The sequence below is a fragment of the Octopus sinensis genome, linkage group LG28 (assembly GCF_006345805.1).
Source record: "Octopus sinensis linkage group LG28, ASM634580v1, whole genome shotgun sequence".
Classification (NCBI taxonomy): Eukaryota; Metazoa; Mollusca; class Cephalopoda; order Octopoda; family Octopodidae; genus Octopus; species Octopus sinensis.
Window position 1 is genome coordinate 4,110,130 of NC_043024.1, and position 120,000 is coordinate 4,230,129.

A 120,000-nucleotide genomic window follows, 5' to 3' on the forward strand; every position below is an offset into this window, starting at 1 on the left:
TATATATTGGTTATTCATTTTTTTGGTATTTTTTGTGATCTAGTTATATGTTTTAAAATATTTATTTTTATTTTTTCTATATGATATGGTTTATGTCTATCATTGTTTGAATTACATAATAGTGGCTTTTCTCTAATTTATATATACACACTCACACATATATGTATGTATATATATATATATATATACATATATATATATATATAATAATATTAGGGAGTAAATCCAAACTTACAGGGAAAAGTTAGATTTAGGATTAAATCTAATTTCACAGTATAAATATAAATTAAATTAGAGATAAAACCACTATAAGGCAAATCAGTGAAAAACATAAATCAAAACAAAATTTAAAATAATTGATATAATATACAAAATATATAAAATTTAAAATTTTTAATTTATATTTATAAAATTTTAAATATTAAAAAAATTTTTTTTTTTAAATATATATAACTATTAAAAAGTTTAATATAATATAATAAGTAAAACCACTGTTTGATTTGACTAATAGTGGTTTTATATCTAACTAGCAGTATCGCCCGGCGTTGCTCGGGTTTGTAAGGGAAATAACTATAAGCATTTTTAGAGAGTTACTTCCCTTATAGATGCCAATTTGGGCTTTCTTAGCCATTTCTGTTTTGGTGTCTTCAAGCCATGAAGTCGTTGTTCTAAAATAACGCTGGTCTCCTTGACAACGCTTTACGACGTTGATTTCCTTACACTCCCTTCCCCACAGCTTCACGAGGGGGGGGAGAAGCAAACAGGTGCAGGTGTGACCATGGACGCCAACTCCGCCGCCATCGACACACGAAAAATTATGCATTAAAATGGAATAAAAAAATGATGTTAAATTATTTTTAAAATCGTAGACTCATCGTAGACGCGCGCTAATACTCAGACGGGCTCGATATGAATCCCGACTATAAGATACCCGAATTTGGTTAAACTGCACCGCAAAATGTGGGAGGAGTTAGGAATCTAAATCGAAGGGGACAGACACTCATTTATATATATATACACAAAATTTTATAATTTATTTAATATAGGACACACAAGGTGTCAGTATTGCTGTGAAAATCAGTTGAGAAATTCTCTAAAAAACCCCTTTCAACTGGTTTCCACAGGAAATCTGGCCCCTCGTGTGCCGTATTTTAATTATAAATTAATTTTTTATAATTTTGGATTTGCCATTTATCGGCTTTTACTTTCTGGCCACTTATGTTATTGTTGTTGTTGTTATTATTCATTTTGGTAATGATGATAATTAATGATAATATGTATATAAATATTTTCGAATACTTATTCATTTAGTATATATGTATAGATACAGGAGTAGCTGTGTGGTAAGTAGCTTGCTTACGAACCACATGGTTCCGGGTTCAGTCCCACTGCGTGGCACCTTGGGCAAGTGACTTCTACTATAGCCTCAGGCCATCCAAAGCCTTGTGAGTGGATTTGGTAGACGGAAACTGAAAGAAGCCCGTTATATATATATGTATATGTTTGTGTGTCTGTGTTTGTTGTCCTAACGATGCGTGACAACCAATGCTGCTATGTTTACATCCCCGTAACTTAGCAGTTCGGCAAAAGAGACTGATAGAATAAGTACTAGGCTTACAAAGAATAAGTCCTGAGGTTGATATTTGCTCGACTAAAGGCGGTGCTCCAGCATGACCACAATCAAATGACTAAAACAAGTAAAAGAACGTATGTATATATATATATATATATATATATATATATTTCTCTCTTTATTTTCTCTTCTTGTTTCTTTCTGTGGAAGAGCATAGGCTCGAAATGTTAAAGACTTTTTCTATTCCCGAGCGTTATACTAATACATCTGTTTTCTACACCACCTGTCTTCGTCTTTTGTTTTTTTCATGAATTCCCTCTCTCTCTCTCTCTCTCTCTCTCTCTCTCTATATATATATATTATATATATATATAGATATATATATATATATATATTTTACTCTTTTTCTATATATATATAGTGTGGGGGTTGGTATTTAAATGCTGTTGAATCCTATGAAATAATTATGAACCAAATCTAACAAAGCCTGCTTTGAAGAAGTCTAGGAGTGGTCTTGATTAGAGAATGGAAGAGAGAAAGAATAGAAAAACGGAAGGTCAAAGTATAGGAAACAACTGCCTACGCACATATTTCTGCATTTGCTCACACACTTGCTCAAACGCATGCACAAATAAGTGCATACACACGACGATTGCTTCATCTCGTCAGATGATATCCATCCCACATTTGGCCTGCTTGTTCTGATTTCCTTACATCTTCGCATGTTTGTGGATATGACACATCGACACCCACCCACCTACCAAATCACCATACGACTTTGTAAAACAGTGGCGGATGCAGGGGTGGTTGCTCTAGTTGCCACGGTAACACCCACTCTTTCTAGCCGAGCCGACACTAAACAAAACAAATTGGGACTGAGCCTTTTTCGTGCAACGGTTGCACGGCATTGCTGTTTCATATGCATTTGGGCTGCTGCAACAAAGGCCCGAAATTTTGGGGGTGGATGGGGTGGCTAGTCATTTACATCAATTGAAGAATTCTGGTGCTTAACTTGTATTTATTTCATCGACCCCTGAAAGGGTAAAAGGCAAAGCCGACCTTGGCGGAATTTGAACTCAGAGCTTAGCGATAGGCAAAATGCCACAAAGCATTTCGTCCAACATGTTAATAATTCTGCCAGCTCACCATCTTGATAATAATGATAATAATGATGATAATAATGATAAAATAATAATGATAATAATAATAATAATAATGATAAAATAATAATGATAATAATAATAATAATGATAATGATAATAATGCTGATAATAATAATGATAATAATAATAACGATAATGATAATGATGATAATGATAATGATAATAATAATAATGATAATAATAATAACATCATCATCATCATCGTTTAACGTCCGTTCTCCATGCTAGCATGGGTTGGACGGTTCGACCGGGGTTCTGGGAAGCCAGAAGGCTGCACCAGGCTCCAGTCTAATCTGGCAATGTTTCTACAGCTGGATGCCCTTCCTAACGCCAACCACTCCGTGAGTGTAGTGGGTGCTTTTTACGTGCCACCTGCACAGGTGCCAGGCGAGGCTGGCAACGGCCACGGTCGGATTGGTGTATTTTATGTGCCACCGGCACGGAAGCCAGTCGAGGCGGTGCTGGCATCGGCCACGAGTCGGATAGTGCTTTTTACGTACCACCAGACCAGGGATCCTGGCTGGTTCAATTCGATTTCGATTCGCTTGCCCCAACATGTCTTCACAAGCAAAGGGGGTTGGCATGGGTGCCTGTCGTACGGTCGCATTGGAGTATTTTACGCGCCACGGCCACGAGTCGGATAGTGCTTTGATAATGATAATAATAATAATGATGATAATAATATTAATAATAATAATAACGATAATGATGATAATAATAATAATGATGATAATAATAATGATAATAGTGATAATGATAATAAGATGGGCTACAGCAAATATTCTGCTCAATACCACAGATTTGCTTGTCAGTTGTTTGACCATAACCAGTTGAGCATGTCCCTTGGTGGCTGACGATATATGCATCTCTGATCACGAGCAGAAGTAGTGGGGGAGCATCATAGCCGTGTGTTGAGAAGGATTCTTTAGGGTTTGAATAGTTCACCTCTGGAAACATGGGTGGTTCTTTCAACATCCTTAAACAACCCTTATTCAGGGACCTTTTGAGCGGGATGGGCTACTCGACCTGAAGAAAATTCTGACTGGGCCCCACCTGCAAGGTCATGCGCTGTTTATCTTGATATGAGATCACCATGTCGCCCACATATGGTTGTGATGCATGTGCCTGGTGTACCCTTATTAGACGGGTAGTCATGATGGGTATACTGGGCTTCGTATATTTTACCCCAGTATCACTTTGATGGCATGCACTGCTCTCTCAATCAATAATAATAATAATAATAATAAAAAGATGTGGAATCTTAAAACAAAAACTGTTCCTGTTATGGTAGGTGCCCTAGGTATGATAAAAAAGGGACGTCAGAAACACCTAGACAATATCCCTGGAGAACCATGTCTCAAGGAAATCCAAAAGATTGTGCTAACAAGTACTGCCCACATCCTTAGAAAAACTCTATCAATGTAAATGTTTGTGTTTGCATTACATGGAGATATTTCTCTACTTCCCCTCCCCAAGCTTTCAGCTATATTTCAACAACTCTTAACCTTCACTTGCCCTAGGGCGCTGGGTGTGCCCCGGCAAGTGATTGCATCAAACATCCAGATTAAAAGTAAATGGCAATAATAATAATAATAATAATAATAATACAAATCAAAAACCATTTAATTCCAAGATTAAAACAATTATTTTGTATGAGACTTTGCTTGGCTGTGTGCTAAGTAGCTTGCTAACCAACTACATGGTTCTGGGTTCAGTCCCACTGCATGGCACCTTGGGCAAGTTCCTTCTACATTAGCCTCGGACCAACCAAAGCTTTGTGAGTGGATTTGGCAAATGGAAACTGAAAGAAGCCCGTTGTATGTGTATCTGTGTTTGTCCCCTCACCATCGCTTGACAACCAATGCTGGTGTGTTTACGTCGCCATGTAGTATATATAGTAGAAGGCATTTGCCCAAGGTGCCATGCAGTGGGACTGAACCAATGCGTGACACCTTGGGCAAGTGTCTTCTACTATAGCCTCGGGCCGACCAAAGCCTTGTGAGTGGATTTGGTAGATGGAAACTGAAAGAAGCCCGTCGTATATATGTATATATATATATGTGTGTTTGTACCCCTGGCATAGCTTGACAACCGATGCTGGTGTGTTTATGTCCCCGTCACTTAGCGGTTCGGCAAAAGAGACCGATAGATTAAGTACTGGGCTTACAAAAGAATAAGTCCCGGGGTCGAGTTGCTCGACTAAAGGCGGTGCTCCAGCATGGCCACAATCAAATGACTGAAACAAGTAAAAGAGATACAATAATTAAGGAATTAATCTTTTCAGAACACAATTGAGTTCTAATGAAAGGGAGATAAGTTACAGCCTTTTGTGTTGTCCGGAAAGTTCGTGCCGATTTATAGCAGCTTACCTTTCGACTTATTTTAGAACATGGTTGAGTCCATAAAAAAGGATTTGACTCCACCTCCATTTAGAGCACGGTTCAAGCTATCTTTTTGTGGAACAAGGTTTATGTTCCTATAACCTGTGTTAATTCTGTAACCCTTTAAAATGGAGGATAAGAAAGTTAATTTTCGGTATTTGATGCTTTGGGAACCAGACAAAAATTGCAGCAGCTCGGCCGGGATGTGTTACCCCACCCTCCATATTCACCAGATATTGCTCCTTTAGGTTTCCATTTATTCAGGTCTCTGCAGAATAGTCTTAATGGTAACAATTTCAATTCCTTGGATGACGTAAAAAGATACCTTGATGAATTCTTTGCCATGAAACCAGCTCAATTCTGGGAAGAGGGTACTTTCAAGTTAAAGGAGAGATGGAGACGCATTGTGCAACAAAATGGTTCATATTTGGTTGATTAAAAATATAATGGAAAGTATTTATTGACCTTTTTCTTTCCTTTAAAAATCGGCACAAACTTTCCGGACAACCCAAGAGTAAAGATGAACTGTGTATGTGTGTGAATGTCTGTCGATTTATAGGAAGAAAGGTTACAGCACCTACATAAAGACTAAAAGTTAATTCTTGTGTAAACTATTTCGAAGAAGACAATGGAATTGGTTCCGAGTCGCTAGGTGCCGCCCAGCCCAAGGGAGCCACGTGTTCTTTTCCAAAATGTTGCACATAGCGCAGTCCCCATTGAAAAATGCCTGGTCTAAGGGAGATATACATACAAACACAGGAATGTGCAGAATATATACATACAGGAGTTGCTGTGTGGTAAGTACCTTGCTCACCAGCCACATGGTTCCGGGTTCAGTCCCACTGCGTGGCACCTTGGGCAAGTGTCTCCTGCTATAGCCTCGGGCCGACCAAAGCCTTGTGAGTGGATTTGGTAGACGGAAACTGAAAGAAGCCCGTCGTATATATATATATATGTGTGTTTGTGTGTCTGTGTTTGTCCCCCCAACATCGCTTGACAACCAATGCTGGTGTGTTTACGTCCCCGTCACTTAGCAGTTCGGCAAAAGACACCGATAGAATAAGTACTGGGCTTACAAAAGAATAAGTCCCGGGGTCGATTTGCTCGATTAAAGGCAGTGCTCCAGCATGGCCGCGGTCAAATGACTGAAACAAGTAAATGAGTATACATCATAACAAAAAAGAGTACTGGTGGAATGTCCCAGTGAAGTACTCAATAAAATGTATGCACAACATATCTGATATAATGATTAGGGACAGAGAAAAGAAACTGTGCACAGATGTGGAAATCGGCTGCCCAGCGGATGTTAACATGAAGCTCCACATCCAGTAGAAGTTTATATTCTCTGTTATCAAAGTTCGTTCGTACAAAATCTTGCAAAATTTCATTTTTTGTAGGAGATTTATGGAAAAGTTTTGAAAGTTTTCTTACCTTATTTAAAACTTTGTTAAATTCAGGTTTTAGCTGGGGAAAAACAAGCATTTTCGTGAGCCAAATCTGTTTGACAAAGTATGTCTTGTTGGCTTATGTCAGCTTCATCATCACCATCGTCTGTTATGGTGATCGTTATCGTCAGTTATAGCGATCACTGTCGTCTGTTATAGCAATCTCTTCACTTTTTTATCAAAAAATTTGGTGATACTTCTTTAAAATGAATCTGGAACTGGTTATTATATATGCTCAACGGGAAAGACCACCCGACTGAAGACTAACAGCATCCCCTTGACTTGCTATGAATAAACTCAGTTACCTGCAAATTCAAAGAGTCAGCCAGGGGTTAGCGAAGGAGATGACAAGGTGCTGATCTAAGGATCAAGGTGAGGATATGTTGCGATATGTTTCAATGAAACAGACAGCACTCAACTAAAGGCGACCGACAACAGTTCAGTTAGTCCAGTTTCAACGATATTTCTTGAAAAGAAAAAATGGAGAAATGTTTTGCGAAAAAAAAAAAAGAAAAAACGAAACAGCGGATCTTTTCACTTTGACCGGCACATTTAAAAAATAGTTATTTGCAACTAAACACTTTTAAACTTCGTATACTGGTAGAATGTGTTACATAAAACATCTTTTATTGAAAAGATCCGAAACAGCAAGCCTTAAAATCGGTTTTGGCAGATCGGTTTCGGTTTTACTGATCATAACATAAAACCGGTTTCGAGGCCTAGTGCGGGGCTAAAGTAAAAAAATAAAATCTCTTGCCCAAGGTGCCACACAGTGGGACTGAACTTGAATCTAAGAAGTTGTTTTTTAACCACATCATACGTACACCTATTTTGAATTTCGCGCGCACACACACACACACACACAGAAATGAAAATGTCCAATATTTAAAACAGAGATCTATATCCATTTTTAACATTTATTTTTAAAAATAGATTAAGTTAGAGGTGAATGTATAACGTTCTTAAGTTGAACGTTATATGTTTACTTGGTTTTCCTGAAACGAATGTTACTTTTTCGTTTCAGGAAAACCAAGTAAACTTTTTAACATTCTCCATTCTTGCTGTTCTCAACTTGACTTACACTGATTCCCCCCAAAAACATTTACCAACAGTTATTTAAATAAATAGTTCTTTGACTGCGAGACGAAGATTTTGATTATTAGGTACTACTTGAGAACAGTGGTCCCGATGCGCGCACTCACGCTAGCTAGTCGTGACTAGTCGATCCTACGACTACCTAGCAAAGTAAATAAAACACAAAATAAATAAATTTTTTTACTCTAAGTAAATAATTTTTAAAAAACAAAATAAAACAAAGTAAATAATTTATTTAAGGAGTGGCTGTGTGGTAAGTAGCTTGCTAACCAACCACATGGTTCCGGGTTCAGTCCCACTGCGTGGTATCTTGGGCAAGTGTCTTCTGCTATAGCCTCGGGCTGACCAAAGCCTTGTGAGTGGATTTGGTAGACGGACACTGAAAGAAGCCTGTCGTATATATGTATGTGTGTGTGTATTTGTGTGTCAGTGTTTGTCCCCCCTAGCATTGTCTGACAACCGATGCTGGTGTGTTTACGTCCACGTAACTTAGCGGTTCGGCAAAAGGAACCGATAGAATAAGTACTAGGCTTACAAAGAATAAGTCCCGGGGTCGATTTGCTCGACTAAAGGTGGTGCTCCAGCATGGCTGCAGTCAAATGACTGAAACATGTAAAAGAGTAAAACAAAAACACAAAGTAAGGATCGACTAGTCACGACTAGCTAGCGCCGATGCGCAAGTACGCGAGTGCGCGCACCGGAACCACTCTTCTTAAGTAGTACCTTTAAATAAACAGTTCTTTGACTGCGAGACGAAGATTCGATCATTATAGGTCTCATATACATGAAAGAGTAACTTCATCGTATAATTGAAATGCATTAAGTGGATTATATTATATTAGGGACACTTAATCCATGTCACCGGTTGTGTCATTGATGCGGAAGAGAGAACAATTAGCAACGATCCGGGTACCTTGGTGTGTTTCACGTAATTTAATTATATCCTGTGTAGTAATTAACTCATGTTAAGGTGAGTGTTAATGTTTATATTCAAATTAAATCTATTGATATGATATGACAGGGTCGGTGTTCCATCACTGGGATGGTTAAATATTTTATTTCCTTTAACAAATTACATTATATCGATAATTGGTTATTTCACGCTTCACCGATCAGGGGAGATATGTTTTAATCACCAACTAATCAGTAATTAGCTTTCTTGATTCTCCATGATTGCATCTGAAGTACGTATTATTTGTATTGCCATCACAACACACGTTAGAAGCTTATATATTCTATGTATGGTGGGTGAATAATCACGATTTAATATGATTTCTATTTCTTTACTACCCACAAGGAGCTAAACACGGAGGGGACAAAAAAGGCCAGACAAACGGATTAAGTCGATTACATCGACCCCAGTGCGTAATTGGTACTTATTTAATCGACCTCGGCGAAATTTGAACTCAGAACGTAGAGGCAGACGAAATATCACATTTCGCCCTGCGTGCTAACGTTTCTGCCAGCTCGTCGCCTTGTTTAATATGACTTCATTCACACATATACACATACAAATATATGCATAGACTATTCATTTTTACGATGCCCAAACGAGCTAAATAAGTTTTAAAAAAAACTGTACAAGGCATATCTACTAAATCTCTATATATAAAGCTGAAGTTGTCTGTGTGGGGCAGGTTTGGTAGCCTTCAACTAACACCATCTCCTCCGAGTCCCTGCGGCGCAAGTTGACCAAAATTGAGAGTATGATAGAAGAAGGCTTGCTCTTCGTTCCGTAGAAGAAAAAATTCAAATCGGACCATGTTAACACCAAAAATTATTTACATCAAAAAGGTGCTTTTTTCTATGAAAATCCCTATTTTTTTACTGCTGTGTCGCCATTTTTCGGTGTATTTCAACCAGAAAAATGTTCACTTAAAGAGAATAACAAGCTACATAATACAAAATTTTTACTTTTCAAAAATTCCAATTCTAAAGGGTCGAAACAAACCCGAGCAACGCCGGATGATACTGCTAGTACAAGATTAAATGCATCAAATGACATTATTTAGTTTCTAGAAATAAATTCTTAAAAAACTGACGGTATCTGATTACTTGTGAGATGTCTATACACGTGTTTCCATTCTCCAAAATCTATCTTACACAGTCGTATATTTTCTTTCTTTACAGCTGTGCTGAATGTTCCGTTACAACTCGCCGTTCAAAAACACCGATTCCACTGGAATATCTTGTACCAGTCTATGAAAGCTGCCTCTACCTGTAATATGTATGTTTTCAGCCTACGCAGCTTCTATCAACCATATCCACAGCTATTAACGTAGGCATAGAAGTCTTTTTGTCTGCTATGTGTTCCATTTGGTGATGTTCCAACCAGCAACAAACCTTCTAGTATTATGTAGAAAAAATATATATATTTCTTTACTACCCACAAGGGGCTAAACACAGAGGGGACAAACAAGGACAGACAATTTGAACTCAGAATGTAACGGCAGACGAAATATCTATTTCTTTACTACCCACAAGGGGCTAAACACAGAGGGGGCAGACAAAGGGATTAAGTCGATTATATCAACCCCAGTGTGTAACTCGTACTTAATTTAGCAACCCTGAAAGGATGAAAGGCAAAGTCGACCTCGGTGGAATTTGAACTCGGAACATAACAACAGACGAAATACCTATTTCTTTACAACCCAAGAGGGACTAAAAGGATGAAAGGCAAAGTCGAACTCGGAACGTAACGACAGACGAAATACGGCTACGCATTTCACCCGGCGTGCTAACGTTTCTGCCAGCTCACCGCCTTTTATGTAGAAAAAATATATACATTGATATATTTTCCAAACATTTAAAGAAAGTTCTATGATTTGGCTATCATAAGACAAGAAAATAAACTATAAGAGATTCAATTCAAAGACATTTCTCAGTTTCAAGAATTCCTCAAGTTAATATGGACGATATTAATCTTTTGAACACTTCTAAAACAACTTCTGTGAATGCCATTGATTTAAAGAAACACAAAAGTTTACGCACTAAGAAGAAACAGACTGAGTGTGAAATATGTGAAAGGTCCTTTGTCACTAACAGTTCCTTAACAAAACATAAAAAGACCCACACTGGTGATAAACCTTTCCACTGTGAAATCTGTGGAAAACCATTTGCAATGAGTGGAACATTAACGAGGCACAAACGAATGCATACTGCGGAAAAATGTTATCATTGTGAAATCTGCGGAAACTCGTATTCAAAAAATATTCACCTTGTTGTCCACAAGTGTAGCCACACGGGAGAAAAACCGTTCCACTGTGAGGAATGTGGAAGGTCCTTTGTCACTAACAGTTCCTTAACAAAACATAGAAAGACACACACTGGTGATAAACCTTTCCACTGTGAAATATGTGGAAAATCATTTGCGCGGAATTTCAGGCTTGTTATCCACAGACGTACTCATACGGGAGAAAAACTGTTCCACTGTGAAATCTGTGGAATGTCGTTTATTGAGAATAGTTCGTTAATACGTCATAAACGAATTCACACTGGAGAAAGACCTTTCCACTGCGAAGTGTGCGGAAAATCTTTCCCACAAAATGCACAGCTTGTAACTCACATACGTGTTCACACTGGGGAAAAGCCTTTCCGCTGTGAAATATGCGAGAAAAGTTTTATTACAAATAGTAAATTAAAAGTCCACTTGAGATTCCACACTGGGGAAAAACTGTTCCGCTGTGATATTTGTGGGAAAGGTTTTGTGTACCATTCTAAATACGCTGCCCATATAGGTAGTCACACCGGCGTAAAACCTTTCCGCTGTGAAATATGTGCGAAATCTTTCTCCGATAAGACGCACCTAGTTGTCCACAAACGAACCCACACTGGGGAAAAACCGTTCCACTGCGAAGTGTGCGGAAAATCATTTGCTACGAATACCCACCTTGTACTTCACAAGAAAATACACACAAGAGAAAAAGTTTTTATTTGTGAAAAATGTGGTGATTCGTTTAATGAAAAGTCAAATTATGTTACTCACAAACGGGTACACTCTGGAGTAAAAGCTTTCTATTGTGAGATCTGTGGAAAATCCTTCTCAAGTCCGTATAACGTTATAGTTCATACTCGTAGTCACACCGGAGAAAGGCCCTATCATTGTGAAATTTGTAAGAAATCGTTTATTTGTAAAAGTCATTTGAATAAGCATAAACAAACCCACACAGGAGAGAAGCCTTTTGATGATGAAACATGAAAAATCCTTCCCACATAAATTTAATCCTTAACCCTTTAGCATTTAAACCGGCCATATCCGGCCAAAAGTATTCTGCTTTTTTTTATGTTCAAACTGGCCATACTCTCTCTTTACTCTTTTACTTGTTTCAGTCATTTGACTGCGGCCATGCTGGAGCACCGCCTTTAATTGAGCAACTCGACCCTGGGACTTATTCTTTTTGTAAGCCCAGTACTTATTCTATCGGTCTTTTTTGCCGAAATGCTAAGTGACAGGGACGTAAACACACCAGCATCGGTTGTCAAGCAATGCTAGGGGAACAAACACAGACACACAAACACAGACACATACATATATATATATATATATATATACGACAGGCTTCTTTCAGTTTCCGTCTACCAAATCCACTCACAAGGCATTGGTCGGCCCGGGGCTATAGCAGAAGACATTTGCCCAAGATGCCACGCAGTGGGACTGAACCCGGAACCATGTGGTTGGTTAGCAAGCTACTTACCACACAGCCACTCCTGCGCCAATTTTTAAATTTTTTTTTTTATTTAGTTTCAGCTCACAAGCTGTGGCCATGCTGGGGCACCGCCATTTGGTGTTGCTACATGATTTTACTTCACGAATGCTTTTTAGCAAATGCCATCTGGTGCATGAGAGAGTTCGAAGCAGCTGCCCTCATCTGCACCTCCTGCCGTGAAGTTGGTTCATCTGGGACACCTGACAAGAAGAGATCCAGTTTCATTTTAAAGACATCTGCATCCACCCCATGCAGGTCTCTTAGGTTCTTCGGGAGGATATTGAAGAGCTGTGGGCCTCGGAAGCCCAGGCTATCACAGTATCTTGTCCTACATCTTGATGGCAAATTTGGAGTCCTTGGCACCTCGCTGTGGCGCCCAGTTCTGGCATTTGTGTAACTCTCGATGCCAAAGTTTGGAACAAGTCCTTCTAGGATCTTCTAGATGTATATTATGGCATATCTTTCTCGCCTACACTCTAAGGAATAGAGTTTCAATCTTTTGAGTCTTTCCCAATAGCTTATATGCTGCACATAGGCTATCTTCTTCGTATAGCTTCGTTGGATCGCCTCAAGTTCTGTGATTAACTTGACACTGGATGGTGACCATATCTGATCTCTCACACCAACCCTACAATATCATCTTAAAAATTAACAGCTACTTCATCAAAATCTCATAACTACAAGATAATGCATGATTAGTTCAAAACAATGTGGATGAAAAGGCATTAGTTTTGGCAGAATAATGTGAACACGAAAGGGTTGAAATCGACCAAAGCCTTGTGAGTGGATTTCGTAGAAGGAAACTGAAAGAAGCCCATTGTATATATATATATATGCTGTGTGGTAAGTAGCTTGTTTACCAACTAAATGGTTCCGGGTTCAGTCCCACTGCGTGGCACCTTGGGCAAGTGTTTTCTATTATAGCCATGGGTCGACCAAAGCCTTGTGAGTGGATTTGGTAGACGGAAACTGAAAGAAGCCTGTCGTATATATGTATATATGCATGTGTGTGTATATGTTTGTGTGTCTGTGTTTGTCCCCCCAACATCACTTGACAACCGATGCAGGTGTGTTTACGTCCCCGTCACTTAGCGGTTTGGCAAAATACACCGATAAGAATAAGTACTAGGCTTACAAAGAATAAGTCCTGGGGTCAATTTGCTCGATTAAAGGCGGTGCTCCAGCATGGCCGCAATCAAATGACTGAAACCAGTAAAAGAGTATTTAATGTCCATTATCTGTGCTGGCATGGGTTGGACAGTATGACCAAAGCTGGCAAACCCAGGGGCTGCACCAGGCTCTACTGTCTATTTTGACATGGTTTCTATGGCTGGATGCCCTTCCTAATGCCAAACCCTCCACAGTGTACTGGGTGCTTTTTATATGGAACCAGTGCTTTTAACGTGGCACCACCCTCCATTTCTCCAGTCTTTCCAAACCTGTCTCTTTGCTTTTATGACCCTTATTACCACTGCCGTGAGAAAAAATACCTTTCGCAAATATCTAAAATTGTAGGTAAATTGAGATGGAAGGAAAGTATTGTTCGGGGACAAGATTGACGGGGACATAAACACACCAACATCGGTTGTCAAGCAATGCTAGGGGGACAAACACAGACAATTGTAATTGTAATATATGCAGAAAATCTGTCAGCCAGGTGCATGAGTGGCTGTGTGGTAAGTAGCGTGTTTACCAACTACATGGTTCCGGGTTCAGTCCCACTGCGTGGCACCTTGGGCAAGTGTCTTCTACTATGGCCTCGGGCCGACCAATGCCTTGTGAGTGGATTTGGTAGACGGAAACTGAAAGAAGCCCATTGTATATATATATGCTGTGTGGTAAGTAGCGTGTTTACCAACCACATGGTTCCGGGTTCAGTCCCACTGCGTGGCACCTTGGGCAAGTGTCTTCTACTATGGCCTCGGGCCGACCAATGCCTTGTGAGTGGATTTGGTAGACGGAAACTGAGAGAAGCCTGTCATATATATGTATATATATATATGTGTGTGTCTGTGTTTGTCCCCCTAGCATTACTTGACAACCGATGCTGGTGTGTTTATGTCCCCGTCAATCTTGGCTTGAAATTTGTGCATTATTATTTTTATTAAAAAATTTGTTAAAATAAGAGATATGTCCAAAAGGAAAATACTGAGGTGATTTGATGAAAACCTTCCCTAGAAATAGAAGTGAAACGAACTCAATAACAGAAAAATAACATGTAAAATCTTTTGAAATAACTTGTGATAAATTATTCCCATTTATTTGCAAATAAAAATTTCATTTCTGAAAATTCTTTGAAAATTCAAAATAAAATTGTGTGGTACATATATATGAACACAGACATATGGATCTGTTACGTGTATGTTTCTGGTTGTTTATTTTTTTGTTGTCTGCACGAAGAGGCATTGCTGATGACCTTTTCAAGCCCTCCAAAACTGGCAAACCATATGAATCACAAAAGCTTCCTTTGTACGCTGAATAGTGGTTTTGCAAGAAGTGTGCCCCTGAGAAAATGTCTCCCACATTTTGAAAGTGAACGAGAGCCTCCTGTCTTCATAATCCTTGTTTTTTCGTAACTACAAGTGAAGTTTATTAGCACAGCTATGTGTGAACCACATGGAGAACTTGGGTCATGGAAATTTTGTTGTGGGCTGGATGTGAAATGACATGACTAAAAGGATATTTGTATTCACCTGCCTAAACATTTTTCTGATGGGTCAGGAGTGAAATGTATCGTCAGGGGTAAGTGATATACTGAGGGCATATTGAAAAAGGGTTTGGGCAAAAGAAAATACAGAAGGATCAGTTAATTATGATCTTATTCAAGATATTCCCCTCTCAGATTCACTCACTTATTGCAGCAGTCCTTCAGTTTTTCTAAGCCCTGTAAAAGAACTTGGAAGATTGGGCCTTCAATTAGGCCATTTGCAAGACTTTTAAAGCCAGGAAATTTTCAACACCGACCCACCCTGTATATATATGTGTATGTATATGTATATATATATATATATATACACACACACATACTCAAAGAGGTGCTGAAAAGTGTTTAGATTTGGGTAAAAGAAAATAGAGGAGGATCATTTAATTATGATTTTATTCAACATATTCTCTCTCAGATTCATACACTTATTGCAGCAAACCTTAAATTTTTCTAAGCCCTGTTAAAGAACTGAAGGTTAGGCCTCCAACCAGGCCCTTTGCAATACCCTAAAAGCAAGGAATTTTTTAGCACCCCCTCACAAGTCTGGCAGAGTTCCAATCAAGTAATTTCCTTGGAGAAAGCAGATGTGATGGTGTGTTGTTGAGTTGTAATGAGTTTTAAAGTAGAAGAAATAGCTAAGATTTTTGGCTGCTATTTCTAAACTTCGGTGTGTGGCGAAGCAAATCTTTGCTGAACCCTTTTTATTAGTATATATATATATATATAATAATAAATATTAGGGAATAAATCCAAATTTACAAGGAAAAATCAGATTTAAGATTGAATCCAATTTTATAGTAAAATATTATATTATATCAAATATGTTAAATTTTAATTTATATAAATTATTTTATGTATTGGCTTAAGTCTTTCTTTGTTTGATTTGCATAATAGTGGTTTTGATATAATATATATATAATCATTATCATCGTCGTTTAACGTCTGTTTTCCATGCTAGCATGGGTTGGACGGATGAAGGGGATTTGGTGAAGCGAGAAAAGAAGAAAGATGTTTGGTGTATCACCTTGATTGCGAAATATTGTGGAAAATCCTTTGTTACAAACACTCATCTTGTAATTCACATGGGAATACAAACTGGAAAGACCATCTGTAATTGTAATATATGCAGAAAATCTTTCAGCCAGGTGCAGGAGTGGCCGTGTGGTAAGTAGCTTGCTAACCAACCACATGGTTCCGGGTTCAGTCCCATTGCGTGGCACCTTGGGCAAGTGTCTTCTACTATAGCCTCGGGCCGACCAAAGCCTTGTGAGTGGATTTGGTAGACGGAAACTGAAAGAAGCCTGTCGTATATATGTATGTATATATATATATGTATGTGTGTCTGTGTTTGTCCCCCTAGCATTGCTTGACAACCGATGCTGGTGTGTTTACATCCCTGTCACTTAGCGGTTTGGCAAAAGAGACCGATAGAATAAGTACTGGGCTTACAAAAGAATAAGTCCTGGGGTCGAGTTGCTCGATTAAAGGCGGTGCTCCAGCATGACTGAAACAAGTAAAAGAGTATGAAATCACATCTAGTTACTCACACACTGGAGAAAAATCTTTCCATTATGAAATATGTGAAAAACCATTTATCTGTAAAACTCACTGTACATCATCCTCGTTTAACGTCCATTTTTCCATGCTGGCATGGGTTGGACGGTTCGTCTGGGGTCTGGGAAGCCAGGAGGCCACGCAGTGGGACTGAACCCGGAAAAATTCCAGAATTTTGTTTTGAAGAGGTGGTTTTTCCCTCTTTCTCAAAGGTTGTTATTACTTTCGAGACAGTACTTCATGATACACCAAACATTTCAGCTGTTTTCGTTTCGCTAGCGCTTGCCATACGAGCACCAACAATTTGACCTCTTTGGAAGTCCTATAGATCTGTCGTTTTAATGAATTTTATTACCTTTTGCTGATGATACCTGAAAACAAACAGCAATTTTAGCAAAACGTATAAACAACACTAATAATAAATCAAAAAACATAAAAATAAAGAAGCTTTTGACGGTTTTATAGATATTTTAAAATTATGATGCTATTATGCTAGGCGTTTCCATTATTTTATCCAACTTATTTTATAAGCACAGGAGTGGCTTTGTGGTAAGTAGCTTGCTAACCAACCACATGGTTCCGGGTTCAGTCCCACTGCATGGCACCTTGGGCAAGTGTCTTCTATTATAGCCTCGGGCCGACCAAAGCCTTGTGAGTGGATTTGGTAGACGGAAACTGAAAGAAGCCCGTCGTATATATGTATATATATATATATATGTGTGTGTGTGTATATGTTTGTATGTCTGTGTTTGTCCCTCCAACATCGCTTGACAACCGATGGTGGTGTGTTTACGTCCCTGTAACTTAGCGGTTCGGCAAAAGAGACCGATAGAATAAGTCCTGGGGTCGAGTTGCTCGATTAAAGGCGGTGCTCCAGCATGGCCACAGTCAAATGACTGAAACAAGTAAAAGAATAAAAGAGTAACCCCTGTATTTTGAAGAATTACTTCTTCGTTTCAGAAGCGCCAAGTTAACTTTTAGCATTCGCAATTACGTTCTAGTCCGGAATTTAAATTACATTTTCCCCCCACGTTTACCGGCAGATATTTAAATAAATAGTTTATTTTTGTTAGGTGAAGTAATTTTGATCTGAATATAACCGACAGAATAAACCTGATATAAACGAAAGCCATTTCAAAGTATATTAAATCATGTTGGGGACATTCAACCCATGTCACCGGTTCCATAATTGAGGTGAAAGAAAGATTATCGAGCACCTGGCCTTTGTGTATTTCTGGTAATTATATTAAGTGTTGTAATTAACTCATGATAAGGCGGTACTACTTGAGAACAGCGGTCCCGGTGCGCGCACTCGCGCTAGCTAGTCATTACTAGTCGATCCTTACTTTGTGTTTTTGTCTATTATTTTGCTAGGTAGTCGTTGTAGGATCGACTAGTCACGACTAGCTAGCGCGAGTGCGCGCACCGGGACCGCTGTTCTCAAGTAGTACCGCGAACGTTAATGTTTATATTCAACTTAAATCGATTGATTTGATGTCATTTGATTGGTGTTCCATCACTGGATAATTAAATATTTCATTTTCATCACAAACTACATCGTTAATTGGTTGTTCCTAACTTCACAGAATAGATTAAATTAGTTTTAACCACCCACATGGTTCCGGGTTCAGTCCCACTGCGTGGCACCTTGGGCAAGTGTCTTCTACTATAGCCTCGGGCAAGTGTCTTCTACTATAGCCTCGGGTCGACCATTGCCTTGTGAGTGGATTTGGTAGACGGAAACTGAAAGAAGCCCGTCGTATATATATATGTGTATGTTTGTCCCCTAGCATTGCTTGACAACCGATGCTGGTGTGTTTACGTCGCCGTCACTTAGCGGTTCGGCAAAAGGGACCGATAGAATAAGTACTGGGCTTACAAAGAATAAGTCCCAGGGTCGATTTGCTCGACTAAAGGCGGTGCTCCAGCATGGCCGCAGTCAAATGACTGAAACAAGTAAAAGAGTAAATAATGATTAATTAGCTTCCTTGATTCTTCTTGAACTTTTTAAGTAATATTTAAATATCTAAAGCACGTGTTATTTGTGTTGCCATCACGAAACACATTGTAAAGTTTTGTGCTTGTATATGCAATCAAACGCATACCCTCCATCAGACACCTACCATATTCTGAGCGCCTTGTTTCCCTGAGCATGGATTCACTGAAGCTCCGGCGTCTGGCGACGGACTTGGTAAACACCCACAAAGTTGTCAACCACCTCACCAACAACAACACTGAACACCTTTTTGATCTCCATGTGTCCAACACACGTGGACATGCCTACAAAGTCAGAAAGCAACACAGCTCCCATGACTTTCGGAAACATTTTTTCACGCTAAGAGTTGCTGAAGCATGGAATAAACTGCCTGCGTCAGTTGTTGACTGCCATGACACTGCATCCTTTAAGGCCCTCATGCTTTCCGAAATTTTCCGAAACTACACCTGATTATATATACACTTTAGATGAGTTGTAGTGCACCTGAGCACTGTACACAATTATTATTATTATATATGGTTAACAATAATATGTGTGTGTTTATGTATGGTTTGAATACGATCATCCGTCAGATCGGCGAAGACCATCAAGTCATCGTAGATGAAAGGTGACTGATGATGCGCGGCCTTCATAGAGAAAACTGTCCCTGTTCCCACTGCAGACGACACACAGAGCATTACAAACACAGCCCACACACCCACCTTTGCATTCCATGACTACCACTGGGATTGATCGGGGTACCAGACAAGGATTCCGGACTATTTTTTTACTTAATTTTTGAGAGCGGTCTGGTTCAGAAGGCGATCTTTCGTCTCTAGTAGACCTTTCCGTTGATTTCCGTAAAAAAATATTTTTTTTTACATATGGGCTTGCGGGAACTTTTGAAGTAATATACATACATATACACATACACCGAGTAAAAAATTTCAGTTATCTCTTTCGTTCACACATTACTCTCTCTGTCTCTTCACACACACTAACAGAAGCACTTCACTTACACAACATACTGTCTGTCTACCCACACCCCATCAAACACACACACACGCACATGTACATCAATGCTCCCCATGCACGGTAACTTCAAAAGAACTTCCCTCGTCATACAATCGCTTTCTCTTAGTCTCTTTCGCTCTCATTACTTCAAAAGTTCCCGCAAGCCCATATGTAAAAAAAAAAAGAAGTTTTTTACGGAAATCGACGGAAAGGTCTACTAGAGACGAAAGATTACCTGGTTCATTTTTAGTATTCTCGTTTGTGAGAGCAGTCCAGTTTATTTCAGATCGATGAAGACCATCAAGTCATCGTAGGTGAAAAAGGACTGATGACTTGCGTGGTGGTTTTGAACCCTTTTGTTACTGAATTTATTTTGAGATGCTCTGTGTTTCTTTCAATTTATTCTAAATATAACAAAGAATTTAGTAAAATAACTTTATCATTCAGCTAGTGTTAGGAACATAAATTGTGACTAAGGTTTGGTGGAAGATTTTAATTCAAAACTTATGAAAACAAGACATTTGTACTCAGAGCCAGAGCCGGAATATTTAATGAAAGGGTTAAATTGCGAAACGGCTGCACACCGTGATCCTCATTCTCTCGTCCATGAACCACGTTTGATCCTGTAGCAAGACCAGGCCAAAACAACTGGGGATGGCGACGGTTACAGTGTATGACCAAGATGTCTTACTTTCTAATATCTTGCTCTCTGCACTCAACAGTGTGTTGCTTCTACTGCCTTCTTCTTACGTTCAACCACGAAGCTTTCTTCGGCAAAATCTGCCGCATCCATTTTTCACATGAAAACCCTAACTCACCAAGAGTCACTTAACCGTTTGACTACTCTCACCTCGAAGCGGTTTACCGGATTGTGGTCGTCACTGCATGCATGCAGATACTTGGAGCCACAAGAGTATGACGTGTTCCTCCATCGAAGGTGCCACCCTTCCATGTTACCCCTTATGTTTATGTATAAACGATGCCAGCGCCGCCTCGACTGGCTTCCGTGTCGGTGGCACATAAAAAGCACCATCCGAATCGTAGCCGAAGCCAGTGCCGCCTCGACTGGCTTCCATAAAATGCACCAATCCGACCGTGGCCAATGCCAGCCTCGCCTGGCACCAGTGCAGGTGGCACGTAAAAAGCACACACTACACTCACGGAGTGGTTGGTGTTAGGAAGGGCATCTAGCTGTAGAAACGTTGCCAGATAAGACTGGGCCTGATGCAGCCTTCTGGCTTCCCAGACCCCAGTTGAACCGTCCAACCCATGCTAGCATGGAGAACGGACGTTAAACAATGATGATACATACACACGTATTTCTTCTGTTCATCTATTTTATATTTTTTTTCTTTACAGTTGTGCTGAATGTTCCGTTACAACTTGTCATACAAAAATACCAATTCCACCAGAACACTTGCTACCAGTCAATTATGGATGCTCTCTCTATGTTTGTAGCCTATATAACATCTATTAACTAAACCCACAATCAGGGGAAGTCTGAGAGTATTAAGGGCCCTCAGGCAGTGCCCAATTGACCAACTGCTCAGTCCACCCCTGTCCACAATACAGAATTTTTTTTTTTTTATACAATATGTGTGCCACTCGGATATGCCTCAACCAGCAACAAATATTCCAAGTGTTGTGTAGAAAATATATCTGCATTGAATATTTCCTACACATATAAACAGAGTCCCATGAGATGGATATCACAAGACAGGAAATTGAACCATTATAGACTATATCCACAGACATCAGTTTTGAGAGATTTCTTCAGAGTTAATATGGAGGATGGTAATCACTCAGACACTTCCAACACAACTGTTTCTGAGAATATAAATTCTGTTAAACAGATATCAAGTGCTGAGGAAGCTTTATCTCATAAAGAAAAGTCATCAAAGACGGATATTAATTGTGAAATTTGTGGAAAATCTTTTATGAATTCTAGTAAGTTAAAAAAACACAAAAGATTACATTCTAGAGAAAAACAATTCCAATGTGAAATTTGTGGAAAATCACTGAATCAGAAGTCGCATCTTGTTGTCCACGTCCGTAGCCACACGGGAGAAAGGCCCTATCACTGTGAAATATGTGGAAAAAGATTCGTTGATAACAGTACTTTAAAAACTCACAAACAAACTCACACCAGGGAAAAATCTTTCGACTGTGAAATATGTGGAAAGTCGTACACTCGGAATGCTCGCCTTGTCATCCACAAACGTTGTCACTCCGGAGAAAGACCTTTCCGCTGTGGAACATGTGGTAAAACATTTGTTGATAATGGATACTTGACAAATCACGAACGAATTCATTCTGGAGAAAAACCATTCCGGTGTGAAATTTGCGGAAAATCTTTTAACCAGAATTCCAAACTCGTTTCCCACATACGTATTCACACTGGAGAAAAACCATATCGCTGTGAAACATGTGGCAAATCTTTTATTAATAATACTTATTTAACATGTCACAAGAGATTCCACACCGGGGAAAAACTGTTCCGCTGTGCCACATGTGGGAAGTGCTTTGACAATAACGCCAAACTTGTTGTCCATGTACGAAGTCACACAGGAGAAAAACCTTTCCTTTGTGAGACATGTGGGAAATCTTTCGTTAAGAATTCTCATCTTGTGGTTCACAAAAGGGTCCACACTGGGGAAAAGCCCTTCCGTTGTGAAATTTGTGGGAAACCTTTTCCTGTCCATTTTAATTTGGTTGCTCATAAGAGGACCCACACTGGGGAAAGACCCTATAATTGCGACGTATGTGGGAAATCCTATTTTAATAAATCGCACCTCGTCGGTCACAAAAGAGTACACACGGGGGAAAAACCGTTCTTCTGCGACACATGTGGGAAGTCTTTTTTCTCCGGCAGTAATTTAAAAAGACACAAAATGTTACACTCCGGGAAAAAAACTTTCCGCTGCGAAATATGTGGAAAATCCCATGTCACCAATAGTGATTTAAAAAGGCACATACGAAGACACGTGGGAGATAAGACTTTCCACTGTGAAGTCTGTGGAAAATCGTTCTTCGATAATTCCGATCTTATTGTTCATATCCGTAGTCACACCGGAGAAAGACCTTATCATTGTGACACCTGTGAGAAATCATTTATGTGTAGAAGCAACTTGAATAGACACAAACGAACCCACACAGGAGAGAAGCCTTTTAATAATGGAACATGAGAAATTCTTCCCTTGTAAATTTAAACTTTTAGTCCCATGAAATATAACTTTAACAGAAGATTTCATCATCATCATCATCATCGTTTAACGTCCGTTTTCCATGCTAGCATGGGTTGGAGAGTTTGACCGGGGTCTGGGAAGCCAGGAGGCTGCACCAGGCTCCAGTCTGATCTGGCAGTGTTTCTACAGCTGGATGCCCTTCCTAATGCCAACCACTCCAAGAGTGTAGTGGGTGCCTTTTACATGCCACCGGCACAGGTACCAGGCGAGGCTGGCAACGGCCACGATCAGTTGGTGCTTTTTACGTGCCACCGGCACAGGTGCCAGACGAGGCTGGCAACAGCCACAATCAGTTGGTGCTTTTTACGTGCCACCGGCACAGGTACCAGGCGAGGCTGGCAACGGCCACGATCAGTTGGTGCTTTTTACGTGCCACCGGCACAGGTATCACAACTACAATTTCCATTTGATTTTTTGATTATAAAGAAATATGTCTCAGAGTTAATTCTTTTTTTAATTCATTTTTTGTACTCTAAAATTGTGTCTGTTATGAGAAGGCAAAAGAATTCCTTTAACCAAAAGATTCTGTAATCAAGAAGGGAAAAGAAAACTATTGTGAAATATGTTAGATAGTTGGGCAACGATCTCCTTCCAGAGACCCAAACCAACTTAAGTCTTGTGAGTGGATTTGGTTTGCAGAACCTGAGAGAAGCCCATTTCATCATCATCATCATCTTTTAACATCCATTTTCCCTACTGAAATGGGTTGCATGGTTTGACAGCAGTTGACCAACTGGAGGGCTCCTGTCGTCTGTTCTGGCAGGGTTTCTACGGCTGGATGCCCTTCCTAATGCCAGCCACTTTGCAGAGTGTACTGGGGGGCTTTTTCATGGCACCAGCAAAGGTGCTTTTTTTTATGGGGCACTGGTATGAGTGCTTTGTCCCCTTGTCTTGATGTTACAGGAAAGTGATAAACAAGCATCAGTGTCGCAGAAGCACTGTCACTCATTTTCAGACGAGGAAAAATGTTACCTTGCTTTTATTGAAGGAAAGGTTGATGACAGGAAAGGCATCAAGTCACAGAAAATCTGCCTCAAAGACACACATACACACATATATATATATATATATATATATATATATATAGGCGCAGGAGTGGCTGTGTGGTAAGTAGCTTGTCTACCAACCACATGGTTCCGGGTTCAGTTCCACTGCGTGGCACCTTGGGCAAGTGTCTTCTACTATAGCCTCGGGCCGACCAGGGCCTTGTGAGTGGATTTGGTAGACGGAAACTGAAAGAAGCCCATCGTATATATATATATATATGTGTGTATGCGTTTGTGTGTCTGTGTTTGTCCCCCTAGCATTGCTTGACAACCGATGCTGGTGTGTTTACGTCCCTGTTACTTAGCGGTTCGGCAAAAGAGACCGATAGAATAAGTACTGGGCTTACAAAAGAATAAGTCCGGGGGTCGAGTTGCTCGATTAAAGGTGGTGCTCCAGCATGGCCGCAGTCAAATGACTGAAACAAGTAAAAGAGTATACACACACACACCCACCCACAAAATATGGGGGTTTAGTTCACAGGTGATCTAAATGACTAGGTATGCTGGGTAAGGGCTCCAAGGTCATACAGTTTCCATCTACCAAATCCACTCACAAGGTTTTGGTCGACCCGAGGCTATAGTAGAAGACACTTGCCCAAGGTACCATGCAGTGGCACTGAACTCAGAACCATGTGGTTAACAGGAAGCAATTTTCTTACCATACAGCCATGCCTGTGCCTATGAAAAGTAAACAAGTCATCCTTTTGGGTTCAGTTAAATAAGTACCAGTTATGCACTGGGCTAGATATCCCTCTCTCTCTCTCGTTCGGAGAGGCACTGAGCAGCTATACGCACACATACACACACGGCAGTAACTTCCACCTACCGAATTCCATCACAAAGCTTCGGTCGACTCAGGGCTATAGCGGAAGACACCTACCCAAAGTACCACGCAGTGGGACTGAACCTGAAACCATGTAGTTAGAAAGCAAGCTCCCTAACCACACAGCCATGCCCAATTGAATTAATCCATTTGTCTGTCCTTGTTTGTCCTCTCTGTGTTTAGCCCCTTTTAGGGCAGTAAAGAAATAAGAAGAATCTGTTGTAACACTTTTGCTGCGGTGTATGGGTCTTCTTGATTATGGCCAAGTGCCAGGTATCTCAGTCCTTTATCATCTCACCTGAAAGGTTCAGCTTCTGGAGGTCATTCTTCAGTATGTAATTTATTCCAAAGTATTCACATTTCTGTGCAAATAAAATTTTATCTGATCAAAATCTTACAAAATTTCAATTAAAATCATTTGGAACTTACAGGAAAGTGAAAGGTTAATTCAAAGTCAAAAATTGTTTGAAACCTGGAAGGTAAGAAGATAAAAATAAGATAAGTTTTTGGGAAGCTGTTTCAGGTATTGGGTTTGAGAAAAACACAGCTTGAATTAATTATTTTCATCCATCCATCTCATCCCTCTATTTCTGAGAGGCTTGTGGGTTCAGTGTTTTCCATTGGGTCCTATAAAAGAAACTGTAATTCTGGATTCTCAGGCATGGTCAGTTGAGAATATGGAAATTATCCAACCGTCTTGCTTTTGGTCTACCTCTGGGTCTCCTGTTGATTGGCTCAATTTGAAGAATCTGCCTTGTAATTCTTTCCTGCTACCCTGAAATCACCTGTCCATATTTACCAGAGATGTGATTTCCCAATGCAGTGTTACTATTTAATATTTGTAAAAGCGACAAGCTGGCAGAAACGTTAGCACACCAGGCGAAATGCTTAGCGGTATTTCGTCTGCCACTACTTTCTGAGTTCAAATTCCGCCGAGGTTAACTTTGCCTTTCATCCTTTCGGGGTCGATTAAATAAGTACCAGTTATGCACTGGGGTCAATGTAATTGACTTAATCCATTTGTCTGTCCTTGTTTGTCCTCTCTGTGTTTAGCCCCTTGTGGGTAGTAAAGAAATAGGTATTTCCTCTGTCTTTACATTCTGAGTTCAAATTCCACCGAGGTCGACTTTACCTTTCATCCTTTCAGGGGTCGATAAATTAAGAACCAGCTGCGTACTGGGGTCAATCTAATTGACTTGCCCCCTCTCTCAAAATTTCAGGCCTTGTGCCTAGAGTAGAAAAGATCGCCTCGGAAGTAATTAGTAACATATCTACATCCTTCCACAAAACAGTTTAGAGTCAACTACACCTAATTAGCGAAATAAGTGATTACTTAAAGTTCTGTAAACCATTATTTCGATATACAATGTGATAAGAGTACAAACGGTACATTTAAGTCGCACCCCTAATTTTGTGTTAAATCTTGGAGTAACTTTTTGTCCCTTCATATCCAAACTTTACTCCAAATCGTACCTCGTTTTTTAAAATTTAAAGTCAATTATAAAATAGTGTGATTTAAACGCGAGTAAATATGGTAACTATTGTTAAAATGAAATCAATTTAGAATTATTGTTCATAAATGTAATAGTTTTTCTTATAAAGCTTAAAAGATCGTTACGGAGATGTACTTGCATAGCAAGTGACCAGATCTGAGATCGTGTGCTGGAACGAAAACAATTGCAGCGTGGAAAGTGTTTATAAGCCATTTAAGAAACACAGGAAATTCGTTAGATTCACTTCAACATTTAAATTTAATTTGCCAAAATATTTTCGTCGCTTTCAGACCTGTTCACTGACAAAACTTAGAGATGCAGCACAGAATTTTGTCAGAGAAGAGGTCGCGGTCTGAAAGTGACGAAAATATTTTGGCAAATTAAATTTAAATGTTGAAGTGAATCTAACGGTTTCTGTGTGTTTCTTAAATCTCTCTCTATATAAACGGCAGTTTGTCTGTCTGTGTATCTGTGTGTCTGTCAGGTTGTACCCTCACCCTGACCACGGCTTTCAACCGATTCTGATGAAACTTGACACACACATAGTCCAATGTCATAATTCAAAACTAACGCAGCGAAAATTTTGAAAAGTTCCCCCAGTTCTGATAAAAATCGATAAATTCGACATGGGGTCGAGAATCAGAAACACAAACCACAGACCGTCTAGGGGACGCAACTCGACCTTTTTAACTCTCAAAAAAAAAATTACCATAATTTTTTTTCCATTTTTTGGCTATAACTCTCTAAAAATGCTTTATAGTTATTTCCCTTACAAACCCGAGCAACGCCGGGCGATACTGCTAGTGGCTTATAAAAACCTTCCACGCAGCAATTGTTAAAAGATAGAATAAAAGTTTTATACGAAATTATATTTTCTAAAGGTGGCTCTGTGTGTGTGTGTGTAAAAGAGAAGAGACAAAAATATAAAGTTTTCAAAATATTTGCTTATAATTTGCACATTTGGAATATCGGCAATCTTTCGTCTCTAGTAGACCTTTCCGTCGATTTCCGTAAAAAACTTCTTTTTTTTTACATATGGGCTTGCGGGAACTTTTGAAGTAATGAGAGCGAAAGAGACTAAGAGAAAGCGATTGTATGACGAGGGAAGTTCTTTTGAAGTTACCGTGCATGGGCAATCTTTCGTCTCAAGTAGACCTTTCCGTCGATTTCCGTAAAAAAATTTTTTTTTTTACATATGGGCTTGCGGGAACTTTTGAAGTAATGAGAGCGAAAGAGACTAAGAGAAAGCGATTGTATGACGAGGGAAGTTCTTTTGAAGTTACCGTGCATGTGAAGCATTGATGTACATGTGTGTGTGTGTGTTTGATGGGGTGTGGGAGACAGACAGTATGTTGTGTAAGTGAAGTGCTTCTGTTAGTGTGTGTGAAGAGACAGAGAGAGTAATGTGTGAAAGAAAGAGATAACTGAAATTTTTTACTCGGTGTATGTGTATATGTATGTATATTACTTCAAAAGTTCCCGCAAGCCCATATGTAGAAAAAAAAAAAATTTACGGAAATCGACGGAAAGGTCTACTAGAGACGAAAGATCGCCGGAATATCTAACACTCAAAACACTGAAATTAAAATCCAGTCTTAAGAAAAAAAGAAGGAAAAAAAGCAAGTCGTTGAAGAAAGCCTGATTTTTCTATTTTGAATTAATTACTTATTCGTTTCAGGCAAGCCGAGTTAACTTTTGGTATTTCCCATTATTCCTCGTGTGAATTACGCGTTTCGTCACAATTCCTTAATTGATCGCTGTGATCGATGGAATCGATTTATCCCGACTCCACCGAAACTGCTGGCCTTGTGCCAAGATTTGAATCCAGTCTATTTATTTAGCGATGTATCTTTGATTTACCATCAGCTCGAAAGATGTCTGTGACTATATTAAATTATATTTGGGACACTGGTCAATCATTGAGGCGAGACATCAATTAAGAAGCGACTGGGACCACCTTGGTGTATTTCAGGTAATTTAATTAATATTATGTGGTGTAATTAACTCGTATTAAGGTGATCGATGATGTTTATATTCAAATTAAATCGATCGATGTGATGTAAAAGGGTCGGTGTTCCATCACTTGGATAATTAAATATGTTTTATTTTCATCACAAACTATGTTACATCGTTAATTGGAGAACGGATTAAGACTATAGATGTTGTATAATTTTATAATATATCTACTGAAAGACGATCTTTGATTCCTTATTACGCTTCAAAACGTTTGTTTCATCGGGTGGATGGATCGGCCTGAAAGTCCTTTCAGCTTCTATTTATCACTTGGGACGATCAGTCGGCCCGGGTGCCTCAAGAGGGTTAATCATCAACTAACGGGTAATTGGCTTTCTTGGCATTTTAGGGGATATTTAAATCTAAAGTAATTATTATTCATATTAACATTGTAAACTTTTATACTATGTATACTTAACAAACACGATTTAGACTTCATACACGCAGAAAGATCCACAGACATCTCGAAACTAAATCAACACCGTTTTATCTACACAGACACAGTTTATTAGCACAGTGCTCGAATGGTTTGAATCATTAAAATACTGTACGAAGCATATCTACTAAATACTAGATTAAGTTTTTAAATGCATCAAATCACACTAGTTTCTAGAAATAAATCTTTAAAGAATTGACTGTATCTGATTACTTGCGAGATGTCTACGTATATCCACAAACGTATTCGCTCCCTCCAATCTTTTATAATCACATATTTCCTCTCTCTTTACAGTTACGCTGAATGTTCCAGGACAACGTATCACACAAAAATACTGATTCCACCAGAATATCTTCATGCAAACCAGCCTCTTCTCTCAGTACCACCGATGTTATCCAAGGGAAAAGGAAAAACCGACACAATGACGTCACAACTCATTGCTACAGCTGAGTGAACTGGAGCAACGTGAAATAAAGTGTCTTGCTCAAGAACACAACACGCAGCCTGGTCTGGGAATCGAACTCACTGTCTCATACTTGTGAGCCCAATTCTCTAACCACTGAGCCATGTGCCTTCACCTTAACCACAATTATTAATGGAGATATAAAAATTGTTTTTTGTCTACGATATGTGTGCCACTTGGATATGCCTCAGCCCTCAACAAACATCCCTAAGTGCTATGTAGAAAATATATATACATTGCATATCTTCTCCGTCTGTAAACAGAGACCCATGATTTGGATATCATAAAAGAAGAATCTGAACTATAATAGAACAGATATCGGTTTTCAAGAATTTTTCCAGAGTTAATTATGGAGGACGGTAATCACTCTGACACTTCTGACACAACTGTTTCTGACAGTACAGATACAGGTAAAGCGTTTACTAATCAAGGATCGTTAGAGAAAAATTTTGATTGTAAGGTATGTGGCAAAACTTTTGTGAATTCTAGTAATTTGCGAATACACAGAAATTTACATACTGGGGAAAAACCGTTTGAGTGTGAGATTTGTGGAAAATCATTTAATCAGAGGAATCATCTTGCCGTCCACAAACGTAGTCACACCGGGGAAAGACCCTTCCGCTGTGAAATTTGTGGAAAGTCAGTTGTCAATAGTAATTCGTTAAAAAGTCACAAACGAATTCACACGGGGGAAAAGCCATATCATTGCGAAATGTGTGGAAAATCTTTTAATGAGAGATCGAACCTAGTTAAACACATAAATATCCACACTGGAGCAAAAGTGCACCGTTGTGAAGTATGTGGAAAATCTTTTATGAATTCAAGTAATCTAAAAACCCATGAAAAATTACACACGGGGGAGAAACCATATCACTGTGAGATTTGCGGAAAATCATTTATTCAAAAGTCTCACCTTGTTCTTCATAATCGTAGTAGCCACACGGGGGAAAAACCCTACCATTGTGATATCTGTGGAAAGTCATTTGTTATTTATAGTTATTTAACCAATCACAAACGGATTCACAAGGGAAAAGTACAGTTCCAATGTGAAACGTGTGGAAAATCATTCACGACTAACTCACAACTTGTTACCCATGTACAAACCCACACTGGGGAAAAATCGTATTTTTGTGAAATTTGTAAGAAATCCTTCATCCAGAAATGTCAGCTTATTCTTCACAAACGAACTCACTCTGGAGAAAAACCTTACGATTGTGATGTCTGTGGAAAATCGTTTTCTGTGAATCTTTATCTAAAAGCTCATAAACGTAGACACACGGGAGAAAAACCGTTCCACTGCGAAATCTGTGGAAAATCCTTTTTTGATAATTCACATCTTGTTAGTCACAAAAGGGTACACACTGGGGAAAAACCCTTCCATTGTGAAATCTGTGGGAAATACTTTTACACTAGCAGTAATTTAACAAGACACAAGTTATTACACATGGGGAAAAAAGCTTTCCGCTGTGAAATCTGTGGAAAAACTTATGTGAATAACAGTGATTTAAAACGACACAAGAGAAGACATGAGGGGGATAAAACTTTCCACTGTGAAATTTGCGGAAAATCATTCTTTGATAATTCTAACCTTATAGTTCATGTCCGTACTCATACTGGAGAAAGGCCTTACCATTGCGAAATCTGTGAGAAGGCATTTATTTGTATAAGCGATGTAAATAAGCACAAACGAAGACACAGCAAAGGGAAACCGTTGGACTGTGAAGCATGAGAAAAGCTTCATGTGAATCTAAGGTCTCAGAGTATTGACATGTCTACGTTGGAGAATTTTTATGGTGAAATATGGTGGATTTATTTCTTTTTTATTTCTCATGTTGCAATCCAGAAATTTAATTTGAGAAGCCGCTGCACAAAACTGTGTGCGAATTATAAACTGGTTGGTGAATATTGAGTGGAGAAAATAAAAACTATTCTTGTTGAATTCTTTGGACACCATCTCTTCATTGTTTTTGATTATAACAGTTTCTTATAGAGACACAGTTTCATGAAACATGATTATGAAATCCTAACGATGTGAAGAAGTAAATAATTACACAAATATTTTTTTTTTAATTGGACTTTCTGAAAAATACAAATTATCTTTTTCAAAAGTAATTCACTACATAAAAACACTACTTGTAACAAAATATTGTTTCACCTTTTCTTTACTGTATCTATTTTGAGATGTTCTGTGTTCCTTTCAATTAATTTTAAATATAACAAAGAATTTAGTAAAATAACTTAGTTATCATTCAGCTAGTGTTAGGAACATAAATTGTGACTAAGGTTTGATGGAAGATTTTAATTCAAAATTTATGAAAACAAGACATTTGTATTCAGATCCAGAGGTAGTTTCAGCTGGGTTGGTAACGAAAGGGTTAATAAAATAGTCTCTGAGGACTTTGGCTCTTACACCTTGATTTGTGACAGGGGCCATACGACTTCCCTTATTCTGTAGAAGTCTTCAGATTTGGTGGGTATTTTCATGTCTTCAATCCTGTTTATGATGACTTCAAAGCCTGGATGTTGGTTGCTTAGCAACACATCATCATTATTTTAACATCCAATTTTCTATGTTTAAGACAGGATTTATTGGGGCAGATTTTCTATGGTTGGATGCTCTTCCTGTCCCCAACCATCACCTGTTTACAAGCAAAGTAATATTTCCCCCTATGGCCAGAAGACTGGAAGTGCACAACCTCCCTTGAGATGGTGATGATCATATACAACCATACAGGTATGGCTGTGTGGTAAGAAGCTTGCTTCCCAACCACATGGTTCCAGGTTCAGTCCCACTGTGTGGCACCTTGTGCAAATGTCTTCTGCTATAGCCTCAGGCTGACCAAAGCCTTGTGAGTGGATTTGGTAGAAGGAAACTGAAAGTAGCCTATAATACATATATATCATGCTAGCATGGAAAACGGACGCTAAACGATGATGATGATGATGATGATATATATATATATGTCTTTGAGTCGGGGTTTGTCCCCCCCACATCACTTATCAATTGTCCCTATAACTTAGCAGTTCTTCAAAAGAGACTGATAGAATGAGTCCTGGGGGTCAATTTCTTCAACTAAAACACCCTTGTTAGGCAGGTGTGAAAGGCCAGATATGGCCAGTTTAAATGCTGAAAGGTAAAACATGGTTGAAAAACCACCAAGGTAAATATCAGTGATGTGAGATTTCTAGAAAATTATTTTCATTGAAAAGTCATGTTGTTAAACAAAAATATAGAGGAGGAAAATATTACTGAGATGACTTGTTAGTAATAATAATAATAATAATAACGAGCACTCAGAGAGCGCAAACCTCCGTCCTCTCAATGATCAGCCACAGGTGATCTTTAAAATGAGAATATCTGAAATAAACTCGACTGCTCTCACAAACAAGAATACTAAAAATGAACCCAATTGCTCTCAAAGGTTAAGTAAAAACAAAAAACCAGAAAAATAATCCAGATTCCTTGTCTGGTACCTAATCTTAATCCCAATGGTAATCATGGAATGTGAAGGTGGCTACAGAAGATTTAGTAACAGTAATAAAATAGTTAATCCTTAATCTAATACAAAGCCTAAAGGGAGATAATTGAGAAAGATTTGAAAGTTAATGTAAGATTGTTATCAGGTCAAGTAAATATTACAAAAATAATCCAGCATCCTTGTTTGGTACCGGATCGATCCCAAAATCGAATCAGTTCGTGCCAGACACTAGGCCCAACGTCCCTGAAAGTCTCATCCGAATCTCCGAAAAGAGAATGATATTTGATAGTACAATGCTGTCGTGCTAGGCATACATCAATTTGGCATATATATATATATATGTGTATATATATATATATATATATATATATATATATATATGCCAAATTGATGTATGCCTAGGACTACAGGATCATACTATCAAATGTCATTCTCTTTTCGGAGAGTAGGTATTGATTTGAGGTAGATTTGGTTGCTATTTCTAGCAATCCGTACGACTACGTCGAAGCCTCCACTTTGTTACATAAAAGCACAAAACGGCTGAAGAATGTAATTGAATTAAAAACAGTGACATTTAATAATGAGGAATACGAAAACTACAGTAATTACTTAAAGTTCTGTAAATCCTTACTTCCATACGCAATCTGATAAGAGTACAAACCATACTTTAAGTCTCGCCTCTAATTTTGCGTTAAAACTTGGGGTAATTTTTTTTTTTGTCCCTTCGTATTCAAACTTTACTCGAAATCGTAACCTCGCTTTTTAAATTTAAAATTCAATTATAAAATAGTGTGATTTGAACAGGAGTAAATATGGTAATTATTCTTTTAAGATGAAATCAATTTAGAGTCTTTCATATAAAGCTTAAGAGATTGTGTTGGGTTTTATACAAAATTATGTTTTCTAAAGCTAACTGTGTGCGTGTGTGTAAAAGAGGAGAGACAAAAATATAAGATTCTCAAAGTTTTGGCTTTCTATTTGCTCATTTAGAATATCTAACACTCAAAACACAGAAATTAAAATCCGGTCTTAAGAAGATAGAAAAATAAAACTTTTGTACATATTTCGTTTCAGGTAAGCCGAGTTAACTTTTTGTATTTCCCCAAATGAATTACGCCGTTTTGTCACAATTCCTCAGTTGATCGCTGTGATCGATGGAATCGATTTATCCCGACTCCCGAAACTACTGTCCTTGTGGCGAAATTTGAAATCGATAATTTTTTATTCAGCGATGTATCTTTAATTTACCATCGGCTCGAAAGATGTCTGTGACTGTATTAAATTATGTTAGGGACACTGGTCAATCATTGAGGCGAGACATCAATTAAGAAGCGACTGGGACCACCTTGGTGTATTTCAGGTAATTTAATTAATATTATGTGGTGTAATTAACTCGTGTTAAGGTGATCGATGATGTTTATATTCAACTTAAATCGATCGATGTGATGTAAAAGGGTCGGTGTTCCATCACTTGGATAATTAAATATTTTGTTTTCATCACAAACTATGTTACATCGTTAATTGGAGACCGGATTAAGACTGTAGATTAAGACTACTGAAAGACGATCTTTGATTCCTTATTACGCTTCAAAACGTTTGTTTCATCGGGTGGATGGATCGGCCTGAAAGTCCTTTCAGCTTCTATTTATCACTTGGGACGATATGTCGGCCCGGGTGCCTCAAGAGGGTTAATCATCAACTAACGGGTAATTGGCTTTCTTGGCATTTTAGGGGATATTTACATCTAAATTACTTACTATTCATATTAACATTGTAAATTTTCATACTATGTATACTTAACAAACCCGATTTAGACTTCATACACGCAGAAAGATACACAGACATCTCGAAACTAAATCAACACCGTTTTATCTACACAGACACAGTTTATTAGCACAGTGCTCGAATGGTTTGAATCGTTAAAATACTGTACGAAGCATATCTACTAAATACTAGATTAAGTTTTTAAATGCATCAAATCACACTAGTTTCTAGAAATAAATCTTTAAAGAATTGATTGTATCTGATTACTTGCGAGATGTCTACGTATATCCACAAACGTATTCGCTCCCTCCAATCTTTTATAATCACATATTTCCTCTCTCTTTACAGTTACGCTGAATGTTCCAGTACAACGTATCACACAAAAATACTGATTCCACCAGAATATCTTCATACAAGCCAGCCTCACCTCTCCATGCTACGGATGTTATCCAAGGGAAAGGCAAAGACCGATATATCTACATTGCATATCTTCTCCACCTGTAGACAAAGTCCCATGTTTTGGATATCATAAAAGAAGAAATTGAACTATAATAGATTATAACCACAGACATCAGTTTTCCAAAAATTCTCCAGAGTTAATTATGGAGGATGGTAATCACTCTGACACTTCTAACACAACTGTTTCTGACAGTAAAAATACAGGTAAACGTTTACCTGGTAAAGCATTTACTAAACGAAGATCATTAGAGAAAAATTTTGATTGTAAGGTATGTGGCAAAACTTTTGCAAATTCCAGTAATTTGCGAATTCACAAAAATTTACATACCGGGGAAAAACCATTTGAATGTGAGATTTGTGGGAAGTTATGTAATCAGGGATCTCATCTTGCTGTCCACAAACGTAGTCACACCGGGGAAAGACCCTTCCGCTGTGAAATATGTGGAAAGTCAGTTGTCAATAGTAATTCGTTAAAAAGTCACAAACGAATCCACACGGGGGAAAAGCCATATCATTGCGAAATGTGTGGAAAATCATTCAATGAGAGATCGAACTTAGTTAAACACATAAATATCCACACTGGAGCAAAACTGTACAATTGTGAAGTATGCGGAAAATCTTTTATGAGTTCGAGTAATCTAAAAACCCATGAAAAATTACACACGGGGGAGAAACCATATCACTGTGAGATTTGCGGAAAATCTTTTATTCAGAAATCCCACCTTGTTATTCACAATCGTAGTCACACTGGGGAAAAACCCTTCCGTTGTGATATATGCGGAAAGTCCTTTGTTGATAATAGTTATTTGACAAATCACAAACGGATTCACAAGGGAGAAGTCCAGTTTCAGTGTGAAGTATGCGGAAAATCTTTCATGACAAACTTACAACTCACGACCCATGTGCAAACCCACACTGGGGAAAAATCGTATTTTTGTGAGATTTGTAAGAAATCATTCATCCAGAAATGTCAACTTATTGTTCACAAACGAACTCACTCTGGAGAAAAACCTTACGATTGTGATGTCTGTGGAAAATCATTCTCTGTGAATCTTTATCTAAAAGCTCATAAACGAAGGCACACAGGTGAAAAACTGTTCCACTGCGAAATCTGTGGAAAATCCTTTTTTGATAATTCACATCTTGTTAGTCACAAAAGAGTTCACACTGGGGAAAAACCCTTCCATTGTGAAATCTGTGGAAAATCCTTTTTTAATAATTCACACCTTATTAGTCACAAAAGGGTACATACTGGGGAAAAACCATCCCATTGTGATATTTGTGGAAAATACTTTTACTCCAGCAGTAATTTAGCAAGACACAAGCTATTACATATGGGGAAAAAAGAATTCCGCTGTGAAATCTGTGGAAAAACTTACGTGAATAACAGTGATTTAAAACGACACAAGAGAAGACATGAGGGGGATAAAACTTTCCACTGCGAAATTTGCGGAAAATCATTCTTTGATAATTCTAACCTTATAGTTCATGTCCGGACTCATACCGGAGAAAGGCCTTATCATTGCGAAATCTGTGAGAAGACATTTATTTGTAAAAGTGATGTAAATAAACATAAACGGACACACAGCAAAGGGAAACCGTTGGAGTGTGAAGCATGAGGTCTCTCCAAGTACCGACATGTCTAGATTGGAGAATATTTTTGGTGAAATATGTTGGGATTATTTCTCTTTGATTTCTCATGTTGCAATCCAGAAATTTCATTTGAGAAGAAGCCGTTATACAAAAACTCTCTGGGAATTATAAACTGGTTGGTGAATACTCTTTTTACTTGTTTCAGTCATTTGACTGTGGCCATGCTGGAGCACGCCTTCAGTCGAGTAAATCGACCCCAGGACTTATTCTTTGTAAGCCTAGTACTTATTCCATCGGTCTCTTTTTGCCGAACTGCTAAGTTACAGGGACATAAACACACCAACATCGGTTGTCAAGCAATGTTGCGAGGGACAAACACATACATATATATATATATATATATATATATACACACGATGGGCTTCTTTCAGTTTCCGTCTACCAAATCCACTAACAAGGCTTTGGTCGGCCCGAGGCTATAGTAGAATACACTTGCCCAAGGTGCCATGCAGTGGGACTGAACCCGGGACCATGTGGTTGGTAAGCAAGCTACTTACCACACAGCCACTCCTACATGTATATATATATATACATATATACGACGGGCTTCTTTCAGTTTCCGTCTACGAAATCCACTCACAAAGCTTTGGTCGGCCCGAGGCTATAGTAAAAGACACTTGCCCAAGGTGCCACGCAGTGGGACTGAACCCAGAACCATGTGGTTCGTAAGCAAGCTACTTACCACACAGCCACTCCTACTGAGTGGAGAAAATAAAACTCATTGTGAAATACGTTGGACACTATTCTCTTTCTGTTCTTTGTTAACCACAAATACTGCTGTTAAAATCATCTCTTTGGTGTTGTTGTCTTACAGAGACATGGTTTCATTAAACATGATTTAAAAAATCATGAGGATGTGAAGTTTGTCAAAACATTTTTTTCACTGAAATGTCATGAAGTTAAACAAACAAGTATACAGAGGAGGCAAATATATTATTGAGATGATTTGTTGAACACATTCTCTTGAAATAGAAGTAAAAATAAATTTCTGAGAAATTTATATAAAAATATATGGCAAAATATTGGTTTCAAATTTTAGCATAAAGCCAGGCATTCCAGTGAAGGGGCTACCCTTTCGATACTGTATTTCTGTTGAGATGCTCTGTGTTTCTTTCAATTACTCTAAATATAACAAAGAATTTAGTAAAATAACTTAGTTATCATTCAGCCAGTGTTAGGAACATAAATTGTAATTAAGTTTTGGTGGAAGATTTTGATGCAAAACTTATGAAAACAAGACATTTGTACTACAGAGCCAGAACCGGTTTTGGCCGGGTTGGTAACAAAAGGGTTAATTGCTATGTTGATTAGATCAACCTCATGCTCAACTGGTGCTTATTTTCTTGGTGTGCAAAGGATGAAAGATAAAATCGATCTCAATGGAATTTGAACTCAAAGATGAATGAAATATCACTAAGCATTTTGCCTTGTGTGCTAGAGAGTCCACCAACTCCCTGCCCTGATATGAGTATATAATAAAATGTTCACATTTAATTATAAATGAAGCTTTTATTTTGTAAAAAAGACAATTTTTTTTTTTTTTAAATTGGACTTTCTGAAAAATACAAATCATCTTTTTCAAAAGTAATTCACTAAATAAAAACACTACTTGTAACAAAATATTGTTTAACCTTATCTTTACTGTATCTATTTTGAGATGCTCTGTGTTTCTTTCAATTGATTTTAAATATAACAAAGAATTTAGTAAAATAACTTAGTTATCATTAAGCTAGTGTTAGGAACATAAATTGTGACTAAGGTTTGGTGGAAGATTTTAATTCAAAACTTTTTGAAAACAAGACATTTGTACTACAGAGCCAGAGATGGTTTCAGTCAGGTTGGTATGAGAAGGGTTAAATTAATCATTTGTTAACCCTTCTGTTACTGTATCTATTTTGAGTTGCTCTGTGTTTCTTTCAATTAATTTTAAATATAACAAAGAATTTAGTAAAATAATTTGGTTATCATTCAGTTAGTAACATAAATTGTGACTAAGGTTTGGTGGAAGATTTTTATTCCAAACATGAAAACAAGACATTTGTATTCAGATCCAGAGCCGGTTTCAGCTGGGTTGGAAACGAAAGGGTTAATAAAATAGTCTCTGAGGACTTTGGCTCTCACATCTTGATTTGTGACAGGGGCCATATGACTTCCCTTATTCTGTAGAAGTTTTCAGATTTGGTGGGTATTTTCATGTCTTCAATCCTGTTTATGATGACTTCAAAGCTTGGATGTTGGTTGCTTAGCAACACATCATCATCATTATTTTAACATCCAATTTTCTATTTTAACCCTTTAGTGTTTAAACCGGCTATATCCGGCCCAAATATTCTACACATTTTATGCTCAAATTGGCCAGAACATGCATCTCACACCTACCCTGCAATGTCATTCTAAAAATAAGCAATTACATCTTTCCTATCTTGAAGCTACAAAATAATATCAGATAAATTTTTTTAAATGTGAATAAATAAGGATTATTTTTGACAAATTAATATGAATGCTAAAGGGTTAAGACAGAATTTATTGGGGCAGATTTCCAGGTTATTTCCCTTCATCTATAAATTAGAAAATCAGTGACTGGTTGTCACTTTGAAAACTATATATTTCGAATGGGAATTTGGCAGCGCCACCTCTTGCCAAGCAATTATTCTGTACTGATGAAGGGAAATAACCCGGAGTCGGGGTGCTAGATTTCCTTGTTCAAAAATATAAGGACACAGATTATGTCGTATAGCCAGTTGGAGACGATGTCTTCAGGGGCTAAATTACAGCAACATTCGTCCTAAACCAGGACTGCCATGTTATGTTGGCAAATAATCTTTACTACAAAGTACTGTTCCTGAATATCTCTCATTGAGATTTATAAATAGTAATTTTCTAATAGGCAGAGTAGTTTAACATAAATTTGGTAACAAAAGGGTTGATATTCTTTTAATCATGCATTATACTCTCTTTTACTTGTTTCAGTCATTTGACTGTGGTCATGCTGGAGCACTGCCTTTAGTCGAGCAACTCGACCCCGAGACTTATTCTTTTTGTAAGCCCAGTACTTATTCTATCGGTCTCTTTTTGCCGAACCGCTAAGCGACGGGGACGTAAACACACCAGCATCGGTTGTCAAGCAATGCTAGGCGGACAAACACAGATACACAAACCCCCACACACATATATATATATTTACATATATACGACAGGCTTCTTTCAGTTTCCGTCTACCAAATCCACTCATAAGGCTTTGGTCGGCCCGAGGCTATAGCAGAAGACACTTGCCCAAGGTGCCACGCAGTGGGACTGAACCCGGAACCATGTGGTTGGTTAGCAAGCTACTTACCACACAGCCACTCCTGCGCCTATGTTCATTTATCCAATAGATCTTTATGATTGCTTCATTCTCCCCCCCCTTCTCTGTGATGCAAATGGCTGAGGGCTTCTGTATAAATAAATGCTAATTGTTTAATCCATTAGTGTTTGAACCGGCCATATCTGGCCCAGATATTCTACATGTTTTATATTCAAACTGGCCATATCCAGCCTCTCACGCCTAACCTACATTGACATTCTAAAAATAGACAATCACATCATTGAAACCTCAAAGCTATAAGATAATGCATGATTAATTCAAAACAATTTGAGTGAAAAAGCATTATATTTAACAGAGTAATCTGAACACTAAAGGGTTAAAGTGGTAGAAAACTTGTGAAAGACCCAGGATGTTAGTGTAACAGGATGGAAAGATCTGTGACACTGGATGGGTGCAGTTCGCATCCTTTACATTAAAATATTAATCGAAGGAAAGAGTCAAGACTCCCGATTATCTTCAACAGCATAAATATTTTATTTCTGGTTTCGCAATCATCATCATCATCGTTTAACGTCCATTTTCCACACTAGCATGAGTTGGAAGGTTCAACCGGGGATCTGGGAAGCCAGGGGCTACACCAGGCTCCAGTCTGATCTGGCAGTGTTTCTACAGCTGGATACCCTTCCTAACGCCAACCACTCCGCGAGTGTAGTGGGTGCTTTTTACGTGCCAGGGTATTCTGGCATCAGCCACGATCGGTTGGTGCATTTTATGTGCCACCGGCACGGAAGCCAGTCAAGGCGGCGCTGGCATCGGCCACGATCGGATGGTGCATTTTATGTGCCACCGGCACGGAAGCCAGCCAAGGCGGCGCTGGCATCGGCCACGTTCGGATGGTGCATTTTATGTGCCACCGGCACGGAAGCCAGTCAAGGCGGCGCTGGCATCGGCCACGTTCGGATGGTGCATTTTATGTGCCACCGACACGGAAGCCAGTCGAGGCGGCGCTGGCAACGGCCACATTCGGATGGTGTTTTTTATGTGCTTCCGGCACAGGTATCACAACTACTATTTAAAAGAAGGCTCCAGGGGGATGCAATATATATATATACATTCTTCTTTCAGGGCGAATCGGTAGCCTAGGAGCTTGTCGCATTAGTCAAGTGGAGTGAACCAAATTCTGTCCATTCCAGCATAGCGTAGCAATGCCACGAGGTAGCTGTTTGAGAGAGCTGCTAAAACACGTCCGTCCTGTTCAACTGTCAGTGTTCAAGAAGTCGATACGTGGGAAATTTTGCTGCTGCTAGTTTCCTGTGCATGAGGGAACTTCCGGCAGGCCTCCCAGAAGAATCCAAACTCTGTGTATGCGTGCTGAAGATTTCCAAAATGGCGTCACTACAACAATTTGTGTTTTTTGTGATCACGTGTATGCTGCAGTCTGCAATTTCTGTCATGGAGAAGAAGTTGGAAGAAAGAGCTGAGCTAAAGTGAAATTTTGCGTTAAACTTGGGAAGTCTGCTACAGAGACATTGAGCATACTTCAAGAAGCTTACGGCAGTGAGCCCAATGGCTGGTACACAATGTTTCGAGTGGCACGTGTACGTGACAGAGTCGCAGATCAATCAAGAGCATGCTCATCATTTCTTTCTGCCGGTGGCACGTGAAATGCACCATCCGATCGTAGCCGTTGCCAGCCCTGTCTGGCCCCTGTGCCGGTTGCACGTAAAAAGCACCAATCCGACCGTGGCCGTTTGCCAGCCCCGTCTGGCCCCCGTGCCGGTGGCACGTAAAAAGCACCATCCGACCGTGGCCATTTGCCAGCCCCATCTAGCCCCCGTGCCGGTGGCACGTAAAAAGCACCATCCGACCGTGGCCATTTGCCAGCCCCGTCTGGCACCTGTGCCGGTGGCACGTAAAAAGCACCATCCGACCATGGCCGTTTGCCAGCCCCGTCTGGCACCTGTGCCGGTGGCACGTAAAAAGCCCCCACTACACTCACGGAGTGGTTGGCGTTAGGAAGGGCATCCAGCTGTAGAAACACTGCCAGATCAGACTGGAGCCTGGTGCAGCCTCCTGGCTTCCCAGATCCCAGTTGAACCTTCCAACCCATGCTAGCATGGAAAGCGGACGCTAAATGATGAGGATGATGATGATGATGATTACATTTATTTGTTTTGCAAAGTTCCTGATGTGGAATCGTGTGTTGAGATGTTATATTTCAGAATGATTATTTTTTTTTATTTTTTGCCAAATAAACACACATTCATTCTTCACTTCAGCTTTATTATTATTCTTATTTTAATGTCCTTTGTCTGAAATCTTTCATTACACCTCCTGTGACCTCTTCAGTGACTCTCCATCCCATGTCTCATCCTGTTCTGTTTAGTCTATTCTGTGTTCCTGAGAGGAGACCTGTGGGGTGGAGAGTCGCTCAAGAGGTCACAAGAAGTGTGATGAAAGATTTCAGACAAAGAACACATAAATAAAGTAAAAAGAAGACCCCCTTTGGTCATGAATGACCATGGGATTGCACCTAGAAAGTTCCCCCTCTAAGGTACAAGTTGGACAATGTTGTTTATGGGAGACCAACAGTCACCCATGCATACCAGTCTCTCCTCTCCACACCATTATATGTACATAGGGTAAAGGATAAAGACCCCCTTTGGTAATGAATGACCCTGGGATTGCATCTAGAAAGTTCCCCCTCTAAGGCACAAGTCCAGGTAAGATTGTTTATGGAAAACCAGCAGTCACCCATGCATACCAGCCTCCTCTCTCCACGCCACTGATGTTATCCAAGGGAAAAGCAAAGGGGCCGATACAGCCTGGCACCAGTGACGTCGCAACTCATTTCTACAGCTGTTGAACTGGAGCAACGTGAAATAAAGTGTCTTGCTCAAGAACACCACATACAGCCCAGTCCAGGAATCAAACTTACTACCTATTTCTTTATTACCCACAAGGGGCTAAACATAGAGGAGACAAACAAGGACAGACATAGGTATTAAGTCGATTACATCGACCCCAGTGCGTAACTGGTACTTATTTATACACGGCTGGTACTTAATTTTTCGACCCCGAAAGGATGAAAGGCAAAGTCGACCTCGGCGGAATTTGAACTCACAACGTAACGCAGACGAAATACCGCTAAGCATTTCGCCCGGCGTGCTAACGTTTCTGCCAGCTCGCCACCTTCATCAAACTTACTACCTTCGGATTGTAAACTCAATGCTCTTATCACTGAGCCATGCATCTTTTTATATAAGAATCAAGCTTGGAATCGAACTTGGAATCTTGGGGTTAGTAGCCCACGCTCTTATGGCGTAGTGGTTAAGAGCACAGGCCACTAACCCCAAGATTCTGATTCAATTCCAAGCAGTGACCTGAATAATAATAATAATAATACAGAAAATTGCACTACTAGGCACTGCACACATCCTACGCAGAACACTTTCCATACAATAACCATCAGAGCATCACAGCAAATCACAGCACATACCCAAGGCACACAGAGCTGCGCTCAGTAGTGAAGTGAAAGCACGCTATAAAAATAAAACTACTGAATAATAATAATAATAACATCGAAAAATACTTTAGGAATGAGAACCCAGGTTCGAAATTTCCCCAAGACACCTGATGAAGGCTGGAGGGTATATCAGCCGATATGTTGTGTTAACAACAAACAAGATGAGGACAAATATCCGTCAAATGTAAATAATGTAAATAAAGCTGAAGTGAAGATTGAATATATAGTGTGTGTTTATTTGTCAGAAAAAAAGAAAATGGCCATCCTGAAATAAAATACTGCACATAGACATTACTACACACTGTAATTGAAACCACGCTGTTTAGTAACCAACGTCCATGCTGCAGCAGTGTCTCAATAAACCAGCAAAAGACCGAAAGGAAGAACATCTCAACTGAACTGACAGAATTATACACAGGAGTAGCTTGCTTACCAACCACATGGCTCCGGGTTCAGTCCCACTACGTGGCACCTTGGGCAAGTGTCTTCTACTATAGCCTCGGGCCGACCAAAGCCTTGTGAGTGGATTTGGTAGACGGAAACTGAAAGAAGCCCATTATATATATATATATATGTATGTATGTGTGTGTATATGTTTGACAATAGATGGTGATGTGTTTACGTCCAAATCCACTCACAAGTCTTTGGTTGGCTCAAGGCTATTAGAAGAAGATACTTGCCCAAGGTGCCACACAGTAGGACTGAACCCGGAACCACATGGTTGGGAAGCTAACTTCTTACCACACAGCCACACCAGCGCCTAATATGGTCACTGTCCCTAAAAACTAAGCCACTGGAATGTTCTAACCACCTCGGATGTATCAAAAAGTGAGGACCAATGTGTTTAGGTTTGTCTAAGTTAAGTACAGAGACAATTTTATTAAACAATATTTTGTTACAAATAATGATTTCTGAGATGAAAAAATTTTCAAAAGATTATCTCGTTTATATTGGTAGTAACATCAGTTCTAATGGAACAGCCATATTGATGTGGCAATATATGTTGCTTCTCAGTATAGTTTCTACCTTCATCTCTCATAGAGATTTTCTGACTGGCTGCATTTCTAATACAATGTCATGGTAAATATTCACAGAGAAAAAATTTACATTTACTGGTTGGCATTTGGAAGGGCAACCAGCTGTAAAAGCCATGCCAAAACTGACCTCACCTGTGCTGGTGCCATGTAAAAAGCATCCAGTCCACACTGTAAAGTGGTTGGCATTTGGAAGGGCATCCAGCTGTAAAAACCCTGCCAAAACTGACCTCACCTGTGCTGGTGCCATGTAAAAAGCATCCAGTCCACACTGTAAAGTGGTTGGCATTTGGAAGGGCATCCAGCTGTAAAAACCATACCAAAACTGACCTCACCTGTGCTGGTGCCATGTAAAAAGCACTCAGCCTTGCAGAGTGGTTGGTAAAAAAACTATGCCAAAACAAACACAGGATCATGGTGCAGGCTTCTGTCTGACCAGCTCCTGTCAAATTATCCAACCCATGCCAGCATGGAAGGAGTATGTTAACCGATGACGATGACGATGAAGCCAAGGGGTTTTTGTATTTCTCAGTTATTAGGTTTCTCACCTGTGTGTCTTCGTTTATGTTTATTTAAGTCACTTTTACAGATAAAGGATTTCTCACAGACATCACAATGGTAAGGCCTTTCCCCAGTGTGACTCCTGATGTGGACAATAAGGTTAGAATTATCGAAGAAGGATTTTCCGCAGATTTCGCAGTGGAATGTTTTTTCACCCCCGTGTTCCCTTTTGTGCCTTTTTAAATCACTGTTATTGAAGTAGGACTTGCCACATGTTTCACAATGGAAGGCCCTTTCACCAATGTGTTGTAGTTTGTGCCTTTTTAAATTACTGCTGGAGAAGAAAGATTTCCCACATGTGTCACAGTGGTAGGGTTTCTCACCTGTATGTACTCGTTTGTGGGTAACGAGGCGAGAATTATTAATAAAACATTTCCCACACGTTTCACAATTATACGGCTTTTCCCCCGTGTGTACTCTCTGGTGAATGACGAGACGAGAATTCTTAATGAAAGACTTCCCACACGTTTCGCAGTGGTAAGGTTTTTCTCCCGTGTGAACACGCATGTGGGTGACGAATTTCGAGTTATTCGGGAAAGATTTGCCACATGTTTCGCAGTGAAACAAACTTTCCCCCATGTGTTTCCTTTTGTGAATTGTCAAATAGCTATTATTGACGAACGATTTTCCGCATAAATCGCAAGAGTAAGGTTTTTCCCCCGTGTGGCTCCGTATGTGGGTGACGAGGCTGGAATTCTTTATAAAAGACTTTCCGCAGACTTCGCAATGGTAGCGCTTTTCCCCCGTATGGATCCTCACGTGACTCGTTAGATAACTATTGTCGACGAACGACTTTCCGCAGATCTCACAGTGGAACGGTTTTTCCCCCGTGTGGCTCCGCATGTGGATAACGAGGCGAGAATTATAAGGAAAAGATTTCCCGCATATCTCACAGTCTAACGAGTTTTCCCCCGTGTGCATTCGTTTATGGCTCGTTAAATAACTATTATCCACAAAAGATTTTCCACATATTTCACAGTGGTAAGGTTTTTCTCCCGTGTGATTACGAACATGGTTAACGAGATGAGTTTTCTGATTAAAAGATCTCCCGCAAATTTCACAATGAAATGGTTTTTTCCCAGTGTGTAATCTTCTGTGTTTCGACAAATTACTTCTATTAACGAAAGATTTGCCGCATATTTCGCAATTAATATTTCTCAGTAATGATTTTCGTTTAGTAAATGATTCACACAGTAACGATCTCTCGCCATCGGATGTCCGTTTAATCGAATCTATATTCTCAGAAATATTTGTGTTAGAAGTGTCTGAGTGATTACCATCCTCCATATTAACCCTGGAGAAATTGTTAAGGACTTCGAAAATATCTTTGAATATATTCTATTCTGGTTCAGCTTCTTGTCTCAGGGCACTCATATCACGGAACTTGGCTTACAGGTGTAGGAAACATACAATGTAGATATCTTTTGTTGTTTATTTCTGGCTGGGACATCTCCAAGTGACACACATATTGTAAGCAGAAAGACTTCTTCCTACATTAATAATTGTGGATATAATTAACAGATGTCAGGTAGGCTACAAACATAGAGAGAGAGCATCCGTAATTGACTGGTAGCAGGTGTTCTGGTGGAATTGGTATTTTTGGGTGACAGGTGGTAATGGAACATTCAGCACAACTGTAAAGGAAGAAAATATATGTGTAAAACACCTGTTGGAGAAAAAAAGACAGGTGTGTAGATGTGTGTGTATATGCTACATATATGTTATAGATACATGTGTTTGTGTGTTTGTGTGTTATATTTATACAAGGCATCATCATCATCATTGTTCAACTGTGGTTGAAACAATGGAATTTACTATGTTACGCCAGACTTCAAGGTCCATCACGGCATTACGGAGGTCCTGTTGCTGGATGCCTGTATCCCTGGAGATTACATCAGGGTAGGAGAGTGTGCGCCCTCTGGTATTGCGAGTAGATGGCTTCCAGAGGAGAAGAGTAGAAATTACTTCTTTTTCAGCTCTACAACAATGTCCAGCAAACTGCACTCTCTTACCTTTCACAAGAGATGACACAGGTGGTAGTTTCCCATATATTTATACAGGGCACATGGCCTAGTGGTTAGGATCTTACACTCACGATCTAGCAATTGTGATTTCAATCCCTATATCAGGTGGTGTGGTGTGTTTTTGAACAAAACACTTCACCTCATATCACTTTCACACCTGACGCGTGGTACACCGTTCGTCTTTTCAGACAATGTAAATTTGATGGAGGCCGTGACCTAATACGCAGCACAAACATTTGATCACAATAAACAAATCACTTGTACAGGTAGTTCAACAAAAGCTCAATGCTCATATGGCACCCATTCTATATATATATGTGTGTGTGTGGAGGCACATGGCCTAGTGATTAGAGCAGTGGACTCACGGTTTGAATCTCAGATCGGGCGATGTCTGTGTTTATGAGCAAAACACCTAGGCTCCATGCGGCTCCGGCAGAAGGTAATGGTAAACTTCTGCTGACTCTTTCGCCACAATTTTCTCTCACTCTTTCCTCCTGCATCTTGCAGCTCACCTGCGACGGACCGGCGTCCCGTCCAGGGATCGCGGGTTCGAATCTCAGATCGGGCGATGTGTGTGTTTATGAGCAAAACACCTAAGCTCCACGCGGCTCCGGCAGAAGGTAATGGTAAACTTCTGCTGACTCTTTCGCCACAATTTTCTCTCACTCTTTCCTCCTTAGTGGTTCAGCATCCAATTGCACCGTAGAAACGGATATAGGAACAAATAACAGAAACTTGTGTTTATTGTAATTTCTACTGTGTGTGTATAAGATACACACACGTGTGCATATATGCATATACGCACTTTTTGAAAAGTTGTGGTGCACCTGAGCACTGTATACAACAATTTCATTATTATTATTATTATTATTATTATTATTATTATTATTATATACATCAGCATTGTTTACACATAAGGTATACATTGTATATTATGTGTTTACAATGGCAATACAAATCGTACAAATACTTTAGATTTAAATGTTACTTTAAAAGCCAAGAAAAATCAGGAAAGTTAATTACTAATTAGTTGGTGATTAAAACACGTCTCAGCTGTTCTGTAAGACGAGGAACGATTAATTAACGATGTAAGGTAGTTTATGAGGAAATTAAAATATTCAATCCCTCCAGGTGATCGAACAGCGACTTCGATACAGCATATCAGTCACTTTAAGTTATATATAAATAATATCTTAGTAATAATTACAGGTAATTTACTTATTATAAGGCGCAGGAGTGGCTGTGTGGTAAGTAGCTTGCTAACCAACCACATGGTTCCGGGTTCAGTCCCACTGCGTGGCATCTTGGGCAAATGTCTTCTGCTATAGCCCCGGGCCGACCAAAGCCTTGAGAGTGGATTTGGTAGACGGAAACTGAAAGAAGCCCGTCGTATATATATATATATATATATATATATATATATATGTATGTATGTATGTGTGTCTGTGTTTGTCCTCCTAGCATTGCTTGACAACCGATGCTGGTGTGTTTACGTCCCCGTAACTTAGCGGTTCGGCAAAAGAAGACCGATAGAATAAGTACTGAGCTTACAAAAAGAATAAGTCCCAGGGTCGAGTTGCTCGATTAAAGGTGGTGCTCCAGCATGGCCGCAGTCAAATGACTGAATCAAGTAAAAGAGTAATTAATTCCCGTCAAGGTAAACGTTAATGTTATTAGATAACTTAAAGCGACTGATGCGATGTATCGAGGTCGTTGTTCCGTCTCTTGGGTGATCAAATTACTTCACGTAATATAATTAAATTACCTGAAATCAACGAAGTTGGTCAGATTCGTTAATTAGTTTTTCTTTCGTCTCAATGAAGCTACCGGTGACATAAATCAAATGTCCCGAACATAATTTAATACCCTTACTTAGAAACGGCCTTCAGTTATATTAATTAGTTTTTTTCATTTACATCCAATTTATGGTATAAATCAAATATATAATCACTCAACTAATTAATTATTGCATATTATATGCCATTACGACACATTGTAAACACTACACATAATATACAAAGGCGTAGGAGTGGCTGTGTGGTAAGTAGCTTGCTTACCAACCATATGGTTTCGGGTTCAGTCCCACTGCGTGGCACCTTGGGCAAGTGTCTTCTACTATAGCCCCGGGCCGACCAATGCCTTGTGAGTGGATTTGGTAGGTGGAAACTGAAAGGGGTAAATTGTAATTTAGATAGGGAACAGCAGTAATTGTGAATGTTAAAAGTTAAATTTGCCATTCATCCTTTCGGGGTCGATAAATTAAGTACCATTTACGCACTGAGGTCGATATAATCGACTTAATCCCTATGTCTGTCCATTCTATGTTTAGCCCCTTGTGGGTAATAAAGAAATAGGTATTTCTCACTGTATTAAATTATGTTAGAGACATTTAACTTGTATCACCGGTATCTTAATTGCGGCGAGAGAAAAATTATCTTAGTAATAATTACAGGTAATTTATTTATTATATACATATATAGTAATTAACTCCTGTTAAGGTAAACGTTAATGTTGATAGATAACTTAAAGCGACTGATCTGATGTATCGAGGTCGTTGTTCCGTCTCTTGGGTGATCAAATATTTTAATTTTAATTACAAATTACGCTACATCGTTAATTGGTTGTTCCTTACGTTACAGGATGGTTAAAATATATTTTAACCACCAAATAATCATTTTTTTCAGCTCACACACATACGTATATATAGATACACAAATATACTTAAATGCACATACGTACATACATATTCGTACAAAGGGGAAAAAAAGGTGTGTGTATATATATATATATATATGTGTGTGAGTGTTCAATTCGCTCGCTGACATGAAAGATAATGGGATGTACAGATATGTGCGACTGTATGTTCCATTGTTCAGTTGCAAAACTAAAGAAGCCTAGAGAATGAAAGAGGGCATAGTTTCGGTTGTAGTAGCACAGATTTCCGTCGATTTCCGTAAAAAACTTTTATTTTTTTACATAAGTAATGAGAGCGAGAGAGACTAAGAGGAAGCGATTTTACGACGAGAAGGTTTCACTTTGAAGTCGGCCTGTGTGTGTTTGATGGGGTGTGGGAGACAGACAGTATGTTGTGTAAGTGAAGTGCTTCTGTTAGTGTGTGTGAAGAGACAGACATACATATACACATACACCGAGTAAAAAATTACGATGAATCGGCCATACATACATACATACACACACACATACATAGATACATACACACACACACATACATACACACACACATACTTACACACACACACACACATAGATACATACACACACACACATACATGCAGACATACATATACACATACACACATACATAGATACATACACACACACACATACATGCAGACATACATATACACATACACCGAGTAAAAAATTACGATGAATCGGCCATACATACATACACACACACACACATACACATACACACATACATAGATGCATACACACACACACATACATGCAGACATACATATACACATACACCGAGTAAAAAATTACGATGAATCGGCCATACATACATACACACACACACACATACACATACACACATACATAGATACATACACACACACATACATGCAGACATACATATACACATACACCGAGTAAAAAATTACGATGAATCGGCCATACATACATACATACACACACACATACTTACACACACACACATACATAGATACATACACACACACACACATACATGCATACATACATATACACATACACCGAGTAAAAAATCAGTTATCTCTTTCTTTCACACATTACTCTGTCTCTTCACACACACTAACAGAAGCACTTCACTTACACAACATACTGTCTGTCTCCCACACCCCATCAAACACACACAGGCCGACTTCAAAGTGAAACCTTCTCGTCGTAAAATCGCTTCCTCTTAGTCTCTTTCGCTCTCATTACTTATGTAAAAAAATAAAAGTTTTTTACGGAAATCGACGGAGACTTGTGCTACGACATACGAAACTTCGCCTGAAAGAGTTTTACATTCACACACACACAATTTCATAAACATAAATATATGTGTGTGTGTGTAGGTGCAATGGCCCAGTGGTTAGGGCAGCAGACTCGCGGTCGGAGGATGGCGGTTTTGATTCCCAGATCGGGCGTTGTGTGTGTTTATTGAGCGAAAACACCTAAAGTTTCACGAGGCTCTGGCAAGGGGTGGAAGCGACCCCCTGCTGTACCATTTCGCCCCAACTTTCTCTCACTCTTTCTTCCTGTTTCTTGGATAACGCTGCAACGGACTTGCGTCCTGTCCAGCTGGGAGGGAACACATACGCCACAGAAACCGGGCCCATGAGCCTGGCTAGGCTTGAAAATGGCGCATAAATAAAAATAATAAATATATATATACACACACACACACATATTTCGTGTGTGCACCTACACATAGCCAGTAGAGTCTTTGAATATCTGAACCTCACTGTCTCCTTTCTCTTCTTACCTTGACCATTTTTTTCCTTCTTGTACTCATCCATTGTTTCCGATAACAATCGCAATTCTGAAATTTTGCTTTATTTTTCCTAAAATTTCTATATATTTTACATTTTGTCTCTCTCTGTCCATTTCCTCTTCGCTTTAGACACAAGACTTCTACTGGACAGCTATTCTAATATTCTGTCACATTTCCTCCCTCCGACAACTATCTAACAGTCATATATTTTCTTCCTTTGCAGTTATGCTGAATGTTGCTTTACAACCTGTCGTACAAGAATCCTGATTCCACTAGAATACCTGCTACCAGTAATTTCTGGATCCGTATATGTTTGTAGTGTACATAACTTCTCTTAACTCTATCCACAAATATTACTGTAGATATGCAAGTCTTTTTGTATGCAGTATGTGTGCCACTCAGATATGCCCTGGCCAGCAACAAACACTCTAAGTGTTCTGTAGAAAAGATATCTACATTGCATATTTCCTACACATGTAAACAGAATCCCATGAGATGGATATCATAAGACAAGAAACTGAACCATTATAGACTATATCCACAGACATCAGTTTTGAGGAATTTCTTCAGAGTTAATATGGAGGATGGTAATCACTCAGACACTTCTAACACAAATGTTTCCGATGATACAGATTCAGTTAAGCAGACATCCAGTGGTGAGATATTATCGTGTAAAAAAAGTCCATTACAGAAACCTATTAAATGTGAAATTTGCGGAAAATCTTTTGCAAATAGAAGTAATTTAACGAAACACAAAAGATTACACACGGGGAAAAAACCGTTTCGATGTGAAATTTGCGGGAAATTGTTGAATCAGAAAGCTCACCTTGTCCTCCACAAACGTAGTCACACCGGGGAAAAACCCTACAAATGTGAAACCTGTGGAAAATCATTTGCGGACAATAGTTATTTAAGAAGTCACAGACGAATACATACGGGAGAAAATCCTTTTGGGTGTGAGATCTGTGGAAAATCCTTTACCCATAATTCTCGGCTTGTTCTCCACATCCGTAGCCACACTGGGGAAAAACCCTTCCACTGTGAAATCTGTGGAAAATCATTTGTGGATAATAGTTCTTTAACAACTCACAAAAGAGTCCACACTGGGGAAAAACCTTATCACTGTTATACTTGTGGAAAATCCTTTGTCAATAATAGTTGCCTGACAATTCACAAAAAAATTCACACGGATGAGAAACCTTACCACTGCGATATATGCGGAAAATCGTTTGTGTATAACTGTGACGTGACGCGTCACAAGAGGATTCACACGGGGGAAAAACCTTTCCGCTGTGAAATCTGCGGAAAATCTTTTGCCAGTAATGGCTATTTGACAATTCACAAACGAATTCACACTGGAGACAAAATGTTCGACTGCGGAATTTGTGGAAAATGCTTCATCAGTAAATCAACGCTCGTTACGCATCTACAGATCCACAGCAAAGAGAAAACCTATCATTGTGACACATGCGGAAAATCATTCATTACCAATTCTCGTCTTGTAGTTCATAAAAAAATACATTCCGGGGAAAAACTTTTCCACTGCGAAATATGCGGAAAGTCTTTCCTTAATAACGGTCATCTCGTTTGCCACAAACGAGTCCACACAGGCGAGAAACCATTCTATTGTGAAGCATGTGGTAAATATTTCTATACTAGCAGTCAGCTGACAAGACATAAAATACTCCATACTGGGAAAAAACCATTCCGTTGTGAAACATGTAGTAAATCGTTCTCTGATAAATCTAATCTTAGGAGTCACATCCGTACCCACACTGGGGACAGGCCATGGCGCTGTGAAACTTGTGGTAAATCTTTCATCTACCAAAGTGACTTGAATAAACACAGACGAATCCATACAGGGGAGAAGCCTTAATTTGGCTTTTAAGAGTCAAATTCTGCTTTGGTATGCGATCTACATGTTTCATTTATTTGTTATGGCTTAAATAAAACATTCTTACATTTATTTAAAAAAATTAAAACAAACCAGGTTTGAAACAGGTTTACTAATTTTACGGGTGAATCGAACGAACATCAGCTACAAAAGTAAAAAATAGACGATTAAAATTTTTATACATTTTATATATTTATATATTTATTATTAACACTTGTGCCGGTGGCACATAAAGAGCACCAACCGATCGTGGCCACTGCCAGCCTCCCCTGGCACCTGTACCGGTGGCACGTAAAAAGCACCCACTACACTCACGGAGTGGTTGGCGTTAGGAAGGGCATCCAGCTGTAGAAACACTGCCAGATCAGACTGGAGCCTGGTGCAGCCTCCTGGCTTCCCAGAACCAGGTCGAACCATCCAATCTGTGCTAGCACAGAAAACGGACGATGATGATGATGTTTACTACTCTCTAACCAGGCATTATCTCAAAGCCACTACAAGTGTTTTCCTTGTTCTTGATAAGCATAAATTTTCTTGTTGTAGATCACAAAATAAAGTGTAGATCACATAGCAAAGTAGCACCCTATGTTAATTCTTATGCATAGCTTTCCTTCTTGGGACACAAAACTCTACTTGTGAAAACCTGTTGAGGCAAGTGAAAATCAAAAACAAAATCAAAATCAACATCAATGGAAATCGTAGCTGTGATACCAGTGCCGGTGGCACATAAGAGAACCATCCGAACGTGGCCATTGCCAGCGCCGCCCCGACTGCCTCCGTGCCAGTGGCACATAAAAAGCACCATCTGATCGTGGCCGCTGCCAGCATCGCCTGGCCTCCGTGCCAGTGGCACGTAAAAAGCACCATCCGATCATGGCCATTTGCTAGCCTCTCCTGGCCTCCGTGCCAGTGGCACGTAAAAAGCACCCTCCGATTGTGGCCGTTGCCAGCCTCGCCTGGCCTCCATGCTGGTGGCACATAAAAAGCACCATCTGATCATGGCCGTTGCCAGCCTCCGTCCGAGTGGCACATAAAAAACCGTTTGCCAGCCTCGTCTGGCACCTGTGCGGGTGGCACGTAAAAAGCACCCACTACACTCATGGAGTGGTTGGTGCTAGGAAGGGCATCCAGCCGTAGAAACATTGCCAGATCAGACTGGGCCTGGTGCAGCCTTCTGGCTTCCCAGACCCCAGTTGAACCGTCCAACCCATGCTAGCATGGAAAGCGGATGCTAAACGACGACGACGATGATGATGATGATGATGTTCAAACTCACCAGATCGTTAAAAATTTATTGTAGAAAATATGTTGGAATTCTTTCTCTTTGAATTCTCATGTTGCAGTCTACAAATGTTCTGTCATCTCAGAACGCATTTTACAAAAACATTTGAGTGTTATAAACTCACAGGTGAATACAGACAGGTGAAAAGACAACTATTATTGTGAAATATATTGAGTATCGTTTGTCGTTGTTTCATTCTTGTTATCCACAAATACATGTAGAGGCACATGACCTAGTGGTTAGAGCAGCGGACTCGCGGTCGAGGGATCGCGGGTTCGAATCTCAGACCGGGCGGTGTGTGTGTGTTTATGAGCTGAAACACCTAAGCTCCACGTGGCTCCGGCAGAAGGTAATGATGAACTTCTGCTGACTCTTTTGCCACAACTTTCTCTCACTCTTTCCTCCTGCATCTTGCAGCTCACCTGCGATGGACCGGCGTCCCGTCCAGGTGGGGAACCTACACGCCAAGGAAACCGGGAAACCGGCCTTTATGAGCCAGGCATGGCTCAAGAAGGAACATTGTGGAAGCACATGGCCTAGTGGTTAGAGCAGCGGACTCGCGGTCGAGGGATCGCAGGTTCAAATCTCAGACCAGGCGATGTGTGTGTTTATGAACCAAAACACCTAAGCTCCACGTGGCTCCGGCAGAAGGTAATGGCGAAACTTATGCTGACTCTTTTGCCACAACTTTCTCACTCTTTCCTCCTGCATCTTGCAGCTCACCTGCGACGGATCGGCGTCCCGTCCAGGTGGGGAACCAATACGCCAAGAAAACCGGAAACTGGCCCTTATGAGCCAGGCGTGGCTCGAGAAGGAACAAACAACAAATATATGACGTAGGAAATTATTTATTATAGCAATTTGTTACAAAAACACAGTTTCATTAAACATGATGGCAAAACCACAAGGGTAAAATCTTGCTGATGTGAAAATTGTAGAAAGGGATTCCCATTAAAATGTCATGTTGTTGGCCCAGTGGATAAGGGTGGTTGGTTACAAACAAGACAGTGGGGTAGATGGAGGTTTCAGTCTCAGGTAGGGATTAGTGATATGATTTAGTTTGGCGCAGGAGTGGCTGTGTGGTAAGTAGCTTGCTTACCAACCACATGGTTCCGGGTTCAGTCCCACTGCGTGGCACCTTGGGCAAGTGTCTTCTGCTATAGCCTCGGGCCGACCAAAGCCTTGTGAGTGGATTTGGTAGGCGGAAACTGAAAAGAAGCCTGTCGTATATATGTATATATATATATGTATGCATGTGTGTTTGTGTTTGTCCCCCTAGCATTGCTGGTGTGTTTACCTCCCCGTTACTTAGCGGTTCGGCAAAAGAGACCGATAGAATAAGTCCTGAGCTTACAAAAAGAACAAGTCCCGGGGTCGATTTGCTGGACTAAAGGCGGTGCTGCAGCATGGCCGCAGTCAAATGACTGAAACAAGTAAAAGAGTATATGCAGGAGATGGTTTGTTGAAAACATTCTCTAGAAATAGAAAAAGGACAAATTACAGAAAAAAAAAATTATGTAAAAAATGTGTGACAAAATACTTCAGCTTTTAAGTTGGAGTGTAAATTCAATTGTTTCATAAAAACATCTTATAAAATTTAAATAAAAATTTATTTATGATATTTTCAAAATAATTTCTGTAACAAAATATTTAATAAAATTGTGACATGTAAAAACACCATTTGAGCGTGATCGTTACCTGCGTTGCCTTACTGGCACTTGTGTCGGTGGCACGTGAAAAGACATTTGAGCGAGGTCGTTGCCAGTGCCGCTGGACTGGCTCCTGCGCAGGTGGCACATAAAAAGCACCATTTGAGCATGGCCATTGCCAGTACCGCTTGACTGGCTCTCATGCCAGTGGCACGTAAAAGCACCCACTACACTCTCGGAGTGGTTGGCATTAGGAAGGGCATCCAGCTGTAGAAACACTGCCAGATCAGACTAATACTCTGTGAGTGTAGTGGGTGCTTTTTACATACCACCTGGCAGCGGCCATGATCGGTTGGTGCTTTTTACGTGCCACTTGCACAGAAGCCAGTCAAGTCGGTGCTGGCATTGGCTATATATATATATATATATATATATATATACATGAGTTTAAAGGGATATATTATCCTGGTGGTTACCATGTTTCCTCTTAATTCACTTTCAGATGCTGGCTAAGTGCAACGGTCCTTTCATGATTCCCAAGCTAACAGTAAGTTGCCAAGCTCTGGTAACTTTTCTCGCTGGGTAAATCCGAGAATCCTGTTCAAGAATGCATGATTTCTGTAGCGTAAGTAATAATATTCAAAACGATAAGGAGAATGGAGATTTCTGACATCCGTAATTTTATTTAACAGTTATTTGCATCATCTTTACAAGATCTACATGTGTTTCAACTGCAGTGACTGCACACTGTTAGATATGCAACTTGGTGTCATGGTCGGTGCAGTTTCTCCAGGGTCTTTATCCTCTGCCTAGAAAAACGACGACGCCGTGGTGATCTCATTCTTGCTCACAACATCATAAGCGGAAAGTGTAACCTCTCGAGAGCTGTTCTTCACTCCTGCTCCAGAGCGTAGGCTGCGGGGTCACTCCGAAAAGCGCTATCTGCGACGATTTCATCTCAATCGAAGGAGAGTGGCTTTCTCCGTCCGGGTTGCAGATCCGTGGAATAAGCTGCCGGAGATAGTGAAGATGCCGACGACCGCTCGGTTCAAAGTCTCCCTTGACCACAAATGGCCTGAACTCTTTGCATGAACACCACCCTATACATAACTCCATGTCCCCCTACATGGCCTCACAACATCATAAGCGGAAAGTGTAACCTCTCGAAAGAGCTGTTCTTCACTCCTGCGGGGATCACTCCGAAAAGCTCTATCTGCGACGATTTCATCTCAATCGAAGGAGAGAGGCTTTCTCCGTCCGGGTTGCAGATCCGTGGAATAAGCTGCCGGACGAGATAGTGAAGATGCCGACGACCAGAAATGGCCTGAACTCTTTGTATGACCACCTTCCCCATACATAACTCTCTGTCCCCCAACATGGCCTCACAGCATCATAAGCGGAAAGTGTAACCTCTCGAAAGAGCTGTTCTTCACTCTTGCTCCAGAGCGTCGGCTGCGGGGTGACTCCGAAAAGCTCTGTCTGCAACGATTTCATCTTAATCGAAGGAGAGGGGCTTTCTCCGTCCGGGTTGCGGATCCGTGGAAGAAGATGCCGACGACCGCTCGGTTCAAAGTCTCCCTTGACCAGAAATGGCCTGAACTCTTTGCATGAACACCACCCTGTACATAACTCCATGTCCCCCTACATGGCCTTGCTTTTTGCTTTTTGAGCCAAAATATTAACTAACTAACATTTCAAATGCACCAACCCAATATAATGAAATATTAGGAATTGTATAAAAGAAATAAAAATATTTTGTGTATTGTAGAAGTAAAACTGATTTACTGCACGTAATTTTTAACAAATGTAGGAGTGGCTGTGTGGTAAGTAGCTTGCTTACGAACCACATGGTTTCGGGTTCAGTCCCACTGCATGGCACCTTGGGCAAGTGTCTTCTACTATAGCCTCGGGCCGACCAAAGCCTTGTGAGTGGATTTGGTAGACAGAAACTGAAACAAGCCTGTCATATATATGTGTATATATATCACTTTGATCACTTTGACCGACCAGTCCGTCAAGTGTCCATTTGACACCGCTGGTCACAGCATGCTGTCCACTCCTCTCTGAATCGCGCCTTTCTCATCCACGTGATCCCAATCGTCCTCTTGAAATCATCACTCCACCGTCGTGGAGGTCTTCCGGGTGGTCTTTTCCGCTCACGAGGGTACCACTCGAATGTGTATATATATATATATATATATATATATAAAGTTAATCCAAACAAGAAAGCACAAAAAAACACAACAACGCGAGGACATGGAACAAATATAGTATTATTGGATGCTCAGGAAAGAAGGAGGGTTTAACGTTTCGAGCGGAGCTCTTTGTCGGAAACATAGGAGAAGGAAAGATCCAGGGAAGGGAAGACAGAGGAAAAAATAATCGCCAACGGTACACACGCGGTCACAATATATGTATGTGTGTCTGTGTATGCCCCCCCCCCCCAACATCGCTTGACAACCGATGCTGGTGTGTTTACATCCCCGTAACTTAGTGGTTCGGCAAAAGTGGCCGATAGAATAAGTACTAAGCTTACAAAGAATAAATCCTGGGGTTCGATTTGCTCGACTAAAGGCGGTGCTCCAGCATGGCCGCAGTCAAATGACTGAAACAAGTAAAAGAGAAAAGAGAAAGAGAGAAACAAAATCTTATATGGACCGCTAAGGGTCATACGGACCCCCCCTCCCGGGTCAGATGAATCCCGATTAAGGGCCACTGGTCTAAGCCCTGTATTGAGACAATTTCAATAAACAACATTGTGTTGTGGTTCACTCTTGATCCTCGTTTGTTCTTGGACACTCCGAAATATACAAATTGATTATAATCTAAATTTTTGTAAGGTGTTTATGAAATAAAATTCCAGTTTTCTGAAATGTGAATATTTTATTACAAATTACTTTGATTAGATTTTACAGCAATTTATTCCTTTTTACTTTTATTTGTAAGGAAAATCATGGATCTTTTCGGTTTGAACGGCAGTTTTTAACATAATTTCTAGGTAACTAAAAAATGTTAAACTTCGTGTACTGGTAGAATGTGTTTATAAAACATCTTTTTCTCTTGGCTTTATTGAGAAAATTCTATAGTTTGTAAGATATTTGTAGTTGTTTTTCTTCAATTTCTGCAATTTCAACCAATCAATGATGTCTATTGAGGTAAAAAAAAAACCATTCTGTGCCGTATAAAAATGTCCCTCGTTTAAGAAACAGATAGGGTTTATTTACATTTGTGAAGAAAAAAAAGATACCCTTCCCCCACCCCTAAAACAGATTGAAATGCAATAGATCAATACTAGGGTTATAATTATGGGTGACAATTTCATATGACACCACTAGAAAAAACTGCCGTTCAAACCGAAAAGATCCAATTTCTGCAATTTCAACCAATCAATGACCTCCATTGAGGTAAAAAAAAGAAACATTCTGTGTCGTATGAATATGTCCCTCGTTTAAGAAACAGATTGGGTTTATTTACATTTGTGAAGAAAAAAAAGATACCCTTCCCCCCACCCCTAACCCTAAAACAGATTGAAGTGCAATAGATCAATACTAGGGTTATAATTATGGGTGACAATTTCATATGACACCGCTAGAAAAAAACTGCCGTTCAAACCGAAAAGATCCGAAATCATTCCAACGAAAATCATCTCAGTGATATTGTCCTTGTGGTATGTGTTCGTTTGTGACAATTCAAATGACTTTTACAGATAAATGATTTATCGCATGTGTCACAATGATACGGCCTTTCCCCGGTGTGACTCCGGATGTGGACAATAAGGTTAGAATTATCGAAGAAAGATTTTCCGCAAATTTCACAGTGGAACGTTTTTTCACCATCGTGAATTCGTTTGTGTCTTTTTAAATCGCAATTATTAAAATAAGATTTTCCGCATATTTCGCAGTGGAATTCTTTCTTCTCAGTGTGTATAATTTTATGCCTTCTCAAATTACTGCTAGAATAGAAATATTTTCCACATATATCGCAATGAGAGGGTTTATCTCCAGTATGAACTTTCTCGTGACCAACAAGAAGAGATTTATAATAAAAAGCATTTCCGCAGATTTCACATTTGAATTTCTTTTTCCCAGAGTGTATAATATTGTGTCTTCTTAAATTACTCTTGCAGGAGAAATATTTCCCGCAGATTTCACAGTGGAATGGTTTTTCGCCAGTGTGGACTGTTCTGTGAGCAACAAGATGGGAATTATTAATGAAATATTTACCACAGATTTTGCAGTGAAAGGGGTTTTCACCCGTGTGTTTCCGCTGGTGACCCACAAAACGAGAATTGCTAATGAATGATTTTCCGCATATATCACAGCAGTATGTTTCTTCTCCTCTGTGAAGACGTCTATGATTAACAAGTTTTGAAATATCCACGAAAGATTTTCCACATATATCACAGCAGTATGTTTCTTTTCTGCTGTGAAGACATCTGTGATTAACGAGTTTTGAAATATCCACGAAAGATTTTCCACATATATCACAGCAGTATGTTTCTTCTCCGCTGTGAAGACGTCTGTGAGTAACAAGTTTTGAAATATCCACAAAAGATTTTCCACATATTTCGCAGTGAAATGGTTTTTTGTCGGAGAGCTTTCTTTTCTGAATTCTTAAATAACCATTATTGACAAATGGTTTCTCATATATTTCACAGTGGTATTGCCTTTCTCCGTCGTGAATTTTTTTATGATTCGTCAGTGAACTATTATTCACAAATGATTTTCCACACGTGTCACAGTGGGATGGTTTCTCCCCGGTGTGACTACGTTTATGAACAATAAGTTGAGACCTGTAAGTATATAAGTTCCCGCAAATTTCACAATGAATATTTTTCTGTAATGAACTTCGTTTATGAGACAGTGGCTTCTCACTACCAGACGCCTGTTTAACTGAATCTACACTGTCAGAAACGTTTGTGTTAGAAGTGTCCGAGTGATTACCATCCTCCATATTAACTCTGAAGAAATCTCTCAAAACTGATGTCTGTGGATATAGTCTATAATGGTTCAATTTCCTGTCTTATGATATCCATCTCTGCGACGATTTCATCTCAATCGAAGGAGAAGAGCTTTCTCCGTCCGGGTTGTGGATCCGTGGAATAAGCTGCCAGATGAGATGGTGAAGATGCCGTTGACCGTTCGGTTCAAAGTCTCTCTTGACCAGAAATGGCCTGAACTCTTTGCATGAACAGCCTCCCTGTACATAACTCCATGTCCCCCTACACGGCCTTGCTTTTTGCTTTTTGAGCCAAAAAATTAACTTAATTTAACTTAACTATCTCATGGGATTCTGTTTATATGTGTAGGAAATATTCAATGCAGATATATTTTCTACATAACACTTAGAGTATCTGTTGCTGGCTGAGGCATTTCCAAGTGGTACACATACTGTAGACAGAAAGACTTTTATATCTATGTTAGGTGCTACTTTGGTATGTGATCTATGTAGCCAATTTGATCTCCAAGAGTCAAATTCTGCTTTGGTATGCGATCTACATGTTTCATTTATTTGTTATGGCTTAAATAAAACATTCTTACATTTATTTAAAAAAATTAAAACGAAGCAGGTTTGAAACAGGTTTACTAATTTTACGGGTGAATCAAACAAACATCAGGTACAAAAGTAAAAAATAGACGATTAAAATTTTTATACATTTTATACATTTATATGGTGGCACGTAAAAAGCACCAACTGATAGTGGCCACTGCCAGCCTCCCCTGGCACCTGTGCCGGTGGCACATAAAAAGCACCCACTACACTCACGGAGTGGTTGGCGTTAGGAAGGGCATCCAGCCGTAGAAACACTGCCAGATCAGACTGGAGCCTGGTGCAGCCTCCTGGCTTCCCAGAACCAAGTCAAACCATCCAACCCGTACTAGCACGGAAAGTGGATGTTAAACGATGATGATGATGATGATGTTCCCTACTCTCTATCCATGCTTTCTCTCAAAACCAGTACAAGTGTTTTCCTTGTTCTTGATAAGCATAAATTTTCTTGTTGTAGATCACAAAATAAAGTGTAGATCGCATAGCGAAGTAGCACCCTATGTTAATTATTGTGGATAGAGTTAATGGAAGTTACGAAGGCTGAAAACTGCAAGAGGAAGAGAGAGAGAGAGAGAGAGAGAGAGAGAGAGAGAGAGAGAGAGAGCAAACGTCCATAAGTGATCAGTAGCAGGTGCTCTGGTGGAATTGGTGTTCTTGTATGACGGGTTGTAATGGAACATTCAGCACAACTGAAAGGAAGAAAATATACGACTGTGTAAGATAGATGTTGGAGAAAAGAAATGTGCGTGTATATATATCTATATATATAAAACTGTAGTTGTGTGAGTGTCTGTCTCCTACGATTTAGATTCCTAACTACTCCCACATTTTGCGGTGCAGTTTAACCAAATTCGGGTATCTCATAGTCGTGATTCATATCGAGCCCGTCTGGGTATTAGCGCGCGTCTACGATGAGTCTACGATTTTAAAAATAATTTAACATCATTTTTTATTCCATTTTAATGCATAATTTTTCGTGTGTCGATGGCGGCGGAGTTGGCGTCCATGGTCACAGCTGCACCTGTTTGCTTCTCCCCCTTCTTCCCTCCCTCGTGAAGCTGTGGGGAAGGGAGTGTAAGGAAATCAACGTCGTAAAGCGTTGTCAGCATGGAAAACGGGCATTAGATAATGGTGATGAAGATTACTCTTTTACTTGTTTCAGTCATTTGACTGCGGCCATGCTGGAGCACCGCCTTCAGTCGAGCAAATCGACCCCGGGACTTATTCTATCAGTCTCTTTTGCCGAACTGCTAGTTGACGGGGACATAAACACACCATCATCGGTTGTCAAGCAATGCTAGGGGGGACAAACACACACACACATACATATATATATATACATATATACGACAGGCTTCTTTCAGTTTCCGTCTACCAAATCCACTCACGAGGCATTGGTCGGCCCGGGGCTATAGCAGAAGACACTTGCCCAAGATGCCATGCAGTGGGACTGAACCCGGAACCATGTGGTTGGTTAGCAAGCTACTTACCACACAGCCACTCCTGCGCTTGTTAACATATGGTATAAAAGTTTACAATGTCTGTTGTGATGGCAATACAAATAATACACATTTTAGATTTAAATGTTTCCTGAAAAGTTAAGAAGCCGATGACACATTTGTGGTACTACTAGCGAACAGTGGTCCCGGTGCGTGCACTCGCGCTAGCTAGTCGTAAGAAGTCGATCCTACAACGACTTGTGCGTATGCAAGACTGAATACATATCAAAGAAAATGGGTTTTTTTTAAACAATGTATATAATTTTTTTTACACAAATGAAATATTTTTCGAACAAAGTAAATAATTTTTTAAACTAAGTAAATAAATTATTTTTTATAAACAAACTAAGGTTAGGGTTAGGGTTTTAAAAAATTATTCACTCTGTTCGAAAAATATTTAACTTTTGTTGTAGGATCGACTACTTACGAGTAGCTAGCGCAGATGCGCGAGTGCGCGCACCGGGACCACTGTTCGCTAGTAGTACCTCAAAAGTCATTAGAGATGTTTCCCAGCGCCCCAAAATCTTCAACCTAAGGTGATGAATTGTTTTTTTCTTTCCCCCTATTCTCACTTTTACATAAATATATTTAAGTATAAATAAAATTATCCAATTAACGATGTATCGTTGTTTGTCATGAAAAAAAAATTATTTTAATCATCCAGGTGATGGAACACCGACTTCGATACATCATATCGATCGCTTTAAGTTGTTATTAATAAACATCAACGCTCACCTTAATTACTACAACACAAGATAATTAAATTACCTGAAATCTATTCTAAGTTGGCCGGGTTGTTGATAATTTCTCTCTACTTTGAATGAAACTACCGGTGATATAAATGAAATGTCCCTTACATAATTTAGTACAGTCAGTCACACCCCTTATTCTTTGATCGATATACTGTCTATGGCAGTACTTTTCAAACTTTTTGCTGGAGCGAAACCCCAAGGAAACATTCCACTGGCTCGGGGAACCCCTGTGCAATAATTTAATAGTCTTATGCACACATATCTGCCGCAGGAGAATTAAAAATTACTGCCGATTTTAGCAGTTTTGTAACTTCTTGCGGAACCCCTGGACTGTATTGGCGGAACCCTGGTTGAAAACCACTGGTCTATGGTATAAATAAAAAAATACAGTACTCAACCGAATCATTATTGTCGTTTGAATAAATATTGCTGGTAAATATTAGAGAAAACAGGGGAATTCAAAGTGGGAACGTGTGAAAATGACGAATACAAACTAATTAACTTAGCATTTCTGAAACGAGTAAGAAAGTTTTTAAAAAATATGGTTAAACATTCATTCACCACTAACTTGTTTACCTTATTCAAATTGGATTTGGATTTTTATATTTTGAATATTGGACATTCCGTCTGAGCAAAGAAAAAAAGGATCTTTTCGGTTTGAACGGCAGTTTTTAACATAATTTCTAGGTAACTAAAAAATTTTAAACTTCGTATACTGGTAGAATGTGTTTATAAAACATCTTTTTCTCTTGGCTTTATTGAGAAAATTCTATGGTTTGTAAGATATTTGTTGTTTTTTCTTCAATTTCTGCAATTTCAACCAATCAATGACGTCTATTGAGGTAAAAAAAAACACATTCTGTGCCGTATGAATATGTCCCTCGTTTAAGAAACAGATTGGGTTTATTTACATTTGTGAAGAAAAAAAGATACCCTTCCCCCACCCCTAACCCTAAAACAGATTGAAATGCAATAGATTGATACTAGGGTCATAATTATGGGTGACAATTTCATATGACACCGCTAGAAAAAACTGCCTTTCAAACGGAAAAGATCCAATTTCTGTAATTTCAACCAATCAGTGACGTCTATTGAGGTAAAAAAACATTCTGTGCCGTATGAATATGTCCCTCGTTTAAGAAACAGATTGGGTTTATTTACATTTCTGAAGAAAAAAAAGATACCCTTCCCCCCACCCCTAACTCTAAAACAGATTGAAATGCAATGGATCGATACTAGGGTCATAATTATGGGTGATAATTTCATATGACACCGCTAGAAAAAAACTGCCGTTCAAACCGAAAAGATCCTTCTACGCTTGCCATGCTCACTTGTTCCATTGTAATTTGGTATCCACAGTGGTGGGGGTCACTCGTTATCGATCCCATTGCCCTTCGTATTCCATTTGTCCTGTTTTTCCTTCCCCCCACTCGTTTTTGCTTTCTCTTTCTCTCCAACTTCAACCCCCGTCTTCTTTGTCCCCTAACCATACATCTACTCTGGTATTGACATTGTATTTGCCCAACTCTTTTACTTGCTTCAGTCATTTGACTGCGGCCATGCTGGAGCACTGCCTTTAGTCGAGCAAATCGACCCCCAGGACTTATTCTTTGTAAGCCTAGTACTTATTCTATCGGTGTCTGTTGCCAAACCGCTAAGTTACGGGGACGTAAACACACCAGCATCGGTTGTCAAGCAATGTTGGGAGGACAAACACAGACACACATACATATGCATGTATATATATATATGACGGGCTTCTTTCAGTTTCCGTCTACCAAATCCACTCACAAGGCATTGGTCGGCCCAAGGCTATAGTAGAAGACACTTGCCCAAGGTGCCACACAGTGGGACTGAACCCAGAACCATGTGGTTGGTAAGCAAGCTACTTACCACACAGCCACTCCTGCGCCTATATATATACATATATACGACGGGCTTCTTTCAGTTTCCGTCTACCAAATCCACTCAAAAAGGCTTTGGTCAGCCCGAGGCTATAGTAGAAGACACTTGCCCAAGGTGCCACGCAGTGGGATTGAACCCGGAACCATGTGGTTCGTAAGCAAGCTACTTACCACACAGCCACTCCTACATCCAATCCATCTTTCCACAATTTATTTTCTTTTTTATCTTTATACTTTCTGTTTCCTCCCTGTATAAGCAAAATACAAAGTCTAGCATGACTGCACCTTTGATTCAGGTCTGAAAAAAGTGCTACTTTAATATTTCCAACTGCAAATATTACATAAATTTTCACTTGGAACTTTTGTGTGAACTGGTGCTGAAAAAATGAGTTGGTACAAGAGCAATAAAAGACGTGATAAAATCTTTGTCGTATTTAGATTACATTTCACTCTTCGCTAAACGTACACAATGGTTTTTACTGCTGTGAAACCTGAGGAATTTTGATCTTCCTTAAGACTATAACCCAAAAGTGTAGATAGCTTTTCTAGGATGCATTAGGGGACAATAAAAGTAAAACAGAAAATACTAGGTTTACGTATTTAGAATAACGCTTTTATTTCCTCCGTATCTATTCATACACAAGTTTATAATTCCCAACTGTTTTTGTAAAAGAGTGTCCTGGGTTCAGTCCCACCATGTAGCGCTGTGAGCAAGTGTCTTCTACTATAGCCTCGGTCCAACACAAACCTTGTATTTCTCTAGAAATTTCATGTCTAATTTTATGTTTGGGTTTTCCAATCATGCTTAACCCTTTCGTTACCAACCCGGCCAAAACCGGCTCTGTAGTACAAATGCCTTGTTTTCATAAGTTTTGCATCAAAATATACCACCAAACTTTAGTCGCAATTTATATTCTTAATACTAGCTTAATGATAATTAAGTTAAGAAATATTGAATTTCTAAATCTCTCGTAGAGACATGTATGGTGGTGGGGCGATAGAATGGTTGTATACTGTCAATCTAACAAGAACGTGACAGTAGGGGGTACACCACCGCTGTATAGCCCTAGCTATCAGGAGGCGTTCGATGCTTCCTAGGGCTATACAGCGGTGGTGTACCCCCTACTGTCACGTTCTTGTTAGATTGACAGTATACAACCATTCGATAATTAAGTTATTTTACTAAATTCTTTGTTATATTTAAAATAATTGAAAGAAACACAGAACATCTCAAAATAAATACAGTAACGAAAGGGTTAATAATAAAGTGTTTATAAGAAATTTTTACGATAAATAACACTGAAGACATGGTTTTTTTTTCCAGGATGCATTAGGGGACAAGAAAAATAAAACAGAAAATACAAGGTTTACATATTTAGAATAACGCTTTTATTTCCTCCGTATCTTTTCACACACAAGTTTATAATTCCCAACTGTTTTTGTAAAAGAGTGTCTCACATATCAAGGTACATTGTAAACTGCAATACAAGTTTTCAAAGAGAAACAATTCCAAAGTAATTCACCATAATAAATCTCCAATGAATACTAAGTGTTACAAAGAAAGTATTTCTTATGAATCACAATTCAAAGATTTTCCTTTGCTGTGTGTTCGTTTGTGGCTATTCAAGTGACTTTTACAAATAAAAGATTTACCGCATATTTCACACGAACAAGGCCTTTCTCCTGTGTGACTACGAACATGGACTTTAAGATGACACTTATTGAAGAAGGATTTCCCGCAAATTTCACAGTGGAACGTTTTTTCTTCATCATGAAATCTTTTGTGTCTTTTTAAATCATAATTATCAGAGTAAGATTTTCCACATACTTCGCAGTGGAATTCTTTTTTGTCATTATGTACTATACTGTGTCTTCTTAAATTACTCCCAGAACGGAAAGATTTTCCACATACTTCACATGGGAACGGTTTTTCTCCTGTATGAATTCGTCTATGAAAAATGAGATTTGAGAGATTAATAAAAGATTTTCCACACGTTTCACAATAATAAGGTTTGTCTCCTGTGTGAACTCTTTTGTGAACTAGAAGACAAGCTTTCCTAATAAATGATTTTCCGCAGATTTCACAGTGGAAGGGCTTTTCTCCAGTGTGAATTCGTTTGTGATTTATCAAACAATCATTATGGAGATACGATTTTCCACATATATCACAGCAATAAGGTCTCTCCCCCGTGTGAATTCTTCTGTGAATTTTTAAGGCACTATTATTAATAAATGATTTTCCACAGATAACACACTGATACGGTTTTTCCCCTGTGTGGATTTTTCTGTGACTGTTTAAAGCACTATTACTGACAAATGATTTTCCACACGTTTCACAGCGGAAAGGTTTTTCTCCCGTGTGGCTTCGTACATGGTCGACAAGGCGAGAATTATGAGTATACGATTTTCCACATATCTGACACACAAAAGATCTTTCTCCCGTGTGAATTCGTTTGTGAGTTGTTAAATTAGTGGAATCAACAAAAGATTTTCCACATATATCACAGTGATAGGGTTTTTCTCCAGTGTGACTACGTTTGTGGACAATAAGTTGGTATTTCTGATTAAATGACTTTCCACAAATCTCACATTGAAATGGTTTTTCCCCAGTGTGTAACCTTTTATGTTTTGTTAAATTACTGGAATTCGCAAAAGATTTTCCACATATCTCACAATTAATATTTCCCTTTGACGACTTTTCTTTTTGAGATAAAGTTTTCTTACCACAAGATAATTGTTTCTGCACGTTGGATGTCTGTTTAACTGAATCTGTATCATCGGAAACATTTGTGTTAGAAACATCTGAGTGATTACCATCCTCCATATCAACGCTGGAGGAATTCTTGAAAACTGATAATTAATAATAATAATGAAATTATTGTATACAGTGCTCAGGTGCACCACAACTTGTCAGAAAGTGCATATAAAGTACATGCAGTAATGTACAAATGTCTGGGAAGTGAACAGTGTATGAATCAGATACATGCCCGTGTGTGTATGGAGGGGAGAAAATCAGTTGTAGTGTTGGCGAATCTCAGGAAGCATGGAAGTTTTGAAGGATGCAGTGCTCCGACAACTAACAACTGATGCCGGCAGTTTGTTCCATGCTTGAGCAACTCTTAGAGTGAAAAAATGTTTCTGAAAGAAAATTTAATTATTTTAATAATAATAATAATGAAATTATTGTATACAGTGCTCAGGTGCACCACAACTTGTCAGAAAGTGCGTATAAAGCATATGCAGTAATGTACAAATGTCTGGGAAGTGAACAGTGTATGAGTCAGATACATGCTTGCGTGTGTATGGAGGGGAGAAAGATCAGGTGTAGTGTTGACAAATCTCAGGAACCTTGGAAGTTTTGAAGGATGCAGTGCTCCGACAACTAACAACTGATGCCGGCAGTTTGTTCCATGCTTCAGCAACTCTTAGCGTGAAAAAATGTTTCCTAAAGTCATGGAAGGAGCTGTGCTGTTTTCTGACTTTGTAAACATGTCCACGGGTGTTAGACGGGTGCAGTTTGAAAAGGTGATCAGAGTTATTGTTTATAAGATGGTTGATAATTTTATGGGTGTCTGCCAAGTCAGCTGCCAGATGTTGAAGCTTCAATGTGTCCATGCCCAGATGTCTGTAGATATAATCTATTACGGTTCAATTTCTGTCTTATGATATCCATCTCATGGGACTTCGTTTACAGGAGGAGAAAATATACAACGAAGATCAATCAATTAACGTATTTGTGATGAACAGGAAATATTTAATTGGAGACACTGTTATTAATTAAGGATCAATCAATTAACGACGTAACGTATTTGTGATGAAAAGGAAATACAGGATCACACATCTAACAAGATCCAATAAGGAGTGTAATAAAATAATTTAATTGGAGACACTGTTATTAATTAAGGAACAATTAATTAACGATGAAAAGAAAATATTTAATCATCCCGGGAATCGAACCCGAGTCTGGTACATCGTATCGGTTGCTTGAAGCTATCTAAAATCATTAATGTTCCTGAGTTAATTACTACACATAATAATAATTAAATTACCTGAGAAAATAATTAAGTCGACCGTCGATGATTTTTCTCTCACCTCAATGATACAACCGGTGATGGGACTGGAATGTCCCTAACGTAATTTAATACCGGCAGAAACAGTTTCCAAGCCGTTGTGAGATCCAAAGTTCCATCTTTTACCAAAATAAATATCGCGAAGAAATAAAGCAGGATTCAAATTGGGAATAACAATAAGGGAGAATACAAAAGTTAACTTGGCTTTCCTGAAATGAGTAAATAATTTCTTTAAAAAACACGCGGAATACGTTCAACATAAACTTCCTTTTATGTTCAGGCTAAATGTTTTTTTAATATGTATTGTACGTTTGTTATATCGAATGAGAAAAGAAAAACGAGAACAAAATATAATTGTCAAAATTTATTTTCTGTCTCTCCACTTTTATTTAAAACATATATAGGTGCAGGAGTGGCTGTGTGGTAAGTAGCTTGTTTAACAACCACATGGTTCCGGGTTCAGTCCCACTGCGTGGCATCTTGGGCAAGTGTCTTCTGCTATAGCCCCGGGCCGACCAATGCCTTGTGAGTGAATTTGGTAGACGGAAACTGAAAGAAGCCCGTCGTATAAATGTATATATATATATATATATATATATATATATATGTATGTGTGGGTTTGTGTGTTTGTGTTTGTCCCCCTAGCATTGCTTGACAACCGATGCTGGTGTGTTTACGTCCCCGTCACTTAGCGGTTCGGCAAAAGAAGACCGATAGAATAAGTACTGGGCTTACAAAGAATAAGTCCCTGGGTCGATTTCCTCGACTAAAGGCGGTGCTCCAGCATGGCCGCAGTCAAATGACTGAAACAAGTAAAAGAGTAAACGTGGCATCTTCAGAAAAATATGGATGGATTCCTTACACAAAGTGTCTCCTTTATACGAGAACCTCTTTATCATATTTATGATGGACCATATTGTAAATTTATTTTGTCTTCAAACTAATTATATATTGAAATATATTCTGTAGGCTTTACGTATTCGTTTCGGTAAAGCCAAGTTAGGTTTTGCCTTCCTTTTTATTGGTTATTACGGGTTTTTATTCCTCCTCCTCCTTTATGTCGTTTGTTATTAACAGTTGTAGAACTGCTAGAAATAGCAGCCAAAACCATCCGGTATTGGGATCTGATTTAAAAGCATATCGGTTGCTTTTCGTAGCAGGTAAAGCAACCGTGAGAAATACAAGAGGTATCTCCCCCGAGCTTTACTAAAGAATTCAGCGGTTCATTTATCTTTCTCAGTCATTAGACTGCGGCCACGCTGGAGTACCACCTTGAAAAATTTTAATCGAAGAAATTGACATCAGTTTTTTCTCTTTATGCCTGACACCTTTTTATTGGCCATTTTTACCGAACCGCTAAGTCATGTGAACGTAAACACAGCAACACCAGTTATCAAACACTAGGTGGGGGGGGACAAACACAACACACTATATATATATATATATATACACACAACACACTATATATATATATACACACACAACACACTATATATATATATATATATATACACACAACACACTATATATATATATACACACACAACACACTATATATATATATATATATACACACAACACACTATATATATATATAAAGAATAAGTCCTGGTGTCGATTTGCTCGACTGTTTCAGTCGAGCAAATCGACCCCAAGACTTATTCTTTGTAAGCCAAGTACTTATTCTACCGGTCTCTTTTGCTGAACCGCTAAGTTACGGGGACATAAACACACCAGAATCTGTTGTCAAGCGATGTTGGGGGGACAAACACAAACACATACATATATACGACGGGCTTCTTTCAGTTTCCATCTACCAAATCCACTCACAAGGCTTTGGTTGGCCCGAGGCTATAGCAGAAGACACTTGCTCAAGGTGAACCCACAACCATGTGGTTCGTAAGCAAACTGCTTACCACACAGCCACTCCTGCGCCTATATATATATGTATATATACTTTATTTAAAGCAGCAGAAAATTCTACAAAGCCTGTTACTCTGAGTTTCATGTTCCCGTTCATTGGACAGTTTTTTCTATCAAAAACTGTCCGATGAACGGGAAACTCAGAGTAACAGGTTTTGTAGAATTTTCTGCTGCTTTAAATAAAGCATATTACTCTACCACTGGTATTTGAGTACTCTTTTTTCCACCTTGTTTCACATTTATATGTTTACTCCAGTATATATATCAAATTACAGCACACACATATATATATATATATTATCGATATTATAAAAACCAAGACAGAAAAAGGAGATAAGATTAATAAAAGTTTATTAAGACATGGACAAGACCAGACTTACAGTTGTTTCAGTTCATTACTTTGTGTTTATAAAAATAATATAGATGTATGTGTCGATATTGATAGGTATTTAACTAGTCTAATCTTAGTTCTTTATTGCCCACAAGGGGCTAAACACAGAGGGGACAAACAAGGACAAAGGGATTGAGTCGATCACATTGCCCCCAGTGCATGACTGGTACTTAATTTATCGACCCCGAAAGGATGAAAGGCAAAGTCGACCTCGGTGGAATTTGAACTCAGAACGTAACGGCAGACGAAATACCTATTTCTTTACTACCCACAAGGGGCTAAACACAGAGGGGACAAACAAGGACAAAGGGATTGAGTCGATCATATTGCCCCCAGTGCATGACTGGTACTTAATTTATCGACCCCGAAAGGACGAAAGGCAAAGTCAACCACGGCAAAACGTAACAACAGATGAAATACCTATTTCTTTACTACCCACAAGGGGCTAAACATAGTGATGACAAACAAGGACAGACGAACGGATTAAGTTGATTATATCGACCCCAGTGTGTAACTGGTACTTATTTAATCGACCCCGAAAGGATGAAAGGCGAAGTCGACCTCGGCGGAATTTGAACTCAGAACGTAGCGGCAGACGAAATACGGCTATGCATTTCGACCGGCGTGCTAACGTTTCTGCCAGATCGCTGCCTTTCCAATCTAATCTTGGATATCTCTATCCCTCCGAGGTTTATATCCTCACCTGTGGAGGTGCAATGGCCCAGTGGTTAGGGCAGCGGACTCGCGGTTTCGATTCCCAGACCGGGCGTTGTGAGTGTTTATTGAGTGAAAACACCTAAAAGCTCCACAAGGCTCCGGCAGGGGATGGTGGTGATCCCTGCTGTACTCTTTCACCACAACTTTCTCTCACTCTTACTTCCTGTTTCTGTTGTTGTACCTGTATTTCAAAGGGCCGGCCTTGTCACTCTGTGTCACGCTGAATATCCCCGAGAACTACGTTAAGGGTACACGTGTCTGTGGAGTGCTCAGCCACTTACACGTTAATTTCACGAGCAGGCTGTTCCATTGATCGGATCAACCGGAACCCTCATCGTCGTAACCGACGGAGTGCTTCCATCCATCCATATCCTCACCTGTACTTTGATATATACCATAAGAACAATTAATTGGTTTGTTTATTTATTTATGCATTTTATTTATACTCTCAGAAATAAACTGATAAACAGTAATAATAAATCATTATTTACATTTGACGGATATTTGTCCTCATCTTGTTTGTTGTTAAAACAATGTTTCGGCTGATATACCCTCGAACCTTCATCAGGTGTCTTGGGAAAATTTTGAACCTGGGTTCTCATTCCTAAGGTATTTTTCAATGTTATTATTCAGGTCACTGCCTGGAATCGAACTTGGAATCTTGGGGTTAGTAGCCCACGCTCTTAACCACTACGCCATATGCCTGTGTAAATAATGTACATAATTTCTCATCTCTTAAATATAGAAGTAAATCATTATATGATTTGGATTATGTTGGTAGAATATGGAGAATATTGAAGTTGATGTATCATTCAAGGACGTACCGGTACCATCTAAAAAGAAATTTATCAAAGACTTGATTTATAAAACTAGTGAATTCATCCAAAGGCTCAGATGGAGTGTGTACCATTATGGCAGAAAGGATTCGACACATAACCATTCTATGAATGAATTTGATATTTGAGGCTGATAATATAATTCACCATTATTTACATTTGATGGATATTTGTCCTCATCTTGTTTGTTGATAACACAGAGTTTCAGCTGAGATACTCTCCAGCTTTCTATAATTCACAATCATAAAATCTCCGATGAATACTAAGAGTTACAAAGAAAGTATTTCTTATGAATCGCAATTCAAAGATTTTCCTTTGCTGTGTGTTCGTTTGTGGCTATTCAAGTGACTTTTACAAATAAAAGATTTACCGCAAATTTCACAGGAACAAGGCCTTTCTCCAGTGTGACTACGAACATGGACAATAAGATTACAATTATCGAAGAAAGATTTTCCGCAAATTTCGCAGTGGAACGTTTTTTCACCATCGTGAATTCGTTTGTGTCTTTTTAAATCACAATTATTAAAATAAGATTTTCCACAAATTTCACAGTGGAATTCTTTTTTCTCAGTATGTATAATATTATGTCTTCTTAAATTACTCCCAGAATAGAAAGATTTTCCACATATTTCACAAGGGAATGGTTTTTCCCCTGTATGTATTCTTCTGTGACCAATGAGATGTGAATTATTAATAAAAGATTTTCCGCACGTTTCACAAAAATAAGGCTTCTCACCTGTGTGAACTCTTTTGTGAAGCAGAAGACGGGAATTCCTAATAAATGATTTTCCGCAGATTTCACAGCGGTGAGGTTTTTCCCCGGTGTGGCTATGTACGTGGATAACAAGTTTTGAGCTATTAATGAAGGATTTTCCGCAGATTTCACAGTGATAAGGCTTTTCCCCCGTGTGAATTCGTTTGTGAATTGTTAGACAACTGCTATTGACGAAAGATTTTCCACATATATCACAGCAATAAGGTCGTTCCCCCGTGTGAATTCTCCTGTGGATTTTTAAGGCGCTATTACTAATAAATGATTTTCCACAGATAACACACTGATACGGTTTTTCCCCTGTATGGATTCTGCTGTGACTTCTTAAAGAACTATTACTGACAAAGGATTTTCCACACGTTTCACAGCGGAAAGGTTTTTCTCCCGTGTGACTTCGAACATGGGCAACAAGGCGAGAATTATGCGTAAAGGACTTTCCACATATCTGACACACAAAAGATCTTTCTCCCGTGTGAATTCGTTTGTGACTTGTTAAATAAGTATAATCGACAAATGATTTTCCACATATATCACAGTGATAGGGTTTTTCTCCAGTGTGACTACGTTTGTGGACAATAAGGTGATATTTCTGATTCAATGATTTTCCACAAATTTCACACTGAAACGGTTTTTCCCCCGTGTGTAATCGTCTGTGTTTTGTTAAATTACTGGAATTCACAAAAGATTTTCCACATATCTCACAATTAATATTTCCCTTTGACGACTTTTCTTTTTGAGATAAAGTTTTCTTACCACAAGATAATTGTTTCCGCACATTGGATGTCTGTTTAACTGAATCTGTATCATCGGAAACATTTGTGTTAGAAGTGTCTGAGTGATTACCATCCTCCATATTAACGCTGGAGGAATTCCTCAAAACTTATGTCTGTGGATATAATCTATTATGAGGAGGCGCAATGGCCCAGTGGTTAGGGCAGCGGATTCGCGGTCGTAGGATTGCGGTTTCGATCCCCAGACCGGGCGTTGTGAGTGTTTATTGAGCGAAAACACCTAGAGCTCCACGAGGCTCCGGCAGGGGATGGTGGTGATCCCTGCTGTACTCTTTCACCACAACTTTCTCTCACTCTTTGTTTCTGTTGTACCTGTATTTCAAAGGGCCGGCCTTGTCACTCTCTGTGTCACGCTGAATATCCCCAAGAACTACGTTAAGAATACACGTGTCTGTGGAGTGCTCAGCCACTTACATGTTAATTTCATGAGAAGGCTGTTCCATTGTTCGGATCAACCGGAACCCTCGTCGTCGTAACCGACGGAGCGCTTCCATCCATCCAATCTATTATGGTTCAATTTTTTGTCTTATGATTACCCATCTCATGGGACTTTGTTTACAGGTGGAGAAAATATACAATGTAGATTTATTTTTTGCAGAACACTCAGAATGTTTGTTTCTGGCTGGGAAACCTCCAAGTGGCACACATGTTGTGGACAAAGACACTACGTTAATAATTGCAGATAGAGTGAAAAGAAGTTAAGTAGGTTGAAGACTTAGAGAAAGAGGGCATCCATAAATAATTGGTAGCAAGGGTTCTGGTGGAATTGGTATTTTCATATGACAGGTTTAATGGAGCATTCAGCACAGCTGTAAAGGAAAAAATATATGACTGTATAAGACAAATGTTGGCTAAAGTATATCAAGTCTGAATAAATAACAATTGTTCACACACAAACTATTGCCGACAAATTTCTTTGTAATCGTAATCTACACCGTTTGAAAGGTATTTGTATAAAATTTCATTTAAAAATATCTATTTTCCAGAAATGTCAGATCGTGTGAATTTAGCGAAACTCCTCTCCCCACAAATTTTTTCCAACAAATCTTTTTACATACACTCAATCTACAGGATCTAAGCGATAATTTGTTGAAAATTTCGGTAAAAGTATCCGTGTTTCTGGATGTTATGCACCCAAAACGATGAAAGATAAAGTCGACCTCGGCAGGATTTGAACTCAGAACGTAAAGACGAACGAAATGCCACGAAGCCCGCCGTCGAAACATTAATTCAAATATTAATAATAGCAACTCAATAAGTCGAAACCACCTGGGTCTGCCCCAAGCGAAGAAATAAACAGTGTTGTGGTACAATGTATTATCTTTTGTTTTTTTTTTTAAATGTTATGATTTAAGAAAGATTTGGTTGCTATTTCTAGCAGGTCGAGTGATCATGTAAAGACGTCGTGTATACTGTTCCATGGGGGCAGTTGTGCTTCCTGGTATGTCTAGCGATATATATTGTGATAGGTTAAACCTATATTATTTTAAATGCTTGTAAAAAATTTGAGATTAATCCGAGGAAGTAAAAAAAAAAAGAAGAATTAATGCAATTTTCGCCAAAAGCATCCAACATCAGAATGAAATTCGAAAAACTTCAGGTAATTAGAAAGAAATTTAACAAGATCCAGTAAAACAGATAATACGGACTTTAAATTTAAATGTCAAATGAAAAGTGAGGAAGAACCAAGAAAAGTTAATTAATTAGTCGTTAATTAAAACACATTTCAGCTTTCCTGTAAAACAGTGGACCCAATGTTTTAGGATCCACGGACCGAAGGATCACACATCTAACAAGATCCAATAAGGAGCATAAAATAATTTAATTAGAGACACTGTTATTAATTAAGGATCAATTAATTAACGATGTAAGGTACTTGTGATGAAAAGAAAATATTTAATCACCCCCGGGGATCGAACCCCGAATCTCATACATCGTATTGGTTGCTTGAAGCTATCTAAAATCATTAATGTTCTTGAGTTAATTACTACACATAATAATAATTAAATTACCTGAGAAAATAATTAAAGTCGACCGTTGATGATTTTTCTCTCACCTCAATGATACAACCGGTGACGGGAGTGGAATGTCCCTGACGTAATTTAATACCGGCAGAAACAGTTTTCGAGCCGTTGTTGGATCCAAAGTTCCATCTTTTACCAAAATAAATATCGCGAAGAACTATAGAAGAATTCAAATTGGGAATAGTAATAAGGGAGAATACAAAAGTTAACTTGGCTTTCCCGAAATAAGTAAATAATTCCTTTAAAACACACGCGTAATACGTTCAGCACAGATCTCTTTTATGTTCAGGCTAAATGTTTTTTAAATATGTATTGAACGTTTGTTTTATCGAACGGGAAAAGAAGGACAATAACGAAAATAAAACAGCATTTTCAAAATTTATTTTGTATCTCTCCACTTTTATTTAAAACATATATAACGTGGCATCTTCAGAAAAATATGGATAGAATTCTTACACAAAGTGTCTCCTTTATACAAGAACCTGTTTATCATATTTATAAACTATATTCTAAATTTATTTAGTATCAAAACTAAATATATATTGAATTAAATTCCATATGCTTTACGTATTCGTTTCGGTAAAGCCAAGTTAGGTTTTGTATTCCTATTTATTGGTTATTACGGTTTTTATTCCACTTCATTCATGCTGTTGGTAATTAACAGTTGTAGAACTGCTAGAAATAGCAGCCAAAACCATCTCAAACCTAGTCTCGCCTGTCTGGAGAACGAATAACATTTGAGAACATAATCTTAGATATACATAAAAAAAACCTACATGGTCACGGCTGGAACGCATTTGTTAAGACTAGTTTGAAATTAAACAACATCGTTTTGTCTAAATTAACTATAAATTGATAGGGATCAGTCCATTGAGGAAATGTAATTTAATGAATTCTTTAAAAATTTAATATATTTTATTTCTTTCACTTAAACAATAAAAAAAAAATATCGAAGACCCCCCCTCCCCTTATGAACGGAAAATTTGTTATAAAAACACCAAAAGAGACTTAAAAACTTGCATAAATTTGACAAAAATGAATAACACATCCAATACCATAATGCGTTTCGTTCGCTCCGTGCCGGTATTTTAATTATTTGAGTGAGGTTTGTTTTAATCGTACGTATATGAATGTCACCATATACTTCTCCTACACGCAGGAGTGGCTGTGTGGTAAGTAGCTTGCTTACCAACCACATGGTTCCGGGTTCAGTCCTACTGCGTGGCATCTTGGGCAAGTGTCTTCTGCTATAGCCCCGGGTTGACCAATGCCTTGTGAGTGGATTTGGTAGACGGAAACTGAAAGAAGCCTGTCGTATATATGTATATGTATATTTGTGTGTCTGTGTTTGTCCCCCTAGCATTGCTTGACAACCGATGCTGGTGTGTTTACGTCCCCGTCACTTAGCGGTTCGGCAAATGACTGAAACAAGTAAAAGAGAAAGAGTATATCAAAATTAATAAACGCAAAATCTTGTCTGTCTGGGATCCTGTATCTCAGCCTACATTCGCTCTACAGAGACATATTATATACCGTTTTGGAATCAGGATGGTCCCAGCATTGAAAATCTGCCCTTCATTTGGTTCTTGATCATTCAACATTGGGATCTGATTTAAAAGTATTTCGGCTGCTATTTCTAGCAGGTAAAACGACCGTGAGAAGTACAAGAGTTATCTCCCTTAGTTTTAAGTTTTATCTTTCTCAGTCATTAGACTGCGGCCATGCTGGAGCACCGCCTGGAAGAATTTTAATCGAAGAAATTGACACCAGTTCTTTCTTTTCTATTGACCACTTTTACCGAACCGCTAAGTTATGTGAACGTAAACACCAACACCACTTATCAAGCACTGGTGGGGGACAGTCACAATACAAATATACACACACACACATACACATATATATATACATACATACATGTGTGTGTGTGTGTGTATCTTCTATTCAAATTTTAAAAGAACTCCAAAAATTTGTGAAGTTACAAGTTTTTCATATTAGTCCGCTAATACCATATTGCTAAGCTAGCAATAAATGCTTTATTTTTATAATAATAATGAAATTATTGTATACAGTGCTCAGGTGCACCACAACTTGTCAGAAAGTGCGTATAAAGTATATGCAGTAATGTACAAATGTCTGGGAAGTGAACAATGTATGAGTCAGATACATGCTTGTGTGTGTATGGAGGGGAGAAAATCAGGCGTAGTGTTGGCGAATCTCAGGAAGCATGGAAGTTTTGAAGGATGCAGTGCTCCGACAACTAACAACTGATGCTGGCAGTTTGTTCCATGCCTCAGCGTGTGTATGGAGGGGAGAAAATCAGGTGTAGTGTTGATGAATCTCAGAAAGCATGGAAGTTTTGAAGGATGCAGTGCTCCGACAACTAACAACTTTTCCGAAAGAAAATTTAATTATTTTAATAATAATGATAATGAAATTATTGTATACAGTGCTCAGGTGCATCACAGTTTGTAAGAAAGTGCATATAAAGCATATGCAGTAATGTACAAATGTCTGGAAAGCGAACAATGCATGAGACAGATACATGTTTGCGTGTGTATGGAGGGGAGAAAATCAGGTGTAGTGTTGGCCGGCCACATAATGCAGGAGCGAGTCCTGATCAAATTATAACCATGGAAACAGACACATGCACGTGTAATAGCTTTCTCTAAAGCTACTAAAATTTGTTGGTGCTTATACAAAAGGATGAAATAAATACTAATTTCCAGAAGAAACGTATTTTATTACATTTAAATGAAATTTTATAAAAAAAACTAGCAGAGATACCCGGCGTTGCCAGTCTTACATACAATTGAAGAATTAGACTTTTCTGTTATATTTTCTGTAATGAACTGGAATATCTATGTTTCCAATGTCATCAAAATTGCAGATGAGGGTTATTTCCCTCTTTACACACTCTAAAAAAATTATAATCGTGCCACATGTATCCCACACTACTGATTTTTATGCGCATATTCCAAAATTCCAGTTTTATTGAACCTGTTAAAAGGATTTTGCACCTGAAAAATGAAGGTCATGGAGCTCTAAAATGTGAGAGTTAAGGCCCCTCTTGGGGGTGGGTGTCTTAATGTCAACCAGAGAAGTTGAATTGTTGAGAATCTTTGGGTCTTATATCTATTGTTTGAATTTCTTTGAAATAGGAAATGTATGTTCACTGGGTTTGTAAAAGAGAGCAAAGCTACAGGAAACCAAAGGACGAATGATCACAATAAGCAGTCAGCTACCCTACCCTAGTAGTTACCATTCCCAGTGTAGGATTCCTCACCATATCACCATCCAGGTGACAGGCACAGTCGTAAGATGCATTACGAATGTATAGCAATTGGAAGGGCGTGACCCAACTGAAATAAACATTAATAACTGTGTGACATGAGGGCTAATTAGAAATGTAGGAAGATCAGTTATGATTTTATTCAACATATTCCTCTCTCTGATTCACACACTTATTGCAGTGATCCTTCAGTTTTTTTGCTAAACCCTGTAAAAGAACTCTGAAGGTTGCACTTCCAACTAGGCCTTTCGCGATACCCTCAAAGCAAGGAACTTTTCAGCAACCCCCATGTATGTGCACTCCTCCTGCACTTCATGTTAATTCTCTCTCTTGCCACACAATGAAAAGTGTGAATGGAGACTTCAACCAATCAACATATATATGAGGCAAGCTATTACCAATCAGAAATAAAATGAAAATAGGGTTTATAATTAGCAATACCCAATTGATACTTCCATTCAGTATACCATTCATTTAGAATTTTCTTGGTTGTTCTCTTATCTTGAAGACTTGACTTCAACGCTGGCAAAAAATTATCAAAAACTGTGTTTTTAGGCAGCCAACATCTAAGCTTTGACATCACAAACGAAAGATTGAAATTACCAAAACATCCACGGAACCTACAAAATGAAAAAATATGATTACATATATGTAATGCTCTCTTTTACAAACTCAGTGAACATATATGATAGGCGCAGGAGTGGCTGTGTGGTAAGTAGCTTGCTAACCAACCACATGGTTCCAGGTTCAGTCCCACTGCGTGGCATCTTGGACAAGTGTCTTCTGCTATAGCCTCGGGCTGACCAATGCCTTGGGAGTGGATTTAGTAGACGGAAAATGAAAGAAGCCTGTCGTATATATGTATATATATATGTGTGTGTGTTTGTGTGTCTGTGTTTGTCCCCCTAGCATTGCTTGACAACCGATGCTGGTGTGTTTACGTCCCCGTCACCTAGCGGTTCGGCAAAAGAGACCAATAGAATAAGTACTAGGCTTACAAAGAATAAGTCCCGGGGTCGATTTGCTCGACTAAAGGCGGTGCTCCAGCATGGCCGCAGTCAAATGGCTGAAACAAGTAAAAGTGTGAGAGAGAGTTACTAAAACCAAGCTACTAGAATGTTCTAATTATCTCAAATGTAGGGAGCAATGTTTTCAGGTTCCTCTAAGCAACGTATGGAGATAGCTTTATTAAACAATATTTTGTTATAAATATTATTTTCTGGGATCTTTTCACTTTGACCGGCAGATTTTTAAAAATAATTTCTTTGTAACTAAAAAATTTTAAACTTCGTATACTGGTAGTATGTGTTTATAAAACATCTTTTTCTCTTGGCTTTATTGATAAAATTCTATAGTTTGTAAGATATTTGTTGTTTTTTCTTCAATTTCTGCAATTTCAACCAATCACTGACGTCCATTGAGGTAAAAAAAACATTGTGCCGTATGAATATGTCCCTCGTTTAAGAAACAGATTGGGTTTATTTACATTTGTGAAGAAAAAAAAAGATACCCTTCCCCCCACCCCTAACCCTAAAACAGATTGAAATGCAATAGATCGATACTAGGGTCATAATTATGGGTGACAATTTCATATGACACTACTAGAAAAAACTGCCGTTCAAACCAAAAAGATCCATTTTCTGAATTGAATTTATTTTGGAAAAAATAAGATTTGTACAAATAGTATAGCTAATTTAAGATTTAGGTCTAACAAATCTGCTTCCCAATCAAGTGGTTCTAGGTTCAATCCCACTGGATGGTAACTTCAGAAATTTGTGGTCAGAAACTGAAAGAAGCCTTTTGTGTGTGTGTGTTTGTTTATTAAGAAAAAAAAGGTGGTCAAGATTTGAATAAAAACTATTCATTTAGCACTTTTACCCCTTTCAGGGATTTCTGTCTTTGTGTTTGTCCCCTTCCTTTATTTGTCCCCTTCCTAAGTTACATCCATGTAACTTAGCAGTTCAGCAAAAAGTGACTAACAGAATAAGTACACGTAAAAGCACCCACTTCACTCTCGGAGTGGTTGGCATTAGGAAGGGCATCCAGCTGTAGAAACACTGCCAGAACAAGATTGAAGCCTGGTGCAGCCATCTGGTTCGCCAGCCCTCAGTCAATCGTCCAACCCATGCCAGCATGGAGAACAGACGTTAAACGATGATGATGATGATATATATGTGCAGGAGTGGCTGTGTAGTAAGAAGTTTACTTCTCAACCATATGGTCCTGGGTTCAGTCCCACTGAGTGGTACCTTGGGCAAGTGTCTTGAGCCAACTGAAGCCTTGTGAGTGAATTTGGTAGACGGAAACTGCAAGAAGCCTGTCATGTATTTTATATGTATGTGTGTGGACAGTGGACGTTAAATGATGATGATGAAGTACTGAGGCTGATTTGTTTGATTAAACCCTGCAAAGTGGTGGCCCCAGCAAGGCTGCTGTCCAATGACTGAAACAAGTAAAAAAATAAGAGAAAAATGCAAATATTTTATCACAAATTTTTACATAAATTTCTCAGTAATTTGTTCTTTCTGCTTCCATTTCTAGAGAATTCTTCAAACAAACCATTTCAATATTGTCTCCGTTGTGTGTGTTTGTTCTAATTACTATGACACACAAATGATTCCCCACAGATTCAACAATTAGGTTTTTCACCTGTGTGTCTTCGTTTATGTTTATTTAAGTCATTTTTACAGGTAAATGATTTCTCACAGGTGTCACAATGATACGGCCTTTCTCCAGTGTGGCTACGAATGTGAACAATAAGATCGGAATTATCGAAGTAGGATTTTCCACAGATTTCACAGTGGAATGTCTTATCTCCAAAATGTTCCCATTTGTGTCTTTTTAAATTATAATCATTAAAGTAAGACTTGCCACATGTTTCACAATGGAAGGCTTTTTCCCCAATGTGTTGTAGTTTGTGTCTTCTTAAACTACTGCTACGGAAGAAAGATTTCCTACATGTGTCACAATGATAAGGCCTTTCTCCTGTATGACTACGAATATGAACAATAAGATCGGAATTATCGAAGAAGGATTTCCCACAGACTTCACAACAGTAGGGGACTATCCCCAGCGTGCTTTTGTTTATGTGTATTCAAGTGGCTTTTATAAGTAAACGATTTCTCACAGACATCACAATGATAGGGCCTTTCTCCAGTGTGGCTACGAATGTGGGCAATAAGATTACAATTATCAAAAAAAGATTTACCACAGATTTCACAGTGAAACGTCTTTTCCCCATCATGAATCCTTTTGTGTCTTTTTAAATCACAATTATTAAAATAAGATTTTGCACATACATCACAATGAAAGGCCTTTTCCCCAATATGTTGCAGCTTGTGCCTGGTTAAATTACTCTTACAGTAGAAATATTTCTCACAGGTTTCGCAAAAGAAGGGTTTTTCCCCCGTGTGGACTCGTTTGTGACTCGTCAAAGAACCCTTAATGGCGAACGACATTCCGCAGATCTCGCAGTGGAATCGTTTTTCTCCCGTGTGTACCGTTTTGTGTTTAGCGAGATGAGACTTCATCAGAAAAGACTGTCCGCAGATCTGGCAATTATAGAGACTTCCTTCGATGTGTTTTCTCTTGTGAACTCGAACGGACTTGGTGGTGCTGAAAGATTCTCCACACATGTTACACTGGAATGGTTTTTCTCCGGTGTGAATTGCCTTGTGAATTTTCAAGGCAGTATTCCTAGCAAAAGACTTCCCGCATGTGTCACAACGGTAAGGTTTCTCTCCCGTGTGAACCCTCTTGTGACTCGGTAAGCAACTTTTATCTGCAAATGATTTTCCACACACATCACAGTGGAAGGGTTTTTCCCCCGTGTGGGTCCGTTTGTGAATAACAAGGCAAAAATTGTACGTAAAAGATTTTCCACATATTTCACAATAAAGATTCCGCTTTGACGATTTTTCTTTACGCGATAAAGTTTTCTTACAAGGGGATGTTCGTTTCTCATTGCCAGATGTCTGTTTAACTGAATCTATATTAAAAGTGTTCGAGTCTTTACAATCCTCCATATTAACTCTGAATAAATTCTTCAAAACTATTGTCTGTAGTTATACTGTATTTAATAATAATAATAATGAAATTATTGTATACAGTGCTCAGGTGCACCACAACTTGTCAGAAAGTGCGTATAAAGTATATCCAGTAATGTACATATGTCTGGGAAGTGAACAGTGTATGAGTCAGATACATGCATGTGTGTGTATGGAGGGGAGAAAATCAGGTGTAGTGTTGGTGAATCTCAGGAATATTGGAAGTTTTGAAGGATGCAGTGCTCCGACAACTAACAACTGATGCCGGCAGTTTGTTCCATGCTTCAACTCTTAGCATGAAAAAATGTTTCTGAAAGAAAATTTAATTATTTTGATAATAATAATAATGAAATTATTGTATACAGTGCTCAGGTGCACCACAACTTGTCAGAAAGTGTGTATAAAGCATATGCAGTAATGTACAAATGTCTGGAAAGTGAACAGTGTATGAGTCAGATAGATGCTTGTGTGTGTATGGAGGGGAGAAAATCAGGTGTAGTGTTGGTGAATCTCAGGAAGCATGGAAGTTTTGGAGGATGCAGTGCTCCGACAACTAACAACTGATGCCGGCAGTTTGTTCCATGCTTCAACTCTTAGCATGAAAAAATGTTTCCGAAAGAAAATTTAATTATTTTGATAATAATAATAATGAAATTATTGTATACAGTGCTCAGGTGCACCACAACTTGTCAGAAAGTGTGTATAAAGCATATGCAGTAATGTACAAATGTCTGGAAAGTGAACAGTGTATGAGTCAGATAGATGCTTGTGTGTGTATGGAGGGGAGAAAATCAGGTGTAGTGTTGGTGAATCTCAGGAAGCATGGAAGTTTTGGAGGATGCAGTGTTCCGACAACTAACAACTGATGCCGGCAGTTTGTTCCATGCTTCAGCAACTCTTAGCATGAAAAAATGTTTCCGAAAGAAAATTTAATTATTTTGATAATAATAATAATGAAATTATTGTATACAGTGCTCAGGTGCACCACAACTTGTCAGAAAGTGTGTATAAAGCATATGCAGTAATGTACAAATGTCTGGAAAGTGAACAGTGTATGAGTCAGATATATGCTTGCGTGTGTATGGAGGGGAAAAAATCAGGTGTAGTGTTGGCGAATCTCAGGAAGCATGGAAGTTTTGAAGGATGCAGTGCTCCGACAACTAACAACTGATGCTGGCAGTTTGTTCCATGCCTCAGCGTGTGTATGGAGGGGAGAAAATCAGGTGTAGTTTGGCAATCTCAGGAAGCGGAAGTTTGAAGGATGCAGTGCTCCGACAACTATCAACTGATGCGGCAGTTTGTTCCATGCTTCAGCAACTCTCAGCGTGAAAAAATGTTTCCTAAAGTCATGGAAGGAGCTGTGCTGTTTTCTGACTTTGTAAACATGTCCAAGGGTGTTAGATGGGTGGAGTTTGAAAAGGTGCTCAGAGTTATTGTTTGTAAGATGGTTGATAATTTTGATAATTTATGGTTCAATTTCTTGGATTATGATATTTAAACCATGGGACTCTCTTTACAAGCGGAGAAAACATGCAATGTAGATATATTTTCTATACAACACCTGGGATGTTTATTGCTGCCTGGGATATCTTAAGGTGACACATATTGTAGACAAGACTTGTATATACGTTAGTAATTGTGGATAAAGTTAAGAGAAGCTATAGTTTTAAAATAAAACGTTTGACATCACTTAAAAAGGACATTTAATTTGGATAGAAAATACGAGCATACAGACTCTTGCAGCTGTTTCTAGACTAGCTCCGCATAGCTCAATCGGTAGAGCATCAGACTTTTTTAGGCGGCGAGCTGGCAGAAACGTTAGTACGCCGGTCGAAATTCGTAGCCGTATTTCGTCTGCCGTTACGTTCTGAGTTCAAATTCCGGCGAGGTCGACTTTGCCTTTCATCCTTTCGGGGTCGATTAAATTAAGTACCAGTTACGCACTGGGGTCGATATAATAGACTTAATCCGTTTGTCTGTCCTTGTTTGTCCTCTCTGTGTTTAGCCCCTTGTGGGTAGTAAAGAAATAGGTATGTGGATCGTCGTATTGAATAAGGATTCCATTAGCTCTGTATTATATCAACGTAGAGATGTAAAAATGAGGGAATATTCCCAGTCGAGGATATTAGTATATTCCATTTGTCAAAACTGAGGGAAGGATTAGAGTAAAATAGGAAGGCGTTGGGTAATGAATTCCATTCATTGAAAACAGAGAAAAAGACAACAACGAAATTCACCGTTAGCAGGTGCGCTGGTGTATTATATCCTCCCTCATTAAAGAGCTTCAGCAGACGATTTTTATAACGAATTACCTCCCTTACACGTTGCTAGGCGAACATTTACCGCAAATCCTCGAGTATAACCCGCATTTTTTCCTCAAACTTTATCGGTCAAAATCCCAAGTGCGTACTATACACGAGGTTAAAAATGAAAAATATTTTCTAAGCAATATCCGAGTCTCTATTTGCTGTCCGGCAATGGAACCTTTTCGGTTTGAACGGCAGTTTTTTTAACAATTTCTAGGTAACTAAAACATTTTAAACTTCGTATACTGATAGAATGTGTTTATAAAACATCTTTTTCTCTTGGCTTTATTGAGAAAATTCTATAGTTTGTAAGATATTTGTTTTTTTTTTCTTCAATTTCTGCAATTTCAACCAATCAATGACATCCATTGAGGTAAAAAAACATTCTGTGCCGTATGAATATGTCCCTCGTTTAAGAAACAGATTGGGTTTATTTACATTTGTGAAGAAAAAAAGATACCCTTTCCCCCCACCCCTAACCCTAACCCTAAAACAGATTAAAATGCAATAGATCAATACTAGGGTCATAATTATGGGTGACAATTTCATACGACACCGCTAGAAAAACTGCCGTTCAAACTGAAAAGATCTCGGCAATGTTTATTCAGACGCATTTTGTGATGTCGGGCGCGAAAATACCTTAAGCTAAGCCTGAAAGCAATGAAGCCATAAAAGAATCATCCATAACTTGCAGTAAGCAACATTTATTAAACGTTATTACTGTTATTTCTTTATTTTCTGCAAACAAAATGCACAAAAAAGCTACACGTTTGCATTATGTTATTTATACAATAATAATAAAGGACGTTACCGTATACAGTTTTACAAACCAAGGACATTATATATATTTATATATTTGTATAATTCTCAAACCAAATGAATACCGAACTGAAGCAGTTTCCTAAATACTTATTCCTTTTATTACATATTTACTTCCAGCTTCCTAAAATAATTTTTATGTCTTTTAGTTGACCTTTGACCATTTGATGTTCATGTACATTTTGTAAGATTTTTCTCAAATAGGCGCAGGAGTGGCTGTGTGGTAAGTAGCTTGCTTACGAACCACATAGTTCCAGGTTCAGTCCCACTGCGTGGGACCTTGGGCAAGTGTCTTCTACTATAGCCTCGGGCTGACCAAAGCCTTGTGAGTGGATTTGGTAGACGGAAACTGAAAGAAGCCTGTCGTATATATGTACATATATATATATGTGTGTGTATCTGTGATTGTCTCCCCACCCAACATCGCTTGACAACCGATGATGGTGTGTTTATGTCCCCGTAACTTAGCGGTTTGGCAAAAGAGACCGATAGAATAAGTACTAGGCTTACAAAGAATAAGTCCTGGGGTCGAGTTGCTCGACTAAAGGCGGTGCTCCAGCATGGCCGCAGTCAAATGACTGAAACAAGTAAAAGAGTAAAGAGTAAAAAATATAACTTTAGTTACATATAAAAGCTGTACACAGTGTATACACTGTGACATTTGTATAGTAAATTTGGTGCAGTTAAGAAGGGTATCCAGCTGTAGAAGACAAGCCAAAGCTGACATTGGGACCTGACATAGCCTTGTGTATTGCTGGACCCTGTCAAACAATCCGACCCATGCCAGCATTGAAAATGGACACGAAATGATGATGATGATACAAATGTGGATGTTTTGTCATAAATTTTTACAGTAATTAGTTATTTTACTTCTATCCCTAAAGAATCATCATCATCATCATTGTTTAACGTCCGCTTTCCATGCTAGCATGGGTTGGACAATTTGACTGAGGACCGGCGAACCAGATGGCTGCACCAGGCTTCAATCTGATCTGGCAGAGTTTCTACAGCTGGATGCCCTTCCTAACGCCAACCAGTGTGTCTTTTATGTACCACCAGCACAAGGGCCAGTCAGGTGGTACTGGCAATGTTTGGCGAAACGAGCTGGCAGAAACGTGTGGCGGCGAGCTGGCAGAAACGTTAGCACGCCGGGCGAAATGCTTAGCGGTTTTTCGCCTGCGTTACGTTCTGAGTTCAAATTCCGCCGAGGTTGACTTTGCCTTTCATCCTTTCGGGGTCGATAAATTAAGTACCAGTTACACACTGGGGTCGATATAATCGACTAAATACCTTTGTTTGTCCCCTCTGTGTTTAGCCCCTTGTGGGTAATAAAGAAATAGGTACTGGCAATGTTTCCAAGAAATCAGCTCAATAATATTTTCCTGATGAGATCTATATTTGTTTCTTTAACAAGACACTTTTATAATAAAAATAATTTCTCTAGAAATTTCATGTCAATATAATTTTACGTTTGGATTTTCCAATCATGCTTAATGAGATAATGTCTGTAAGAAATCATTATGATAAATAACCCTGAAAAGATGATATTTTTTTTCCAGGATGCATTAGGGGACAATAAAAGTAAAACAGAAAATACTAGGTTTACATATTTAGAATAACGCTTTTATTTCCTCCATATCTATTCACACACAAGTTTATAATTCCCAACTGTTTTTGTAAAAGAGTGTCCTGGGTTCAGTCCCACTATGTAGCACCTTCAGCAAGTGTCTTCTACTACAGCCTCGGGATAACACAAAACCATGTATTTCTCTAGAAATTTCATGTCTAATTTTATGTTTGGGTTTTCCAATCATGCTTAATAAGAAGACAAGTTTATAATTCCTAGGTGTGTTTGTAAAAGTGTGTCTCACATATCAAGGTACATTGTAAATTGCGATACAAAATTTCAAAGAGAAACAATTCCAACGTAATTCACCATGAAAAATCTCCAATATTAAAAGATCACATTTATTACAAGGGAAGCATTCCTCATGAGTGGTTGTATACTGTCAATTTAACGTGACAGTAGGGGATTACACCACCGCTGTTTAGCCCTAGGAAGCATCGACGCTTCCTGATGGCTTCGACACATTTTTTTTTTTTTTCCTGTGTCCTTATATATTTACGAAGGGGAGACAAACACCCCCAGCAACCAGGCCTGCATCTAGAGACATGCATGTTTCAGGGTCTTTGCCCATCATCGGTCTAGAGTAGCAGAAGCCTGCCAGCCGCAGATATCTGTCCCGACTTCGTAAATATATATATCTAATTTTCAGTGACGTTTATTCACTGATTACCAAAAAAATGTGTCAAAGCCATCAGGAAGCGTTGATGCTTCCTAGGGCTAAATAGCAGTCACGTTGAATTGACAGTATACAACCATTCTATCGCCCCACCACCGTACATATCTCTATGAGATATTTAGAAATTTAATATTTCATTCCTCATGGATCATAACTCTAAGGCTTTCTCAAAGTGTTTTTTACGTTTGTGTTGAGTCAAATCGCTAAGAATTACAAATGATTTCTCACAGATGTCACAATGGTAAGGCCTTTCTCCAGAGTGACCCCGTTTATGTCTGTTCAGGTGACTACTACAGGTAAAAGCTTTCCCGCAGATATCACAAAAACAGGGCCTTTCTCCTGTGTGAGTACGAACGTGAACAATAAGGTTACAATTATCAAAGAAGGATTTTCCGCAGATTTCACAGTGAAATGTTTTTTCGCCATCATGTTTTATTTTGTGTCTTTTCAAATCACAATTATTAAAATAAGATTTACCACATAATTCGCAGTGGAATTCTTTTTTCCCAGAGTGTTGGAGTTTGTGCTTTGTCAAATTGCTTCTAGAAGAGTAATTTTTCCCACACGTTTCACAGTGGAACGGTTTTTCCCCGGTGTGGACTCTTTTGTGACCAACGAGTTGCGAATTGTTAATAAAAGATTTGCCACATGTTTCACAATCGTGAAGCTTCTCCCTCGAGTGTTTCCTTTTGTGGAGTGTAAGAAGATAGTTCTTAGCAAAAGATTTACCACATGTGTCACAATTATGAAGCTTCTCCCGAGTGTGTTTTCTCTTGTGGAGCGTAAAAAGGGAGTTCTTTGTAAACGATTTACCACATGTTTCGCAGTGGTAAGTTTTTACTTTCATGTGGCTTTTCATATGAGTAACAAGCGTTGACCTATTAATGAAGCATTTCCCACATAAATCACAAGGGTAAGGTCTCTCTCCGGTGTGTATTCGTTTGTGAATTCTTAAGGCGCTGCTAGTCACGAAAGATTTCCCACATGTGATGCACTGAAACGGTTTCTCTCCAGTATGGATTCTATTGTGATACGTCACGGATCGGTTACTGGCAAAGGACTTTCCACATATTTCACAGCAGAATGGTTTTTCCCCGGTGTGGCTCCGTTTATGAATAATAAGGGGATACTTATACGCGAACGACTTACCACATGTTTCACAAGAATACGGCTTTTCTCCCGTGTGGCTTCGTACATGGTCAACAAGCCGAGAATTATGACTGAATAATTTACCACATGTCTGACACGAAAAACATTTTTCGCCCGTGTGCATTTTTTTGTGAATCTTTAAATAACATTTATCCACAAATGATTTTCCACACGTGTCACACCTGTAGGGTTTTTCACCTGTGTGACTACGTTTGTGGAGGACAAGGTGAGCTTTCTGGTTCAGCAATTTCCCGCAAATTTCACATCGAAACGGTTTTTTACCCGTATGCAATCTTTTGTGCTTCGTTAAATTACTTTTATTCACAAAAGTTTTTCCGCAAATTTTACACTCAACATTACTCCGCTTTGAACTTCCGTTATCAGACAAAGGTTCCTTACCCTCGGATGTCTCTTTAACGAACCTATATCATCGGAAACGTTTGTGTCAGAAGTGTCCAACTCATTACCATCCTCCATATTCACTCTTGCAGAAATTCTTCAAAACTGGGGGTCGATAAATTAAGTACCAGTTGTGTACTGTGGTCAAGCTAATCAACTGGTCCCCTCTCCCAAATTTCAGGCCTTGTGCCTAGAAAAAAATTAACTGATCCTCTTGTATTTTCTTTTGCCCAAAGCCCAGGAACTTTTGCAAACCCCATCGAATATGAAATCAAATTTACGAGAAGGAGTTCTCGTGTCCCACTATGCAAAGTCTTCCCTACAGATTTAGGATTGCGTTTCTTGTCTTATGATATCCAAATCATGGCACTCAGCTTACATTAGAAGGTTCGTTGCTGGCTGGAATGTCTCCAAGCGGAACACATATTGCAGATGAGCGCTTCTGTATCTCCATGAATAATTGGGCATATGTTTGACAGAAATTATGTATCCTGGAAACAGAAGGAGAGCAGATACCCATAAGTGATTGGTAGCAGGTGTGCTGGTGGAATTGGTAGTCTTGTATGACGGGTTGTAATGGAACATTCAGCACAACTGTAAAAGGAAGAAAATATATGACTGTGTAAGATAAATGTTTAAGAGAGAAAACGTGTGTGTGTATATATACATACATGTACATATACACCTACAAGATTGTTAATTGCATATGGAATAACAGTTTACAATGTGGTGTTGCAATCATCATCATCATCATCATCATCGTTTAGATGATGATGATGATGATTGCAACACCACATTGTAAACTGTTATTCCATATGCAATACAAATAATCCATACTTTTCCATTTGAATGTCCCGCAGGAGTGGCTGTGTGGTAAGTAGCTTGTTTACCAACCACATGGTTCCGGGTTCAGTCCCACTATGTGGCACCTTGGGTAAGTGTCTGCTACTATAGCCTCGGGCCGACCAAAGCCTTGTGAGTGAACTTGGTAGATGGAAACTGAAAGAAGCCTGTTGTGTATGTGTGTGTAGGTTTGTGTCCCCCCCACCACAATTTCACTTGACAACTGATGCTGGTGTGTTTACGTCCCCCGTAACTTAGCAGTTCAGCAAAAGAATCCGATGGAATAAGTACTAGGCTTACAAAAAATAAGTCCTGGGGTTGATTTACTTGACCAAAGGCGATGCTCCAGCATGGCCGCAGTCAAATGACTGAAACAAGTAAAAGAGTAAACACACACAACGCCCAGTCTGGGAATCTAAACCGCGATCCTCCAACCGCAAGTCCGCTGCCCTAACCACTGGACCATTGCGCCTCCACTTGCTGCAGCAAGTGATGATAGTTGTATTACTGTTGGTGACAGTGATGGTCTTAATTGGGTTGATGGACTTATTCTATCGGACTCTTTTGCCGAACCGCTAATTTACGGGGATGTAAACACACCAGCATCGGTTGTCAAGCAATGTTAGGGGGACAAACACAGACACACAAACACACACACGCATATACATATATACGACGGGCTTCTTTTCAGTTTCCGTCTACCAAATCCACTCACAAGGATTTGGTCGGCCCGAGGCTATAGTAGAAGACACTTTCCCAAGATGCCATGCAGTGGGACTGAACCCGGAACCATGTGGTTGGTAAGCAAGCTACTTACCACACAGCCACTCCTGTGTTTATTGAGCGAAAACACATAAAGCTCCACGATGCTCCAGCAGAGGGTGGTGGCGACCCCTGTTGTACTGTTTCGCCCCAACTTTCTCTCACTCTTTCTTCCTGTTTCTTGTCCCCCGACTTCCTACGCAACCGCCGAGCCTGGATGCACATTCATCCATCCGTCGATGTTCTCGGTGTCGGGGAGGCTGACCTGCTTTCTCTTCTGCGGGTCTTACGAATAGCAAAGGACCACGTTTCGACTTCTTCCATCTTGCGAGCTCTGGGACGAAGACCGATTCGCTCAACAGCAACAGCAGCAGCTGCCACTGTCTGATTGAGTATTTTCACGACCAACAACAACAGTACCAAATATCAGTGTATGTATAACGTACATCCATCAAATGTATGGTGTATGTCACAATGCAATCAGAACATGGCTCTGATATGTGGATTTAAATCACGTTCTGACTTCAAATTCCGCCGAGGTCGACTTTGCCTTTCATCCTTTCGGGGTCGATAAAGTACCCGTTGTGCACAGGAGTCGATATAGTCAACGGCGGAGGTAAAGAATACGTACACCACCCGTTTTCGGCGTAACAAAAACCCTAACCCTAACCACAGGGTATGCGTATTCTTTACTTTCGCCTAATCAACCACCCCTTTCACCGAAATTGATGGCCTTGCACCATAATTTGGCACTAATTAAGAAGAATGGTCTCGGGGCGCGTACTCGCGCTAGCTAGTCGATCCTTACTTTGTGTTTTTGTATTTCATTTACTTTGTTTTTGGGCGATCCTTCGGTATAGGTGGCTTTGTTTACATTTCTGAAGATAACAGAAACCCTTTTCTCCCACCCCTAACCCTAACCCCCCCATATATATACAAAAAAAAAACCACTTCTTGAAATGTATTCGGTACCTATACCGAAGTAACGCCTGTTTTTGTGTTTTATTTACTTTGTGTAAAAAAATTTATTTATTTTGTTTTATGTTTTATTTACTTTGCTAGGAAGTCGTTGTAGGATCGACTAGTCACGACTAGCTAGAGCGGATGCGCGCACCGGGGCCACTCTTCTTAAGTAGTACCCCATAATTTGAACTCAGTATTTTAAGATTTAAATATCAAATATTTAACTTAAGAAGAGTGGTCCCGGTGCGCGCACTCACGCATCCGCTCTAGCTAGTCGTGACTAGTCGACCCTACAACGACTACGTAGCAAAGTAAATAAAACACAAAATAAATAATTTTATTTGAAACAAAGTAAATAAAACACAAGGAACAGGCGTAACTTCGGTATAGGTACCGGATACATTTCAAGAAGTGTTTTTTTTATATATATATATATAGGGGGTTAGGGTTTGGGGTGGGAGAAAAGGGTTTCTGTTATCTTCAGAAATGTAAACAAAGCCACCTATACCGAAGGATCGCCCCAAAACAAAGTAAATAATTTTTTTACAACAAAGTAAGGATCGACTAGCTAGCGCGAGTGCGCGCACCGGGACCACTCTTCTTAAGTAGTGCCAAATTATGGTGCAAGTCCATCAATTTCGGTGAAAGGGGTGGTTGATTAGGCGAAAGTAAAGAATACTGGTTTTCTGGATCTACCCAAGTTAAATGTTAAAAAAAAACCCCGAGAAGAATCTAGAAAAACCAAATGGATATTACGAAGCCAATGAAATAAAAACAAAAACAAAATTCCTGCAAATTGGCTTCGAAAAAGAAGCCGAACGTGACAACCCCGTCGTAGAATTTGGATTGCCTGAAACTTACCAAGTGGGTCGTGTCGTTAATAAATTTTCTCTAGCTTCAACGATTCCGGGTAACGTGGGTTAAATGGTCCTACGAGAACCACATTCAATGATGATCGATTTCTTTTCTCCTTTATATCCCGAATCGATCGGAAATCGAAGAAACATCAAAGAATACAAAAAGGTGATCGCGAAATAAAAAGCGACAGGAATCGGCGTCAATTCTTAATTAGGAACAGTAATAAGGGTGAATACAAAAGTCAACGTGGCTTGCCTGAAACGAAATCATTTCTTCACAATTGATAAAATGGGCGTTCACCACTAAATTTTCGTCTATATTTTCGATTAGGTTGAATTGATATTTATTTCTATACGTTGAATATTTGAAATACCGACTGGGAAAGGGGGGGGAGGGGGAGAGAGATGAGAATAATTTCAATTTAAGTTTTCTTTTACTATGTGAATATCACACTTTTTAAAGGAATAAATAGGCAGATCTTTTCGGTTTAAACGGCAGTTTCTGACATAATTTCCACGTAACTAAACACTTTTAAACTTCGTATACTGGTAGGATGTGTTTATAAAACATCTTTCTCTCTTGGCTTTATTGAGAAAATTCTATAGTTTGTAAGATATTTGTTGGTTTTTTTTTTTCAATTTCTGCAATTTCAACCAATCACTGACGTCTATTGAGGTAAAAAACAAACATTCTGTGCCGTATGAATATGTCCCTCGTTTAAGAACAAGATTGGGTTTATTTACATTTCTGAAGAAAAAAAGATACCCTTCCCCCCACCCCTTACCCTAAACCTAAAACAGATTGAAATGCAATAGATCGATACTAGGGTCATAATTATGGGTGACAATTTCATATGACACCGCTAGAAAAAACTGCCATTCAAACCGAAAAGATCCAAATATGCAAATACTCGTACATTACTTACAATTTTACACAAAGCGTCGGTTTTTATACGAATGATTTCTTTGTGAATCATGCCCTTAATTTATTTCATTCCCCATAAATTATACACTGAGAGAGAAAAATGTTTCTGAAACTCATAATCGCATGCTCCCATCCCTTTTCTCTACACAGCACAGTACCTTGATTTTCGACAACTATGAATGAATGCATGCATGCATGTATATATATATATATATAAAAGTTTGGATTTTATTCCCTCAAATAATAAATATTATATATATATATATATTGTTGTATTTCGGAATGGTCATTTTGCCAGTTTAGCCAATAAAAACACACGCACTATATATTTGGTGTTATTTTGCTTCAGTGTTATTTATTTTTTACATTAATCTTAATCTTATTTCGGCCAGAGTTCTTTTGTCACACTCCTGTGACCTCATCAGTGGTCCTTTGCTTTCTTCTTTCTTATTTGTGTGTCTCTCCTTACTAACGATCAGCCATTTTGTATTTCTATTGTATTATTGGCTAAACTGGCAAAATGACCATTCCGAAAAACAACAATATCTGTTTCAACACACGACTTCACATAAAAAATCTTGCACAACAAATATATATACATATATATATATATATATATATATATAGGTAAACAGTAAAAATAATTACAGACATGGACAAGAACATGAAACACCACAGAGACGACACAAGAACCACAGGACGGGACATTCGAAGCCCTCAGTCATCAGTCAAGAACCAGATCATCTTAGCAATTTCGGCTGATTAATCTTGAGATTGCTCCGATATGGCCAGCCAGCCAAGGGAAATCTAAGCCAAGCGCATTAGATCCCCTGGAAGAAAGCTTCGAATGTATACAACACGAGGACGGAAAACGAACGAAGTACACGAACAAAAATACAGAATACGTGACACCAATAAGAATACAAAAACGTAAAAACAATAACGGTAAAAATAAAAAAAAAAATAAACAACAAAACAAAACCAGGACGTGGGACAAGGGTCTTTCGACAGGACGAGTTGAGTATGGGGCTGGCTTGTGAAGTTGTGCCTAATGGCCACGGGGAGACGAACAAATACGTGTTGCTTCTGCGGCTGCTGAAAACGTAAAGAGCGCTCAACGGCGGCTAGCTGTCACGTGAGAACAGAAGACAGGAGAAAGGGACAGATGAAAAGAGAGAGAAGGTGGACGAGGGAGGAGAAGAAAGAGACAGATCGAGGGGGCTGGAGGTGAGAGAGATAGAGAAACGTAGAAGGGGGGGGGGAAGATGGATGGGGGGGGGGAAGAAAGGAAGGGGAATAAGGGAGGAGAGAGAGAGAGAGAAAGAGACAGATTAAGAGTCGTATCAATGCTAGAGAAAAAATATACTTATCGTATAAGGTCAATTGTGGATACGTAGCCGCCGATTATATAGGTAAACAGTAAAAATAATTACAGACATTATATATATATATATATATACAGGGGTTGGACAAAATAATGGAAACACCTTAAATTTTCAAACAAATTTATTTGAATATGGGGTAGGACCACCTTTGGCAGTAATAATTTTATTTTCTCCAGTCTGTGTTCACATATATGTTTATAATTTCCAAATGCTTTTCTAAAACAGTTTCTCTCAAATAAGACCAGGTTTTTAGCCTGAGTGTTGAGGACTCAAAATGATTAAATGTATTTCACCACAAAAAAAAATTTAGAAAAGAGACACATCAAGTGTAGGAAGAGAATATTCAATATTTTACCAAATTTGTCACAAAAGCTATTTAAAATGTTGAGGACTCAAAATGATTAAATGTATTTCACCACAAAAAAAAATTTAGAAAAGAGACACATCAAGTGTAGGAAGAGAATATTCAATATTTTACCAAATTTGTCACAAAAGCTATTTAAAATGTTGAGGACTCAAAATGATTAAATGTATTCACCACAAAAAAAAAATTAGAAAAGAGACACATCAAGTGTAGGAAGGAAGAGAATATTCAATATTTTACCAAATTTGTCACAAAAGCTATTTAAAATGTTGAGGACTCAAAATGATTAAATGTATTTCACAACAAAAAAAAATTTAGAAAAGAGACACATCAAGTGTAGGAAGAGAATATTCAATATTTTACCAAATTTGTCACAAAAGCTATTTAAAATGTTGAGGACTCAAAATGATTAAATGTATTTCACCACAAAAAAAAATTTAGAAAAGAGACACATCAAGTGTAGGAAGAGAATATTCAATATTTTACCAAATTTGTCACAAAAGCTATTTAAAATGTTGAGGACTCAAAATGATTAAATGTATTTCACCACAAAAAAAAATTTAGAAAAGAGACACATCAAGTGTAGGAAGAGAATATTCAATATTTTACCAAATTTGTCACAAAAGCTATTTAAAATGTTGAGGACTCAAAATGATTAAATGTATTTCACCACAAAAAAAAATTTAGAAAAGAGACACATCAAGTGTAGGAAGAGAATATTCAATATTTTACCAAATTTGTCACAAAAGCTATTTAAAATTTTTCAAAGAATATTGACGTTTTCGTTTCATATTTTTGGTGAATTAGTGAATTATTTTACAAAACTGAATACTATTATTGTTTAATAAGTGTTGATATACTGAAACAAAAAGACAACTTATTTTTTAAATCTCTTTAATTTATAGCTAGTTTATAGATTCAATTGTTTTTTTTTCTTCGGTTATTTGTCTCTACAACACTTGGAACCTTCTGTGCCCATCTCTCACTAATTCCCTGAATATCCAACGTTTGGCAGAAACATTAGCACGCCAGGCGAAATTCTTAGCTGTATCTTGTCTGTCTTTATATTCTGTGTTCAATTTCCGCTGAGATCATCCTTTCGGGGTCAATAAATTAAGTACTAGTTCTGTACTGGGGTCGATCTAATCGACTGGCCCCCCTCCCGCAAAAGTTCAGGCCTTGTCCCCTAGAAGAGAAAAGAATTAACTGATCCTCCTGTATTTTCTTTTGCCCAAAGCCCAGGAACTTTTGCGCACCCCATCGAATATGGTGGTAGACTTATGGTCACATTACTAGCACTCGAGCCCCGTGCTAGTAGGGTGCTAAGAACACCATCCGAGCATGATCATTGCCAGAGTGGCTATCTGGCCTCCGTGCTGGTGGCATGTAAAAGACACCATTTGAGCGTGATCGTTACCAGCATCGCCTTACTGGCACCTGTGCTGGTGGCATGCGTAAAAGATTCGAGCGAGGTTGTTGCTAGTACTGCCTGACTGGCTCCGTGCCGGTGGCAAGTAAAAGCACCCACTACACTCTCGGAGTGGTTGGCGTTAGGAAGGGCATCCAGCTGTAGAAACTCTGCCAGATCAAGTTTGGAGCCTGGTGCAGCCATCTGGCTTCCCAGTCCTCAGTCATTCGTCCAACCCATGCTAGCATGGAAAGCGGACATTAATGACGATGATGATTTCTCACGTTGTGATATCAGTGCCGATGGCACGTAAGAGAGCCATCCGAACGTGGCCGTTGCCAGCGCCGCCCCGACTGGCCTCCGTGCCAGTGGCACGTAAAATGCACCATCCGATTGTGGCCGTTGCCAGCCTCGTCTGGCACCTGTGCAGGTGGCATGTAAAAGCACCCACTACACACTTGGAGTTGTTGGCGTTAGGAAGGGCATCCAGCTGTAGAAACATTGCCAGATAAGACTGGGCCTGGTGCAGCCATCTGGTTCGCCAGCCCTCAGTCAAAATCGTCCAACCCATGCCAGCATGGAAAATGGACGTTAAATGAAGAAGATGATGATGATGATTTCTCATGTCCCACTTTTCAAATTCTTACCTACAGTGTGCGTCCGTTTGTGTTTAGTCAAATGACTGTTACATATAAAAGATTTCCCGCAGATTTCACAATAATATGGCCTTTCCCCCGTGTGCCTTCGGTTGTGCGTGTTCAAGGAGCTTTTACAAGTAAACGAATTTCCACAGATGTCACAATGATACGGCTTTTCCCCGGTGTGTCTTTGTTTGTGTTTATTCAAACTACTTTTACTGACAAAAGATTTCTCACAGATGTCGCAATGATAAGGCTTTTCTCCAGTGTGACTACGGATGTGGGCAACAAGATTACAATTATCAAAGAAAGATTTTCCGCAGATTTCACAGTGAAACGTTTTCTCGCAATTATGAATCCGTTCGTGTCTTTTTAAATCATCATTATTAAAGTAAGATTTTCCACATATTTCACAGTGGAATTCTTTTTTCCCAACGTGAATTATTTTGTGTCTGGTTAAATTACTGTTTGAGGAGAAATATTTCCCACAAATATCACACTGCGAGGGTTTGTCCCCTGTGTGGACCCTTTTATGAGCAACCAGTAAATAATTATTTAGGAAGGACTTGCCACAGATTTCACAGTGAAATGGTGTGTCCCCAGTGTGAACTCTCTTGTGACCAACGAGGAGAGAATTATTCAAGAATGATCTCCCACAGACTTCACAGGTGTAACGTTTACCTTCGGTGTGTAATCTCTTGTGGACTCCGAGAGAATATATATTAGCAAATAATTTCCCACAGGTTTCACAGTGGTGAGATTTTTCCGCGCTGTGGGTCCTCTTGTGTTTCGTTAAGAAGCTCTTATAAGCATAAGACTTTCCACATATTTCACACCTGTAGGGTTTTTCACCTGTGTGGCTACGAATGTGGAGGACAAGGAGGTAATTGTAAGCGAATAATTTTCCGCATATTTGACAGGAGAATGGTTTTTCCCCGCTGTGCCTCTTTTTGTGGGCCTTTAAATAATAATATTCCACAAAAGACTTTCCACATATTTCACAGTTGTAAAGTTTTTCTTCCGTGTGAATTTCCTCGTGAGCATTCAAAGTACTTTCATCAACAAATTTTTTTCCACATATTTCACAGCGGAAAGGTTTTTCCTCAGTGTGACTACGTTTGTGGACAACAAGATGAGACTCCCGATTCAATGATTTTCCGCTGATTTCATACCGAAGTGGTCTTTCCCCAGCGTGTAACCTTTTGTGTTTTTTTAAATTACTGCAATTTACAAAAGATTCCCCACAAATTTCACAATTAATAGTTCTCTGTAATGAACTTTCATTATCAGATAATGGTTTCTTACCATGAGATAATGGTTCCTCAGCACCAGATGTCTGTTTAACCGAATCTATATTCCCAGAAATATCTGTGTTAGAAGTGTCTGAGTGATTACCATCCTCCATATTAACTCTGGAGGAATTCTTGAAAACTGATGTCTGTGGATATAATCTATTACAGTTCAATTTCTTGTCTTATGATTACCCATCTCATGGGACTTTGTTTACAGGTGGAGGAAATATACAATGTAGATTTATTTTTTGCAGAACACTCAGAATGTTTGTTTCTGGCTGGGAAACCTCCAAGTGGCACACATGTTGTGGACAAAGACACTACGTTAATAATTGCAGATAGAGTGAAAAGAAGTTAAGTAGTTTGAAGTCTTAGAGAAAGAAGGCATCCATAAATAACTGGTAGCAAGGATTCTGGTGGAATTGGTATTTTCTTATGACCCCATACACTAGCTGGCTTCCGGTATGCAGAGTTCTTGACTGGTAGCACTTGCATATGCAAGTTGTTTGCAAAACATCTATATATATATATATATATATATATATACCGGAGTAAACACATAAATGTGAAACAAGGTGGAAAAAAAAGTATTCAAATACCAGGGGTAGAGTAAGCAAAAACTGTCCGACGAACGGCAACGTGAAACTCAGAGTAACAGGTTTTGTTGAATTTTCTGCAGCCTAAAATAAAGTATATATATATATATATATATATATATATCACTGTGATCACTGTGACTGACCAGGCTATCAGATGTTGCTACACATCGCTGGTCACAATGTGTTTCGCATTGTTTTAGCCTTCGAATGACGCCACCCCACTGGCTATATATATATATTTGGCTTAGATTTTCCTTTGGGGGCTGCCCAGATCGGAGCAATCTCAAGATTAATCAGCCGAAATTGCGAAGATGATCTGGTTCTTGACTGATGACTGAGGGCTTCGAATGTCCCGTCCTGTGGTTCTTGTGTCGTCTCTTTGGTGTTTCATGTTCTTGTCCATGTCTGTATTTATTTTTTACAGTTTACATATATATATATATATATATATATATATATATATATATATATATATCTTTTCTATGTAACACTAGAATATCTATTACAGGCTGAGACGTCTCCAAGTGGCACACATGTTGTAGACAAAACGACTTGTATATCTACGTTAATAATTATGAATAGAGTTAGCTGAAGTTATCTACAATGAAAGCAAAGTGAGAGAGACAACATCTGTAGTTATCTACAATGAAAGCAAAGTGAGAGAGCCAACATCTGTAACTGACTGGCAGCAGACGTCCTGGTGCAATCGGTATCTTTGACTGGTTGGTTGTAATGGTACGCTGAACACATCTGTAAAGGAAGAAAATATATGATTGCATAAGATAGATGTTGAAAAGCGGTGACGTGAGTCTGCATAAACATACATATATACACATACAGGCGCAGGAGTGGCTGTGTGGTAAGTAGCTTGCTTACCAACCACATGGTTCCGGGTTCAGTCCCACTGCGTGGCACCTTGGGAAAGTGTCTTCTGCTATAGCCCCGGGCCAACCAATGCCTTGTGAGTGGATTTAGTAGACGGAAACTGAAAGAAGCCTGTCATATATATGTATATGTATATATGCGTGTGTGTGAGTGTGCATTTGTGTATGTGTGTTTGTCCCCCTAGCATTGCTTGACAACCGATGCTGGTGTGTTTACGTCCCCGTCACTTAGCGGTTCGGCAAAAGAGACCGATAGAATAAGTACTGGGCTTACAAAGAATAAGTCCCGGGGTCGATTTGCTCGAATAGAGGCGGTGCTCCAGCATGGCCACAGTCAAATGATTGTAACAAGTAAAAGAGTAAAAGAGAATACATACGTTGGATTGTAAACCACATGTGGTAGAAAAGTTTAAAACGTGTTGTGAAGCTAATATAAATAATACTCTCTTTTACTTGTTTCAGTCATTTGACTGCGGCCATGCTGGAGCACCGCCTTTAGTTGAGCAAATCGACCCCGGGACTTATTCTTTGTAAGCCCAGTACTTATTCTATCAGTCTCTTTTGCCAAACCGCTAAGTTAACGGGGACGTAAACACACCAGCATCGGTTGTCAAGCAATGCTAGAGGGACAAACACAGACACACACATATATATATATACATATATACAACAGGCTTCTTTCAGTTTCTGTCTACCAAATCCACTCACAAGGCATTGGTCAGCCCGGGGCTATAGCAGAAGACACTTGCCCAAGATGCCACGCAGTGGGACTGAACCGGGAACCATGTGGTTGGTTAGCAAGCTACTTACCACACAGCCACTCCTGTGCCTACATAAATTTATAAATTTTTAATTATCATTTTGTATCAAATGACACCAAAATCATGTTGTGCTGTCCCCTCTATGTAAACCCTTTATGGGGAATAAAGAATCATGTGTTTACTTCGCAAGTTGTGAAACTTGGGTTTTTGTGATCATGTGTATGCTGTAGTATGGACAGGAACATAGAGCCAACTTGGGAAGTCTGTCACATAGACATTGAGCATTCTTCAGCAAGCTTAGGACAACGAGGCAATGTGACATACACCAAGGTTTCGAGTGGTATGGGTGCTTAAAAAAACAGAGGAACGTCCCTGGAGGTCTGTCAGTCGAGAGCTCTACTGCGATGTTTTGAAGCATTTCCAGGTGGACGTTGGGTATGTGGAGCGCGAAGAATTGAATTCTTCATGATGACAATACACCCTGTCACCAAGCTCTCTGCACTCATGAGCTTCTCGCCAAAAACAACATGGTGTTGCTCCTGCGCCTACCCTATTCGCCAGATGCAGACATCCATCTCTTCACCAAGATGAAAATGCAGCTCAAAGGTCGTCGTTTTAATTTTGTTACCGAGATCCAGAGTGAATCATAAAAGGTCCTTGATTCGCTTATGGAAAACGACTTCCAGGCCAAATTCCAAAAGTGACTGGAATGCTGGGACCGGTGTAATTGCTTCACAAGGTTGCTATTTCGAACGAGTTTTTTTTAAACTCAAGTAAATATGTGATAAGCTTCTTTCAGTTTCCGTCAATTAAATCCACTCACAAGGCTTTGGTCGGCTCAGAACATTAGTAGAAGACACATACCCAAGGTAACACGCAGTGGGACTGAACGCAGAACCGTGTGGTTGAGAAACAAGCGTTTTACTACACGACCATGTGTGCAGCTATGTAACAAAATAGCACTGCTATATGTAGAAAGAAAATTATTCATTTATCTGTAAATAGATGGATATATCCATCTATCTATCTATTTATCTCTCTATACATAAACACATACACACCTATATATATATATATATATATTATATATATATATTATATATATAATTAAATCCACTCGCAAGGCTTTGGTCGGCTCAGATCATTAGTAGAAGACACATACCCAAGGTAACACGCAGTGGGACTGAACGCAGAACTATGTGGTTGGGAAGCAAGCTTTTTACCACGCAACCACGTCAGCGCATACGTGTGCGGCTGCATTTTTAGTCTGTATGGAAGCGGGGAAATGTCTGTGATTATATATACGTATTTCGAAATGCTGAGTGAAAGCAGTGTTCTTCATACGGTACAAGTCTTGTCAAATTTAAAGGGAGGAATTTGACAAGACAGTCAGTCACCGGCTGACACTCGCTGACGATACATCGAAGAGGCCAGGGAACAGAAGAAAGAAGAAGAAAGAAGACGTGTACCCAACAGCAGAGCTGAAGACACCTCCGAAAGGGTGGGCCCCGCCACGTCAAAACGGTAGAGGAGTAGGGGCCGAAACCGGACGTGGTTCCTCCTGATGATGTCTTGAGCAGACCACGAAGCACGGTTGTAATTGTTCCTATGATTTAAAGAAGATAAAAAGCCAAAGTCCTATTCTACACCCATCCAAATGAGAAAACAAAAGCCATAACCTGGTCATTATGAAGCCAACCAAAAGAAAAAGAAAAGCTAAATTCCTGAAATTTGGCTTTTAAAGACAAGACAAATGCGACATCAGTCTGATATAATTAATCTACCCGAAACTTACCCCAGGGTGGCCGTGTCGTTGACAAATTTTTCTCTCGCTTCAATGATTTCTGGTCGCACGAGTCAAATGTCCCTAAACATCATTTGACCCTACGAGAAAGGCAATCAATGGTATCGATCCCTTTTCTCCCCTAATATCTCGGCCGATCGGAAATCAAAGAAACGTAAACAAAGTAAACAATTATTGCGGGAAAAAGTGACATTAAACGGTGTCGATTTCCAATTAGGAACAGCAAAAAGGGTGAATACAAAAGTCGACATGGCATGCCTGAAAAGAAATCAATTCTTCACAATTGATAAATTGGGCTTTCACCAGTCAATCTTCGTTGGCGATGTTACGGTATAAGTACCGGTGTACTTCCGGAAGTACCAGATACATTTCAAAAAAGTGTTGTTTTTTTTTATATATGGGGGTGTCACTCTTTTACTCTTTACTCTTTTACTTGTTTCAGTCATTTGACTGCGGCCATGCAGGAGCACCGCCTTTAGTCGAGCAAATCGGCCCCGGGACTTATTCTTTTTGTAAGCCCAGTACTTATTCTATCGGTCTCTTTTTGCCGAACCGCTAAGTTACAGGGACGTAAACACACCAGCATCGGATATCAAGCGATGTTGGGGGTGGGGGACAAACACAGACACACAAACACACACATATATATATATATTGACATATATACGACGGGCTTCTTTCAGTTTCCGTCTACCAAATCCACTTTGGTCGGCCCGAGGCTATAATAGAAGACACTTGTCCAAGATGCCACGCAGTGGGACTGAACCCGGAACCATGTGGTTGGTAAACAAGCTACTTACCACACAGCCACTCCTGCGCCTATTTCTTTGTATGTGTTTAATTTCTGATCTACTGGCTGTGAAAAGAGAATTAGGTCTGCCATCCCTTCCACTTATGACTATATCTCGCCTTTTAAAGATAAAATACATTTCCTAAACAGTATTCCCGTTATTTGCACACTTAATCATGGAAGCACTCCGTTGGTTACGACGATGAGGGTTCCGGTTGATCTGAATCAACGGAACAGCCTGCTCGTGAAATTAACGTGTAAGTGGCTGAGCACTCCACAGACACGTGCACCCTTAACGTAGTTCTCGGGGATATTCAGCGTGACACAGAGAGTGACAAGGCCGGCCCTTTGAAATACAGGTACAACAGAAACAGGAAGTAAGAGTGGGAGAAAGTTGTGGTGAAAGAGTACAGCAGGGATCACCACCATCCCCTGCCGGAGCCACGTGGAACTATAGGTGTTTTCACTCAATAAACACTCACAACGCCCGGTCTGGGAATCGAAACCGCGAGTCCGCTGCCCAAACCACTGGGCCATTGCGCCTCCACTCCTAAACAGTATTCCCGTTATTTTCACACTTAATCAACCAAGTACAGAAATCAAGTGGAACAATTCAAATGGAGTTATTTCCCTGTAGATGACAATGAAATATTTTTTAATGAAAGAAAAAAACATTTTTTAAGCAATAATAAATCTTAGAGCGACTTATAAACAGTTGCTGCAACACATCGTGGCGTATATTTGCCATTTAAATATGGCTAACCCCTAAGGGTGGATACTACTGTAGTTTGTAGGCAAATATACGTCACAAAACATTTTTTGGTTTTCGAAAATCTAACTTTATTCAGTTCTACGTTTGGTAATTACGAGCAACACTCATTAACATCATCCATGTTACCAAAATTCATAACAGTTTCAGTGGATCTTGATTGTTTGCACGAATCCTGGCTCAGTTAAATCTCTTGTGGCTCCAAATGTCATCTGTAGTGCAACGTTGTATTACTCTTTTACTTGTTTCAGTCATTTGACTGTGGCTATGCTGGAGCACCGCCTTTTAGCCGAGCAAATCGACCCCAGGACTTATGCTTTGTAAGCCTAGTACTTATTCTCTCGGTCTCTTTTTGCCGAACCGCTAAGTTACAGGGACGTAAACACACCAGCATAGGTTGTCAAGCGATGTTGGGGGGACAAACACAGACACACAAATATATACACATACATATACATATATATGATGGGCTTCTTTCAGTTTCCGTCTACCAAATCCACTCACAAGGCTTTGGTCTGTCTGAGGCTATAGTAGAAGACACTTGCCCAAGGTACCACATAGTGGGACTGAACCCGGATCCATGTGGTCGGTAAGCAAGCTACTTACCACACAGCCACTCTTGCACCTATATATATATATATATATATATATACACATATATACGACAGGCTTCTTTCAGTTTCCATCTACCAAATCCACTCACAAGGCTTTGGTCGGCCTGAGGCTATAGCAGAAGACACTTGCTCAAGGTGCCATGCAGTGGGACTGAACCCGGAACCATGTGGTTGGTTAGCAAGCTACTTACCACACAGCCACTCCTACACCTATGTCTTGTCTAATTTTGTTTTAGAAGCGCTTGGAATCTTGGTCAGTTGAAGACAGCAGTTCTGGAGGTTGGCAGATTGCAGGGAGTTTAACCTTTCCACCACAGCAGCACAATTTTAGAAATAAAACATATATATATATAGGCGCAGGAGTGGCTGTGTGGTAAGTAGCTTGTTTACCAACCACATGGTTCTGGGTTCAGTCCCAGTGTGGCAACTTGGGCAAGTGTCTTCTACTATAGCCTCGGGCCGACCAAAGCCTTGTGAGTGGATTTGGTAGACGGAAACTGAAAGAAGCCCATCATATATATGTATATATATATATATATATTTCTTTACTACCCACAAGGGGCTAAACACAGAGGGTACAAACAAGGACAGACAAAGCGATTAAGTCGATTCCATCAACCCCAGTGCGTAACTGGTACTTAATTTATCGACTCCGAAAGGATGAAAGGCAAAGTCAACCTCGGCGGAATTTGAACTCAGAACATTGCGGCAGACGAAATATGGCTACGCATTTCGCCCGGCGTGCTAACGTTTCTGCCAGCTTGCCATATATATATATATATGCGTGTGTGTTTGTGTTTGTCCCCCTAGCATTGCTTGACAACCGATGCTGGTGCGTTTATGTCCCCGTCACTTAGCGGTTCGGCAAAAGAGACCGATAGAATAAGTACTGGGCTTACAAAGAATAAGTCCCGGGGTCGATTTGCTCGACTAAAGGTGGTGCTCCAGCATGGCCGCAGTCAAATGACTGAAACGAGTAAAAGAGTAAAGAGTATATATATATGTGTAATATTTTTTATCACATCTTTTATCTTTTACTTTTTTCAGTCATTAGACTGTGGCCATGCTGGGGCACCACTTGAATTTTTAGTCAAATAACTCAACCCCAGTACTTACCTTTTAAGCCAGGTACTTTTATCAGTCTTTCTTGCTGAACTGCTAAATGACAGCGACATAAACACACCAACACTGGTTATCAAGTGATGATGGGGGGATAATCACAGACACACACACACACACATATATATATATATACATACATAAATAATATATATATATATATATATATATATATAATATATATATATATATATATATATAAATATGTGGAGGTGCAATGGTCCAGTGGTTAGGACAGTGGACTCGCAGTCGTAGGATCACGGTTTCAATTCCCAGACTGGGCGTTGTGAATGTTTATTGAGCAAAAACACCGAAAGCTCCATGAGGCTCCGGTAGAGGGTGGTAGCGATCCCTGCTGTACTCTTTCGCCACAACTTTCTTCTGTTGGCCTGCTCGCTTAGCCAGCGGGGTGGCGTCATTTGAAGGCTAAAAACCAATGCAAAGCGCATTGTGACCAGCGATGTGTAGCAACATCTGATAGCCTGGTCGGTCATGGTAATATATATAAATATATATAAAATGAGATAGGGGTTGAAAATTCAACCCACCATGGGATAACATATATCCAATCAGATTTTATATTTCTATTTCCTTGTCTAATTATATTTACTATATATTTTGTATAATGCCTTTACTGTTATGTAATGGTGTAATAAAGTATTGATTGGGTATCATCTGATGGTTGATATTTGATTGATTTAAGTATATTTCTCCATTTTCTAATTTTGTAGTATAAATATATATATATATATACGATGGGCTTTTTTTAGTTTCTGTCTACCAATTCCACTCATAAGGCTTTGGTCAGCCCAAGGTTATAGCAGAAAACACTCACCCAAGGTGCCATGCAGCAGAACTCAACCTGGATCCATGTAGTTGAGAAGCAAGCTTCTTACCACACAGCCATTCCTGTGCCTAGATATTGATAAATAATGTCTGATAAAATATTTCTCAGGAATTTGTCCCTTATTTCTAGAGAATATTTCCAACAAATCACCTCAATAATATTTGCCTCTTGTATAAATTTGTGTGGTTTTCCAATCATATTTAATAGAATTGTGTCTCTGTAAGAAATTGTTGTGATAAATAACACTGAAGAGAAATCTTACCCAGGTGCCCGCGTGCAGCTAAATGCACATTCACATATTACAATCTAAACCATACCTAACTAATGCAAATCTAACACCCACAACTCGGATTGTGCCCAACTTGAATAAAACAGAGAAAGATATTTCGTGAATTTCAGAAGAATGATTTTATTTTCTCCAGTCTGTATTCACATATTTATAATTTCCAAATGCTTTTTGAAAACAGTTCCTCTCAAATAAGAGCAGATTTTTAGCCTGAATGTTGAGGATTCAAAGAAAATGATTTCCAACATATTTCACCATGAAAAATGTACTCCAATATATATATATATATATATATATATATATATATATATAAAGTTAATCCAAACAAGAAAGCACAAAAAAACACAACAACGCGAGGATGTGGAACAAATATAGTATTATTGGACGCTCAGGAAAGAAGGAGGGTTTAACGTTTCAAGCGGAGCTCTTCGTTGGAAACATAGGAGAAGGGAAGACAGGGGAAAAAAAAATGCCAACGGTACACACTCGGTCACATTTTGAATATATATATATATATATCATCATCAGTGAAGGCATGTGGCTCAGTGGTTAGAGCGTCGAGCTTACGATTGTGAGGTTGTGAGCTCAAATTCCGGACCGGGCTGCGTGTTGTGTTCTTGAGCAAGATGCTTTACTTCTCGTTGCTCCAGTTCACTCAGCTGTAGAAATGAGTTGGGACATCACAGGTGCCAAGCTGTATCGGCCTCTTTGCCTTTCCTTTGGATAACACTGGTGGTGTGGAGAGTGGAGGCCGGTATGCATGGGTGACTGCTGGTCTTCCATAATAAAAAAACAACCTTGCCCAGACTTGTGCCTCAGAGGATCACTCTCTAGGTGCAAGCCCATGGTCAGTGTCTGACCGAAGGGGGTCACAACAATCACAATATCATCATCATCATTTTATTATTCCTGGAACCTTCTCGAACTCAACTAGTGTGTGTGTGTATATATATATACATACATACATACTTACATACATACAAACATATATATATAAGGAGTACCAAAAATGAGACAAGAACGCAAAACATCCAGACTGTTAGATGATACAAAAAAGGGACAACAAAACATACAGACAGACGATAGAAAAAAAAAGGGACGGGTCATTCGGAGTTTTCTTTCTTCAGTTGAGTTCCAGATTATCTTTGCAATTTCGGCTGGTTATATTCGAGATTGGTCCAATCTGGCCAGCCCCAAGGATAAACTAAGGTAAAAGCACTAGATTCCTTGGAAGAAAACAGCGAATGTGTAAGAAAACAAGGACGAAAAAATGGAGAAATGGTATACAAATACAAATGCAAATAAAGGACGTTAACAACAGGTGTCTTTTGATGAAGGACGAATTAAATTAAGCTGGCATGTGTGGAAATGAAGCCCTAGGTACAAGAAAATACAGGATCAGTTAATTACGATTTTATTGAACATATTCCCTTCTCAGATACACACAATTATTGCAGTGGTCCTTCAGCTTTTCTAAGCCCTGTAAAAGAACTTGCAAGGTTGGGCCCTCAACTAGTCCTTTCATGATACTCTTAACCCTTTTGTTACCAACCCGGCTGAAACCGACTCTGGCTCTGTAGTACAAATATCTTGTTTTCATAAGTTTTAAATTAAAATCTTCCACCAAACCTTAGTCACAATTAATGTTCCTAACACTAGCTTAATGACAATTAAGATATCTTATTTTTTTCTTTGTTATATTTAAAATTAATTGAAAGAAGCACAGAACATCTCAACAGAAATATGGTAACAAAAGGGTTAACAAATGATTAATTTAACCCTTTTGATACCAACCTGCCTGAAACCACCTCTGGCTCTGAGTACAAATGTCTTGTTTTCAAAAGTTCTGAATTAAAATCTTCCTCCAAACCTTAGTCACAATTTATGTTCCTAACACTAGCTTAATGATAACTAAGTTATTTTACTAAATTCTTTGTTATATTTAAAGTAATTGAAAGAAACACAGAGCATCTCAACAGAAATACAGTAACGAAAGGGTTAAAGTCAGGAAATTTCAGCATACGCTTGTGTATGTGTGTATGTGAATATTTACACACATACTCACAGACACATTATTCAAAGTCCTTTATTATTCCAAGCCTTGCCTACAGTGTGGGTTCGTTTGTGTTTAGTCAATGCACTTTTACACACAAAAGATTTGCCACATGTTTCACAACAATAAGGCTTTTCCCCAGTATGTCTCCGTCTGTGTGTGTTCAAGTCCCCTTTACAGACAAAGGATTTATCACACATTTCACAACGATAGGGCTTTTCTCCTGTGTGACTACGGATGTGGGCAATAAGGTTACAATTGTCAAAAAAGGATTTCCCGCAAATTTCACAGTGAAATGTTTTTTCTCCTACATGTTTCCTCCGATGCCTTTTCAATTCACTGTTATTGAAATAAGATTTACCACATGTGTCACAATGGAATTCTTTTTTCCCGATGTGTTGGAGTTTATGTCTTTTTAAATTAGCATTCGAGAAGTAAGATTTCCCGCACAGATCACAAAAAAATGGTTTCTCACCCGTGTGGACCCTTTTGTGAGCAACAAGTCGAAAATTATTCATAAAACATTTCCCACAAATTTCACAGTGGAATGGTTTTTCCCCAGTGTGGGTTTTTTTGTGAACAATAAGTTGAGAATTATCCAAAAAAAATTTCCCACAGATTTCACATTTAAATTCCTTTTTCCCAGAATGAATCTTTTTGTGCTTTTTTAATCGACAGTTAGTGAAGAAATATTTTCCACATATTTCGCAATGGAATGGCCTTTCTCCAGTGTGAGTACGGATATGGTATACGAGTTGACAGTTCTGAGTATAAGACTTTCCACATATTTTACAGCGGAAATTTTTCTTTCTAGTGTGTAACTGTTTGTGAGCATTTAAAGTACTTTTAACAGCAAAAGTTTTTCCACATATATCACAGTGAAAGGGTTTCTCCCCCGTGTGGCTACGTCTGTGGACAACAAGCTGATATTTATGATGCAACGATTTTCCACAAATCTCACATTGAAATGGTTTTTTCCCCGTGTGTCTGTTTAAATTACTGGAATTTACAAAAGATTCACCATAAATTTCACAATTAATATTTCTCTCCAACAGCTTCTTACCATGTGATAACGATTCCTCAGCACTGGATATCTGTTTAACCGATTCTAAATTGTCGGAAATATCTGTGTTAGAAGTGTCTGACAGATTACCATCCTCCATATTAACTCCAGAGAAATTCTTAAAAAACAATGTTTGTGGTTATAATCTGTTGTGGTTTAGTTTCTTACGATATCCAAATCATGGGACTTTGTTTACACATGCAGAAAACATACAAAGTAAATATTTTTTCTTTATAATAATTTAGAATGGTTGTTGCTGGTTGGGAAGGATATCTCCAAGCGCTACAGATATTGTAGATAAAAAGGTTTCTATGTCCATATTAATAATTGTGGATAGAGTTAATAAAAATCCATAAAAGACCGGTTGCAGGTATTCTGGTAGAATCAGAATTTCTGTGGATGACAGGCTGTGATGGAACACTCAGCACAACTGTAAGAGAAGAAAATATAGAATTATATATATACAAAATAAGAAAATGGAGAAATACATCCCAATCAAATATCAATTACCAGATAATACTCAATCACATACTTTATTAAACCACCACATAAGAGACTGTAGGGTTAAATATAAAATGCGGAACAAATCAGTGTACATAAAAGAGCAAAGTTGTATAATAAGTAGTATATATATAAAACAGAATTGGGTACTTCACTAGCAGTATATTGGATATATGTTATCCTATGGAGGGTTGCATTTACAACCCCTATCTCAATTTGTAATTATATATATATATATATACAAGCAAAACGCCCCCCGTCCAATGGAAGGTGCTGAGTTGTCAAACATTTAAACCAAATTTTATATAAGATATATATAAGAATAAACAAAACGTGTGTGTTTGTGTGTGATGAAATCCAAGGAGATCAGATTTGTCCACACACGCGGTATAAAAGTTTAAATTACATATTGTGGTAGTAATACAGATCTTGTTAAATTTCTTCCAACCACTTTAATCACATTGTAATTTTTGTGTTTCAGGCATTCTGCAGATTAAAGAAGCATCTTTTTTAACGAACCCCTAAGAAATGGCTACCCCTCAAGAAAAAGCACAATGTGTGGCCGTTTGCCAGCCTCGTCTGACACCTGTGCCGGTGGCACGTAAAAAGCCTGGTGCAGCCTTCTGGCTTCCCAGACCCCAGTTGCACCGTCCAACCCAAGCTAGCATGGAAAGCGGACGCTAAACGACGATGATGATGATGTGTATCATGGTTTATCGAGACAAAATCGGATACGCAGACTCATATATGTATATGGTACTATTTCAGAAGAGTGGTCCCGGTGCGCGTAGTAGCGCATCCGCTCTAGCTCCTCGATCTTTACTTTGTGCAAAAAGTTATTTTGTTTTATTTACTTTGCTAGGTAGTCGTTGTAGGATCGACTAGTCAAGACTAGCTTGCGCGGATGCACGAGTGCGCGTACTGGGACCACTCTTGTCAAATAGTACCTATATATATATATATGCAGGCAGCTATTGTCAATAAAGCGTTTATTTAAAAAAAATGTCTTTCTGCGCTGAAGGGTATCAAATGACCCCTGAAAAGCCAAACTCCTATTCTACACCCATCCAAATGAGAAAACAAAAGCCATAACCTGGTCATTACGAAGCCAACCAAAAGAAAAAGAAAAGCTAAATTCCTGACAATTTCGCTTTTAAAGACAAGACAAATGCGACATCAGTCTGATATAATTAATCTACCCGAAACTTACCCCAGGGTGGCCGTGTCGTTGATAAATTTTTCTCTCGCTTCAATGATTTCTGGTCGCACGAGTCAAATGTCCCTAAACATCATTTAACACTACGAGAAAGGCAATCAATGGTATCGATCCCTTTTCTCCCTTAATATCTCGGCCGATCGGAAATCAAAGAAACGTAAACAAACTAAACAATTATTGCGGGAAAAAGTGACATTAAACGGTGTCGATTTGCAATTAGGAACAGCAAAAAGGGTGAATACAAAAGTCGACCTGGCTTGCCTGAAAAGAAATCAATTCTTGATAAAACGGGCATTCACCACTAAATTTCCGTTTACTTATATTTCTTTGTATGCGACTAATTTTTGATATACAGGCTGATAAAAGAGAATTAGGTCTGCCATCCCTTCCACTTATGACTATATCGCGCTTTTTAAAGATAAAATACATTCCTAAACAGTATTCTTGTTATTTGCAATCTTAATCAACCAAATACAGAAATCAAGTGGAACAATTCAAATGCAGTTATCTCCCTTTACCACACAGTCAAATATTATTTTTTAATAAAAGAAAAAGCATTTTATTTACTTAGAAAATCTAACTTTATTCAGTTCTTCGTTTGCTAATTACGAGCAACACTCCTTGACATCACCCATGTTTCCAAAATTCGTAACAGTTTCACATATTCTGCTGTCTGCATCACTATATATTTTAAAGTTTAGCTGGTGGTTCATGTATCTTATAAAAGTTCACAGTGCTCATTTCTCCCTCTCAGTATTCTACGTAGGTCATTTATTAATCTCCACAGAGTTGGACATTGAATACTAAATTCATATTGTAATCGACAAACAGCTGCCTCTGAATGATTCTTCGTAGGATCTTCTCTGTTTAATGTTCCTTGGTGAAATATTCCCTATTTCAAGGTGAAATAGAGTTGCTAGTCTTTCACCGTGTCTCTTTTGATGACTAACAAATGGACCTTCAAAATAGTTAAGTAAAGTATAAAATTCTTGTGGCATCTCTGTTGTAATTGAAAATTACTAGCATTCGCGATCCACCACTGTTTCCCATAAATCTATATACGAACGTGGCCGATGCCAGCGCCGCCTCGACTGGCTTCCGTGCAGGTGGCACGTAAAAAAGCACCCACTACACTCACGGAGTGGTTGGCGTTAGGAAGGGCATCCAGCTGTAGAAACACTGCCAGATCAGACTGGAGCCTGGTTCAGCCTCCTGGCTTCCCAGATCCCTGTTGAACCGTCCAACCCATGCTAGCATGGAAAACGGACGTTAAACGATGATGATAAAGCTGAAGTTGTCTGTGTAAGGCAGGTTTGATAACCTTCAACTAACACTATCTCCTCCGAGACCCTGCGGTGCAAGTTGACCAAAATTGAGACTATGACAGAAGAAGGCTTGCTCTTTCTTCCGTAGAAGAAAAAATTCAAATTGAACCATGTTAAAGCCAAAAATTATTTATATCAAAAAGATGCTTTTATTTTCTATGAAAATCCCCATTTTTTACGATTTTTTTGTGAGCAACATGAATAAAACAAAGAAAGATATTTCGTGAATTTCACAAGAATAATTTTATTTTCTCCAGTCTGTATTCACATATTTATAATTTCCAAATGCTTTTCTAAAACAGTTTCTCTCAAATAAGAGCAGATTTTTAGCCTGAATGTTGAGGACTCAAAGAAAATGATTTCCAACATATTTCACCAGAGAAAAAATGTACCCCAATATACATATATATATATATAGATATATATATATATGAGGGGTTGCTAAAAAGTTCCTGGCTCTGGGTAAAAGAAAATACAAGATAGGTTAATTACGATTTTATTGTACATATTCCTCTCTCAGATTCAAACACAATTATTGCAGTGGTCCTTCAGTTTTTCTAAGCCCTGTAAAAGAACTTCTAAAGTTGGGCCTTTGGTGATACCCTTGAAGCCAGGAACTATTCAGCATACGCTTATGTGTAAACTTAGTTGACATTTACAAGAGAAGGATTTCTCAGGTCACTCATTATTCAAAGTCTTCTCTACACTGTGTTTGTGTCTAGTCAATGTAATTTTCCACAAAAATGATTTTCCACAGATGTCACAATGATAAGGCTTTTCCCCAGTATGTTTTCGTCTGTGTGTATTCAAGAGTCCTCTAGAGACAAAGGATTTCTCACACATTTCACAATGATAAGGCTTTTCTCCGGTGTGAGTACGGATGTGAGCAATAAGGTTACAATTATCAAAGAAAGATTTCCCACAGATTTCACAGTGAAATGTTTTTTCTCCAACATGTTTCCTCCGATGCCTTTTCAATTCACTGTTATCAAAATAAGATTTACCACATGTGTCACAATGGAATTCTTTTTCCCCGATGTGTTGGAGTTTGTGTCTTTTTAAATTACTTCCAGAGATGTAAGATTTCCCACACAGATCACAAGAAAAAGGTTTTTCACCTGTGTGGACCCTTTTGTGGGCAACAAGTCCAACATTTCTCACAAAACCTTTCCCACAAATTTCACAGTGGAATTGTTTTTCTCCATCATGGACTATTTTGTGCGTTTTTAAATCACCATTATTAAAATAAGATTTCCCACAAGTTTCACAATGGAATTCTTTTTTACCAATATGTCGGAGTTTATGTTTTTTTAAATTAGAACTACCGGAGTAAGATTTCCCACACAGATCACAAGAAAAAGGTTTTTCACCTGTGTGGACCCTTTTGTGGGTAACAAGTCCACCATTATTCAAAAAACATTTCCCACAAATTTCACAGTGGAATGGTTTTTCTCCAGTGTGAGTACGGATATGGTTAACAAGTTGAGAGTTCTGAGAATAAGACTTTCCACAAATTTCACAGTGGAATGGTTTTTCTCCAGTGTGAGTACGGATATGGCTAACAAGTTGATAGTTCTGAGAATAAGACTTTCCACAAATTTCACAGTGGAATGGTTTTTCTCCAGTGTGAGTACGGATATGGTTAACAAGTTGAGAGTTCTGAGAATAAGACTTTCCACAAATTTCACAGTGGAATGGTTTTTCTCCAGTGTGAGTACGGATATGGTAAACAAGTCGATAGTTCTGAGAATAAGACTTTCCACAGATTTCACATTTAAATTCCTTTTTCCCAGAATGAATCTTTTTGTGCCCTTTTAGATGACTGTTTGTGAAGAAATATTTTCCACATATTTCGCAATGGAATGGCCTTTCTCCAGTGTGAGTGCGGATATGGTAAATGAGTAGACAGTTCTGAATATAAGACTTTCCACATATTTTACAGTGGAAATTTTTTTTTCTAGAGTGTAATTTTTTGTGAGCATTTAAAGAACTTTTAACAATGAATGTTTTTCCACATATATCGCAGTGAAAGGGTTTCTCCCCCGTGTGGCTACGTCTGTGGATAGCAAGCTGATATTTATAATGCAACAATTTTCCACAAATCTCACATTGAAATGGTTTTTTCCCCGTGTGTCTGTTTAAATTACTGGAATTTACAAAAGATTCACCATCAACTTCGCAATTAATATTTCTCTCCAACAGCTTCTTACCATGTGATAACGATTCCTCAGCACTGGATATCTGTTTAACCGATTCTAAATTGTCAGAAATATCTGTGTTAGAAGTGTCTGACAGATTACCATCCTCCATATTAACTCCAGAGAAATTCTTAAAAAACAATGTTTGTGGTTATAATCTGTTGTGGTTTCGTTTCTTACGATATCCAAATCATGGGACTTTGTTTACACATGCAGGAAACATACAAAGTAAATATTTTTTCTTTATATAATCCTTAGAATGGTTGTTGCTCATTGGGAAGGATATCTTCAAGTGCTACAGATATTGTAGATAAAAAGATTTCTATGTCTATATTAAGAATTGGGGATAGAGTTAATAAAAATCCATAAAAGACCGGTCGCAGGTATTCTGGTGGAATCAGAATTTCTGTGGATGACAGGTTGTGATGGAACACTCAGCACAACTGTAAAAGAAGAAAATATAGAATTATATAAGATACGAGCAAAACGCCCCCTCCCCCCGTCCAATGGACGGTGCTGAGTTGTCAAACATTTAAACCAAATTTTCTCAAAACAACTTGTCTGACCATCCCATAGGCCTCCCCTTTGAGAAAAACTGATTTGACCTAAATTTGAGACACCAGCAGAAGAAGAAATAAAGATAGACATTTTTTCTATTCCAAAGAAAAGCGATTTTATTCACACAAATATGCAACCGAAGAGTTTAAAGTACCAGAAATGATAAGGCTGTTGACTGGGAGAACACAAACATGGTTTAACCCTTTTGTTACCAACCCGGCTGAAACCACCTCTAGCTCTGAGTACAAATGTCTTGTTTTCATAAGTTTTGAATTAAAATCTTCCACCAAACCTTAGTCACAATTTATGTTCCTAACACTAGCTGAATGATAACTAAGTTATTTTACTAAATTCTTTGTTATATTTAGAATAAATTGAAAGAAACACAGAGCAACTCAAAATAAATACATTAACAAAAGGGTCAAACAGTAAGCTTGGCAGGAAAGAAACGTGCCTTTAAGCCGTACAAGAACAACAACAAATGGAAGGTGCGCCAACGTTGAAATTGTTTTATTAGGTTTGATCGTAGAGAAAAAATGCTATCAATACCAATATCCTCATCAATATACTTCATATAATAACAATATTGATAACCGATCCTTTCTCCACACCCACCTACACTTTTGAACTTCCTTTTTACTCTTTTACTTGTTTCAGTCATTTGACTGCAGCCATGCCGGAGCACCGCCTTTAGTCGAGCAAATCGACCCTGGGACTTATTCTTTGTAAGCCCAGTACTTATTCTATCGGTCTCTTTTGCCGAACCGCTAAGTTAACGGGGACGTAAACACACCAGCATCGGTTGTCAAGCAATGCTAGGGGGACAAACACAGACACACATACATATATATGACAGGCTTCTTTCAGTTTCCGTCTACCAAATCCACTCACAAGGTTTTGGTCGGCCCGAGGCTATAGTAGAAGACACTTGCCCAAGATGCCACGCAGTGGGACTGAACCCGGAACCATGTGGTTGGTTAGCAAGCTACTTATCACACAGCCACTCCTGCACCTTCGTTTACAATTCTGTCGTAAGGAAACGAAAAATACGTTTAATATTGATCTTATGGGCACAGTAAATGCTTTAAGGATTCAAAACGGTAGAGGAATAGGGGCCGAAAGCGGACGTGGTTCCTCCTGATGATGTCTTGAGATAACTGGATCCTATAAAGGAGCTGTTGTGGTAGCAGACCACGAAACACGGTTGTAATTCCCCATCTGTAGAGATCGACTTTAATTTAAATGTTATTAATACACTGATCAAGTTGAAAGCACTTGGGCCTTCCTTCAGTGTAGTCCTTTCGTATTTTTATGGTGTAGTTGAAAGGAAGATTAGTCAGTTATATCTAGCAGGTCGGGAGACCACGTAAAGTGCTTGTACATGTTGTCCCCGTG

General features: G+C 38.9%; 10 protein-coding genes across 25 annotated transcripts in view; 3 read left to right on the plus strand and 7 right to left on the minus strand.

Moving 5' to 3' along the window:
• The first annotated feature begins 10,330 nt into the window (after positions 1-10,330).
• LOC118768325 (zinc finger protein OZF-like) lies at positions 10,331-12,006 on the plus strand. Its single transcript, XM_036514571.1, has one exon. It carries the CDS (start codon positions 10,566-10,568, stop codon positions 11,853-11,855), a length of 1,290 nt encoding a protein of 429 aa, XP_036370464.1. The 5' UTR covers positions 10,331-10,565; the 3' UTR covers positions 11,856-12,006.
• A 9,084-nt stretch (positions 12,007-21,090) lies between these two features.
• Positions 21,091-22,966, plus strand: LOC115225593 (zinc finger protein OZF-like). The gene has a single exon (XM_029796517.2). It carries the CDS (start codon positions 21,308-21,310, stop codon positions 22,793-22,795), a length of 1,488 nt encoding a protein of 495 aa, XP_029652377.2. The 5' UTR covers positions 21,091-21,307; the 3' UTR covers positions 22,796-22,966.
• A 4,713-nt stretch (positions 22,967-27,679) lies between these two features.
• On the plus strand, positions 27,680-53,542 carry LOC115225595 (zinc finger protein OZF-like). Of its 10 annotated transcripts, XM_036514562.1 has the most exons (4): positions 27,760-28,189; positions 28,961-30,516; positions 35,941-36,451; positions 40,177-40,186. In XM_036514562.1, exons 2-3 carry the CDS (start codon positions 29,479-29,481, stop codon positions 36,448-36,450), a joined length of 1,548 nt encoding a protein of 515 aa, XP_036370455.1. In that variant the 5' UTR covers positions 27,760-28,189; positions 28,961-29,478; the 3' UTR covers position 36,451; positions 40,177-40,186. The 10 variants fall into 10 exon arrangements, with proteins under 10 accessions (XP_036370456.1, XP_029652379.2, XP_036370458.1 ...); XM_036514563.1 differs by lacking the exons at positions 35,941-36,451; positions 40,177-40,186 and adding an exon at positions 52,332-53,541 and having other exon boundaries at positions 27,680-28,189; positions 28,961-30,047; XM_029796519.2 differs by lacking the exon at positions 40,177-40,186 and having other exon boundaries at positions 27,698-28,189; positions 28,961-29,539; positions 35,036-36,730.
• Positions 44,732-70,247, minus strand: LOC115225851 (zinc finger protein 726-like). 2 transcript variants are annotated; one of them, XM_036514570.1, is made up of 2 exons: positions 69,996-70,247; positions 44,732-46,543 (listed from the first exon to the last, which is right to left on the minus strand). In XM_036514570.1, the coding sequence occupies exon 2, from the start codon at positions 46,194-46,196 to the stop codon at positions 44,877-44,879; it is 1,320 nt and encodes a 439-aa protein (XP_036370463.1). In that variant the 5' UTR covers positions 46,197-46,543; positions 69,996-70,247; the 3' UTR covers positions 44,732-44,876. The 2 variants fall into 2 exon arrangements, with proteins under 2 accessions (XP_036370463.1, XP_029652699.1); XM_029796839.2 differs by lacking the exon at positions 69,996-70,247 and adding an exon at positions 48,699-48,767.
• LOC115225597 (zinc finger protein OZF-like) lies at positions 59,748-61,923 on the minus strand. The gene is made up of 2 exons (XM_029796521.2): positions 61,523-61,923; positions 59,748-61,276 (listed from the first exon to the last, which is right to left on the minus strand). The coding sequence occupies exon 2, from the start codon at positions 61,192-61,194 to the stop codon at positions 59,884-59,886; it is 1,311 nt and encodes a 436-aa protein (XP_029652381.1). The 5' UTR covers positions 61,195-61,276; positions 61,523-61,923; the 3' UTR covers positions 59,748-59,883.
• LOC115225600 (zinc finger protein 91-like) lies at positions 67,313-77,678 on the minus strand. The gene is made up of 5 exons (XM_036514478.1): positions 77,459-77,678; positions 75,950-76,255; positions 74,175-75,554; positions 70,092-70,225; positions 67,313-68,802 (listed from the first exon to the last, which is right to left on the minus strand). The coding sequence occupies exons 3-5, from the start codon at positions 75,506-75,508 to the stop codon at positions 67,517-67,519; spliced, it is 2,754 nt and encodes a 917-aa protein (XP_036370371.1). The 5' UTR covers positions 75,509-75,554; positions 75,950-76,255; positions 77,459-77,678; the 3' UTR covers positions 67,313-67,516.
• Positions 77,679-83,220: 5,542 nt separating this feature from the next.
• LOC118768326 (zinc finger protein 239-like) lies at positions 83,221-86,665 on the minus strand. The gene is made up of 2 exons (XM_036514572.1): positions 86,271-86,665; positions 83,221-84,833 (listed from the first exon to the last, which is right to left on the minus strand). The coding sequence occupies exon 2, from the start codon at positions 84,782-84,784 to the stop codon at positions 83,807-83,809; it is 978 nt and encodes a 325-aa protein (XP_036370465.1). The 5' UTR covers positions 84,785-84,833; positions 86,271-86,665; the 3' UTR covers positions 83,221-83,806.
• A 2,872-nt stretch (positions 86,666-89,537) lies between these two features.
• On the minus strand, positions 89,538-101,655 carry LOC115225601 (zinc finger protein OZF-like). Of its 2 annotated transcripts, none has more exons than XM_036514560.1 (3): positions 100,913-101,655; positions 90,381-91,546; positions 89,538-89,925 (listed from the first exon to the last, which is right to left on the minus strand). In XM_036514560.1, the coding sequence occupies exons 1-2, from the start codon at positions 101,329-101,331 to the stop codon at positions 90,382-90,384; spliced, it is 1,584 nt and encodes a 527-aa protein (XP_036370453.1). In that variant the 5' UTR covers positions 101,332-101,655; the 3' UTR covers positions 89,538-89,925; position 90,381. The 2 variants fall into 2 exon arrangements, with proteins under 2 accessions (XP_036370453.1, XP_036370454.1); XM_036514561.1 differs by having other exon boundaries at positions 90,381-90,659; positions 100,278-101,655.
• Positions 101,656-111,767: 10,112 nt separating this feature from the next.
• LOC115225602 (gastrula zinc finger protein XlCGF17.1-like) lies at positions 111,768-112,907 on the minus strand. The gene has a single exon (XM_029796526.1). The coding sequence runs from the start codon at positions 112,905-112,907 to the stop codon at positions 111,768-111,770; it is 1,140 nt and encodes a 379-aa protein (XP_029652386.1).
• A 3,179-nt stretch (positions 112,908-116,086) lies between these two features.
• The window catches only part of LOC115225906 (zinc finger protein OZF-like), a 6,637-nt gene continuing 2,723 nt past the window's right edge, over positions 116,087-120,000 (minus strand). For 2 of the 5 annotated variants that reach the window (XM_029796907.2, XM_029796908.2), the window contains exon 2: positions 116,087-118,490. In XM_029796907.2, the coding sequence (XP_029652767.1) occupies positions 116,528-118,159 (1,632 nt within the window). In that variant the 5' untranslated portion in view covers positions 118,160-118,490 and the 3' untranslated portion in view covers positions 116,087-116,527. The remainder of the gene's footprint in view (positions 118,491-120,000) is intronic. The other 3 variants (XM_036514559.1, XM_036514557.1, XM_036514558.1) reach the window with 3 other exon arrangements.

Coding starts and splice junctions, on each gene's coding strand:
- LOC118768326 (XM_036514572.1), bottom strand. CDS start 84,784: ATGGAGGATTGTAAAGACTCGAACACTTTTAATATAGATTCAGTTAAA.
- LOC115225601 (XM_036514560.1), bottom strand. CDS start 101,331: ATGGAGGATGGTAATCACTCAGACACTTCTAACACAGATATTTCTGGG. Junction 91,547..100,912: donor AACTGTGAAATATGTGGAAA/GTCTTTTGTGGA, acceptor CACGTGTGGAAA/ATCATTTGTGGATAAATGTT.
- LOC115225602 (XM_029796526.1), bottom strand. CDS start 112,907: ATGGAGGATGGTAATCTGTCAGACACTTCTAACACAGATATTTCCGAC.
- LOC115225600 (XM_036514478.1), bottom strand. CDS start 75,508: ATGGAGGATGGTAATCACTCAGACACTTCTAACACAAATGTTTCCGAT. Junction 70,226..74,174: donor AAATCTTTGAATTGCGATTC/ATAAGAAATACT, acceptor TACTCATTTCAG/GAAAGCCAAGTTAACTTTTG. Junction 68,803..70,091: donor CTTGGAAACTGTTTCTGCCG/GTATTAAATTAC, acceptor ATTATTATTAAT/TATCAGTTTTCAAGAATTCC.
- LOC115225593 (XM_029796517.2), top strand. CDS start 21,308: ATGAGATGGATATCACAAGACAGGAAATTGAACCATTATAGACTATAT.
- LOC115225597 (XM_029796521.2), bottom strand. CDS start 61,194: ATGGAGGATGGTAATCACTCGGACACTTCTAACACAAACGTTTCTGAC.
- LOC115225595 (XM_036514562.1), top strand. CDS start 29,479: ATGGAGGACGGTAATCACTCTGACACTTCTGACACAACTGTTTCTGAC. Junction 30,517..35,940: donor AAAAACCCTTCCATTGTGAA/ATCTGTGGGAAA, acceptor TTCCACTGCGAA/ATCTGTGGAAAATCCTTTTT.
- LOC118768325 (XM_036514571.1), top strand. CDS start 10,566: ATGGACGATATTAATCTTTTGAACACTTCTAAAACAACTTCTGTGAAT.
- LOC115225851 (XM_036514570.1), bottom strand. CDS start 46,196: ATGGAGGATGGTAATCACTCAGACACTTCTAACACAAATATTTCTGAG.